The following is a 144,179-nucleotide window of genomic DNA, read 5'->3' as shown; positions in this document are numbered from 1 at the left end:
TATTACAAATTCCACTCAATTTCCATGCTGTTTGTCCATCTGCAAAAAGAGCTTTTCCTAAAAACACACTGGTAGCCCATGAAAATACACAATTTGCCTTCTGCATTACTGTCTGCAAACCACCGAGGCTGCGTTTTGCAGTCAGCTTTCTACCTCATAGATTTTGCAATCTAAATTGCAGCAAAGCAAAGTCATGAATGCGAAAGGATGGAAAGAAGAAAATAGGTCTCAAGACATAGAAAGAAATATGTGCTTATGACAAATATACATGTGCTGCACGTCCTGGAGTGAAAGGCAAGATGGAGAGGAAAATCAGCAGCTTACCAAAATGGATGAACGATAAGAGATTTACAGGGCTTTTCCAGGGGAGGAAAAAGGCTTTGCCTGACAAAGGTTCAAATGAGTCAGGAAACAGAAGAAGCAAATTCAATGCCCAGTTATAAAATAGCCTTAATTTTTAGCTTGGACACAGCATTAATCATGATCCAGACTGCGAAAGGCGGCCGAGCCCACAGCCTGAGAGCAAAACGCGACTCCCATCCAATGACTTCATTGAAGTGATGTCTTCCTGGCATCAGCTGGCTTCTCTGGAGAAGTCTCCAGCCACCATCCACAGTTAGTGTGTTTGGACATTGGGATCACACCCAGGCAACGTTCAGTTCCAGCTGGAAACCAGTCAGATCACTGAGCTCATCCTCCCCAGGAGAGGTGAGCAGACATCCAAAACCTGATGAAGCATCAGCTGCTTCTGTGCAGAGACCAAGATCTTTCTTAATAACATAATGTAGTGCTTCTGAGAATTACCTACTTCAAAGCCCAATCACTGTGTTCCATTCGACTTCATTCTATGATGAAGTCCATCGCTCTGTGTATGAACTTGTTTAAATATGACGTTGTCAAGCAGAAAACACACATTTTAATGATTATTCAGTTAGTGTCCTAACAAAAATATACCTTCCCTTTTCATACTCATTCCATACACTCAGGAAAGAAATGTAAAATCACATTCCTTCTTTCCATTTTACTTCCCTTATTTTCCCCTTTCAGGTGTGGAGTGACATTTCAAGCAAGGGAGCAGACCTCAGGACCATTTCCCCTATCATTAAGCAGAGAACAGAGGCTGCAGGTTTTTAACATAACAGGTTTTCTTTTGCCCCAGTGACAACAAGAACAACAAGGCTGTACCATAAAACCTCTCATGCCCTCCTCCAAATCCTGCTGCCATAAGAATGCCGGTAAAAGTGACAATTCTCTGCTGGGCTGTGTTCCCCTGGAAGCGATGCCCAAGGCACTGCCTCAAGTCATGGATGCTGCATGTGCTGCGTTTGAAATTTTCCCGAAGTTTGGACTCAGAAAAGAAAATAAATATGTTTGAAAGAATTCCCTCTAAATTAAGCCTCATTTTGGGAAGTGAGTGGATTTGGGGTTTTGTAGAAGAATAATTCCATTTGGAGTAGTACATCAGAGGGCCCCTCTTAGGAAAGCAGCCTGGGATAAATTGGAAAGCTGCAGGGAGCACTTACAGATACCAAATGAATGACCAGGAGACAAGGGGTAAAAGAATCTGCTTACCCAGGGCATGTGCAGAGGACCCAATGCCTTTTCATCCCCTGTTCCTAACTAGTGGTGGGAAAAACTTAAGACATTTAGCCTTTTAATTACCTAACTGTTCCTTTGGATTAGGCAGGCAATATGCGTGCTGACAGCGTTAGTACTGCAGCAGATGAGATCCCAGCCTACTTCTGATCATGGGTTCAAATCTGTGGGTGCAAAATTAAAGGCTGGATTCCAACCAGTTTTTGAAAGTTGCTTTTCAAGTGGTGAAACAAGAACTGGAGCCCATTCCCCGGCTGCCTGGGGTTTATCTGGGCTGTAAGCTTGCCCAGCATCATTGGCAGGTAAAGAGGCCCTCAAGCCTGGTACTCAGGGCTAGAGAGAGTTAAGGATACTTCTCCATGTAAAGTGCTTTTGGGAAAGGAATGCCTTGAATTTTGATGATATTGGCCTGGTTCTCAGCTACAGGGCGGTAATGCAAAGCAGTGCTACTGCATTCCACTCGCAATGCTGAGGAGCAAGTATTAGCCACAAGTGAGCAGTAAAGGCAAGTGATTAAACAGCAGGGCTGCCTTCCACGTCGCTGAGATGAAGGACGATGCAGCAAATAATAGGATGGTTGCAAGAGTCAGACAGAAGCTGAAATGCTTAAGAAAAGAAAACAAAGATCTCTCTTAGCTCCTCGTCTGGCAGGCTCAGACAAAAGCTGTTCCCTTCACATCAGTTGACCTCTGCAGGATCACCTCCACAGCAGATACTTTCAATGGTGTACTCCTACCAACAAAGCCGGACCATGGCAATACCCACACATCCTCGTCCTGATTTTGAGCTCCTCGCAGTTAGGAGCAGAAAGCGGGATGGTTTAGCACAATATTCTGGGAAAGCTGGGCACGGCTGAGAGCTGGCACGGGAGACACAGCTTCTGGGCAGAAAGCTGCACGGAGCCTCGCTCAGTGGTGAGCAGAGCTCAGTGTTTCCATTCAGAGGTCCAGGCCTGAACGCAATGCTCAAAACCTCTCTTGCCATGCACAGAGCCACATGTCTGTTTTCCTAGGGGGGAAATAACAGCAGAGGCACTGGGTTGACAATAGTCCCTCCAACTCAGCAGCTCGGATGCTGTCTCATGGGTAGGGCTGGAGCTGGAGGAAGGCAGCAGCTCTCTCTAATCGACTCCAAGACTACATTCCAGGTTTTAAAGCAGAGGTAAGACCCAGAGGGAAGTCTGACCCAGCCCCACATAATTTCCCCATGACTTTCAGCAGCTCTGGTGCCCTTCTTGGCTGGCACTTGCACCAGACGAACGCTGTCAGCTTGTTCACCATGCTGGCATGGCAGGGAGAAGCAAAACAGATAAAACTATTAACGATGCCAGAAGGAGAGAGATGTCTCTTGTCTCTCTGCCAGCATCCAGCCATGCCGTTCCAGTTCCATGATGGCTTCTCCCACCAGAAGTCTTTAGATTAAGGCCTTGCTAGATGCAGCTCTGGAGCAAATCCAGCTCTGCTTCATCCCTGTAACCCAGCCTCACTCCATGAGAGCCTTGGCTTCTGCTCTGTTCACTATCCCAAGGAGAACAGGGGCACAAGGCAGAAGTCCCTGCAACCATATCAAGGATCTACCCCATTTGTTGACATCCACTTCTTTACCAAAGACTGTCTGAGATGCTGCTGGGAATCTCTAGGTAGCATTTCACTCCCCAAACTGGAGACAGAACAACAAAAACTGAGTACCATAGACCCACAACATGCATTGTAGCCACAACATGAAGTTTGAAGAACAAAGAACTGCACCACTCACTGTCTTCCTGTGGAAACATTTGCCTGTTCAGCCCATAAATGCTTTTCAACCCTCTGACACCATTGATGAACACCTTCATTCATTCTGATAGCAGTAGGGGATGCTGGAAAAGTCAGACTTCTGAGACAGAAGTTGAGCTGAGATGCCCCAGCCCTCAGATCTGCCAGGTTTATGTGCTGTGACACGCAGTCAGCACAACTAATTCTAGAATCAAGCCCTGTAATCTGCAATGTTTTCACTTTATATGAATTTAGAGGAACTGGTAGTGATACAGAAGCTGAAGTCCAGCATTTGCTCCAAGAGCAGTATCTGTAGCAATCATTTCTGGTCTGTGTAAAGCAGCATGATGCTGTTAAAGTCCATGGAATGACATGAGGTCACTCAGCTTTTATATCTCCAAGTGATGTACACCAGGAGGATATATTTTTCCCTTTTCTCTTTGTCCTGTTAACACTACCACCTTAGTCGTTTTTAGAGCTTGACTCTGATATCTCTTCACTCCTCAGTTGCCTGAGACAGTCCCTGAAAGCCTCACCCCTAAATCCTGTGTTCCTTTATACCAATGCTCCTTCAGTTTTCCAGGTAGACGCCTATCCTGGGCTGCCAGCAGGCAGGTTGGGAATGCATCAACAGGGCTGAAGAGGAGAAGGCGATGACAGAGACTGTATGGAGAGAGCCACGTCTGGACAGGAGAGGAATCAGGAGGAGGAGCAGTCCCTTTGAGTCATTGCTTCCACCTGGCAAGACTGAGCTATCCCCAAACCAGGATCCAAAGTCATTGCTGCAGTCATAGAATCATAAAATCATGGAATGGTTTGTGTTGGAAGGGACCTTAAAGCTCATCCAGTTCCAATCCCCTGCCATGGGCAGGGACACCTCCCACTAGAGCAGGTTGCTCCAACCTGGCCTTGAACACTTCAGGATCAGAGCATTCGCAGCTTCCCTGGGTAGCCTGTACCAGTGCCTCACCGCTCTCACAGGGAAACTTCTTCCCAATATCTCATTTAAATCTCCCCTGTTTAATTTTGAACCCATCGCCCCTTGTCCTATCACTACAGCCCCTGATGAAGAGTCCCTCCATGGCATCCTTATAGGCCCCCTTCAGATACTGGAAGGCATTATGTCTCCAAATAGCCTTTTCAACACAACCAACACAGCTTCTCCTCTGTGTCCAGCACAACCTCTCCTCCTTTTGTACCCAAGCTGTTTGCCACATTCCTAGCTGGATCTTCACTATGCCCACCCGATCGCATTCACCTTGCTCATAGCCCTGAGACACCAAAGGGAAGCACATGTCCTGGTGTCCCTGCTTTGAGCAGGGATCATGAGCAGTGCAGGAATGGCTGCTGATTTCGCTGGGCATTTCCTTGACAACAATCATGGCTTTGGTGGCATTTCTGATTTCAAATGCTAATTTTAAGTACACTGAGGGGGATGTTTCTTCTTTCTCCCTGTTTTCTTCCTAATTACTCCAGATGAACCAAAGAGCCAAGCTTCAAAATCAACTCCAGTTTCCAAATAACCTTTCACACTTGCTGTTAATACCATTAGTACTTGATGTTATTCCCATAGATACATTACCAGGCAAACACACAGAGTCCTTGCCCTGAAGAAATCACGGTAACAGACTTGAGATGTGACAAGGAGCAAGTCCTAACAGCACAGGGGCTGGAACGAATGAGGTAATGAGGGTGCAGTTGCCCATGGCAGGCACGTGCACAGCTCGGTGGATTTCTGCTGAGAGATGAAACCATTATTTCATGTTTATTTAATTATTAAACTCAGAAGAATTTCTATCAACCCCCATGGGACCTGGAACGGCGGTTTCGACCCGGCTCTGTTGCTTGTGTCTAAATTAAAAATGAAAACCAGATGGTGGGTTATTAGATGGCTGCAGCAGAAGCTGACAATCTGTTCTGTCCCCGTGTAGGCAGGGGAGCTCTGGGAAGTGAAGGTTACAATATGTGGTACCCGTCCCGAGCTGTGTGCCGCAGGTGTTGAGCCGGTGTCTCTGCACATCAATGAAGCAGCCAGACTGATGTCCTCTAGCCAAGCTTTGACTCCAGCAGGCTTGGTCTGAAGGTTACTGGTGAAGGAAGAGGGAGATCAAAGGATACAGCTGATATACAGCTCTAAGCTTCACCAAAGGTAAACCCCGATGTAGCAAACAGAATCAGAACCTGCTTTGTCTGTAGAAAATGCACATTGGAATCTTAAAAGTTAATAAAACCAGTATATTAAAATATTATCAAATCCTGTTTTGCTGTGGCTGTGTTATCAACAGAACCAAAGAAAATGCCAGAGATAAAAGAGAGAATCTGAATGAAGAAGTCAGTGTTTCATGTAGTAAGAGATAGATCAGGTCAACACACAGGGAAGAGCAGTAGTGGACGATGCTTTTGAGAGGAAATGGATACAGCTTGGGTATGCTTATGCACTGAAGGACAAGGGAAGACTGAGCTACAAGGGGGGTTTTCAAGGGTATGCAGTATCTCCTTAAACAGCTTAGGTAAAAAATGCACTGCCAAAATAACTTGTGAAATCATCCAGGTACCAGAAAATCAATGTTTTATTATTCTGTTAAACACACGTTTTACACACAATTCACCCTGTCAGCGTGCATGCCTTGGAATCCCTTTCAGCCCAATGATTGTTTTGCCATCTCCTCATCCCAAGTTCTTGTGCTGAGCATTTGACGAGTGCTTCAGATGTGCCATAAATCCCTACCCAGCTCCACATGGACAGCAATCGTTTGGGAAACCTTTTTCCTCCCTAGCTTGTAGCTGACCCATCCATGCGAGGCAGGTGGAGCATTCTGCAGTCTGGGGCTATGCTGCTGCTGGATGTCACAGCCCAATGCATCAAGTTAAACGTTCACAGGTGGTTTCCCTTAGCAAATAAAGGCTGAAATAGACTTAATACTTGAGGAGATCTCATGCAATGTTTTCTAGAGATGTTTGTAAGGGAAGGTGGGAGAGTCTATTCCCTGTTGCCCTCACCAGGGTAAGCTTGCACCATGGATACTGTACAGTAGCAAAAGCACATCCTTATTTGCTGCAGTGTGGAACGAAAAGAGATTTTCAGCATTTGGGAATCATGGGCTTCAGCAGACACTCCCTGCACTCTCAGCCTGTTGAAAACCTGCCAAATAAAAGAAACCTGTCATTTCTGTAGCAGCAAGCATCTTTTGTTTGCCGTGGTTATTTTTCAAGGGGAACATTAAATCTGCCTTAGCATAAAAAATTAACATCTGGAGATTCTCAGTTTGAAAGCAGCAGGTAATGTGTTTGGCAAGGGACAAATCTATGACAAAGAATTTAATAAGAGAGGGAGACAGGATAGCTCATGGGACCAGTACTTTAAACTTCGAACAGGGGTGTGAAATGGTGCTTACCGATGGTAAATGGAGGGGTATTGCTAAATGTTAGTAACCCCTGTATCACACCACCGACTTCCTTTATACACATATACATTAAAATGACCATGACTTTCCTACTCGTGTTTCCCGTCTGGAAACATTCTGGGAAACAAGATTATTAATGAAAAATTCATAAATCTAAAGACTTACATGGAAATACTGGAGGGCAATTTTAAAATGTGAATTCCTGATTTGCAACCATTCACTTTTTCTCAGGAAATCTGCTTCCAAGAGTTGCATTTGTGACCAGTGTCGGGTGTTCACACAAATACATATGCTACTTCCATAGTGATCTGTGGTTCTTTATACCCTGCTCCCCCTTCACTCCAAGCCCCTGTGTCCAACCTGGCCTTGAACACTGCCAGGGATGGGGCAGCCACAGCTTCTCTGGGTGCCTCAGCACCTCAGCACCCTCACAGGGAAGAGCTTCTGCCTAAGAGCTCATCTGAACCTACCCTCTATCAGCTTAAAGATCAGGGGTTTTAATCCAAACTACAAGGAACTCCTTATCAACCACTATGCAATAGAAGTACTTTTACCAGCCACTCATTTTGCAGCTTCTTACCACTCTCAAATGCTAAACTAGAACAAAGCCTTTGTATTTAGGAGTCTTGAAAGCACCTGGTAGCCTGGGACATGCAGTAACGATTGCTTAAGCCCTATGGACCACATTCATCCTGGCAGCCACTGCAAGAAGTCAAGAGATTTACTTGGTCAATGCATTTGGCTCCAGGTGCCTGCAGTCATTGCCATGTGCTGGAAGGTGTCAAATCAACTCACACTCATCAGTTTCCCCATGTGTTCTTCCAACAAGACACCGATCCAGCGTGCGCTTTGCAAAGAAGCTACTCGTATTCAGAGGACATCACAGCAGACTCATGCACTTGCTGCATGAAGGGATGGTGAAATTAAAGAAATCACAGTCAAGATTCCTCCCAACTTGCCAAAGGAAAAGACAAAACCTCCCTTTTCTCTCTCCTCTTTAACTGGTTTAAGTTAAAGAAACAAACTAAATTGGGCTACAAAAGGGCTCCTAAGTCTTGAAGACCATAAGGCAAGAGGAGGAACATGTTCTGTCAACTGAAAAATCAAATTAGGTGAAATGCTAAAACCACAAGATTTGTTTACTACAGGAAGCACTGACGTTTCCAGACTTGAGAGCAGTTTCTCCACAGCCCTGATTAAAATTACTCATCAAAACATTACACAGAATTAACTTCATTTCATATGGGGAACAATTATACAGCTTGGGTGGAGTGGAAAATATCCAGCATATTATTAGTTAGAGTTTAGCAGAGGCATGTGGTAAAATTTCTCCTTGTTTCCTGTCTTAGTGCTGTTTGCCAATGTAGACTTTAACCAAGAGAAGCGAAGGTGAGTGGAGATGAACAGGAGCTGGAAAAGCTCAGGCTTTAAAACAGGAACCCAGGAATGAACAGAAGCGAAGCAAAAGAGTTTTCCAAGGAAAACCTTACTTCTTGCTCTTCCTATAAAGCAGTTGCAGGCTCAAACTAACTGGAGTAAATAGGTTGTATGTGGTATGATTGAAAGTTTGTCACAGGAAAACCAGCTTTTCTGTTTCACCAGCTATCCTGGGTGTTACAGAGCTGAGACAAGGTTAAATGAGCCCTTCTGTCCTCAGTTCCTGCCCGCACAATCACGTACTTGCATATGACATTTGAAAGGAAAAGCATGTCTTTCAGTTTTGATTAGGCTGATTAATGTGTTCTCCTCCAGCACCTTTTCTGTGCTTAGCAAAGTTGCAGCATTAGATTCCTTATGATCATAGAATGATTTGGGTTGGAAAGGACCTTAAGATCATCCGGTTCCAACCGCCCTGCCATCGGCTTTGAGCATTTCAGTGCTTAAAGAAGATTGATAACTTAGGAAAGAGAGACACAGAAAATAGATCCACTGCAAACTCAGTCATGGCTGGGACCTAAGTTCTGATGCAGCTTGTTTTAGTAACAGAGCTTGCACTAGGGCAGTATTTTTCAAGTAACACTAATGCACAGTGGATTAACATTTCACCTACAGCATAATGGCGTATTGTCATAAATCCATCACAAAATTACAGCAATTATAAATAAGAAATGCACTTCAAGAAAAAGAACTTACCGCAGGGGGAAAAGGGGGGGAATATTTACCAGGGCACACAGCTGAAAAAACCTCATGCTGACAAAGCATGTTAAAGATTTCATGTAGAACTCTTATCATAGCCAGCTTGTGTTTGCACAGCCTTTCAGTCGAATGGCTTTTACTAAAGGATATTTGAACAAGAAAAGAACCCTTGAGTCAGGCAGACACCATGGATGAAAGCCTCATAATCTTGACAAAGCTCCTACACGCAAGCTTAAAACAAAAGCATGAAACTCCTCCAGCTTTATAGCCAGCTCTACTCCTTTCATAGGGCTGGCTTTCAAACACTTAGTGAAAAAATGTTGTCATAACAATAAAGCGTGAATAGGCAAATCCATGTATTCCCAGTTGTTGTCCCAAGCAAACAAGAAAAACATTTCACACTTCACAATTAATACAATGTCCCTTTGTCCCAACACATGAAAGCGCTATTTAAAACTAATAAATGAAGAGATAGTTACAATTATTTTTTATGAAAGTCTGGAATTTTTAAAAATATTCAATGTATTTTCACATTTTCTTTTGCAATTGCATTTTTTCCACCAGTTCTGACCACACAATGCCATCAGAAAGGGCCAGCATGTGTACAGAAGGGCATTATGTTGCATGGTTCAGTTGCCTGTCATCAACTGAGAATGTATGAAGGTAATTAAAAGCCCTGTTGGTGAACTCTGGGGCCTCTGCCCTGGAGTGGTGAAGATGAGTGCCAGAGCATTGACTATATGATTTACAGTCCAGAGTTTGTCCCAAGGTATATGTCTGTGAGTAGTTATTGTTGTATGATGTTATAGACATACTGGTTCCAATAGTAACATCTTCAGCCTCTTCCTGGTGGGCATTCCTGGTGTATCTACCACCACATCACCACCCTAAGCACCACTTTAGAAAGTAATTTAGGACTGCAGGTGGGTCTTTGGAAGATCAGGACCCAAGAAGCAGATCTCTTTGAGGGAGTGCACGTTAGTGATGGTGATAGTGGTCAATAGCTTGGAAAGACATGGCTCCTTTGTCCCAGTAGCACAAAGACCTGCTACACTGCTACTGGACAAAACTGAAGATCCCAGTGCCAACAAGAAGAGACAGAGCTTGACTGGTTTCACAAGGCTTATGGTTTTCTTCTTTCTATAGACATTTATATACAAGCTTTAGTGCTCGGTTAACAAATACACATTGTTCTTTTGCAATTACTTACACTAAGGCTAAGCCAAACATTAGAAGGTAGATTAAAAGAAAGGGATTCTGCACTTTTCCCCCACCTCTCCCCTTCTTTTGTGTCTTCCCAAAGTCTATAGCTTTATGCATAGACATAATGTAGCTCAACTGAGTCACGACCGGTGCAGCCAGCTCTTCATTACTGCAGGATGCACACTCTTCTCTGAACTGTGTCTCCTTTGATGATTTTTGCCTTTTTAAGAATTCAGATTTATTTCCTAGGCTCACTCAGAGCTATACAATAAAGATGAACATCGTTCTCACTATCCGTCCTTATTTTTACTCTCTGTGCTCACGTATTATGCTGTCCAAACTAGCCAAAAGTTATTATTGCCAAGCTACGCAAGCAGGCAAAGATCAATATTGATAAAGTTTTGGCCTGCCTGTACCAGCTTTTTGTCCATTTTACTTATTCAACACATCCATTTTCTTCCTGGTATGTTACTCTAACTTTACAATTGGTAAACACCATATTAAGCCACCAAAGAACCTGGACTTCTCTCCTCCCCAGATTCCTCAATAACGAACATATAACATAACATAGAATCATAGAATAGTTTGGGTTGGAAAGGACCTTAAGATCATCCAGTTCCAGCCCCCCTGCCATGGGCAGGGACCTCACACTAAACCATGTCACCCAGGCTCTGTCCAACCTGGCCTAATGCTGCTCCATGAAGCAGTGGGGCTTATGCTACAAGCACGATACACCTCCAGAAGCCAACAGGAGTTGCAGCCTTGCTAGAGCTTTTGGGGTCATAAGACTTTATTATTATTCAACACACATTTCCCCCATCATTCCAAACACCGTTCCACTTTCCCATGGCATTCAGCTTCCCATAACTGGCTTAGGAGACTGAAATTTATATGGGGAAAAGCATAAACTGAGTCCAGCTCTGAGTCCAGAGCTTGAGGTCTGAGCCAGAGGGCTTTGCAGCAGGTCTTAAACTCTTATAAAGTGATCTGGTGCCTGGGGAAGCATAGGCACAGTGAGGTGTTGGAGTTCAGTGCTGGCATTGCTGTAGCTGGGACGGTCTGACACTTGCTGCCCTGGCTCTGTGAGGCCTGAGGGCTTTCCTATTTCTCCTACTTGAGACAGAAAAGGGGATGAATCCCCAGTTCTCTCCTCCTGCCCCTCAATGAGCTGTTTATAGGATTACAGTCGCTCCCTCCAGACCGAGCACCAGAGCCTCCTGCCCAGGCTGAAGCCAGCGGCAAGGATGGGTTAGCAGCAGACGTGCCTCTATGTGTTAATTAAGCAAAACTCCATCTATGGCAGCTCCCCATGATGTGGAGCAGTGGCCAGCAGAGCTCCAACACACAACAGCCCCAGCCCCCATCCAGCAGCAGTGAAAGCCCAATGCTCAATGAAGACACTGGGAGTTCTTAAGACATCTTTTGAAAGAGATTAAACAGACCCCACATTGGATTAGAAAGATGATGCCTGACACATTTAGTTTCCGTTACCTTTTGTGTACCCGCTCAGTGCACAGACCTGTACCAAACAGCGCATTCTAATGCAGATTTCCTTGAATCCCTCTGGGATTTCACAGAATCCATAAGACCCTCACAGCAGGAAGCTCTATTATCACGCTATCGGCACACATCACGCAGTAAGCTGTGCCTAAGGGCCATCTAGAGGATGCTGAGTTATAAGAAAGTGGAGGGGTCAGGGGTTTGTGGTGAGAAAAAGAGGAACTTTAATCTCAGGATGCCAGTGAGTGGGGGCGTGCAAAGGCGCTTCAGCATTCCTCAGTTTTCCCTATTCCTCCACCTACTGAAGCGTGTTGTGGAGTAAATGAGAGAAATTCCCAGGCTGGGTTGTCTGATTAGGAAAAATTACTTGTTGCCAGAGGAGCCACTTCAGCTAAAAATGATAAAGAATAGATAAGACTGAGCAGAACGACCCGGCCAAACAGCGCAGCAAGGTTCCATTCAGGGAGAGGATTCTAATACGCTCCTTTTCTCCACTGCGGGGAGAAGAGAAGGCTCCAGTAACATTTCCAAGAGAAATATGTGCTTAATAGCTCTTCTGCACTTCCTTGAAGGAAACTGCTCAAAACGCTGAACCCTTTCTTTATAAAAGGGGCACGGGGAAGAAATGATCCCGCAAATGATTTATCTCTCGTATGCTACGGAGAAGGAGCAGTCTCTGCCCTCAGCTCATGGCCACAGTTATTTTGAGGGAGGTCTGCTATTTGAGCAGTGCCATTTTCTTATTTTTACTGGCACCGAAGCAGCCAAAGGTTGTGTGTGGAAGGGAAAGGCTTTTCTGCCTCCACTAGGAATGCCAGCGCTCGGGCTCGGCCGGAGAGAGGAGAGACGACCTGCCACGCAGGCTCCAGCCAGGTTAGGAAGCAGGCTTGGCCCAAGGAGCTGATCAAACTCCATTGTCTTCATTAAATAAATGAACAAACCAAAACCAAAGAAGCAACCAGCTGGCTAAATCCAAGTTTACCCTCGGCCCTTTCAAACCTTCTTCCCCAAGCCCCTGTTCAGAAGAACCCCGAGCCCTGTGGCAGATGCTCAATAGCTCTGCTGCTCTGCGTGCCAATGCAAACAAGCACAGGGGAGCTTTCTAAGCCCTCCCTAGGAGTTTCACGTAATGCAAACAGAAACAGGTCCTTCTGCACACCTAAAACTGTTGAAAAAAAGAAACCCTTGCTTTTCAGAGTCTTTCCTGCCCTTGATTCAATTTCACACTCCAAGAGAAGCTGGCAGGCAGAAATGTTAGTTTAGCTGTCATACCCTGAAAAAAAAGAAGGCAGAATGGTTCATTTTCTCCACTCGAGATGCAGAGAGGCTTTGCCGTAGACAAAGCTTTAAAAACAAAAGAGTGGAGAATGCTTTATCCATTTATTCACATTTATTCAGTGTCATTAATTGGATTCAATAAAGAGAGAAGCTCATTTTTAGAATAAACCCTTCAAAGCCTAAGCAAATCTGACAGCAGAAGAAAAATCACAGATCTCAGTAGCTGTGTAAAGGACTCTCAGAGCATCTTCCTTTCAGTTTATTGATCCTATTCCTTTTGTACACTTTCATATGCCCGTTCCTTCATACAAATAGATAAACTACCTGGCTTTAGAGGCTGCTGGTCTACCGAAACTGCCAATAGAGATGAACCAAAGTTAGGTGTTAAATGTAAAAATAGATAAATATAAATAGTCAAATATCAATAGTTAAAAAGAGAAATAAAAATAGTTACACTTAAAACTCTTAGATAAGCTGGGGTTTGCATGCTATGGAGGAAAACATGCTGTTTCTCACCCCTTTTAATAGGATGTTAATGAAAAATAGAAAGCTGGGAAGTAGAGAACACAAGGTATTTCTTCAGAACCAAGGAGTGAGCAGAGGACAGGGGATGTAGTACTACATCTACAACCTCATGGCAGAGACCGCTGCTGGAAGGAGATTTAGCCAGTGCAGTTATACTGACTTACAATATCATTGTCAAGTGTATGAAGTTCCCTTGATACTAAAGCATCCTGTGTTCATTTTATAATTGTTGGTAACTTAGGTCCTGTTTAAAGTTTCTTGCTTTGATGTGTGTTGTTTTTCTGGGTGACTGATCTTCATGAATAACTCTTCAGTAACGTTGCCCTCAAAATGTGGGGTTTGCTTTTTAAACTATAGTACATTGCAAATTAACCCAGTGGAATTCACCAGGGGCTTATGGGAGGTGTCAAAAAGGGAGCTATTGTACCTCGGTTGATTTATGGCCATCTTTAGGACTCCACCTTGGCTGCACTTTGCTCAGGGAAACCTGCGACGTTCAGCTGTAGCAGTGAATCAAAGGATGGTAGCAGAAACCAAGAAGCAAGGGTTGAAATGTAACCTCATTTGGTACATTTTTCTCCCTATAAAATCAAATAATGTAATGTGCATATGTGGAGGCTCGTTTTACTTGTAATGGATCTGCAGGTGTAGCAACACCATCTGGGACTGATAATGAGTAGATAGCTTTCAAGGGTAAGAAGCCTTGCACAGAGCAGATACTGACAAGGATACAAGTATTTGTATTTCATCCCCTTGAAATACTTGGTAGGATGGACAAATTAATGATCAAACAATAACACCTGAGCCCTAACTCACTTTTTCCACCAACATCCACTAGACCTTTCACAAAAGAAATCAAATGAATGGCATAGACTGACAGGCCAGGGGGAATGGCTTTAACCTGCCAGAGGGGAGACTGAGATGAGCTCTTAGGCAGAAGCTCTTCCCTGGGAGGGTGCTGAGGCGCTGGCACAGGGTGCCCAGAGAAGCTGTGGCTGCCCCATCCCTGGCAGTGTTCAAGGGCAGGTTGGACACAGGGGCTTGGAGCAAGCTGCTCTAGTGAAAGGTGTCCCTGCCCGTGGCAGGGGTTGGAGCTGGATGAGCTTTAAGGTCCCTTCCAACACAAAACACTCCGGGGTTCTATGAAAGTAATCATCTACCTGTAACTTGCCCAAAAGGTCACTTGGCAGACCAAAAGCAGAAGTGGGTAGAACACTAAGCAAGTGGATCCTTCCTCCCTGTGAAATTCAACAACACCACATTTCCCTTCCTATGTGTGCTTGAATCATGGAAACTCTTTTCTATAAGCAGTTTCACACCGACAAGCTGGTCAGGGGGAAGTGCTGGCTCCCAGTGACGCTGGTGGTATGCTGGCAGACCACGCTCCAAGGTGTTGTGGAGCTGTGCCAGGAGAAAGCAGGAGAGGCAAAATGGACAATGTCTGCCTGGGAGAAAGTCCAAGATTTATTTCTGACCCTGGCCGAAGGGCAGGAAGGACACTCGCTGTTACCCAAGTGGGCAGTTCTGAGGATCTCTCAGCTCTGAGAAGTCCCCAGTTTCACAGAGGACCTCTGCCTTGGGAGGGTACCAAAATAAGGAAACCACAGTGCTAACACAAACACAAACACAGACTCCAGTTTACTTGCTCAGTGATGCATGCAAGTACTGGTCCATTCATAAAGTTTACAATTTTCTCTTAAAAAAATATATAACTTCTTTTTGTTCCTTTAAATCCAAGCAAAGCAGCTGGGAGTACCAAGGGTACCTTCATGAATCAAGTCCTGAAGACTCTTTGCAGCTGTAGCAGTTATTTTTCTTCACTGTAGCAGTGCTATGTTTGGTATTCTCAGACCAAAGCCAAAACACAGCATTGTAATATCTACTAGAAAGAAAAATAACTGTTACAGCTGAAACCAGGCTGGAACTGGATGATCTTAAGATCCTTTCCGACCCTAACTTATTCTATGGTTCTATGATTCCATGAGCAATGGTTTGAGGAATAATCTTATTCCTTTTCTTTAAGTATAATAGAATCATAGAATAGTTAGGGTTGGAAAGGACCTTAAGATCACCCAGTTCCAACCCCCCTACCATGGGCAGGGACACCTCACACTAAACCATGGCACCCAAGGCTCTGTCCAACCTGGTCTTGAACACCACCAGGGATGGAGCATTCACAACTTCCCTGGGCAACCCATTCCAGTGCCTCACCACCCTCACAGGAACGAACTTCCTCCTTATATCTAATCTAAACTTCCCCTGTTTAAGTTTTAACCCATTACCCCTTGTCCTATCACTACAGTCCCTAATGAAGAGTCCCTCCCCAGCATCCCTATAGGCCCCCTTCAGATACTGGAAGGCTGCTCTGAGGTCTCCACGCAGCCTTCTCTTCTCCAGGCTGAACAGCCCCAACTTTCTCAGCCTGTCTTCATACAGGAGGTGCTCCAGTCCCTGATCATCCTCGTGGCCTCCTCTGGACCTGTTCCAATAGTTCCATAATATAATATAATATAATATAATATAATATAATATAATATAATATAATATAATATAATATAATATAATATAATATAATATAATGTAATGTAATCCCATAGAATACACCTGTAAAAGCTCAAAATGGATAAAAGTGTTGCACACTACCTACGTTAGATGGGGAAGATAGATAGCTTACCACCACACTTTAAGACACCACAGGCAAAGGCAATACAAAGACAACTTTGGTCCAAGTGGACTCTCGAGGGCACCGAAGATGTCATCTGCACATTCCTGCTTTAGGGCTTTTCTTTTTTTTTCCCTTTTTTTTAAATAAATTGCCCTGTGGGGAAAGCTGGCTGCAAGTCAGCACCACAGAAACCTAATTTTAACTCCAATGAATACAACTATTTATAAGGCCCCCATTTTGCAAAGGAAAAACCCTGCCGTCTCTGGCAGTTCCAATGTGATACGGACTCCTATTTCTAAGACACTCAAATGGACCGGCTTAAGAAAAAGACTGTGTTTTAACTCATGCATCCTTAATGCTCAAACTGTTCTTGGCAACTCCCAATCAGAAGCACTGTCATCCAGAAAAAGAGAATGACAGACATTAATATGGAAACATTCAAGCTTTTTAACTGAGCCGGAACAATAATTATGCCATCCAGTTTTATTCTGAAGAGTATTGACCCCATTCTCCATTAACACACAAGATCCAAAAGACAAAGATATAAGGAGGTGTTTAGGGAAAGCCAAACAGAGGGTTTTTTTTGACCATGGCGCCTTCCACAGCATCAGAACCCTCATTTGAAACTAAAAATACCATTGCAGGGGTATCGGGGGATCCATGGTATGACACAACAGTGAATCAAGTCTTTACTACAGGAAACACTAATGCTCTGAAAACACTGTGCTAACACATCAAGGAAACAGCCATCCAAAGGGGAATTTCACGTTGCACAACCTACACCACACTTTCCCTAAATATAAATAAATTATATGAACATATGCTCTGTTTGCTGCTCCCAGATGCTGGGAGTGCAAAGACCAGTAATGAAAACCAACACTAGCAGGGAAAAGCTGTCGTTAAACACAACACTCGGGGAGGGTGGATGCGGAACAGCTTTTAATGAAACAGGTCAGGACAGTTTGAAAGAAGCTGACAACAACAGGGGATGCTGGAGCTGATGTCTCCGAGTCTTTTTAGTCTTGGTTAAAAAGAAGAGCCATACCCCCTTGCAGGCAATGAAACTGTGTTATTACACCTGCAAAAGCATGCAGGGTTTTTTCTGAGACAATAAACAGATGGTTGTCTTATGCTCAGAAGCAAATGGGAGCTGAGTATTTAGTGTGGATATTAGATACTCATGATATGTGAAAGTATGGATGATTGGCCAGATAGGACGTTATCCCAGCAAAAATACAGCCTTCTTCTGCAGGATCTTAGAATCACAGAACCCCAGACTGGTTTGTGTTGGAAGGAGCCTTAAAGCTCCTCCAGCTCCAACCCTTGCCACGGGCAGGGACACCTTCCACTAGAGCAGCTTGCTCCAAGCCCCTGTGTCCAACCTGGCCTTGAACACTGCCAGGGATGGGGCAGCCACAGCTTCTCTGGGCACCCTGTGCCAGCGCCTCAGCACCCTCCCAGGGAAGAGCTTCTGCCTAAGAGCTCATCTCAGTCTCCCCTCTGGCAGGTTAAAGCCATTCCCCTTGGCCTGTCCCTACAGGCCCTTGTAAAAAGTCTCTCTCCATCCTTCTTGTTGGTCCCTTTAGGTAGTGGAGCTCCTTTGGGTATCGGAGCCCCTTTAGGTACCGGAATGTACTGCCCATCACACTGTCTTCAGGAGGAAGAAGACGAGGGAAGAGGGTCAGTGGAGGTCTGACATGGAAAAGTAGCAAGGGAAAAATATTCAGGAAACCAGAATGATGATTTTAGTCTGAATTTTATCATCCTTTTTATGAAGATGATCTCCATCTACACTTGCCTCTTCACACACAGTCCAATGAGGTGATGCCTCTGCTTCCCACCTGCTTCTCTGCAATCCAGCTCTGAATGACAGCTAGTGGCTTTTTTTAGCTAGTGCCAACAGGAAAGAAGGGTTTTCCATTAGCCTGCAGTGGGCATTTGCAAACATCCTGCTATGTTTGTGGTCCTAGTGACTGAAAGTCACCTTACAAACCACAGGGATAAATCCACACGGTAAACCAAATGGAATTTTCCCTCTGCTTGTGCGCACCAATGCGAATGCATCAGAAATCTCTGTCAAAATCTGCGTTATATTTCCAAGTTGTAGCATACCTTAATTTGTCAGGATTTGGAAACCAGCTCAGGCACTACTCTTGTCTAGACTGGACTATCGTAACTCTCTGACAGATGGCCCTTTTCCCAGCTGCTGAAACACTCTTCAGAAACACACCATCTCCTCCTGCCTGCCTCCATCCACAGAAAACTGCTGTCCCTCTCCATTTCCTTCACTTTTAAGCTTTTAATGTCTAGTCAGACACTTGAAACTGCCGCACTAACATACGTGTGCAGTCATCAGAAGCCCTAATACCGACTATCTCTAACCTGAAGCACATAAACACGCCGTTTCCCTGAAGGACACTATTCATGTGCAGGATCAGGGCCAGAAGGTGCACCCTGTGCATGGGCTTAGACACACACACACCACATCTTAGAATCACAGAACAGTTAGGGTTGGAAAGAACCTTAAGATCATCCAGTTCCAACCCCCCTGCCATAGGCAGGGGCACCTCACACTAAACCATTGCACCCAAGGCTCTGACCAACCTGGTCTTGAACACTGCCAGGGATGGAGCATTCACAGCTTCCCTGGGCAACCCATTCCAGTGCCTCAGCACCCTCACAGTAAAGAATTTCCTCCTTATATCCAACCTAAACTTCCCCTGTTTAAGTTTTAACCCATTACCCCTTGTCCTGTCACTACAGTCTCTAATGAAGGGTCCCTCCCCAGCATCCCTATAGGCCCTCTTCAGATACTGGAAGGCTGCTCTGAGGTCTCCACGCAGCCTTCTCTTCTCCAGGCTGAACAGCCCCAGCTTTCTCAGCCTGTCTTCATACGGGAGGTGCTCCAGCCCCTGATCATCCTCGTGGCCTCCTCTGAACTTGTTCCGACAGTTCCATGTCCTTTTTATGTTGAGGACACCAGAACTGCACACAATACTCCAGGTGAGGTCTCACAAGAGCAGAGCAGAGGGGCAGGATCACCTCCTTCGACCTGCTGGTCACGCTGCTTTTGATGCAGCCCCGTTCTTTCTGAACTGTTACTCAGAAAAGCTGTAGTGGAGGCAGCAGTGTTGTAACACAGCAAGACAGGGTGGAAGGAAGAAGGGACAGGGTCAAGACTGAGTCTTACTTGGGCTAACCTAAATGGCTGGGAGCCCCAGCCATGTGGGGATGCCAATTATCACTCTTGCATCTACCCAGCTACCACTTGGCCAGTTCCCTGGCTCCAGCAAAGCATTTCTTAGGCATCCTGGAAAGGGTTTGGATGCAGGACATGACCAGAAGTCGGGTTTCATGTCTGGAAGTCTCTTTGGACAGGTTTCAAGTCACTGACAGTTTTCTTCCCAGACTGTCCTATTTAGGCTAGCTCTAGGGAGTTTGAATAATTTTCTCATTGCTTACCAATTCAAAGGCATTCTTTACCTTGATATGCAGCTCCAGTGAAGTCTTCTCTGAATTCCTAGTTTCCTTTGAAGCCGTATCTCTATAATCAGCCTAGAAAGTTTCCTGTCTCCTGTATGAGATGGCAAATGTTTTAAGTCACTGTTTCTGGCTGAGACCGACATTGCAGCAAGGCTGGAAGGGAAAACCTTTACAAGCACCCAGCAAGATTCCCATGCAGTAGAAATGCAGTCAGACTTAGATTTGTATTAGAAAAACCCTACCAGTGACAAACAAACAGAGCTTCATCTTCTAGTAAGCGTGTAAAACAGGTACAAAAGAAATCCAGGCAGAAAAGGGGGTGATGAGGAAGAAACAACATAGAGGCTTTCTCTTGAAATTTTGAGAATAGGGAGGATTATTGCCTTTTGATGAAAAAAAGCAGCTTTAATTGTCTGTAAGACCGTGCTCAACAGCCCTATAGCAACCTGACAGGCAGTTTTTCACCAAAAAAAATCCTAGTTCTTGACTCGTTTTGCATCTATCTGATTTTTTTCATCAATAATTATTTATAACTGGCAAATAGCTTAAGCTGCAGAAGGTGGAGAGAAGTATTTTTAGGGCAGGGGCATCTATTGCTTTGTAAAATCACTGCTAAATCACTGCACCATTAAAGTAGTAATACCGTGCACCTTCATTTGGGGTAGAAGGGCATAAGCCCAGCATGTTGTCAAAGGCAGTTGTGTATCTCCCTTTCTGCTGCTGAAAAGCCCCGTGCTCCAGGAGATGGAATGTTCTGCAGATGGAGGTGCACGGAAAATAAAGGAGAGCTTTAACACCTGCCTGTCTGTGCCAGTTTCTTTTCTCCCTGCTCCCCTGGCCTGTGTTTGGACACTTCCATTCTCCTCCGGGTGCCTGGATCTCTTGGCAACTTCCCTGAGGTAGGCAGTTAGCTATTTTCTAGGCAGGAGGATGGTAATTGGGGGATATCCCGCTTTTGATGTGCAGGGCAATTAAATCCTCCATGAATAGAGAGGAAAATGAACCATTCGGTGTCAGATGAAAGCAGAGATGTGTAGTGCCATTTCCACGCACCAGTGTGAAATACAGAGGGGCACAAGGGCAAAGCAGAGCTCTTTATGCTGCAGCCAGAGCCGCTTGCAGATGCAACGGCACAACAGCCCATTCAGAAGGGAGACTATACAATAGGTCATGAGAAAAACCTGTTGCTCCTGATTAAGTTTGCAAATACTGTATCTGGAGGGATTCAGAGACGTGGCTGTGCCAGATGAAAAGTCCCAACTGGAATGAGGGTGAGAGGCCATTCTGCATCGCCATCAGGTCTGATTAAACCGGTATTCACCCAGCAGATCTCTCTTACTGCCTTGTACATATTATTCAATCACCATTTTGGACAGGGTTTTGCTTACTTTTAAGGTAGATCTACACAGTTAATAATATACCCTGAAACAACGTGTTCAATTAATTAAAACACTCTAAGATGCACTTTTTGCATCCAATCTTTTAGACATTTTCAAGAAGAAAACAAACTGCCCATGGGATTCATTCCACCTTCAAAAGAGCCAACATAAAGGAGTAGGGGGGTGTTAATATTTCCTGGAATTGCCACAGAGGTTTACAAAAGAGAGTTTAAGGAATATGAAGAGGCAACTTCCTCATTAAACACCAAGGAACTTGTGGGGAAGGGGGGAACCAACATAGGATTGTTAACCAGTTCCTGCAATGTGGTCTTTTGGGCACTTCTCAAGCCATGTACTGTATGACATTGCAGGACACTAGGCCATATGTAGGAAGTCAAAAGTATGAAAATGAGCATTATGGTACCTACAAAGACAAAGTGGCCAAATTCAGGCTTAGGGTGAGCACAGTCTTAGGAAGGAAAAATACAACTAGTGGGGAGACCTGGGTTGGGCTTTTCTGATCTAAGTTCAATGAAAAAAGTGAAGAAAAAGTATTTCAAGTGTCTGACTTACTGAGGAGGCAAATGCTATTAATTTCTGGCCACTGTATGCATTCACATATCCTACTCCCAGCTATCCAGACTGCATGAATGCATCTCAGTGTAAGATCAGATTCAAATTCAGTTATACGTAGGTCCAGGCACCCAGATACAGAGAGTTAATTGCATTTGCACATGTAGTAGGATGCCACAAAACACACAATGTTGTAGCTATCCTTTCTAAAACACTCCTCCCTCTCTAACAAAGACTGTTTTCACCCAACACCTTGCACAGTGTAGCTAACTTCGGACTTACTTGGTTGTTAAAGCTGCTTCCATTTTCAGTTGTTGGAGTTAAAAACGCATCTGAATCTGTTACATCAGAAAAACAGGCTGCGACTATCACCTCATTACAGTGAAAGCACATGGTCAACTGGTAGGCAGGAGCAGAAGACAGTCGATTACATATCAAATACCTCTGGGAATCAGCTTCACAACACCGTAACGGTTAAGAAACCCATTACAGTAGGTTTGGGGTGGTGACTTTGGGACACGATAGCTATGAAGGGTAATGAAAGCAGAGCCATGAGGTGGGATATACAAGGCACACCTAAGAAATACCACAGCAGTTTCTGCTCCTGCTGAAGAGGGCTTTTCGTTGAGGGGCTGATGTGGGTCTATTGAAACCCATGAGAGATCTGTCCCTGGCTGGAATGGCAGCAAAGGGAGAGTCAAGTGTGCCAAACACAAGAGTGGCTTTAAGTCAACATGAAGCAAAACTGCTAAGATAGAAAGAGGTGATTTACTTTGAAAAAAACAAGTATTTGTTAAATTTGTTAAAATGAGGATTTCAGAGTCTGGGCTTTTAAACGTGCATCAGCACTCTTATATGAGCAAATGTTTACTTTCCTGTCTAACTCATTTTCTTCATTATAGAAGATCCCCAGAGCCTTATCTAGATCCAAGTGGGCTTGTACTTTAACTCTCAATATACCATTTTAAACCAGAGTTTTAAGAAGCCTCTCCTGCTCTCCACTGCTTAAACATGCAGGGCCATGAACAAATGCAAGCCTGTAACTGCATGAGAAAAGAGTGTTTCAGAAAGACCACTTTAATGCTATTTTCTTACATATGAATGAGAATAAAATCCCTTGTTGCATTTTGCTGGAATAAATCACAATTCTTTAAGAACTTCTTGGGAAAAGGACCATTTTCTTTGAAGTGTTGCTTTTCCAATGCAGCCAGTTGAAAGCAGTCAAGTACTACTTCTTCAAAGCAGTTGCAATGCAAACTCTTTGCTGGATTGACTCTCCTGAATGGAATGGCTGCCATTCAGGAGAAATAGAACCTGCATTAAAATCAGTGCAATCTCACTACTTTATTCATATGCTCCTGCATAGCAGAAACGTAACTGTCCAAAATGTCATGGATGTACCATGGTATTAAAGTAAAACATATTCTTCCTGAGACAATTAGAAATAGGAGACTATTAGAAAAAGCACTGAAAACCATTATCTGGTAAATTATTCTCCTCATTTCCTATTTCCATTCCCTTAAATCACTCAGGAGTGGGTCAATATTGAATAAACAGAAGATGCAGGTGACACAACCAGCTTGCAAGACTGCACAAGATTTTATCCATCAATCTGTTTAAAACCAGCAGAGAAAAAGCATCATTATGACCTCATTTTCTACATCCAAAGTGACAATCCTGTTGGCCTATGCCCTACAACCTACCTACATTTTTCCTCTCAAGTCTTGCCAGAGAGGTATTCATACTTTCCCCCAGAAAAGCACATCTCTGGTTGTTAGGTTTCATTCACTGGTTAAAGAAAGTTGGAAATCCAGCCTCAAGGAAATCAAACATGTCACAGACATCTAGCCATGGTATTCCATTACAGAAGTTGTTTGGGAAGGCTACAGTTTGATGTTATGTTTCCTTCATTTAATGTTAAATTACCTCAAGAATGTTCATCATCTCCCAGCAGTAAATCCTCTGTGCACCAAGCCACAGAGCCTAGAACATTTTGTTCCCACTGTTTGGGAATTCCAGGGCATTAGACAGTCTGTCCTTAGAAAGGCAAATGAGAGAGAACAGTTCAAATCACTACTGTGGTGCTTCATAATCCATCATAACCACAGGCCTCGAGTGGGGATCAGTAGCAAGAATTTGTCAAGGCTGTAATTTGAACGCAGGTATTATATTTACTGACCCCAAGTATCATCTGAGGGCTACAACCCAGCCTGCAGCCCACAGAGTGCTGCACAGACCTTTAGTAAAGGAGAATCCCTGCCCTTTCAGTAGGTGGATCACCTCCTGGCACAGCTATCAGCTGGTGCAAGCGAGGAGGCTGCTGTGGTCCTCAGCTGCTGCTTGTGGTCAATGCTGTCTGAAGCTGGAGACCAGTAACGAGTGGTGTCCCTCAGGGATCGGGGTTGGGACCGGTCTTGTTTAACATCTTCGTCACTGACATGGACAGTGGGATTGAGTGCGCCCTCAGCAAGTTTGCCGATGACACTGAGCTGTGTGGTTCGGTTGATACCCTGGAGGGAAGGAATGCCATCCAGAGGGACCTCGACACGCTTGTGAGGTGGGCTGATGCCAACCTCATGAGGTTTAACCATGCCAAGTGCAAGGTCCTGCACCTGGGTCAGAGCAATCCCAGGCACAGCTACAGGTTGGGCAGAGAAGAGATTCAGAGCAGCCCAAGGAGAAGGACTTGGGGGTGTTGGTTGATGAGAAAATGAACATGAGCTGGCTTCAGTGTGCGCTCACAGCCCAGAAAGCAACCCTATCCTGGGCTGCATCAAAAGGAATGTGACCAACAGGTCAAAGGAGGTGATCCTGCCCCTCTACTCTGCTCTCGTGAGACCTCACCTAGAGCATTGTGTGCAGTTCTGGTGTCCTCAACATAAAAAGGACATGGAACTGTTGGAACAAGTCCAGAGGAGGCCACGAGGATGATCAGGGACTGGAGCACCTCCCGTATGAAGACAGGCTGAGGAAGTTGGGGCTGTTCAGCCTGGAGAAGAGAAGGCTGCGTGGAGACCTCAGAGCAGCCTTCCAGTATCTGAAGGGGGCCTATAGGGGTGCTGGGGAGGGACTCTTCATTAAGGACTGTAGTGACAGGACAAGGGGTAATGGGTTAAAACTTAAACAGGGGAAGTTTAGATTGGATATAAGGAGGAAGATTACTGTTAGAGTGGTGAGGCACTGGAAGGGGTTCCCCAGGGAGGTTGCGAATGCTTCATCCCTGGCGGTGTTCAAGGCCAGGTTGGACAGAGCCTTGGGTGAGATGGTTTAGTGTGAGGTGTTCCTGCCCATGGCAGGGGGGTTGGAACTGGATGATCTTAAGGTCCTTTCCAATCCTAACTATTCTGATTCTATGATTCTAAGTAGGAAAGAACAAGAGGAAATGGCCACAAGCGGAGGTTTATATTGAATATTAGGAAGAATTTCTTCTCTGAAAGGGTTGTCAAGCACTGGAACAGGCTGCCCTGCAAAGTGGTGAAGTCACCATCCCTGGAGATGCTTAAAAGGTATGTAGATGTGCCACTGAGGAACATGGTTTAGTGGTGACTTGGCAGTGCTGGGTTAACAGTTGGACCCGATGATCTTAAAGGTCTTTTCCAGCCTAAATGATTCCATGATTCTATGACTCCATCTCACAGGACATCTCACATGACTTCAGTGCATGATCAGCTATTACCCATCAGCTGAGGCATTACAGCTCATTCCGTGCATGCTTTTAGCCCTCAGCAAAGGCAAAATAATGAGAATTAGCAAAACCCCCTCTCACAGCAGATTGCATTAAGATGAATTGCACCACTTCTGGGAGAGGTCAGGAGCACACGCAAGGCTTGGGCCCAAATTTCTGCTGACACAGGGAAATACGATTGCGTACTGGAGCCCTAGTTCTCATGTGAGCCAGCGTGGATAGTCTGTGAACACGGACTTCTCTCACACACATCTGTCACACATCAGAGGGGTGACAAATAGGCATGCAAGGATAGCAAAGGCTCTAACTAGTGAACCTCAGATAAGGTTAACAAGAAAGCAAGTCTGGACTCAGCCACACGGACTCAGGCTGCCAAGCGACTTGAGTTCTTGGAGTGAAAACACTTGTGCAAGCAATGGGAGCAAGAACTGGGTCTGACTTCAGAGCTTACCAGGAGGGAAATACAGAGGAGAAAAGGAAAGTAAAGTTTCTTTCGACCTCACAATGGAAAAGAGAGAAGAAGCGATGACGTGCCTTTGCCAGGCGCAATGAACAACTAATGGAAGAGCTCAGGGAGCCCTGTGATCTCAAACAGAAGAGGCTGGAGAGAGGTACCACTCTTTTCACATATATCCTACAGGAAGATCATGAAGAAGGGAAACAAAACGCTCTGTGCTTAGTTGGGACGACAAATACTTTGCCAAATAGGGGTGGGATCATTTGTAGGACACAGGAATAACCTCTCTTCAGCAGAAGACAGTTTTAAGAGGAACTGTTCTAAGTTTACAGAAGTGCCCTCCCATGGCAGTGGCAGCTGAATAACCCAGAAGGAGTGAAGGACAATAGCCACTAGTGGAGAACAAGTGCTTGAGATGGAGTCGTTGTGGGATGGAGGCAGGTAGAGCACAACTATCATATTCCAATAGGAAAAGCATTTTTAAACTCAGAGGAAAGGAGATCCAGCTTACAGAGGTCTGGGGAAGGACTGTGAGAGCCTTCATAGAATGAATCACAGAATGAATCCTGGAATGGTTTGTGTTGGAAGGGACCTGAAAGCTCCTCCAGCTCCAACCCCTGCCACGGGCAGGGACACCTTCCACTAGAGCAGCTTGCTCCAAGCCCCTGTGTCCAACCTGCCCTTGAACACTGCCAGGGATGGGGCAGCCACAGCTTCTCTGGGCACCCTGTGCCAGCGCCTCAGCACCCTCACAGGGAAGAGCTTCTGCCTAAGAGCTCATCTCAGTCTCCCCTCTGGCAGGTTAAAGCCATTCCCCTTGGCCTGTCCCTACAGGCCCTTGTCCCAAGCCCCTCTCCAGGTTTCCTGCAGCCCCTTCAGGCACTGGAGCTGCTCTCAGGTCTCCCCTTCAGGAGCCTTCTCTTGTCCAGGCTGACCCAGCCCAGCTCTCTCAGCCTGGCTCCAGAGCAGAGCTGCTCCAGCCCTCGCAGCATCATTTGAATGGTAAAAGCAGCACTGAAGAGGCAGATAACTCTATTGAGGAGAACATCAACGGAGGAACATGAACAGACACAAGGACCCTTTACGTTCCTGCTCTGAAGATGAGAAACAGCCAACTCACTGGCACACTTGGAACAAGAAGCAAACCCATTCTTAATGAACAACACTAAACAACAGTTACATGGCAGAGCAAACACACCGCAGACTTGTGCTGGGGGGTAAGGAAAGCAGGAGGAAGCCCCAGAGAGGAAAGGCAGGCTGGTCTCAAGCATTCAAAGCACAATGAAATAAACACATGGGATGCAGCCAAAGTAAACAGGAGATAGGTCTCCGAGGCTTCAGAAACGGAGGAGGAAGATACAGTTGTGCAGAGCCAGGGTCTGGCCACCTTTTTGCAGTAGCTGCACATCTCCAGGCAGCCCAACAGAGCTTCACAGCGAGCGAATGAAACAGTAAAAGCATTCATGTTCTGGAACTGGCCAAAATCCATCAAGTGCCACGAGAGGGAAGGTGAGAGAGCAGCTGTACATACAAGCCCAGGTTTTATTTGAAGGAATTTTACAGCAGTCTCAGTAGCTGCAAGAGCTGACATCACGATGCAGAGACACCGCTCAAATCTGAGCGGAGCCAGAGGATTTATCTGCTGGTCCGGCGTACGGGATGCAGAAAGCAGATGTTCCAAGGGTACCACAACTGACAGGAGGATGAGTCTGTGCAGCTTGAAACAATCCAGCCCAAGGCAAAACCTGGTTTGGGATCGAGCCTATTCATCCACTAGCAACTCAAGGCGATGGCATAGGGTAACAAGCCAAACAGCAGCAAAACATGAGTCACAGGGGACAGGTACTAACTCAGGAAAAACCCTGTCCAGGCAAAACAGAAGACAACATGAGTGGCAGGAGGGAAAAACTCATCCCAGATGGCACAAAAGGAAGAAGTTAGAAGGTACAGGGCCAGATGTGGCTCTATGGAGGAGAGCCACAGGCGGGATCACAGCAGCAGCCTCACACAGTGAATGTAGCTACGTGATGGGGCACAACCAGACAGGCCAAGTGGGACCGACTCAGCAGCCACTGCTCTGGGCAGGGAAAGGACAAAAACCAAGTCACAATCTGCTTCCAGAAAGTCACTTTACAGCTCAGTTCAAGCAAATGCATCCCCTGTTTAGCTTATGAGCTCCTGGAAATGAAAATAGTGTTGTTATGCGACATGGACGATGTTTAAACCTACATAAATGTGGTATTTCACATAGAACGTGTACAAGAAGAACACGAGGGGTGAGAACAGCACAGCACATACTGTTTAAACTCCACCTATAGCAGGGGGACACCGGACAGCTTTGGAAATGCATTCAATTGCACCTAATGCATTAAAAAGGCCTCAGACTTGTTGTGCATCGTGGTTGTGCCTCACTTATAGAGGAGAGGCATAAAGCCCACCAGTTTCCAGCTACAACATGGCTCAACTGGCTTGTGTTCATTCCTTCCGACCTCACAGGGAGAATAAATACATTGCACATCAAGAGCAGTGCAGGTATTACCTTGAGCAGGGCCTATATAATTACTAAAAATAGATGCTATGGAAAATCCCTGTGCTTTAAGCCATTGCAGCTTTGGGCCAAATTCCAGAGGCTGTCACAACTGACAATGTGCACGTCTGTTAAGCAGAAACGCAGAGCCACATCTAGCTGATTGGGGACTTTATAGTGTGTGTTTTAGTAATGAATTTTATGCTCGCTGTGCCAAATCAGCAAGTTTATTTGGGCACATTCACGCAAATTGTACATGGACTTGGAGCAGAAAGAGAATTCCTCAGCTTTCCAGCGCTGTGGAATAAAGGGGATGTGTTCTCCGAGTCGAGGAGCACATTTGGCACACTGAGCAAGGGTCTTGAAGGCTTTGAGGAGGGTCTACACCAGCGTGATTAGAGGCTCATGCATTTGGGAATGGGTTGGGAGGGGGGAGAAAATATTTTCCCACTGTTCAATTTCCCTTATAGTCTGGGGGAGGAAAAAAGGGGATAAATAACAGAAATTCAGTTTTGCTCACAAGAAAATGTATTTGGAATCCCAATGTTGTGTTGAACCCATTAAGCAAGCAGAAGAAGGAGAGTTTCTGGTATACTGAATCCTGGTTTGGCTCCTGGGGCAGGGCTGATGACAAAAGCCACCACCTCCTATCACTCCTGCCCATCATGGCACTCATCTTCCTGAGGGCCCACAGCTATTGTTATAAGAGAGAAGTCCTCAAACACATCTAAAAGGCAGCTATGTTAGTGAGGTGGCATCAGGATCTGTGTATTGGCATTCAAAACTGACCAGCAACTTGGCCCCTGTTGGCTGCTTCCCATCTTTTCAACCCTTTCCCAAGATGTCTCTTTCTCTCCTGGACACCTTATTGTGCAGCCTGACATTAAGCAGACTAGGGTAGCTCATTGCTCATCTTACCTGTATAAGAAACAGGAAAATCCAGTAGTACCTGGGCTAGTAGGATCAGCAGAGCAGGTATGTGCTGTTATAGCTTTGCTTTACTCCCTCTTAGGGCTCTAAGCACTTAGCCAAGAGAGAAAACACAAGTATTACTACAAGGCTGGGAGAGGAGTCAGCATTTCCAGGTGAAAACTTGTTTCATAGGAACAGCATAAGCAGGAAGAAAATCTCCTTCCATGCAATTTGTCACTCTCCTTTGATTAAGTCTTAGTTTTCCACATTTCCACCCCCTGAGCCTCTCCATCCCTCTTCCCCCCGCCTCCATCACATCCCCTCTCACAATCCCCAGCCTGCGCTTTAAACAACAATGCGGCGGCTGAAAGGCCATTATGCAGATTCATGAATACATAATTCCAAATGGAGCTACCCCAACAGTTGCTCTTAAACTGTTTTAACCCCATTGTCGGCGACAGAAATATGACACACGCAGGTTTTCCCACAGCCTTTCGCCCCTTCTCCGCTCTAATCCCATTGAGAGCATTGATACCCGGAGCACAATGCGGGGATCCCTGCCGCGGCTCGGGGGCTGCCTGCAGCTCAGCCACCCCGTGCCAAGGGGATCCCCCGCCACAGCTTGGATCTGAGGGGGGTCGGGGGGTTGGATGAACCCCTTTGCAGTGATCCAAGTCTGGATGGAGAGGATGGAGCTGCTGCTTGAATGTGGGAAGCATCCGTTCATCACTGAGGCATCCCGGGAAGCAAAATGCGCCTGCCGCAGGGATGCTCGCTGTAAAAGAGGTTGATGCACATCCCAGTGCTCACACTGCTTTGTTTCTACGTGTTTGCCTCCTCCTTTCCCAGTTGTGTCTGCCTATATGAATTAAGAACATGCTTGTTCCTATAACCTTTTCCTCACTGTCTGCTCACAGATGTAGGTACAGACAGTGTCTTACCTGCAGCTGTTAAAGCAACGCACTAGATTTTGAATTGAAAGGTTAGATTTTTTATGTTCTATATTTACTTACAGTAACTTTATAGAACTCAGCTGCTCGTTGGGGTTTGGGGAAGGGATGCTGTTGCTGGTTAAGAAAGAGTTTTGTGATCTAAGACAACATTTAGATTAATATTTCTCAATTGTTCCTTTGATTCCACAGCTAAATCAAAATGCAGTAGGGAGAAAGTTGGATGCAAGGCCAGGTTGGACACAGGGGCTTGGAGCTCTAGTGGGAGGTGTCCCTGCCCGTGGCAGGGGGCTGGACCTCAATGAGCTTTAAGCTCCCTTCCAACCCAAACCAGTCTGGAATTCTATGATACGATTCCATAATTCCTGCCTTTTTACCCTGATTTTAGAGAATACCATGAAACAAGGCTTTATCCTTCTTATCCCCCCAGTCAGGTCTTCTGATGGGAGCAGTGGTGTCCGTATACCTCCAAACCAAAAGCAGCCCTTTCAGTTTAAAGGGTAAATTAGTGCATTTTCTCTTCCAATAACATGCATGCCAGGTAGACTGACCCATAGCCCACTGCCACTTGCAGCCTGGCTCTGCCCAGTATGCCACCCTGTTAGCTTGCTGAGCAGCCCAAATGCAAAGCTTGGTATGTGCAAAATAGCCCCTTTAATTTAGCCCCTAAAAGACTATTTGTGATCCGTGCCAGGCCAATTCAGTCTTCCCAGTACTTTGCTGGGGTTTCCCAGGCAGCTCCAGAAGAGCAGACAGTGCTCATCCCAAGGGTAACCTTGGCATTTAAGTTAAACCCCAGTCACTGTGAGCCTTTCTGCCTATTTCCAGACGACTGTAGTCAAAGCAAGTACAGCAGCTCCTTGGTGCCCTGTGAGGATCCCGCACAAGAGAATGGGGTAAGCAACTCTTTAGCAAGTAGATTAATAGATTGTGAAAAGCCTGTCTGTGATATTCAGCACAAGCATTTCTAATGATCTAAGGACAAGCGAACGATGGGCTGATCTTCATTAAGTTCCACACAAAGGTGAATTAGTGCCTTTTGCTATGGCAACGGCAATGAAAGGACAGAGAATGACTCCGAAAGGTCCTGGCTGGCTGGGGGAATTGGGTGACATTCTGCAAGCCTATTCAACCAGGAAAGGGTTTCATTACGTGCACTTCCCCCGGGTTGATGGGTGCCATCATAGGTGTCCCTTCTCCCAGCCCTCTGCCAGGGGTGGGACAAGGAGAGGGCAGGGAAAAGAGACCTCATCCAGACCCCTAAAATAGTGGGGCTTGAAAGGGAACCATCGCGCTAAGAGGAAGGAGAAGGACACGGGTAATTGCTGAAACTGTTGGGGAAATAAAACAAGGAAAGGAAAACACAAGGTCAAAGCCAGCTTGGGGTTTCCCCTAGCTCAGGCAAAGATTAAGTTCTGCTCTACCAGGTGGGCCAGTGAACTGCATAACCAGAGCTACGAGGTGTCTGGTGTAGAGGCTGGTTGCAGTTCAACAACAGGAGCTACATGTTTTGCCAACTATGAAGCCACGCACAGCGCTTGGGTCTTAAGGCTTCTATGGCTGGTTTCTCTGTAGGTGGATTATATGCTGTCTTTCCCTTCCATTGATTGCATCTTCTATGGCATCTCACTACCCAGAGGCTTGGTTAATGATACAAAACATACCCAGAAGAAAAGGCATCCTCATTTACACTCCGAAGGGAGCAAACAGGGGCTAAACCACAGGAGATGGAACATTTAGGCTGGTGAATGTTACGTTGCTGTGGCGAGTTCCTACACCAGGTTTTTGTCTTCACTGGAGAATCCGGCACCTTTGTGGCAAAATAGGATTTGTCTCCACTTTAAATTCAAGAATGCCATCAACTTGCCATAAAACCAGGATTCCTCTGCCTAATATTGCTTTGCAGAAGGAAGAATGGTGCCTTCAAGGGACTAAGTGGCTCAGCATTAAGTTCCCCTTGTCAGGCTTTGCTCCATGCATTAGTGCTGTGCCCATCTGACCACAGTGCAGCGAACCAGAGCATCACAGCAGCTCTGGCTCTGAGGAGCCTCCACTGCTGAAAACAACAGCAAACCACTTCATCAAAGCCAAAACCAGCACTGAGGAGCAACTAAAGGAGGGGGAAGAAACTGTCAGGAGTGTTTGAGGTCACAAACTGAGGGCCCTGATCAATAACAATAAATGGTAATGTACCCCCTGGGAAATGTCCTGCACCTTTCATCTCATTTCTCCTGGAGTCGGCAGAAGCAGAGGGAGAAGGCATTGCCTTTTGGTTAGTTTTTATTTACTGAAGTGCACTGCACATTGGCTGCCTTAGCTCCAGCTTCACTGCTGTCATACCTCACTTGAAAGCCTTCCAGATAGTTTGATAAACGAGTTGTGAGGCGGTCCAGCATCCCTTGTTCTTTCTACAGCGCTATCAATGGGATATGCTCTTAAAGTGTAGATCCTCCAAATACCAGGGGAGAAAAACCCTTCCAGGGTAGCAGCTGCACAATGCATATGTGCTATGTTTATGGAAAGGGTAAACATGAAAACCAGACACATTTGGTTTTCATTCACTTTGACTGACCCAAGGAGTCATCCCCAGAGACAGTGCTTGGGTCAACCCATATATTTTCAGACAACTGAGGATGAATTTCACTGCGTGTCCCCGATTAAAGAAGCCAGAAAGTTGTGTGGGGAAGGATTTCTGAGCTGACATCCGATAAAGGAACCAACACAAAGCCGGTGTATTTGTGGACTGGTGTGCCCAGTGGCACCAGCACACACGGAGGCACTAATGAACAGTCCCTATAAAACCTGTGTCTGTAGACACAAGTAGCTCTGGAGGCAAGAATCAGAGGCTCAGATGTAACGCATTGAATGGTCTCTTACCTTGCAAAGAGCTTTGCTGGAGCCAACAGATGAAATCATGGGCTCAGATACCACTCAACACAGCTATCACAGTTTGATCCGGGATTACAGCTTCTGGGAAAACATTCCCACTTCATCCCTCCACCCACTTTTTGAGTAAGTTGAAGGGATTTTGTCATAGAAGAGGAAATTTTCACTATATCTTAGGTCTTCATGGCAACACAGAACTTTAAGATTCTGCAGCAGGTGCCAAAATGTGGTCCTATTAATTCTAACTAAAATCTTGCGATGCTTTATATCCTTCATAGTGAACAGCAATGCTGGAACATGCTGGGGTGTCCTGGCTCTCATGGAGTCCACTTCATCACAACATCCCTCATGGCTTAGCCTTAAGCATCGGTTTATGTGGTTTATGTTAAGCCCAAGCCATGTAATGCAATTTTCCCCTACAAGAAGTGTCCTTCATCAGTGGACCACGCTAACCTGCATTCGCTGGTGTTAGCACTGGGTAGCGTTTCGATGTGCAGTGCCTTGTATTTGGTTTAGTTCTGGTTTGTACTTCACTAACACAGAGAAGGACAACTGTGGCTGATCATTAATGCAGTGGCTGTCATTACACGGTATAAAGGATGCACACACAGGATGCCTCCTGTCATGCAGATAGAGAACTCACTTCTGATTTCCTTACCACTGCCCTGATTTCACAGCACTAACATCCCAGCATTTTGGTTTTGATACGTTTGGGTTCCCTTCCCTTATTTTGATGGCCTTTTTGTTGACAATGGTGACAATTTCAGTGCTATTTTAAAAGATGCTTGAGGATGCTGAGGCGCTGGCACAGGGTGCCCAGAGAAGCTGTGGCTGCCCCATCCCTGGCAGTGTTCAAGGCCGGGTTGGACACAGGGGCTTGGAGCAAGCTGCTCTAGTGGAAAGGGGTTGGAACTAGATGAGCTTTAAGGTCTCTTCCAACAGAAACCTTTCTATGGACCCAATAAAGCCTCTTACATTTATTTGAAGTTTGAAAGTCCTAAGTTCCCTTTCTACATAGCTGAAGCACAGGAGGGCAGCCCTCATGTACGCCAATTTATCTTCATTCCCCAAACTCAAACCAACTCTCAGTAATATCCCACCGAGGAGGTGATATTGATGAAACTCAGCCAAATACAAGAGCAAAATCCCTTTTTTCAATTAGATGTCTCTAATATCTCCAAAAGAGAGTTCCAGCCTGCGACAACATCTTGAATTAATTGAGCTACGGGCAATCCTCATTCTTTTTGTGTACTATGAAATGTAGGAAACACAGATGCTGTCTGTTTAAACTGTCAAACAAGTTTCCTGATGGTAGCTATCATGTCTGCTATAGACTTGTTGGTTTAACAAATGTTGTGAATGCAAAGTTGGAACATATGTGTGAAATATTCCAAGCTATAAACATCAGAATCATTAGAAGTTTAGTGAAGGTTTGTACCATCATTATGAGAAGAGCTATAACTGCCCTGGCTATTTTGAGGAGGGGATTTAGGAAGGCTTTTCTCTTTCCAATGTAACCACACTTACTATGAAAAGCCTTGTTGCCCAAACCAGGAGACCCTTACTTAAAACTGCAAGCAACTTAGCAACTAGTTGGCACATAAAAGAGGCTGAGAGAGCTGGGCTGGGTCAGCCTGGAGAAGAGAAGGCTCCTTAAGGAGAGACCTTAGAGCAGCTCCAGGGCCTGAAGGGGCTGCAGGAAACCTGGAGAGGGGCTTGGGACAAGGGCCTGTAGGGACAGGCCAAGGGGAATGGCTTTAACCTGCCAGAGGGGAGACTGAGATGAGCTCTTAGGCAGAAGCTCTTCCATGTGAGGGTGCTGAGGCGCTGGCACAGGGTGCCCAGAGAAGCTGTGGCTGCCCCATCCAGCCCTTCCAACACAAACAATTCTAGGATTCTATGACAAAAACTCTTCCATTTTTCTTGGTTCAAATGAGCAACAAGGAAATGCTGCAGGTAATTTATGGCTTTTCTTATCAGTACAATCCTTGAAAAACAGGATTAACTCAACAAGAACATCAAGAAATCTCAGATAGATACTGCATCTAACAGCCAGAGACCATCTTTCCACACACTTTTCTAAAGGTGAAATTGTTGAGAAGTACAATGAGAATGAGATCTTTATGGCCTGGATACACCAAAGCTACTGCTGCAGGTGTGCAGAGGGAAAGAGGACATGGCCATGTGTGAAAGCTTTCATAAAAGGGATGGTCACAAGATGTGTGGTCATTCGACTGAGCTCCTGAAGTCAGAGGTGATAATTAAGACAAACCATCAAGCTATAAATTCATGTTACACCCTAACTTCAACATTCTGAGAAGGACAAGTGTTCACAGCTTGCGCTATAGTACACAGAATCACAGAATCCTAGACTGGCTTGGGTTGGAAAGGACCTTAAAGCTCATCCAGTTCCAACCCCATGCTATGGGCAGGGACACCTTCCACTAGACATGCTTATTTCTTGATCCAGATGCTTTTTATGTCCAGGAAACCCAAGAGGCATAGACACTTACTTGTTGCATTTGTAGTACCACCAGATGGTTCAGGAGATTGCAATCCTGATTTCACTTACTATAAAATACACTAACGAACAATGGCATGGCAAAGCTTGAAAAGGCTCCCAGATGCTGGCTGGAACAGGAGCTGGGAAACCTCCTTCTTGCTGGAGCAGAATCAAGCTTTCTGTTAAATATTCAAGCATTACTACACAGCACCAGCTATTGCAGGACTTCAAGTGAGGACAGAGGGCTGGCTTTAAATCCACCGTATCAGTTCTGCTCCTTGCAGAGTAAGAAAACACGATTATACTCCATGGACCCCATGCAGAAGAGAGCTGAGGCTCACTAAGGCCAGATAACCGGTACATTTGATTTCCCTGCCCCTGCTTTGGAGCAAAGTGGAGTCACTTGTAAAGGCCTCAACAACTATGCAAGGGGTTGAATCCATTCTGCACTCAGTGCCTGCATTTTACAGCAGCTTTCCTGCCCCAGTGACAGCAAGAGTGGCTCAGAATGATGGGATCCTGTGATTATCAAAGCACCTCCAAGCACCAGCAAATTGAAAACTAAGGTGCCCATGGGGAGAGTCATGACATTGTGAAGCTGTAGCTCCAAGGCACTTTGGATCAATGTACAATGTGTTGTTTCATTGTACCTAATGAAACAATTACAGCCCCCCCGCTGATTGCCTTTGTTTTCCACCATGAATCGATAATCAACTGTAAATGTCAATGCCTTGTTCTCTCCTAGGAGGTCACTCTGCAAGGTAATAATGGAGAACACACATGGCTCAACTAAATATGCTTTAGAATGACTGGCTGTGGATAAATGTCTCAATTTCTACCGAACTGAAAGATGCTCATGTGTGCAAAAGCAAAACTGAGGACACAACAAAAGACCCCAAAGAAAATGTAAATGGGAAATCAGCTGTTAAAAAGCATCAAAAATCTTCAAGCATAGAAATTGCATTCCTCTTTGTAAATGGGAGGTCTGTTTTGACAACCTCACTCCTTTGGATTGAGGAGGGTTTTGTCAGGAGAGCTCTGCCTTGTCAGGAACATCAGTTTTTAATTCCAGCAAGTATCGTTTTCCTATTTCAGTGTTCTGCTTTTCCCATTGTATTAATAATTATTATTATTTTAAAATACAAGGCAATAAAAGAAAATATAGATTTAATATATTAAAAATCAGGGCCTGTAGGGACAGGCCAAGGGGAATGGCTTGAACCTGCCAGAGGGGAGACTGAGATGAGCTCTTAGGCAGAAGCTCTTCCCTGTGAGGGTGCTGAGGCGCTGGCACAGGGTGCCCAGAGAAGCTGTGGCTGCCCCATCCCTGGCAGTGTTCAAGGCCAGGTTGGACACAGGGGCTTGGAGCAAGCTGCTCTAGTGGAAGGTGTCCCTGCCTGTGGCAGGGGTTGGAGCTGGAGGAGCTTTAAGGCCCCTTCCACCCAAACCTGCCTGGGATTCTATGATGAGAGCCTTGTCAGACTGCTGCCATGTTCATTCTCGCTGAGCAGGCAGTGTCTCACGTACCCCTTATTACTACTTGGTAAGAATGTGCTAATTTATTCCTGGCTGAAATGTGCTGTCAGCCTCCAACTGAAAGAGGGAAGTGTCAGGAATACTGCTGCCTCCTAATGCTATGGAAGTTCCCATTTCACATAAGAATGACAATGCCTCTTCACGTAAGTATTTTTAGGAGAACAAGCTATAGGAGCTATCGTAAGGTACACAAGCTCTCAAAAATGCTAACATAGCAAGAAGAGTATAAAAATACAGTATAGAATATTATAGAATTGTGATTGTATGTTGTTCTATACAATAGCCATGAAATCCAATGTGCTGATTTGAAAGGCCATTAAAGGAGGAGTCCCCTCTCCCTGATGGTCAGTGTGAGCCTCAAGGCATCCCAGTCCCTTAAAGGCACAATAACTGAACCCCAGCTCCTCAAAGCCTTCCACCTTGCAAGCAGTTACTCACTCCCTTTACTGAAGCCAGCAAAGAAGGCAGTATTTACAAGACATCTGGGATTTTATGGAGTGCATAAACTTCAGGGATGAGGATAATCTCAACTTGAGGACACACGCAGCAGCTGTCACAGCAAAGCCTCCTCCAGGTTTCTGGGAACAGCACTAATGCACTGCTATGAAATAACAATTTAAAACTGGGAACTGTGGTTTTTCCAGCTTATATCTTTGACTGCTCTCATCTTGAGCAATAGAGATGAATACAGTCACAAAACAAATGGGTTGCAATGCCCTTGGCAATCAAGGAAAGCGTTGGAGTCTCCTGACGTCTACATTCACTATTAGAAACCTTGGTTTTGGCATCATTTATTCCCTGCATAGGTAAGAAATCCAGGTATCAAAACAACTTAGGTGAAAAAGTGAAAGTAGGAGAAAGAAGAAAAATAATGCACTTTTGATTAACTTATTTAAGCTTTCACAATCAGTGCTCTAGAAACCTCACCAAGACATCTACTGAGAACAGAGATTTAAAGGAGGGGGGGACGGGGATGGGACACGAAGGTGGTTTGAAGTGAATATTGGGCTTTTGAAGTAAAGCTTTGTATTTGACTTAAAAATCATCTGGTTTCTGAAAAGAGGCCTCAGCAAGACCAGAGACAAGCTGTTAGTAACTGAAAGTGCAACCGCAGAGTTACTAGTCAGGGAGCACAATGCACACCTCTTGAATCGGAAGACATAAGCACACTTCGTTCATGCTTGGAGATAGCATTTTTCCTGGGATGCCCTGACTTAGCTGTTGCAATCCCATAGAGAGAGCAGCTGTCAAAATGCATGCAACAGTGTATTAGACATTATTAATGCTCCTACTGCACTGAGCTTGATTGGAACCACATGGGAAGCATTCTGTGATAGGTAACTCTTCCAGGTGGACCCCTCCTTAAGTGTCCTGTGGATCTGAACTGCAGCAGTAGACAAGGTAGTATATGTAATAAATCTAGTGTTATAAAAGCCACACTATTGAAATAGCTTTTAATCCTGATTGTTAACAAATTCGTGCTTCATTCTACTGATGAAGCACAGAAGTTTCTCAACTTCAGTTGATCACATTTGTGGGTTTTTTTTCTGAGACACCACAATTAAGAGCAGAGTAAAAAGTTAAAACCCAGGAGGAGACCTTAGTAAAAGAGAACCAGAAAATTTAGCTCCTCAAACAAGGAGCAGGGTTAGCGCGACGATGAACTTTGCAAGCTGGAACATGCCCTCTGCTGGCTTCAGGTCGGGAGCATTTAAGGAGAGGAAAAACTATGTTTGCTGGTATAGTAAGGGTTGGCTTTTCACTCTGTTTCCCTGACGTGTGGTAGAGCAACAGAAAATCGGGATCTGTGTTTAAAAGTTAGGATCGTGACAATTATTATTTTGGAAAAGCAACATTTATTTGCGGATATAAAACACTGACATCATGATGACTTTTGTTACTGGAGCAGTTGGCAGCCGGGCACCACACTAAAAAAGTGGTCCAAGGGGGAGAACACTTCAGAAAACTCAATGAAATAGCTTAATAAAATTGACTGTTTTGAAAGGTGATAGGGATCACTTAGTTTAGGGAAAAAAAACCAGCAGGTTGACTTGGCAACAGTCTTCTAAAGCGTGTAGAGCTGCTGCAAGGAGGAGCCTCCATGATCACTCTTCATATTCAGGTAGGTCGAAATGAGCCAGGTTCACGTGCAACCAAAAATATGAAGCTTAGAAACCAGGCTGTAAAGATTTCAATAACAAGGATACTGTTCCCTGTAGAAAAATCACTCTAAGGAGCCTATTGAACCACCTTCACTAGAGATTAATGCAAACAGCGAGGTTCACCCATGTGAGGGATGGTGGACATATTCTTACTCCAGCCTCAAGAAGGGAAGACAGGGGAGAAGCAGCAAACAGGATTTGGAAGTCCCATCCAGCCTGCACTCTTCTGCTCCTGCACAGACATCAAGTGAGAATTTCAACAGAATCCATAGAAATCACAAAGCCACAGACTGGTTTGGGTTGAAGGGACCTTAAAGCTCATCCAGTTCCAACCCCTGCCACGGGCAGGGACCCCTTCCACTAGAGCAGCTTGCTCCAAGCCCCTGTGTCCAACCTGCCCTTGAACACTGCCAGGGATGGGGCAGCCACAGCTTCTCTGGGCACCCTGTGCCAGCGCCTCAGCACCCTCACAGGGAAGAACTTCCTAATATCCGTTCTAAATCTCCCCTCTGTCACCAGTTCATGCAATTTCATTCTCAAGCTTTTTGCCAAGGATGCAGTACACTGACCTGAAAATATTATTTCTCTTTAATACTCCACGACGCTCCATTGATCCTTCTTGGACAATGACAATCAGATGTCAGCGACCAAGGGAAATGAATGAAAACCGACACATTTATTTTAAAGCCTGCAGCAGACTAAACTGTAAATAAACCCTGCTTTTTGTGCAGCACAAAGGTTGCAGACTGACTGTCCCTGCGGAGCCCCCTTCTCGCTGCTTAACAGACTTTCCAACACTTTCTTTTGTCCTGATAGCAATCTCTCAGCAGGACTTTTGGCAGACACATGTATTATGTGTCAAAACCCAAGTGGAAATAACTGATGGGAAGCACAAAAATCTGATGGGAATACTTATAATAAGGGAATGAATAAACATCAAAATATTAACACATAACCATGAAGAGATGCAGCCAGAAAGCTTCTGAGCTGTTACTTGTCTAAGATGATCAGTAAGAGTCACTGCTTTGAGTTAGTATTGTTTCATATTAATATTGATAGCATTAACATATGCTATACTTAGGCTTGTACGCTAATTCAATCTATTTATATTCCTACTTATTTTAATACTGTTCAAAACTAAAGCTTTCAAGATGAGCTTTAAATGTGCTATAAAATGCACACAGCAGATTAATTTATAAATACTATTTTATGCATTTATATTGTTCTGTTTAGCAAGTGCTTGTATACTTGGTGACTTATTAACCATGTTTTCCAAAAACACTTCTATAAAATGAGCTTATTATAACCCTCCTATCTGTTATACTCATTTTGTTAGCAGCTACGGCTAACATACATGGTTAACACCATGTATAAATGGTGTTATTTATACAATTTGTTTTCCACAGTGCATTTTTATTTCCCCAGTGAGACTAATACCTCTCTCATAACTAAAGGCAAATCACATGGCTCCTTACCTGTTAATGCAGCCACCTTTGGTTCCTCTCCATCACGCTGGGTTATCACCAACCCTTCCTCAGTGTTCCCTCTGCAGCACCTTCCTCAGCTGACGCTCCAGCATGACCGAGGAACACAGCTCACCACCCTGGCCTCCTAAGGAAAGCCACGAAGTCAGGGCTTGGAAATGCTCCATCACTTCGACTAGCTTAGGAAAACAAATCATTTGGCAAGTGGAAACATAATCTGTCTTTCTTTATGCTCAGTAGGTGAGATCATATGCAAGAGGTTCTGAAGGTGCAGTTTTCTAAATATATTGGGTACAATATGTGGCTACGATGCTGCTGGAAACACTGATGATGTCCCTGAAATGTGGTGATGATTTCTGCCCTAAATATTATCTACACCCTTTCAAATGCAGACTTTCTGTAGCAGGACTGGGACAGAATGAGCAAAAAGAACCATTAAGCTTGCGGGGGGATGCTGGAGATGGAAAGGTTCAGGAGGAGAGCACATAATTCATGTTTGAAGGATTATATGGGACTAACAGAATGAGAGGGAATTCAGAGCAATCACCTGACAGGGACAGGAGAGAGACTTTTTAAAAGGGCCCATAGGGTCAGGCCAAGGGGAATGGCTTTAACCTGCCAGAGGGGAGACTGAGATGAGCTCTTAGGCAGAAGCTCTTCCCTGGGAGGGTGCTGAGGCGCTGGCACAGGGTGCCCAGAGAAGCTGTGGCTGCCCCATCCCTGGCAGTGTTCAAGGCCAGCTTGGATGGGATTTGGTCCCTTCCAACCCAAACCATTCCAGGATTCTATAATATTAACAGAGCTTCAAAAAGATTGATGGATGTAGACTCCAAAGGTTCAATGAGAGAGAGTCTCACCAAAATTTTGAGCTGCGGTGGCACTGGCCTTCAATAAAAATCTCATTCAGGAAGCCAGAATTAGCTGGAATCCTGCCTCATTCACTGAGAACAAATCAGTATTTTTATCTTTGTACACATAATACAGATTTCTGTGGTGTTTGTCTGGCTCCTTATTTCAGTGAAAGGGTTATTTTCAACCAACTACAAATGGTACAGCCTAACTAAAATAAACAGCTACTCCTATCTAGTCTCCATTTGCAAAAAGCTGCAAAGTAATACAGAAGCCACACTCAGAGCTAGTACTTAGAGTAATTCACAGAGACTAGAAATAACTTTATTTTCTATACTTGCAAGTCAAACAGGGCAAACTCAACATGCGGGTTCTTCTGCATTTACTGAAACGTGTTGATGCTGGAAATGAGCAAGCTACCCATTTATTTCCAGTTAAAACAAAGAATGGTATTTTTAGCCCTGGTCACAGCTCTGCATTTTCTTACCACTGTTTCATGCTCATTTATCAACAGATGATAGAACAAGGCAATCTTACTTTAGGGATTAACTCTCACAAACTAAGTACACAAAAAAAAACCCTCTTATAAAATAGTTTTGTACTAAATTAAATATCTCTAAATTCAGTAATTCTCAATGACAATATCTTATTAAATAAATTTGTAATAGTGGTGAATTTTTAGCTCCACTGAAGTCAGTGGCAAAGTTTACAGAACTTCATCCTTGGACTCTATTCCACTTCGAAAGCAGAGGTATCGGTCCTGAAAAAATACTGCACTGATTTCCTTCTGAAATAACACTAAAGAAGTGAGTCAGATCTCACCTTAATACATCAGATGAACTCAACTGAATTTTTACATGTATATATATGCATATACAGAGATATATACCTATTTGAGTTCAGGAATAGTCCCAAGCCCAGCATGATGTGATGCTGCAGTTCCAGTGGAGGTCAGAAAGCGAAAGCACCATTTCAGAATTCACAGGAAATGGTCATTTACCTTTATTGGTCACACTAACAACAACCTTATGCTGTAATCACCTTTCAATCTTATGTCACTTTTCCTTAACTGCAGTCATTAAAAGCTCCCCAAGAGAAACAGCATCAGACAGCAGTCTAACACATATCTAGAAGGCATATCAGTAGCAAACAGTGGGCACAAAAAGACGGAGCTCTTCAAGAACTCTCAGTGGTGACATTATGTCTGCTCCTGTGCTATTTAACAGAAACTTTAACTTCTCCAGGAGCACAGCGAGGCCATCATGAAATGGTAATCTCCATAACTGATAATCTTTAGGATTTTGCAAGTCTGTGCCCATTAACTGATTTTATATCATACAAAAAGGTTTTCTCACCTATTTTGGTTTTAGGCCATACGGGCATCACCGCTTTTCAACATACTGTGTAGACAGACAACATTATACTAGTTGACATTTCACTGAGTGGCAAGAGTATCTTCTCCACAGAAATGAACTCTTTATACTAATGTTCATAGTAGTATTTAATGGTTCCCCCATGGCAACAGGTTTAGATAAGACATGGACAAGTTACATGGTACAGTATACAGAAACGTCTTGGTACCAGGCAAAAGATTAACACATACCAGCTACAATGCTGACAGAATGAAACAATTTTGTTGCAGGCTGGGAGCAGATCAATACACTACATCCCAATTAATAAAACACAATGACTTTCTGAAATCACTGCTGAAGCTGTACTCTGTTATCAATGCTATTAGAATGATCAAAAAGATATGGAAAATAAGTTAAATCTGCGATGCACTTGAATCCCCTGTTTCACATACAAATCAATGATTAATAATATTGGCCAAGTGTTTAAAATTAAATCAAAGCCATGAATGATAGATGTAAGCTTCAGAGGGTAAAGTGGAATTTGGTTCCTTTCTGGTGTAAACCATCTACACATGTGTTCTTGAATAAGAATCTTTTTTCTAGAGTTAACAGGAAACTTCAAGTTGATTCAAGGCAAATACTAGCTTCTGTTACCCATGAAGAAACACAAATGCATTGGGATTGTTACAATGTTGTTATACATTACTGAATTATACTCAAATGCCTATAACTTTTATGACTTGATAGGCACGCAGGCTACTAATGACAACATTCAGGTATGAGTTAATAAAGTGCTTTCACAAAGCATCACAACTTCCTGTGTTTCCAACAGAAGTATTTAATACAATGGTATTAAGATGTTAACATACAAGATGTTAACCTGTGAGCTGCTGCACCATAAACAAAACAGTAAAAAATGCAGGAATATGATATTTAAGCCTTCCCATGCAATTCAGAAGAAAAAACAATTGCAACAAACCCCAGCAGTGGTACCTCATGTCTGGCGTTTTTAGCATAGTTCTGAAATGTGCACCAAAGAGCTGCAGGATAAACCTTCCAAGCTCTATTTCACATTAGTGGAAATTTTGATACTAAAATATCCACTCTTTTTAGACAAAGGATAAGGCTTATACCAAAAACCCACTGTGCCTCTTGGCTGCGTATCTTTGGTATATTTATAGTGCAACTATTCTGTTTCATCTCTAAAGGGGAAAGTTTTCCAAAGCACTGCATCCCCTGCCACTAAGAATCCACTGTGAACTCCTACATTCACCAGGACCTCAGGCACTAACCTACTGCTTCAAACAAATGAAGAAGGTGCAGTGAAAATAATTTCTTCCTGTTTTTAAATATACTATTGAAATAAAAACCAAACCATGCCAGATTTCACGTTAGAAAGTCACAGCACGTTCCAGTTCTCTTTGCAAGAGTCTAGGAGCATACGAATGTGAGCATGAATTTCATGGCAATTTTTAATGACAGATATCCAAGGTGCTATTTGAAACCAGTTGTAATTTTAATTATTGTTAATGTAGATTTAGTCAACTTTTGTCTCTACAAAAAAAAAAAGACACCTGTTTTTCATTTTGCTTAGACACTCAGAATTATTCAAAATGCATAGAAAGGCTAGAGCTACTTCATTAAAATATATTGCAAGCATGTTTTTCTAACCTTATATTGCTAAAGCCTTGCTGTACTGCAAATTTTATTGGAATTGGCCTTAAAACACAGTACCATGTATTCACACAAGCCTAGATATATACCTGTAGTTCATACTGCTATTTGAGGAGGCATACCAACACACAACTATAGTACATATCACCCAGTGGCAGTGCAATAAAATGAGGCGCCGTCAAAATGCCTTTTCACCATTCCTCAACTTCTAAACAACAACATTCTTTCTGAACAGGTCTGTCCAACCAGACTTGCATATTGCTGGACACTGGCTTCATCACTTGGTCCCTTCCGTCTTTTCTTATACACACTGTAAGGCATGACGGTTCTCTTGTGGAGCACTCTCACCCTGCCCAGTTCCTTGATCCGACCTTCATCAACTGTGAAGAGAAGCAGAGAACATAAAAATTAGTTATGCAGATTGTCCCTCTGATCTTAATGCATGCAACTACAATAGGCATAATGAAAGCTGTATGAAGCAATAAAACTAATCTGCAGATGAACAGCAGATGAAAGCAGGGCTGCTCTACAGAGCAGTCTTCTTGAATCATGGTTGGAAGCAGAACCTAGCTTGCAAAGTAACTGTATTTGTGTTGCGTGAAAAGATAAATCATGCATCACACATTTCTAATGGTGATATTTCGGAGCATGCCTCCACTGCCATATTTTAAAATTCACATTCACATTTATTCTATTTTTATTTATATATATAAAAATATTATATATATTTATTTTATTTATATATATTTACATTTTATTTATTTAAATTTTATTAATTTTAAAATTCACATTAACGCCCCCTGGAGCCCACTGACAGAAGTGAAACTTTATCTGTGAAAATGCTTTCAAACACAACTGACCAGAAGCAACTCACCGTTGTTGCCTATTGCACTTACTGACTAAAACCTCTTCCGATATCTACCAGCACAGAGTGCTCCCTCACCCCAGTTGTGAAAAGTGTATTAAGTCCAGCAAGGAGCCTCCATGCTGTTGTCTTTAGGTAAGCATCAGGCAATAAATTACCTTCCCATGTAAAACTCCAAGGCCTTCCTACCCCATCTTTTTTGCATCACTTATACAGGTTTCTGTCCTCCTGTAGTAGAATGAAGTTAAGCACATGCCTTTACTTCAAGTCTGACCCCCAACAGAGTTAGTGCAAGGACTAGCTGGATGAACACAACATAATTCCTCAAGCTTTCAAAAGATATACACACACTGCAGTTGAATCTCATTAACCTCATCTACAGACCCCTTGTGACTTAATTTAACCAGAATCATACACATAAGAGCATCGTTGAGCAAGTTAAAACTTCCTTGTTTTTATGAACCCAGTCGATGCTACTAACACTGAATAATAATGTTATATTGCTGCTGCGTGTCAGAAGAACTGGCTCTAAAGTGCTAGAAAACTCTTTAAGGAAAGCAAGAGAACATGCCACACACCTGAGGCCATTGCAGGGAAATTTAACACAATCATTACAGAATACTGGTAAAAAAACCTTTAGACTTTCCTGAACTTCAGGTTTAAAAAGCTGGCAATGTGAGAGTCAACTTGAATACAGTCTGAAATACAAGTTTGAGAATGGAACCATACAAATTCAAACAGTAACAGAGAAGAGATGCTTACTAGAATATCAGCATTTAGGGACAAAAACGATACAAAGACCCAATCTTATTTTGGCATTGTTGTGGTTTAACCCCAATGAGCAGCTCAGCCCTATGCAGCTCCTTACTCCTTCCCTCCTGGAGGGATGAGAGACACAACTGGAAGGGTGAAAGCAAGAAAACTCGTGGGTTGAGATACAGACAGATTAATAGGTAGAGCAAAAGCTGTGCACACAAGCAAAACAAGAAATCCATTCATCATTTCCCATTCAATCTCCTTCAGCAATAACCAGAACAGCAGGGCTCCATCTTGCCTACAAAAACCATCACTCCCAACGTCCTCCCTTTCCTCCTTCTTCTCCCAGCTTTATATCCTGAGCATGACTCCGTATTATCTGCAATATTCCTTTGGTCAGTTGGGGTCAGCTGTCCCGGCTATGTCCCCCCAACTTCTTGTGCCTCCTCACTGGTGGGGTGGGTTGAGGAGCAAAGTCCTTGACTCTGCATAAGCACTGCTCAGTGATAACAAAACATCCCTGTATGATCAACACTGCTTCCAACCCAAATCCAACCATAGCCTCCTACTGGCTACTGTGAAGTAAATTAACTCTACCCCAGCCCAAACCAGCACAGCCATAAGGACATTCTTCCGACTGAAGAGCCAGTACAGGTAAGTATAAGTGTTTAGCTTTAAGTACTGCATCAGTTTCCCCCAAATTAAAATACTGGTTATGTTCATATACTTTCTGCTTTTAGTTTAGAACATTTAAGGATCCTTGAACAGGATCTTGGTAGCCACTCTACCCTGTTCCTTGCTTACAACACAGACACTTGAAGCCGCCCGCTGGTCATCGCTTGACTCAAAATCAAACCAACTGCCATGGAAAAACAGGTAACTCAAATAGCTGCTTCATGGGCAAAGATAGGTTTTAGTTGTAAGAGAATAAATAGAGGCAGAACTTTCTGAGCACGTTTCACAAATGGCAATTATCCAAAGTGCAAAGGATGTGACATGAGCTCTGGGAAGCAGAGCGGTCACCAAGTTCTCTCTTCTTTTTGTTTTACATACCTGCTCACTAGCCTTGCCACAGGTAAGCTAAATAACTTGTCTGCAAGAAGCTGAAGAATTCTGTAAGACAAATCTCTACTCAAAAGTAGCCTGAACTATGGAAAAGCTTAATACTCCCTTTTGGGCCTTCTTTAGGCTTTAATGAAGACAAAAGAGGTCATGAAACTCATTTCTTTCCAGGACATTCTTAAGAACCTGCCCCTATTCATCCACAGAAATGGCTTATCAACATTTTCCTGCTGATTGCTTGAATTTAGTATGTGCAAGTTAACGAAGCCTGCTATGCAAAGTTTAGAATGACTTCATTACTTTTATCTGTGTTTTGATTCCTAACATGAAAGCAACATGTATTTCTTAAGACTTAACTCAGAAAACGTGGTTTGAAGGAAGAAAATCTGAACAGTACTTGCTAAGCTTGCATTCTCCCCTAATTATTGTTGGCAATTGCTTTAGATAAACACCAAGTCAAAAACACTTTATGGCTTTCCTTCCCTCTTTGAAATCCATTAGGTTTTTGATGTGTGGCCAACACCTTTCTGATATCCCAATAGGTTGGTTTTACTACCAGCCCTCCTGCCACTGCTATTAGAACCTCCTCCTCTCTGAAAGTTCACCAAGGGAAAATTTGCAGTTTAGCTTCTGGAGGTGACACAAGTGTAAAGTTATTTTAACTTCTTAAATTGGAACGGTTATATTTACTGCACCTCTAGGCTGAATGTAAGATTGTGTCCTGAAATGGATTTATGCTAAGCCCAGCCTTCATGGTCTCATGCCAAAAGCACTTTCAAAGCTGCTCACTACTCACTGTTTGATACTCATTGCTTTCTAATAGTACTGAAGCTTGATACTCTGGATGAGTTCATCCTTTGGCTTGTAACGTTCCTGGCATCAGATTCAACTTCTTAAAGTAACTAAAGCTCCTGTAACTTTGGTTTCACTATAGCCTTACTGGCTCAACTGAACTCTGCTGTTGCTCAGCATTTATACTCTTACTCTACTTTTACTCATGACATCAAGTGCAGTCAGCGAATTGCCCTCCTTGCACTCAAGGCCCATGCTAGCTCTACAGCCATATGAAACTGTTGCTTTGACCCAGGGTTCCATCAAATTTGTTTAAGCACCGTAGCCAAGTGTTTTTTGGGGAGAAGTAAGGCTTGCCAAACCGTGCTGTAGATCAGTCCTCTCCTGGCCAGGTTTGTGGCACAGGTTTATAACACAACCCTCAGGCAGGAAGGAGAAGGCTCTCCCAGAGTATAGTGAAAAAATCACTATAACACGAATACTTCAGACATGTTTTAAGCTTAACACAGTAAGTTCTGTGTATAAACTACATATATAAAAGACTTAGCAATGAGTTTGTCATCAGGAAATGTTGAAAGCCAGATATGCTTGGTCTCACAAACTTACATTTGATGGACTATGTTTAGATTTGGTTTACACATTAAGGTTGATTCCAGATTCTGCAAATAAGCTTTGAATAACAGTCCAAGTGTCTACAAAGACATTTTTCCATTGACTCCCCCCAAAATAAAAACTTTAATGATAAAAATAACCTTCTGTAAAAGTACTTAAATATACACAATTTAAACTCCATCTGAAAAAGAAACCTTTCACTGCAATGTAAAGTATCAGTAAAATAATCTCAGGTACCTCGTTAAGCTTTTAGAGCAGGCAAATAGGAACTTGTGTCACCATAACAACACACCCATGAGTTAAAATTCAGCCACCTTTCAATTGCTACTGCTCTGGAGGCAACACTGTATGAATTCAGGAATGTATTCCCTTTACTCGTGATTGAAACCTGAACAGAATAGATTTAAGAGAATTTAATGGGAAATAAAAGCAGACTGGGCTTCAGCATTGTTTAAAGATAGAAATTACCCTCCCAAAATTAAAACTTCAAATATCTGCTCCTGCTGATTGGCACGGGATAAAATTTGCTTTATATTTAAGAAGATGCCAACTGAATTCTAACAGGCCTTCTCTGCATGACTGATGCTGGGATTCAGGAGGAATCCCAATTCAAAATAAGATCATATGCCATATTAAACAGAATTACTTGTTCAAAACAAGAAAAACAGTTCTATCAAAAAGAGTTATTTCCATGCTTTTAATAAGTAAATTCCAGTTAGTGATTTCCATTTCTGGAAAGACCCAGACTCATCAGGTAGTGGAACAATTGTGAAATAAAAGGGTGGCTTTAATCATTACTGGATACAGTGTTGTTACCATCAAAAACCCAAAACCCCCTTATTTTTACCTTCTCACACTTTCTCATTTTATACCCCCGAGTCTCCCACTAGCCTGTGCTTCACCTCACAAACAGCTGGTGCACTGATACAACTCTCAAAGATACAATCCTAGAAACCCAGACTGGTTTGTGTTGAAGGGACCTTAAGAGCTCACCCAGTTCCAAACCCCTGCCACAGGCAGGGACACCTTTCACTAGAGCAGCTTGCTCCAAGCTCCTGTGTCCAACCTGGCCTTGAACACTGCCAGGGATGGGGCAGCCACAGCTTCTCTGGGCACCCTGTGCCAGTGCCTCAGCACTCTCACACAGAAAAGCTCCTTCCTTGTATCTAATCTAACATCACAGGTTTGAAGACAAAATTCCTTTTCCAAGTTCATAACTGTTGGATGAGGGGCTTTGCCTTTTGTGCAGATTATCCTCTCATGGAGCTGTTGATTAACTGTAGCCTTCCGAAGAGACACTGTCACTGTCATTTGACATATAAAACATAAAATGTTTTACCCTTTAATTCAGGTACATCTATCAATGCAGTTTGGATGGTAGATACATTTTAGGAAACTGAGCAAGCGCAGATGCCAACTGTCTGTCTTCAGAGCCATATCATCTCGGTAGTCTCAAAGCTAACAATACAGCTGAATTCTTGTTGAATAAATTAACTGTCACCTCATTCTCTTCTCCCCTATGCTCCTAAACCAGAAAATTGCTTATATAGCAGTCAGCTATTGAAATTTTAATATAAGAGAGATTTCATATGTAATTCAACCTTGCCACCCTGATCCCATAAAAAACTTGCAAAGAGGTGTTAAAATCCTTTGTTCCCTCTCCTCATATCACTATTTAATGCAATTCCACATGAAGGATTTCTTTTCTGAAACAGCAAAGCATATAGATACATTACTAAGTACGGGTAAAAAACAAAGTAAGAAATAGAAGCGATCTAAAGACCCTCTACGTGATGCTGTGCTGTCAGGCAGATACAGGTTTGCTTATTTGGACCAGCTCCACGCACGCACCTTTGCAAGAGCACACATTGCTGAGCGACACCAAGCAATAAGCTAAAAGTAACAACAGCGGTCTTCAAAGGCAGCCTCATCCAGCAATCAGCCCCAGAAATGCTTTTGTACTCCAGGGACAAGGGGGAATGTGAAGAGCAGGAAGTCTGACATGCTCCTGTACAGCTCTGGTTTTACTTCTCTGCACACCCCACTGACTTCCCCCAAACCTGCAAGCTCCCTCCCGAAACCACAACATGATTTTCAAACGCTGATATGCATTCCTTTTGAAATACCAGCATAAAGGAGGAGAAATCACGACCATTTTTGTCTGGAGTAAGAGCAAAATGGGCATCGGTGTGATTTATACAGAAATTCAAACTTGCATGACCTGAATTTTTTGATTACAGCATAGGAATTGATTAGTATCTATGAAATTATTTTGGGAAGCAGACAGCCAAATATTTTTTACTCTCCAAGCGCATTAATGTTTATGATCACTACCCAATATAAGCTGAAGTGAAAACCAGCGACATCTGTTCAGAAAGCCGGGTAAGCACGTGCAAAGCCATGCAAGTGAAACTCAGAGAGCAGAGTGAGCGCCGCAACTCTACACAGGCTTGGAGCCAATGTCACATTGAAAAAGGTGTGCGATAGCTCAAAGGTTTTTGTAGCCAACTGTTACTAAACCAAGCTTTTTGGTGGTGGTTGATTTGGGTTAAGCTGGTTTTGATCAAAGGACAACCTGCAGCGGCAGTGTTCTGTACCACTCTTCTTCAGAGCCGTGCGTGATGGGTGCCGGGTCAATGGTACCTCTTCATTCATCCCCTTTAATATACTCTTCACAAACGTGACAGATTTGTCAGGGGTATAATCTAGAGCTGCAAGCAAGCTGACATCTTTTGTAAAGTGCGTTTTTCCACTTACAGGAAAATAAGTGAAGAAATGATAAAAAAATAAGTGACAAATTTATTGACTTTCTCATTTTTTAAATAGGAAAACTGCCAATTTCCTCTAGCCCCACACTAGTCACAGGAAATGTTTCTTACATTTTCTGTGCAGAATGGGTTCAGAATTAGCAAGAAGCCTTACTGAGGTCTGGTATTTCTAATTCAAAAACGAAATGTGGTGCTCCTGCTAACCCCTGAATTAACGCTGTTTCTAAGTTTCAGTTTCCTTAAATGCTACTTCAACCTCGCGGAACAAAGAAAGCATTTGGCCATTTTCACTTTGTGCTTCTGCTCCGACGCTACACAGGGAACATCCATAGCAGGATGAAACAGGGGAAGAAAGAAAGGAAACAGGCAAAGAACCACTCCTAGTTCAAAATCTAAAGTATTTAAACCTGTGCCATTAACTGAAACCCGTGCTTCACTCTGGAAGCAGTCTTTGAAGGAGACACCCACCTAAATAACTCACATTATAAATTAGCTTCCATTTTGCTTAAAAATGGAATCTCAGAAAAGCTACTGTTATCTCTAAGCATTAAATCTACAGGAAAAAATACAGAGATTAACACTTGACATCGGCTGCATTTACAGACCGACAGCCCAAAAGGGTACGTTGGATTTTGGGTTTGTTTCGAGTTGTTCCTGGTTTTTCATTTGCAATTTTGAAGGTGTTGGACCTGCACGGATTTAAAGATGAACACAGTGTTCACATTTTCCAAATCAAAGAAGGCTAACAGGTTTAACATTCAATTTACAAGGAGTTAAAAGTTTCCTGATAACCCAAAGCTTTCAAACTAGGTGTGAAAATGATCAAAAGAGGCACCCATCCTTTGCTGGTTACACCGTGGCCATGTCAACTGATTTGAGAAACACTACAGCCTTGTGGAATGCTTTTTGAAAGAAAGCTCCAGCTGGTTTACATGACCCTGTCACAGTCAATGAGCAATGATTTTAAACCAAAACCTTTAAAGGGAAGAAACAAATGGACTTCTCCAATTTTATGACTGAACTACAGGTGATATTAATGACTGGAAATAGAAGATTTCCACCTCAGTCACAAGTCTAACGGATTTGACCTCTGAATTCAAGCTCGTTTCTCACTCAATTTGAAGCATTATTTCTTTGTGCTCAACAGCAAAGCATAGGAGGAAATCATCCTCAAAACCTAAATGACAACACCCACTGACGAGATAAGCAATATCCATTCATAGTAGTATTTATATACGACAGTGACTTGAAATGCGTTTCTTCTCGTACTGCTTCTGTATTACTAGACTCATACATTAAGAACTATTAAAGACCAGTATGCTTTGGGGTATAAATGCTAACTCAAATCAAAATAAGACTACAGTTAAAACGAAGCATAAACTACAATAACAAAATTCAATGAAAAGGATTCTTAATGAAATCCAGACAGCACAAGTCACAAAGGGAGTACAGTAAAACACTCAGGATATTCTCAATCAGCCAATTCTTTGCAAGTCCTCTAACAAGAAAAAAACAGGAACTTCTGCAATCACTGTTTAAAAAGAGAATGTTTCAGAGGGGGAAAATGCACTTCATCATAATATTATCAATGATCCTTAAAAGATGAAGACAGAAGAATTAAGAGTTTTACAAGTATAACTTACAAGGAACTTTTAAACGGGTTAAGACAGGAAGCAGCAGCAAGGCTAAATCCTAAAGATGCTTTCTGAACAAAACTTTTGGGCTTTGTGCCTGAAATCATACAACTGGTTTATGATTTGCAATTCAATCTTGAGAAGCGAGCAGACTAATCACTTGACGAAACGCATTCAAAAGCCACCAGCCCTGCTGTGCCACACGGAAACAATAACTCATTGTGTTTTGACTCTTATTATTCTAGTAGTAAACATGAATAGGGGCCAATGGAAAACATTTCCTGTGAATACAGCAATTCAGAGCAGTTCTCAGTTTCAGCTGGAATTCACAGCAACCAGCAATAGCTTCTGGCTTACCTGCAAATACAGCCCTTGGACTACATTGCCTAACCCACACTTGACTAAAAATCCACATTTGGACACATATAAAAGGGATGCACATAAAACAATAAGTATAAAATTCCCAATGTATTTATGAGGAGCTCCCATATAAGGCACTTATTCTAGCCTACCTCAATTTATTATCATGAAATATGGTGACTGAGAAACAGCTACTGAAGGGCTGGACTTAAATGACACTGATATTTCTCCAAGACTTGCTTTTCAGGGATGCACTATGAAAAAAGGCAAGTAGTACCTGGGGAAAATGTCACTTAAATGAGAATGAACAACTTCCCATCTGAAAAACAGTATCTGGTGCCTCCAAGCCAAGACACTAATACAAAACCCAAGGAATCTAATGCAGTGGATGGCAGGGTGACAAAGATAACTATTTCACTTTTAGATGCTCTTCCAGAAGACAAAATGAACTAGTCAGTTCTTTTGAAGTTGTATCTCTGTCATTATTCTTGATTACTTCAGACACGAGAAATGAGCATGTGAACTGCCAATGAAGAATATTAACTGCATACTCAGGAGGCTTTTGGGCTTGGGTGTTTTGTTTGTTTTTCTTGTTTTAAATGGGCTTTTTGCTCATCTAGTCAACTTTGAAATACGCCTTTAGTTTAAATGCACCATGCAGCTCTGCGGACCTCAACACAAGAGGAACGTGGAGCTGTCGGGGCAAGTCCAGGGAAGATCACAGAGATGGTGCAAGGGCTTCAGTAACTCTGCTGTGGAGCCAGGCTGAGAGAGCTGGGCTGGTTCAACCTGGAGAAGAGAAGGCTCCTGAAGGGGAGACCTGAGAGCAGCTCCAGTGCCTAAAGGGGCTGCAGGAAACCTGGAGAGGGGCTTGGGACAAGGGCCTGTAGGGACAGGCCAAGGGGAATGGCTTTAACCTGCCAGAGGGGAGACTGAGATGAGCTCTTAGGCAGAAGCTCTTCCCTGAGAGGGTGCTGAGGCGCTGGCACAGGGTGCCCAGAGAAGCTGTGGCTGCCCCATCCCTGGCAGTGTTCAAGGCCAGGTTGGACACAGGGGCTTGGAGCAAGCTGTTCTAGTGGAAGGTGTCCCTGCCCGTGGCAGGGTTGAAGTGGATGAGCTTTAGGGTCTCTTCCAACACAAACTGTTCTATAATTCCATGCATGTAAGGACCAGAAGCAGAACTGCAGCAGGTACAACTTAGTTTTAATGTTTGCAAGACACTAGTGCAGTGCTGTCCTGCAGCCTGTCTCCCTAAACTGGGGGTGACTGCAGCACCCAGCCCATCAGCAGACTGCACAAGGGGGTTCTGCAGATCCAGATTTGCTTGGTCAAAATTTTACAAGCTTATTCTTGCCCCAATTCATTTTTGCTGGAGTCTGCAGGCACTTCGAATGCCTAATTCGGATTCCTGCGTTCTGGGAAGGTTTATTTTCTCTGGGTCAGCACTGATGAGCCAGACCGAGCTTTATTCTGCATCAGATGCATCCCCCCTGTTTGCCGAGTTTTTCTGCTCCTCAAAGTATCCAGGTTATTCAGAATAACACAGGAATGTTCAGTATTTTGAGCTGCTCATTTCTCTTTAGAGACAGAGAAAATCACGGTCAAAATCCAACAAGCAGTTGGAAACAGCACAAAAAAAGGAACACCAATCACTATCAGGGAATTAAAACTGTACACGTGTCTTTCCAGAGAATTTACTTGTCTCAAGAACATCACCAGAAGTGACTCAGTTACTGTTGGGAGAGACACATTAAACATGCCATTAAATCCGTGAATTAAATGTTGAGAATACTAAATTAAGGATGTATTTTGAAACAGAAAAGATGAGGGAGGGAAAGCAAGTGCCACGCAAACACTTCCAGTAGGGATGAATGAAATATTTCATTCATTTCTTATGAAAAACATGAGTAAATATTTTTCTAGATAAAAGCAGAATGGTTATCTCATTCCTAACTCTAGCAGAACTTGAAAACTGGTTAAGTGCACTGACACCTCAAACAGAACAGCTTATCCCATCTATTTCCTGAGCATATTTTGCATGTGGAAAAAAGGAGAAGCACTACATAAGCTGCATTTTCATGTCAACTATTAACTACTGTGAATAATAATAGTTATAATAAAATAATAAAAATTAACTAATGTCAACTATTAACACCTTGTCATTCAGTAGGATTTACCCAAGGAGCCAAATCCTGCACTCCACTAAAATCAGTGATTTTCCATCTATCAAATGACACGAAGACTCACTCTAAGCTTTGGTGACACAAACAGTGACTAGGGAGTTGTACTGACCTCCTTCCAAAAATGTGAATTTCTGCAACTTCCAACGATTCCAAAGCTGCCATTGATGACATGTAAAAGTGCTTTAGTCTTTATTTTTCATGTCAAATTAATTCTACAGCAGCTAAAATTGCAGAAACAAAGTTATTGCCTCATTTCATATACTTTGGGAGTCATTTTGCACAGCACAAATGAAGAAAAAGCACTTTGCAACTTTAATAGTTGCCCTCACCCTCTGGATTATAACCTTGATTCCAGGGAATTAAAGACATTCTCCGTGGATGAGCTAGAAATAGTAATCAAAATCAACGGAATTTCACCAATTCTGGATGAGTTTTTTTGATTCTATTTTATATCTTCAGCACAGCACACAACCATCGCTTCAATGTGAGAAGTATGTCAGGGTATCTTCATTTTCCAAGCAAAGTCCACAAATAAAATAAGTAATTTCAAAATACATCTGTTCATTACACAATTTTTATAACAGTCATTTGGGATTAAAACACACTTTTGGGAATTCTGCAGTCCAAGCCAATTGTTTCATGAACTCCACTAGAAGCACATCCAGAGATACTGGCACAGGGTGCCCAGAGAAGCTGTGGCTGCCCCATCCCTGGCAGTGTTCAAGGCCAGGTTGGACACAGGGGCTTGGAGCAAGCTGCTCTAGTGGAAGGTATGTATCCCTGCCTGTGGCAGCGGTTGGAACTCAATGAGCTTTAAGGTCCCTTCAACCCAAACCATTCTGTGATTCTGTAATTCCAAGTCAGACAATGGTGTTTCTCGAGAGGCACTGGTTTACTTTGCCACATGTATGTCAGAAGCAGATCTCTTTAGAATATCAATAAATACAAACCTGTAAATCAGAAATATTTAGCAAAGTTTGAGATTTGCTAGAACAATGCAAAATGAAGTTCATATTATGACCATACTTCAAATCACATTTTAAAGACCTTTCTGTCCTTGCAATTGACTGCTCTGGGAGACTCCGTTGCAGAGCTCATGGTTCCGTGTCATTTCTAACCCCCACACACCAATTTATGCAGTGCCAGTTTTTAAGAGCCACCGATTGAGTTAACAGCACTACCTTTCTGTTACAGAAGCAGTGGAATAGTTGAGGGTATTTTCGTGTATGAGGCTAAAACCCCATGACAGTCCTTTCAATTTAAGCCAAACATACTAAAAAGGAAAGGGAAAATTGCATCTGGCTATACCTTCTTGGCACTATCTTCGTTGTTTAAATATCTTGTATGCTCAAGGATCACACTGGATTTAGAAATCTGCATTCTGATGATTCTAAGTGTTTATAAACCTAATTAGAAACAGATACAAACTTGTAAGATGTGTCTCTTCGAAAGGAGCTGCTAGAAAGAACTGATAAATCTCTCTTTTTCTTGGTTATAGAATTCACATTTATTACCAATACCTCTGATAAGATAGTGGAAAGTTAGCTCTTTAGAAGAATTTAGTTCATGATTTACCAAAACTTACTTAAACTGTTTCCTACCTTGCCAAAGTACACAACACTGTATCTTTAAAGAATTATAAACAGCAGTTGGTTAGAGCACACCAGCAATTTCTCCCTAATCAGATGATTGCACAGCTCTAAACAGTTTGTTTAATGTTTTCCATCTGTGAAGGTTTTGTGACCACATTTTCATCGTCTCAAGAACTTCATTGCATTTCTCCTTATAAACATTAATCCGCATCACAACTACCCTTATAAACGTTAATGGATACTGTCTTTCGCATTAATCCATCCGAGTAGATTTGAAGCTGCTCCCCTACACGTACCCATCACTTTGCCAAGGATCTACACTATGAGACGTGACCAAATGGCAACCGCAGTTCACTTTGTGGATATAAATATGTGATCATGGCTTTTCCATTCACAGAAGGAGGAGAAGCAAGACCAGGATCATGTTAATATTCTATATTCTTTTAATATATCTTAAAATTAAACAGCCACTGGACATGATGGGGAACAAAAAAAAAAATCAACCAAATATTTGCCTTCACAAACACAATAAATGTAAAACATGTTTGAAATATGCCCTTTTCATTAGCAAAGAATAGTATCTAAACTGTGCATAAAGTTACAGGTTTTGTAAAACACAGCACTAGAAATCAGCATTATTGAAACAGTTGCTTTCTGGTGAAAGCACTATCCACACAAATACATATTTAAAATCAATAGTTTTGTATGAACTGCCCAAACCTGCAGATTTCTAGGTAAGAATTCTATTTACTAGAACTGACAGCCCTCAGTTTCGTGCAAGAAGCATTAAGATACATAATCAAGTCACTAGTAAAAGGATTCGGAAGTTATTAAACACTGGGCATGTTGCTTGGTTTTGCTGCTCTAGCTTCTTATGTGCAGAATAACAATGCTGCAGAGCTGTGGAAATTGTCATTGTATGCAGCAAAGAAAATGGAATTAGTTCTGTAATAGCTCAGAAAGATCTGTTTCTAAAGGGGAAATAAAGGTTTTTTTTTCAGCTTGTATTTCCAGAAGCTTGAAATAAATGATAAAATCTTGCAATAAAAGTTATAATACCACTACAGAAGAAGAGTGTAAATCTTAATTTTCTTCAGTTCAAACAGTGATTTAGTATCAACTCTATTCGTAAGGTTGAATGGGGTTTATTTTACAGAGTGATTCTTGCAAGACTGAAAGGAGACCTCTCACTTTAAATTCTGACCTCTACACAGCTATGTGCAGTGGCCAGGACTCTGGCACTCCTGGAAAGCAGAGTTCAGGCACCAGTTTTAGCGCATGTGTTGGTTTGTTTTTGGGGGGGTTTCCAAAGGTTAAGACTTGTATGTGAACATAAAGCAATTTAGAAGACTTTGGATTTCGCCATCTGCCTTTTGTGTAGATGTAGCCCCACCAGTTCCTGGGGGGCTGCAGGCAGACCGTTGAAAAGCACAGAAAAGACAAATTATCTTCGCTTGACTTCAATGCCTATCGTCATTTTGGCTCAGACCAGCTGGAAAGAGTCTAAAGCCTCAATTCTTCTAAGGACTTCCACGCCTCTCCTGGAAGAAGGCAAGGTCTTTATTGCTATGTGGAGATGACAGATGCAATGTCTGGTCTGCATCAAGAAGAGTGAGAGGAAAGTGGTTGCTGAACTGTTAGGCACTGGCAAATTTCTGGCATATGACTGGCTTTGTGACCTCTCTGGGTTTTCACATCTAGTTTCTTTCTATGTAGTGGATCTAAAAATCTGCCTCTCATTCATCTCTACAAATATCTAGATGGACTTTCAAGTTTCAATCTTACCATTACTTATTTCAACAGCTTTCTTTTGTTCTTGTCAAGTCCTCATCATTCTCTCTGTATGAAATAGTGCAAAATTTACTTCCCCGTCTTTCCATGCATGGAAAGCACGGATCAGCTACCAAATCATGGAATCACAGAATCACAGAATAGTTAGGGTTGGAAAGGACCTCAAGATCATCCAACCCCCTGCCATGGGCAGGGACACCTCACACTAAACCATGGCACCCAAGGCTTCGTCCAACCTGGCCTTGAACACTGCCAGGGATGGAGCAATCACAGCTTCCCTGGGCAACCCATTCCAGTGCCTCACCAACCTTACAGTAAAGAATTTCCTCCTTATATCCAATCTAAACTTCCCCTGTTTAAGTTTGAACCCATTACCCCTTGTCCTATCACTACAGTCCCTAATGAAGAGTCCCTCCCCAGCATCCCTGTAGGCCCCCTTCAGATACTGGAAGGCTGCTCTGAGGTCTCCATTTATATTTAAAATCAGTAGTTTTGTATGAACTGCCAAAGGAAGTTCAAGGAAGCAAAACTGCTTCAAAGGAAGCTTCTTTGTGTCTCCTGTATTTTTCATTTCTCCTACACCTCTCATGCTGCAAAAGATTTATCCATAACCTCTAAAAGGTAATTAATGTACTTCCTTAGATCCCTCTTTGAAACTCTCCTTCACTGTGTTGTTTATAAGAAAATTCATAGAGTTTAGTCTATTACTATGTTACTATAATATAGTCTATTACTATGTTACTATAATTTAGTCTATTACTATAACTGACCAGACAAACCAGAAGTGCTTCTCTTTTTCTTTATACCATCTTTTTGCATCCATCGTGGTTTGTGTTAGACTCTTTGGAGCAAAGAGTGTCTTGTCTCCATGAACACACAAAGCCAACAGAGGAGACTACGTATGCCTTTGTTATGTGTATATTTCAACACTTAAGTACTTTCATTTCAATTAATGTATTCCATTTGATTCCATTTTGATATCACTCTATTATTAGATATACAGGAAGTTGAACAGATGTGTATCAGCTCAGCCAATATATCAACTTCAGGAAACAAATGAGTCAAGGCAAGAAAAGTCCTTTTTGATCTGCACTACTAGAAGCTTCTGCTCAAAGCAGTGGACACAGGGAGATGGGAAGCTGCTTCCACCACTGAGACTAGCATGGGCAATTCAGATCAAGCCTACCTTTTTCACGTGGGTAACAGCACCCTGTTCACCCTGGCTAGCACAACGTGCACCCCACATGTATGACACAGTCAGAAGGCCATAAAACTATGAAGGCTTTGAAGCCACCACATTAGGTTGAGATTGTAGCCGCCCTTATCTGAAGTTGCTTCTTTAACGTCTTGACAGTCCAGTGCTGACAGGAATACAGAACTGAGGTTTCTCACTGATTTAACTACCATCCCAAAAGTAGATGTTCATAATGATTTTACTCATGAACGCATTTTTCTCAGGCTGAAACAAACTGAAAATCTCAACAAATGTTAGAAAAAGACACGGCACTGGATTATTGTCAGAAAAAACAGTCAGTGGAAGGATAAAAGCATTGCCAGGATGCCAAGTACATTATTTGTAATTCTTTTCATACTTCATTTGTTCTGCGGACAAAGCTGCAGATGAAAGCACCAACAAAGTAAAACCCTGAACACTGCTTTGAGAGAAGGAAAATAACTCATATGACAAACAGACCATACCCAGGAGTATGTCAGCAGACACCATCATGTGACTGCATTTTGCTCACCAGCTTTGGTATGTTGTCAAAGTCACTGACAAGTATTTATCTGTAGAGCAATCCTTTAATTAACTTCTTCTTTTCTTAATATAACTATCTGTGCTTCCATTTAATAGCCTGTTAAACGAAGTTTAACACCACCTCAATATTCAGAATGCATTAGTATCCAAAGAATCTATTATTTTATTTATCTATTCATCTCTGTATTTATCTATAAGTGACTTATTATTAACCACTAATAGTGGTTAATAATAAAAGTTCTAATAATCCTTTCTCATCAAAAGGAGCGTGATCAGCAGGTCGAAGGAGGTGATCCTGCCCCTCTCCTCTGCTCTTGTGAGACCTCACCTGGAGTATTGTGTGCAGTTCTGGTGTCCTCAACATAAAAGGACATGGAACTGTTGGAACAAGTCCAGAGGAGGCCACGAGGATGATCAGAGGACTGGAGCACCTCCAAGACATTTCATTTTCACTATTTGGGGCATTTTCCCTCCTATGTAATATAAAAGAAAGAGTCTTTCCCTTACAGGCTAAGAAAGTTGGGGCTGTTCAGCCTGGAGAAGAGAAGGCTGCGCAGAGACCTCATAGCAGCCTTCCAGTATCTGAAGGGGGCCTATAGGGATGCTGGGGAGGGACTCTTCATTAGGGACTGTAGTGACAGGACAAGGGGCGATGGGTTCAAACTGAAACAGAGAAGTTTATGTTAGATATCAGGAAGAAGTTCTTTCCTGTGAGGGTGGTGAGGCACTGAACAGGTTGCCCAAAGAAATGGTAAATGCTCCATCGCTGGCAGTGCTCTAGGCCAGGTTGAACAGAGCCTTGGGTGGCATGGTCTAGTGTGAGGCATCCCTGCCAATGGAACTGGGTGATCTTGAGGTCCCTTCTAACCCAAACTATTCTGTTATTCTATCAACGCTGTTTGAGTGTTTCTATGCATGGTTTTTTCCTGAAGTAGCTGATATTTTTCAATACATGTTAGGAACTGCACACAAAAGGCCCACTAGCAGTTTATTTATCACATTTGGGTGTTAGCTGGCACAAGACCTCATTGCTGTCTCTGTGTGACTGCAGAGTTTTGAGGCTAAGTAAGGTTGGATCTCATTACACTGGCCAGAAGCAGTGAAGAGTTGGATCTATTTCAATCACCAGGTGCCCATGATTTGCCATCCAAAACAATACAGTTATTCTGGTTCTTGGCATTGCTTTTTTAAGTTATTAACTGTTAGACACATTTCTAGACTTACCCTGTGCTATAAAGAGTTAAGAACTGTTTAGTTTTGCCTGTCCTCTTCTTCATTCTCAAACTGTTAACAAAAGTACCAGACGTCAGAGGAGAGGGGGATGGAAAACAATACACTTTAAAAACCATTTGAAAATGCACAAGCTCGGAACAACCACATAATGCAAACCAGGCAAAACTGCTCTGCAAATATCAATTAATACTGCCTGATACTTTAAAATAAATTCAGCACTTTTTCTTTTTCTGTTCTTTCTTCCAGAAAAGAAAAAATAAATCTGATTATAGGAAAGAGCTCTGCAGTGTAATGTGCATGGATACTCAGAAATCCTTTTCCTATTGCAGAGGCATGGATGGCTCTCTCCTGAAGCAGCACTCACTGCTGCTCTATGATGCATTTTTATAACCTGCAACTGGTACATTTATTAGGTTGGGGTTTTTTTACTCTTTTAAAGGGAGGGAAAAGAAGTTCAAAGTTACCAAACACGATCACCAAGCTGGTGTGAGGTAATGTTTCAGAAATGTTCTGACATTACAGACAATACTAAAAGATGACCATTTCCAGGGACTGTTTCACTGCCCCAGACAGCAATGCAAGCTGCACTATTTCCCCCAGGTGTTGACTGGGTCTTGCCCTCACTTTCTACGTTGGAAGCCCCACTCCTGATAAATCACAATCTGCCTAACTGACATAATTATGGGCGGTATAATAGAAAGCTGATTCAAGAGGAATAAAGCACGTGATCATTCCTGTTGCTCTTTTTTAAAGTCACTGTAGCTTCATTAAACTCCTATTACTGACTATTGTGGAGAGTAAAGAAGTAAGAAGGAAACTGATTTTACAGCTGAGAAATAGCTTCCTTAGAGCTAACAGCCACTTAAACCTCAAATGACGATAAGCTCACAGCAGGCCCAATGCATTTCAACGTGTAGCTGTGTTTTAATTTCCTTAAGCCACGGGGCGTATGTCATGGTTCCAGTAATGTCTGGAGTGAGAGACTCTGTGCTGATAATGATGCAAAGTTTTAGACCCTGACATTCCCACGTGCATGGTATGCCACAGGGATTCAACAGAATTGAGATGATGATGATGCCCCTTTGCTTGTTTAGGGTTTACACCTTCAAAGGCAGTAGTTGTCATTTTTACACTCTCTGAATACCAAGAGTATCTTGAACAGCATCAGCCCCCAAAAACCATTTCCCTTCTTCCTCCTACCTTTGTAATTTGCTTCCAATATCCTCTCACCAACCTAATGACTATTCTAGTTGATCAAGACATGGTGTGTCACCCATTTCCATCTCTTACACACTGAGCTTTTCCCATGGTGATAAATGCTGTTTCCAGAGAGGACTCAAGCATGCTCCCCAGTCTGTTTCCCACCACTTCAATTGTCTACCTGCACAACCACCACTGAAGAACATTCTGTGCTCTTTGCACACTTAAGTTGATTCTGCTACTAAAAGTGTTAAATCAGTATCTGTATCTGAACCTCATTTTTGTGGTTCTTATAACGTTCCAGTGGAGCAACCAAGTCACAGCATAAACAGCAGCACACACAGGATAAGGAAAAGCAAGGAACTCAAGCAGCTTTTCCAGTTCACAAACCTGCTGAAGGGTCATCTCCCTCCAAATTCCATTAATGTACCTCCACCCTGCCCTTCCAACAACAGTGAATGAAAACTGTATTGAACCATAGCCATGAAAGTAAAAAGAAGCAGTTGTTGAAGACCACTCAGAGACAGCCAAATCTGTATTTTGATGGCTAGAAACAGCCCATGGGGTTACATACTTTTGAGCTTAATCATTGACATCTCTGAACAATACCACAACCTTTCCCAACTGTTATTCAGTGGAGAAAGAGAAAATCTCAGGAAAAGGATATTCAGCAATTTGCAGTTAATAGAAAATAGCTGATCAGTTTTTCCTTTCCACCCAAGCACCACCCCAAGCATCTCTAACACAGCTCCCTCAGGGCCTGCACTCGGCCCACAGAGTCAGCAGCTACAAGCCCATGTATTTCTTTCCATTTGATTGCATTGTTTTACAGTATCATTACTGCATTATGTTCTGGTCAGTAATATTTTCCACTATTCCATGCTGGCAAATCACGAAGTACCTACTATACAGAATGTAAAAACCTATGTCCCATCCACTTCAAGACATTTAAGGTTTCTGCTGTTCAATGCGCTCTTCAAACTCACTGACAGATTGTTAAACTAAATCTGCCAGTCTGTTTCTTAACAAAAGCACTTGATACCTTTAAGCTTCCCCAGCTCTTTCACCTTCCTGTATTAATTCTAATTCCCTTTCTTTATGCATTCATCCGACTGGAATGTAAGAGAGGAACAATTATTTGATTGGTATTATTCATGCGCAGAATAACAAATTATCCGCATAGGTGCTATTTTAAACTATACCTGGTCTGGAAAATAGGATGTACTTAACATTGTATTGCTTATTTTAGGTTAGAAGATAAAGCTCTCTTTTGGCTAAGGCTTAATGGAGTTGTGAATTTTATACTTTTTCTCCTTCACAGGGAAAATTTCCATAATGCTTCAGCATCAGATGACACCCATACATTATAAAAGCAAGACAGACAATGTATAGGCTTAGCATTGTTTATAAACTTACCTGCTTTTCCATCCTGGTTGAATCGACAGTACTTTGAGTGTTCAAGCAGCGGGAGACATTGCTCAATAGGCGTCCAGATGTACGTCTCTGGGCACAACAAGTCAGAGGGCCTGTACTGACCCTAGAAAGGAGAGAAATAAAAACAAGGAGAAAAACAGAGTCATCGCATCAGTTGCACAAGAACACTCTGGCTAAACCTTTCCAGATTTTCCTATGAACAAGGAATAGTTTTAATCTAATGTACACCAAATGAGTCAGAAACGGCTTCACTGAAACTGAAATCACAGCCTTACTTCTTCAGTAATTTCAGCACCACCTCAGGAATACAAACTCAGCCCTGGCACTTGATGAAAATGTAAAATTAACATAACACATTTTTATGGTATTCAAGAAGAACTGGAAAGGTTTTGGCTTTGCTGACTGAAACGCTGGTATTTAAGTTATCCTCTAGAGTTCTGCTCAGCTGGTGCCGACACTAAAAAACTCAGCACCTCCAAAAGCAGCTCATCTCGAGTGGTGGCAATTCCAGCAAATAATGGAGACCAAATCAAAAGTCCTAATAGAAGAAATCACTTAAAAGTGAGAAGGATGCTCTTTTTATTGCATTAGTGATGGAGCATTTTGGTCACTGTTACTTAAATAGCAGCATTTTCTTTGTAATTCATGGAGTTTTTCCTGGAAAAGCTTACAGGTAATGAATGATTAGTGAAATGCTACCATTTTCCATTGATTTATTAAAAAGACATTCTTTGCAGGCATTCCCAGAAATTAAGCAGCCATCATTATTTTCCCTTCAGCTGCAGTGAAAAATCACCACCTCAGCAATAACAACCTCCTTGAATCAGATCTTCCTTTGATTTGAAATAAGATTATTCACCAGCCTGTAACTTAAATCAAAACTCTATCTTTGAGCCGTTATTCATTCTCTCCATACCCTCCCAATGTGCAGAGCCATATGCTGGAAATACCAAATCCATTTTTAAACTGAAAATTCCTTACACTTATCAGCTCGAAAGAGACACTAATAGAATGAAAAAGTTTAAGGATCTCAATTATGCAGGTCTTGAAGGAACAGCATTAGAATGGGCATTATAAGAATTCACACTGCAGTTGATGCAATTAAGAGTTCTTCTTGTCAAATACTTTAAATAGGTAATGAAGTTGATCAGCTTGATGTCAAGTTGATTTTTATTCCAACATCTACTGTGAAAAAAGGCAAGGTGGCCTTGAACGAAGCTGACCAAGGTTTGGGAAGGGACATAGATAATCACTGTGGCTACAATCTGGTGATAAGAACTTGATTTTTTAAGTTGCATTCACAAGCTTTGCTGTTCTGGAAGACAAAATCTTATTCAACAATACCCAATTTTGGAGAATCAGAAGAACTTGTCTTTAACGTTTGCAGAGATCCCCAATTCTTTTTGTTCTCTTAATGTTTGAATCTTCACAGGCTTCTGGTGCCTAAAGGAGCTACAAGAAACCTGGAGAGGGGCTTTGGACAAGGGCCTGTAAGGACAGGCCAAGGGGAATGGCTTTAACCTGCCAGAGGGGAGACTGAGATGAGCTCTTAGGCAGAAGCTCTTCCCTGGGAGGGTGCTGAGGCGCTGGCACAGGGTGCCCAGAGAAGCTGTGGCTGCCCCATCCCTGGCAGTGTTCAAGGCCAGGTTGGACACAGGGGCTTGGAGCAAGCTGCTCTAGTGGAAGGTGTCCCTGCCTGTGGCAGGGGTTGGAACTGGATGAACTTTAAGGCCCAAACCACTCTGATTCTATGATATTTACAGTAGAATTAACATCTTTACTATGTATCTCCCACCAACTGTAAATTGTTAAGTAAGAAATACAAAAATTACCTCCATAAGAACAAAATCGTAACTATCCACATGAAAAACCCAACCAAACCCAAACCAGGCTTCATGCTGAGCATTGTCACATACCTGACGTATCATTCCAAAATGCGTCTGTACGACTTTGATTTTCTCATTTGAAAAACATTCCCTGTAACTACTGTTGTTGCTTTTTGAGGTTATTTTTGCTATTTTTAATTAAATGCATTTTTTTTTATTAAATTAAAACAATATCCCTCCCATTCCATGCACAAGCTTAAACCCCCAGGCCTTAGAAAATCCTCTAAACCCAGGGAATGGAAATGACATTATTAAATAAACTGCTTTGAAACATTACGCTATCTAAACAGAAACAGTTGAAAGGTATGTGAAGGTAATGCTCAAAGAACACTTTTAGTCACCATTACTCAAATGAAACAATTTATGGACTTGGGGAGAAAAAATAAGCCTTTTCAGTCAGTCAAAAAGAAAAAAATAGAACATCATTTCTTGTTGATTTTCTCAACTGGCAAAGAAGGCAGAAATAGCCAAGAAAGCATCATTCAGATCTGTTGCTTAAGCACAGCAAGTACAAGGTGGCAATTTAGTCTTACCTAGTTGTATGGATTCACTCACAGCTATGAGTAAAGACTGCTCAACCACGTACAGTTTTCCTACAAGACGCTGCCCCTGCATCTTGAAATGCATCACATTTGTGAGTCCAACACGTGAAGATTATTTCACATGCTGCCCTAGTCTAAATTTCCCCATTACTCCTATAACATCTTATTCTGTCATAAAATGGAACGGGCTGTGTGCAGTTGTGGTGTCCCAAATATAAGAAGGACATGCAGCTGTTGGAGCAAGTCCAGAGGAGACCACGGGGACGATCAGGGGCTGGCACCTCCTGTATGAAGACAGGCTGAGGAAACTGGGGAAGAGAAGGCTGCATGGAGACCTCTGAGCAGCTTTCCAATGTCTGAAGGGGGCCTACAAGGATGCTGGAGAGGGACTCTTCATCAGGGACTGTAGTGATAGGAAAAGGGGTTACGGGTTTAAACCAAAACAGGGGAAGTTTAGGTTAGCTATGAGGAAGAAGTTCTTTACTGTGAGGGTGGTGAGGCACTGGAACAGGTGGCCCAGAGAAGCTGTGAATGCTCCATCCTTGGCAGTGTTCAAGTCCAGGCTGGACAGAGCCTTGGGCAACATGGTCTAATGTGAGGTGTCCCTGCCCATGGCAGGGGGGTTGGAACTGGATGATATTAAGGTCCTTTCCAACCCAAACCATTCTATGATTCTATGTATAAAATTAACTGCACTGCAGGATTACTAGCTTGGTTATAACAAGAAAGAGCTTCTTTAGTACCGGGCAAAAGAGTAATGGCAAGAATTGATTATCCAATCCATCACTGTAGGTTCAGTATTAATTTTGGGCAACCAAACACCCTACTTAGGAGGGAAAGAGGAAGAAATAGTTCTGAGGTGACTTCCTTTAGATGTTTTCCTTCCTTCAAATTTAGAATCTTGTTAATAAACACCCCTTAAGATACATGAGGCTGCGGTGATGACACATAAGGTAATTAGAAGGTAAAAATTAAACAAGCCGTTGATGATCTTCAATATCCTCTCTATCTAAAAGCACTTCCAAACACACTAGAAGTCAGCTATTTCTCCCGTAAAGGCATTTTATTTACACTACTGGTTAAACCCACATCCCATGACTCATTCCAGGAAGGAAGTGGTAGCACATAGACATACTGCAGCATTTCCCACTGAAGAGCATTGGCACTGTGTCTGTATTGATAGAATTAAAAAGGGAATCCGCAGAATTTGTTAAATCAAATGCAATGATTTCCAAGGACTTTTGCCTTTTCTTTTCCCACCCCTAAGTAGTTACTCTCAATTTGCTTCTTTTCTTACAGAAACCTCAATATTAAAATAAACAACTATGAATCCACCTCACTTTATTTTTGCCTCCTCTCTCCTTATTTCTGGAGTGTGAAAACATCTGAACCTGAGATCCCAGCCAGATTCTGCCTCATGTACACGGGAGCACCTTTACTTCATGAAAAATAATCACATTTCATTATTCATTGCAAAACAATTGCATAATATTAAAAATTGCCTCTAAGAGTATTACTTACATTCGTTGTCACTCTTGCTATGGCTGATTTGCAGTATACACCTAACATAAATCCAAACCAGAAAAGGGATCTCCTGAAGGGCACTGCTCCAGAGCTATTTATCACAGTCAAACTTCATCAAATTTGCAAAACTGGTTTTGAAAAGGATTTCTCTTTGGCTCCAGATTCAATTCACCCACATCTCACAAGTAATTCCATCGATGGTAAAATTCCACAACTGAAAACATTGTGCTTTCTTTTATCTCGTACTATAACAGCTCTTGCACAGTAGCACTGTTTATGCTTGTCCAGACCATCTTGGGAATACTTAGACCACAAATCTTTCAACAAATGGTATCATCTTACAGACCATCCCTAAGCACTTATCTTATGTTTCAGTATCTTAAATCCAGTACCACCTGCTGCTGAAATGCACTCTGCCCATGTACAGCTGCACATATTTCTGCCTGTATATTTTGTCAAGAAATATCCAACAAGACATAAAATGGGCTATTTTGAAACGGTTCTGGAAACAGAGAATACATTTTCCTTAAATTTCATTTGTTCTGATGCTGTTTAAAACTTTCATGGATATCCAGAAACACCCTTCTTGAGACAGAATATGAGCACATTTTCAGCTGTTGGAACACCCACTGCAGGTCATACTGGATGTTCACAGGAGAGTCAAATATTGCATCTCTCACAGCCATCTACTCATCAAAGACTTAACAGAACAGTGTAAACACATAGTGTTATCCTGCCACTGCTCTCTTGACCTCCAACACTTTGCAATACAGATCTTTCCACAACAAAATAACTTTAGTAATGATGCATTCTGCCATTCAATAATCCTGAACAACTGCTTTGACTTCCTTCAATCTGCAAATTGTAGTTCATTGCTACCTCTAGTCCAGAAATGCAGTCAACAATCATTGCATTATCACCATGCTGCTCATGATTTTATGCATGATGGTACCTCTACCAGACTGATGGGGCCTAAACTCTGTACTGCATCCTCTTACGTAAGCTATTCTATACCTTTAACTATCCTAGTCAACCTCTCCTTTGAAACAGAGGGAAAGGGCCACAGAGAGGAAACATCCAAACTGCTTTGTTCAAGCAGCAGGAGAGCACAAGGCAAAAGAAAGATATAAAGAAAACAAAAGGGAAAAAAGTGCATCTTTATAAATATTGACTAATCTATCAAATGGCTTGATTTAAAAAACAATATTGAAAATTAGTATAGGTAATAAATTCCTGAGTATGTGACTTCTTCTATCAAGTCAACTTATTGCAGTATAAATGTGACTGTTCAATAAAAAATGCCTCCAAGACATTTCATTTTCCCTATTTTGGGCATTTTCCCTCCTATATAATATAAAAGAAAGAGCCTTTAAGGTGCTTTCCCTTACAGGCTCTAAGAAATTTGAGGCTGTTCAGCCTGGAGAAGAGAAGGCTGCGTGGAGACCTCAGAGCAGCCTTCCAGTATCTGAAGGGGGCCTATAGGGATGCTGGGGAGGGACTCTTCATTAGGGACTGTAGTGACAGGACAAGGGGTAATGGGTTCAAACTTAAACAGGGGAAGTTTAGATTGGATATAAGGAAGAAGTTCTTTCCTGTGAGGGTGGTGAGGCACTGGAATGGGTTGCCCAGGGAGGTTGTGAATGCTCCATCCCTGGTGGTGCTTAAGGCCAGGTTGGACAGAGCCTTGGGTGCCATGGTTTAGTGTGAGGTGTCCCTGCTCACAGCAGGGGGATTGGAACTGGATGATCTTGAGGGCCTTTCCAACCCTAACTGTCCTATGATTCTATTATTTTAATTGGAAGCTTTTGGAACTCTATTTTACAGTGAAGCTGCGAAACCTAAAGGAATACTTCACACCATGATATTGTTTTACAGTTTCCAAATCAGAATCGACCAGAACATCTCTGAACTTTTGTTCCATGGGAAGGGCAAAGGTTTTAATGAGACTTTAGTCTGGAGATTACTTCTGAAATATTTTGCAAAATCTGAGCGATCTGGTAAGCACATGAGATGAAAAACACCAGCAGAGTTTGTTTTTGTAGTGTGAGTAACAGTTCAAATGTAAAACTACCCAGAAAGAGAATAGCCACAAAAACAAAGAAGGTCAAGCACCAGTAGCACTGAAAAAACAAAATAGGAAGGTTAAACACACGCTTAATTCTTTTATCAGGTAGGGTTTACATCTGTGATCTATTCTTTCACAATAAACCCATTGATCTTTTATTAAAAGTGAATTAAGACTTCCTCCAGCTCCATTTCCAGCCAGCTGCCTAAAAAGGAGCTCTCTGACTAGGTAAATAAAGTAACCCCAAATATTGCACAGCAATCCATTAGAGCGGGGCAGCATGGGCTCAGAAAGAGCATGCAGGGGTACGGGTTTATTAAATTCAGTCTCTGCATTGAAAGACAACCCCGCTGGAATCCCATCAGCAGAATACTGCAGCAGACCCCTGCTCCCTGATTTCATTACATAAACAGAAATGGACTTTATCGATCCCCGGGAGAGTCCTTGCAAGTAACTGGAGCTGCTTTGTTTTCACAGGGGGAGGTTGGACCATGCTGTGCTGTGGCCGCAAGGTGAGCGGGGACATCTGAATCTGTTTGGGATTGAATCCATGCCACTCACATGAGATCTGTCTGTGGAAGGCCTGAAAAAGACTTTAGGAAAACAACCAAACACCCTCACCCAAAACCAACCTGCGCAAATTCACTCTCACCTCATAGTCACATTTTTACTTGAATCTGTTTAAACAAATAGAAGATTAGTTATGAGATTAATAATGATGCAAAGATTAATAACGATTAATTATTAATAAGATTAATAATGATGCAAACACAGAATGGTTTGGGTTGGAAGGGACCTTAAAGCTCATCCAGTTCCAACCCCTGCCATGGGCAGGGACACCTTCCACTAGAGCAGCTTGCTCCAAGCCCCGTCCAACCTGGCCTTGAACACTGCCAGGGATGGAGCATTTACCACTTCTCTGGGCACCCTGTGCCAGTGCCCCAACAATCTTTAAACTGACCAAAGCAATGGGATAATTTGCCAGCTTTCACCTCTTTTCTGTTTATCTCCCTATCAATGTGAAGTATTAACAGAAATAACTAATGATAAACTGTTTCCAAGAAGAAAAGGGTTGTGGCACTTGTTTCTTATAAGGTCTTATAACTACTAGGAAACAAAACAGCTTCCTACAAATATTGTCTATCTATTCTTACCCAGCTGTTTTTCACTCAGTATAAGAAAATCTTAGTGTTTCAGAAGGTTTTTTTCATAGTGTCCCTTGTGTAAATAAAATACCTCAGGTTAAGTGTAAACCAGATTAAGATAATAAGTAAAAGACAAAACGGAAGACAGCCAAGATCTATGCTCAATATCCTTGAACTATCATGCCATTATTTTGCCATTAACTTTCTACATGCTCTTGACCCAACACATAAATGGAATTAAATAAAAGTCATCACTAAATATCACTCAGATTTAAGGTAAATATATATATATATAAGCATATAAAGTGCTGAGATTTATGTCCTGTGTTCAGCCTATGGTCTGCACAGAAGCACTTACAAAAGGAATACTTCCCCTCATCAAAATACTTTCTGAAAGCATTGTAATTTGTTTGTTTTCCCCACACATGGTATTCCCAGGTACCTCCTGAATTGTTTGGATTCGTCTATCTTCAGAACTCAGTGACTCGGTGTACACTTGAAATAGCTGCTTTCACCTTGTTTTCTTTCATAGAAGTTATCTGAAATATTTAACAGTTTCTAGCTTGCTTTTGATACTGGAAAGTGGCCAACAGGTGTCTGAAAAGGCTTATGAACTGCTAGAGAAAAAGGAGGAAATCTGGGACAGGCTTTCCCCTCCCACCCCCTTAATCTCTAACTCTGTCCAGCTCTTCTGCCTTCTTTTAAACACCAATGTTATCTCTCCCTCCACTCACAGAGTATAACACCCTAAGGGGAAGCTGTGGATGTTTATGCCACAAGATCCAAGCTATGAACTGCTGCACATCAATATACAAACGTGCCACCTGCAAGATCCAAGAAGCCAACAAAGTGCTGCTTAGATAACGCATAGCCATGACCACACTCAAACAGATTCCCTCTGACACCACTGTATTAATCAGTGAGATAATTCTGGTTTCAAGTTTGAATGTTAACAGAATTAGGATGCTGAAGAGACTTCAGCTTCACTGTCCTAGAGGGTTTCTGCAGGAATGTGTGCACAGCAGGCATTTAGCATCTCTGGTTTATTAGCTTGAGATGCAACTGTCCAGAGCTAAAGACATCACACAGCTGTGGGTTTATAACTGTCAACCACCTTCAAGCACTGCTCTCCCCTCCAAGACTTCTTGCCAAGAGTTTGTTGGTTTTCATTTATGAAGACCAGTAAGGGAGAGTTTTCCATTGCTTGTTCTAAGTAACTAAAGCCACTCTATGTGAATTCACCATGTTAAAGCCACTGTACCTGGAATAAACCCAGTTAATTAGGTTTGCACAACAGAGGTAAAAAGATGTATGTATGTTCAGGAATTACACCATACAACACTTGTAAGATCTCCTCGGTGACTAGATAGACAAACATATTTAAAGGAATACTGATGAAAAGGTAATTTAACAAGTTTTGGAGGGGGGCATTTGTCAGTCTTTTATGTTCAGACTCTGTATTTTGAGATTTACTTAGGCAATGGGTGCAATAACTGCAGTAACTTGGACACAAGCTATTAAATACCTGTGCCTATTCCCACCCTGCATCTGTTCTCACTCATTCTTTTCCCTGAGTACGGAAGATGGACAGATACATACACACAGGTTCCACTTGTGCTGTTCTTACATTCTGGTAAGCTTTATCTAAACAGTGAATGCTACAAGGCTGAATTTGCCACCTATATGGTGTGTCACACCATACAGACAACAAACAGAACGTTACAAAATGAATCCTTCAAGACCAGTAACTTACCCTACAACACTATTTACCCTGTGACAGCTATTGTACCCTCGTTCCTGGGTTTTGATGACAGAAAGAGCAAGTTTCTGGATTCTGAACTGCCCTAAGCTGGCTGACTGCTTATTCAAAGCTGAAAAACTATCCACATGACAGACAAGTATGAAGACAACTCCTGAAACTGAGAAACAAAGAGAAGCATTACAAGTATGTAGCTACTCAAGAAGCTTACATAAAATCAGGTCACTTTTCAAGCACGTTTTCTAAGTACTTTCACATTATCAAACTACTGATGTGGCTGGTTTGCTGTTTTGGGTTTCCCAAGGCTCCTATTTTTCCCCAGTCATTTCCTTTTTCTTTATATCTGTTAATCTGTGCAGTACACATGGCATTTTATTAAAATAGACTATTCAAACTAAGATGTGCTTTCAGTGTTGCTATATAAACTGTGACATACAGAAAGAAGAGATACCGATATGAGATGGGACGTACAGAAAAACTCTACTGTACATTCCTGGCTGGAATTCCAGAGGTTGTTACCAAGAATATTAAAATATTGCTTAACTTCAAATATTGCCATTTTATCCTTCTCATTTACTAATATTTAGTATCAGCGTTAGTAACCTGGCAGAACAGTGACATTAACACAAGACCGCTGATGGCTCTAATGTTTCTAAGTCAGGGTGTATTTGTACATATTTAGAGACTGAGATTCCCTATGAATTCTCTGTTGTATTCCTTATGAATTCAGTTGAATGTTCAAAAAATTTACAAGAAAAAACATGACTTTGTGATTTTAAAGAAAAATTACATAAAACCAGTTAATATTTACTGGAAATTGCCAGTAAAAATCCAGTCGGGAACTAATCAAAGATGATACCACAGAGATACACTTTGGAAGCTGGACACTAGCATCCATCTGACTTAGAGAGAAAGCTACTCAAGAATCCTAACAAAAGCAGCACAGTTTGAGAAAGTCTGAGTAGAGAACATTAAGAAAGAAGAGTTCATCTTGTACATTTGATGAATATTCACTTCTCTGCATTTTAGCAGACTTTCTCCACAACTTAAAACAGTATTAAGCGTATTAAAAAAGAATGTAACACACGTTGCCTTTTTACCCCAACAAACAAAGGTCTTGGGGAATAAAAATCGCATGCATACTGAAATGGAACATGTTTACTTTAAATCTCAGCAGAAATTCTTAAGGAGACCCCAGCATTAAACTTGGAATGGGAGATTAAAAAACTATGACAAAAAGATAAAACCCAAGTAGGGGCCTCAAGAGGAATGCTTCGTTAGAGACACACCAACGATGTTGACTTAGGTCTATCTCAAAAGGGGTTTATTTTGGCAGCTGTGAGCAGCAAGAGGAGAAAAGGAACAGAAAGAAAAAGGAAAGAGAAGTGAGCGCTTTAAACATGTGGATCCCATATCTTTCTCTCAAAGAGCTGCCGTAAACTGAGAGCATTTTTTTTACTTCATTAAATTAAACGTATGAAATGAAGTATTAAAGTTTATTTTCTTACGTTTAACATAAAGCGAAATAATCACAGGGAAAATATGCAGAGTATCACACTCACTCTACACTGACATACACAAAGCTGTCACATTGATATCAAATAGATTTCAACATTCACTAACACTGCACTAGCTGGAATCACAGCTAAAAGAACAGCATTCATCTACGGAGCCTACAGACGTGCTCCACAGGGAAGCTAAATTAATGCCCTGTCAAAGAGGCTACTACTATCTGGTTATCAAAATAAAAACACTACAGATCACGTTTATTTAATAAGGAAAAAAAAGAAATCCAAACATAACATTAAATTGATAGAATGTAAGCGAAAATGAGCGTGTTTTAAAACATATTTCTGTACAACTGCACAGGGAGCCAGAAAATTAACATGCACCAGAACTGAATCACCAGCACAACAGAAATGGGTGTGAGGGCAGAGTGCATCAGGTTTTGCTTATTTTAGAACACACTGACTGGGATTAGGATGTGCCAAGAAGTAAACCAATGCAAATGAACTTTTTAATCCTTTGTGATGATTAAAAGCAAAGAGGCACTACACCTGCTACCCTTACTCATGACTTACTTCAACTCAAATCTGGGTTTTCCCTCATCTTTTAAAGCAGTGATTCTAAACGATGATAAAAGGGAAAAGCAGGTATATTCTGTAATGAGATACCTGAAAAATAAATACTGTATCTATGAAGTCTTCAATTTACTCTTTCTAGAGATGCCTAACACACACTTGACTCAACTGTATGTTCTTGGGTTCTAGATAAAACTGTCCACCACTATGCACCAACAGATTGTACAGGAACCTGCACTTCTTCCTGCCCTGGAATTTCTTTGTATTTGTAATGCTTTTGACAATTCTTTGCCTGTATATCTATCTTCAAATCAAACCTCCCGTTACAGCCATTTTGTTCTGTGGTTACCTTCAAGACCTTGTGCCATTTTCCCCAGCAAGGACCAGTGCTCATGAGCATCCAAGCTTTCCCATTCTTTCCCGGTGCCTCTCCGAAGACTCTCCTTAAATAGTTTTCCCTGGAGCCCCAAACCTTCTCTTCTGCCAGCTCCAAAACTCAAGCCTTTACCCCACTCATCCATGAGCCACAAGCTGCTCCAAGCACTCCTGCTACTCAGTTCCCATTCTCCTGCTCTGCCTTACATACACGATGCACTGCATTACCACCCATACCCATCACACCACCACTGCGAACGCAGCCCTGCACTGGAGTTTCCCAAAGTCCTGCTGCTTCTTCTAATGGGGTTTCCAAAAACTCAGCCAGAAACACATAGAAACCTGCCAGAAATCTATCCAAACAAGGCTCTGGGGGCAAGAAAACAAGATGTACGCAGGGAAGGCTGGGCTGATGGTAGCCTTACACTGAACAAATCATTTCATACTTCACCTTCATGCCCAGCTACTGACTCAGCTTGTGGAATAGCTGAAGACATAATAAATACTAGAGTAACTGACAGCTTTTCAAATCGTGAAACACTGATATTCCCATGTTGAGATATACTCCTAATTAAGAGCTCAGAAGGGGGATGCTGGCTTTAGATTAAGATACGCTATGTGGGATCTTCAAAAGCATTTACAGTATTTATGCAACTAAATCATGTTGGAAAAAACAATGTCACTTGAAAAACTGCCACTCCAGCCTTTTTCATTTCTGTTTCCTTGCATTCGTCTAAGAACAAGAAATAATACACTGAACTGATAATTCAGAACAGTACAAGATTATTAACTTTAAGGCTTTTTAGCAACATATGGTAGCTTGGCATGATTTTTAAGTCTAACAATACAAACACCTAGTAAAAGCAAGATAATTTACCCTTAGCCATTAAACACTGAATTACACACAACCTAGCAATGAAAACTTCAACAACACTGGTACACATACACAAGGAAGTGTTAACAACAGGTTTAGGATAATAGAAAGGATTAATGTTGTAGGGAAAACAGCACAAGAATGCTTACCAGTAAAAGCTTCATTTTTTGACTAAATAACATTCATAGAAACCCAGATTGGTTTGAGTTGTGAGATACCTTAAAGTTCATCCAGTTCCAAATCCCTGCCATGGGCAGGGACACCTTCCACTAGAGCAGCTTGCTCCAAGCCCCTGTGTCCAACCTGGCCTTGAACACTGCCAGGGATGGGGCAGCCACAGCTTCTCTGGGCACCCTGTGCCAGCGCCTCAGCACCCTCACAGGGAAGAGCTTCTGCCTAAGAGCTCAGCTCAGTCTACCCACTATTGAGAAATTCAAATTAACACACAGAGAAAGATGTTATTCAGACTGAAAATCTGAAGGCTAAAATAAGACAATGATAGAACTCCGTGTTTAAGTGCTTACGATTTATGAGAACAGAGTAAAATACCTCTGCCAAAAAATCCAAACCTACTTGTCTCCCTTACATCTGCAGATTAAAGAATGAAGAAATAAATAAAAAAGCTCACTTTACCAGTGTTCCAAGCATGTGTTAGAACTTAAATCTTAACAGCAAGTAAAACAACAGCTATCTGTACAAAGTTATCAACAAGTATCTGTCTGTAAATTCTGGGCCATCAAAAGAAGTGCATTTTAGAAAAAGTTTCTTCTATTGTCCCTAAAACTGTTTATTTTCACAGTAGATTTGCACTCATGAAATAAGCATTCTAATTTTAGGCCCGTTTTGTTTGTGCAGGGTTTGATACACAAGCTGGCTTTGTTTGCTGGGAGAGCAGGATTCATAAACAAAGCCTCTCTGTGCTCTTCGAGGAGTCCGTTCTCAGCAGGGGAGCATCTCCTTCACCTTGGGACCATCTCAGCATGTGGAGCTCCCAAACCCCAGTTCTGAACTGAAGCCATTCTTGATCGCACTGAACAGCCTCAAAATGAGACAATAATCTATGTGGTCTCCAAAAGTGGTTGTGTGTAAAGCAAAACAGTCAAGCATCATGGTTCCCCTACATCATCTGCAAACACTTGCTGCATGAGCCAAACACCCCAATGCTTACAAAAGAGGAATCTGAACTGCCACCACAACCCATACCAGCTTCTGTTACTCTTCTCCACCTAACACTCAAGGCTGTAAAACAGGCTGCAGCTGCATTACTTGCCAGAAGAAATACTGAGGACAGCCCCAGTTCCTAAGCTTCAAGGTCTTGAGACCATGCTAAATTTAACTAGGGGAAGAATCCAAATATAGGAACACTAAACAAAAGTAGGAATAAGACATAGAAAATATGGCTAGATGAAGAGATGTTCTGAATTTTTGTTAAGCTGTTTTGAATGGAATAACAACTGCCTGAGGACATAATACAGTAAAAACAATTGCACCCTTTTAGCATGCTCTTTTTGACATTGACCAGGCTGAGAGAGCTGGGCTGGGTCAGCCTGGAGAAGAGAAGGCTCCTGAAGGGGAGACCTGAGAGCAGCTCCAGTGCCTAAAGGGGCTGCAGGAAACCTGGGGAGGGGCTTTGGACAAGGGCCTGTAGGGACAGGCCAAGGGGAATGGCTTTAACCTGCCCGAGGGGAGACTGAGATGAGCTCTTAGGCAGAAGCTCTTCCCTGTGAGGGTGCTGAGGCGCTGGCACAGGGTGCCCAGAGAAGCTGTGGCTGCCCCATCCCTGGCAGTGTTCAAGGCCAGGTTGGACACAGGGGCTTGGAGCAAGCTGCTCTAGTGGAAGGTGTCCCTGCCCACAGAAGGAGGGGTAGACCCAGATGAGCTTTAAGGTCTCTCACAACCCAAACCATTCTAGGACTCTATGATTTATTTTCAAACACCTCCTTATGTTAATGAACTCTTTCTCCTTAACTGTAAACAAAATAAACTTATAATACTCCAATTATTTTCAAATAAGTCAACTTTTATTATACAAAGCTGAACAAAATGAAATCAGAGTAGCAAATTCTGCAGTGTAATTCTGCATGCAGCTTTTGTATCTATTAGCAATGTAAATGCACACGTGCATGCTTGTGGCTCTGTAAGACTGCCCAACGCTATTCTCATAGTTGACTAGAGCAGATTTGCTATTACACTTTCGTCTCTATTACCACCACTAAAAGGTACACAAATGTCTCTTTCCACCTTTAGGAAAACGTACTGTTTAACATTACGTATCCCCAAAGTCTTTGAGCTGAAACATCAGCACTTCAGTTTTCTCTTAACGCCAGATGTTTGGAAACTGTTCTCTTTCTAATCACCTTCACAGAAGAAAACAAGTTTGAAGGCAAATGGGCTGGAATTAGTATATTAAACATACATCCAAATACAGGATAAGGGGAGTATCAAAATTAGAACTCACTTATAAGAATCAAGCACTTTGTTAACGTTCTAACAGTTCCTAGTCCTCACTTTTCAGAGTTCAAACTAATTAAAAATAGCCCAGGCAATCCCTTTGCTTCATTTTAAGTCCATAAAGCTCCACACTGTATTTATGTACGTGCGTATCTTGAAACACAGAAGCAGGTTCACACATTTCCATGCTTTTTTAACACATTTCTAAAATAGAGACCAAAGTATAATTAATAACTGTATGCTCAGCATCATATGCTGATGAATATTGGCACAACAGTTTAATCTAGACCGACACATCTAAAGAGCAGTGGCCAAAACTGCTTATAAACCCCCCTGCTTCCTGTTCAGCCTTGGTGGCCTCTGAAGGTGTTTCAGTTTATGTGCAGTGGGTGCTGGGAGGCTGCTGTGCTGATGAGCATCAGCAGAAGCGTGGCACATTCCAGCTCCATCACCTCCCCTGCAGAAGGTCTCCAGCTGCCCCTTTAGGGAAGTTTTCTCTTGGTGTTGTACAGCCCAAACACAGCCAGGAGGCAACGGTTTGGCTGAAAACCCAGAAAGGGCTCATAAATCCCAGGAAAGGAACAACATCTGCAGCTTTAGGAGACCCTCAGGAGAAGGTGCTTCGTTTGTTGTTGCTCTGAAGACATGCAACCACCACAGAGACAAGAGGATTAAGGAAAGCCCATCAGAACTTAGCTTGTAGCATACTAGAGGCTTTAGAGGCTTTAGTGGCAGTTTGCAGCTTTTTAACGGGTGGTGGCTTCAGGAATATTAGCGTATTCTTGTTGGATCATCACACTAACTTCTTCCCACATCACAAACTCCATCAGAAGGTGGGGCTGTTAGTACAGGCATTTGAGGGATAACAATTCAGTCATCAGTGTGACCAAGGCATTTAACCTTGAGTTTCTTTACCATCCCTCACTAACAGAGAATCATATTGTGTTTATAAATCCATTAACTCATCAGCAACAAACAGTAAAACAGACACAGTGAAAGAAACCAGTTTATCTTCTAAAATCAAGCTTCAGTGAGGTCTCACAAAATGAGCTCTGTCAGAAGTACAAAATGCTTGAAGAGAAACACATAAAATAGTACCTTGGGATAATTCAGGCTGCACCAGTGCTGTCCTTTGAATCCTTTCTCAGGGGCATGCCTAATTTAGCAGGAATTGTGGTGGAGCAGCCCCAAAGCTTCTCCTTACGCAGAACTTGCTACCCAATCTTAGTGCTGAAAGGAGGATGGAGCCAGAAGGTGGCTGGTCTCTTCTCTCAAGTATATTTAGGGACTGTAGTGACAGGACAAGGGGTAACGGGTTCAAACTGAAACAGGGGAAGTTTAGATTGGATATAAGGAAGAAGTTCTTTACTGTGAGGGTGGTGAGGCACTGGAATAGGTTGTGCAGGGAAGTTGTGAAGTCTCCATCCCTGGCAGTGTTCAAGGCCAGGTTGGACAGAGCCTTGGGTGACATGGTTTAGTGTGAGGTGTCCCTGCCCATGGCAGGGGGGTTGGAACTGGGTGATCTTGAGGTCCTTTCCAACCCTGACTATTCTATGATCAAGTGATAGAACAAGAGGTAACCTCCTCAAGCTGCACCACAGGAGGTTTAGACTGGATATCAGGGACAATTCCTTCCCCAGAGGGTGCTCAGGCATCGGAACAGGCTGCCCAGAGCAATGGTGGAGTCATCACCCCTGGAAGTGTTCACTATCCTTCAAGGTTGGTGAAGTAGACAAGGCCTTCAGTGACATGGGTTAGTGGTGGCCTTGGCAGTGCTGGAGAATGGCTGGACTTGATTTAAAGATCTTTTCCAACCTTGTTGACTCTATGATCCTCAAACTGTCCAAGCTGAGAAGCAAAGTTGGAACCTGAGACAGGCTCTTGGGCTCTCAGCTGGCACTACTACATTGTACTTAGGGTCCCTCATTGCCACTGTATGACACACATGGAGGATGCAACGAGCAGCAATATCCTGTAACATCCCTCCACCTTTCTCCTTTCCCCCCTGAATTGAAGATCATTAAAAACAACGAATAACCACCACACAATGCCTAGTGGTAAAGAGACTAAAATGGAAAGAATGTAGGAAAAAAGTAATTCATAAAATAAATCGCAGATCAACCGTACTGGCCATATTAGCACTAAGCAGCCCTTCAGAATAGTAGCCTTAATACCTTAAATAAATAAATAACCCCAAGAGATCAGCAGAACAAAAAAGCTCATCTTGTCTTCTGTCCATTCATAGAACAGCAGCACATTTGTGCTGGGACAAACAGAGTTTGATTCCTGTGTACTTTTGCTCCCCAAACCCATTCTTCTTCATTTTGCTGACAATGGGACCATTTTAATACCCTTTTTTGGGGGGTGGGTCATTTAATCTGTGTTATTTGTGACAACATTTTGATTCCGAACAAGAAAGGGGAAGGAAGCAAACAGTATCATGTTCTATTAAAAAAGATGAGCTATTCCATTGAAACCTTTCTAGTAAGAATCCCAAAACTATTCCTCGCATCTAACACGGCAAATAATCGCTCTTAACAGTTTCAGACATTCCTTTTGGAACAGTTCAGTTACTCAGTTGAAAACAACTGAACAAAATAGTCTGCAGCAGTGGTTAACTCTCTAGCACGATAAGCAGAAACCTCAGGGCAGCGTCTGGAAACAGCAGAGAGGTTTAGGGGGGTTTGGTGGTTGTTTTCTTTTCATTTCACACTCAAAGACAACAGTTTCCCAAGCTCCCAGGCCTCTTCAGGCCTCCTCAATAAGGTAACCTTTGAAAGCCCCTGGGAAGTGATTTCATTAGATTAAGAAAAAGCTTTAAAGAAGCTGTCACAAAAATACTTCTCCATTGGCCCTCCTGCTTGGGGTCCTGCTCTGTGCAATCTCTCGGAGCTCCAGTGCCCTCATGATGGTCTTTGCACCATGCAAGAGCCTGCCAGGCTTCACCAACTTCAACTACTGCTTCTAATAACAATTAAAAAGAGCATAGATTTGGTTTTAAACGACTTGCATCTGAATAAGGCTGGTTGCTACCAACCAGTGATATGCTGGTGGTGTGAAAACACAACTGGTTGCCATCATCTGCAATCCAGTATTGTTCCACCTTTGTTCTGGGTTTTGCTTGTTCTTAATACATCACTTTCTCCGAGATGCCATTTGCAGGATTTACTATAATATTATAAATTTAACAGATGATCTTTAAGGTCCCTTCCAACCCAAACCATTCTGTGATATGAAATAATGTTTTACTATAAGAAGGAAGATAAAACTCATCCAGAAGATCTCCAAAGACACTGTAAGTAACAACCATAAACCCCTTTATGTTGTGGCCACCTCATTTGATGCAATATTCCCTCCTCTAAGAGAAATGTAACTCTTAACAGAGACTTAGCTAAACCAGAGTGAACATCAGAGATTCAAGAGCACATAGAACTGTGCTTTCATAGTCACAGACACTAAAAATACCTCAGCCCATGTCCCAGTTTAGCCCATTCTGAAACTGTAGCCACACAATTCCCATTGTTTTCTCCCTTCCACCCTTTCTCCTTGCCTCCAGAGCCTACCATCTTCTTTGGCACAATGAAGGAAATAACTCATGTTATTTAAGTAAATGGTAGAAGCTGACCTCAGCATTTGAGGCCTAGTTTTACATATAATTCCCTAGGACATAAATGCATCTGTTGATGAAAATCCATTTGACTGCATAAAGAATGACTTAAAAATGAGACGTGGAAAAAAGAAAGGGTTTTTCTAGTGGGTGCTTGGGGTGGGTTTTAGCAATGAAGGCCAGGAAGATACATGAAGGTGGACATCAGGTTTAGAAAGAAAGAGGTCTTACAAAAAGAAGAGAAATAACACGGGGGGTTATGTGCACAGTGGTAGGGCAGAGAAAATGTAGCATTCTTTCAGAAGAAAAGTTCAGGTCAGACAGTAAAGAAAAGCATTTCAATGGTAATCATAGAATCATGGAATACTTAGGGTTGGAAAGGACCTTAAGATCATCCAGTTCCAACCCCCCTGCCATGGGCAGGGACACCTCACACTAAACCATGGCACCCAAGGCTCTGTCCAACCTGGCCTTGAACACCACCATGGATAGAGCATTCACAACTTCCCTGGGCAACCCATTCCAGTGCCTCACCACCCTTACAGTAAAGAATTTCTTCCTTAGATCCAATCTAAACTTCCCCCTGTTTCAGTTTGAACCCGTTACCCCTTGTCCTATCACTACAGTCCCCAATGAAGAGTCCCTCCCCAGCATCCTTATAGGCCCCCTAAAGCACATGAATATATATGCATATGAATGTGAAGCACACAAATATGTATTTATACAGCCACTGACACATGGAGACCTGTATAAGCTTGTCAAGCGAGACCTCTGGCATACGAATGTCCAACGGGTCTTAAAAGTTAACACATAGTTGAACCTGTTTTGGTGTAAGGGGATGGACTCCATAATCCCCCATAGCCCCTGAGAAGTCTGCTTTGCTTTGATTCCATTTTTCTCTCCTGGCTCCAAATCATTCCCCTTTACAGGAATTATCAGGATTGAGAATAAATAGAACCTCATTAATGCACTTGGAGACTCAGTACAGTCAGCAGCTAAACAAACTCAGACAAAGAAAATAATCATTCAAAACCATAAATTGTCATCTAGATTAAATGTAACACCTCAGAGAAGTGCACTGAGACCTCAGTAAAATTAACGAGGTCTTAGTAAAACCAGACCTCATTAAAGTATCTACCATTAAATCTTTCCTGGAAAACTGGAGAAAAAACATCTCTTGTGGAGATTAACTGACTTGTCAGCCAGCTCCTACTGTATAGACCACAAGGTGAAACACAGCAGAGCCAGGAAAAGCAGGAGTTCCTGGCTTTCAGACCAAATAAATTCCACTTGACAATACTGCCTAATTAGAGCTAATATAATGAGCAAAACTGCAAAACTAAGGAAGACTACAGTAACAGCAATCCTCTTTGAAGTTAAATGAGAGATCCAATACTCCAAGCATTGCCAGATTCAGTAACTGTGGTAAATAGATAAAACTAACCAGTGGTTCCATGACTTGCACTTCAGGGACAGATTTAAAGAGCACAAGAACTTGAAAACTGGCGTGACTGGGAACAACTTCACTTTGAGACTATGTTAGGAAAAGTGAAGAGCATATCTTCATAAATATGTTTAACCTTTTGCATTATAAGATGTCCATCTCTGCATATTCAAATTCATTCACTTTTGGGAATCCCCACAAAGGGGCAGGTAGAGAGACAAGAATCAGAAGTAAAGAATGTTAACTAGTGTTTGAGAACCATCCAAAACTGATTAAATCAACAATAAATGAAGTGAAGCTAACAAAGCAGCACGAGATTAATTCATTTTTCTCATTAGAAACTTCAGAAATACACTTAATTCTGTGCATTCTTATACTTACTAACCAGCAAGGATTAATGGATTTATAGAACCGCAACTGGAATATTCTGAAATGTGAACTGTGGTTGGACCTGATGATCTTAAAGGTCTTTCCCAACTTGTTGATTCTGTGATTCCTCAGGTGAAGGAGAAAAATTAAAGACACATGAATTGTAAGAATATATTATTCCCCTTCTAAAACCAAAAATCAACCAAACAAAACCTACGTCTCTTTTGTCTGTATTTCAGTTTACAGTTCTCACTTTAATTGCTACTGGATGCTATGGAGCCCCCCAAATAAGCCTTTGAGTAAGACTCAGTACAAGTCAGCACTAAGCAATGGATTTATGACTATGCAGAGACATAGACATGATAAATCTCTAGCTGCTAGTATCATGCAGAAGATGGGTTTGCCACAGGCTTATTCACATGATCCTGAATAAATCTTTTTAGCCGCTCCTTTTAACAGGGACAGGCAAGTTACCTCTAATAACTCTGAGAGCATTCACCAGTATAGAACTGGCCTATAATTTAACAAACCACACCTCTTATTCTTGTGCTTTCATGAAAATAAGGTTAGATTTTAGTGTACGTCAGCCTTGCACAGATTAACAAAATCACATTTATTAAAGAAACACCACAGGAAAGTTATCCCAAGTGAACAAAGTTCCTGTAACAAGTGAAAGGTGTAGAACTTATCCCTGCTGATGTGCATTTGCAGGTAGTTAATACCATCTCTATCACATCTGAACTGTGAAACCTGAACATATACCTCCTTATGCACAACATATTCCCATCGTATGCAAATCCTTTAGTGATAGATATCAAAATCATTATAAGCAAAGTTATCATCATCAAAATCAGTAAATCATCAATATTTGAGTCTGATATTTAAATTACCTGATATTTAAATCAGTAACGGAATTACTTAAAAGCCACTTTGAACCTTCCTCTGAAATAACTTCTATGGGAACTGGCTCTTTTGGGAGTTCTTTGGATGGTTGGGTTTGGGTGGAGGGATGTGTTTGGGGTTTTAAGACTGCATGAAAATAACGTAACCTGATCCAAGCCTCATGCAGAAGATAACAAATAGTTTTAAGAGGACCTACTTCTATTTAATAGCATTTCTTTCTCCAATATAGAGAAGTAAAGCCCCCAAAAATAAAGTTTACTCAACTTGATGAAATCTGTTTTGTAATCAAAGACCCATCAAATAAAAGGTTACAGGTAGACAGCTGAAACTGCAGGAAAGCCTTGCCTCACAAATACAACTTCACCCTGACAATGACATTCAGATCAATTCCATTGAAACTTGTACAACATACACCCCAAAACGTCTGCTTTTGGACACTAGTTTCTCAAGGGGCACTACAGTAATGAGAGAGAGACTCATTTACTTCAGAGACCTGTGCAACAGACATTTTCTGCCTGATAAAAGCCTACAGATAATACAATCAGGCATAAATATACATATTATTTTCACTTGTCCTGCTACATTTCGATCACCCTAAACTTCAAGTAAAGAAATCCACATTTCAGACATTAGTAAAATAAAGCCCTGGCGACATGTTCACATTTTTCCCAAGAGAGTTATAAGTGACCAAAATCTAAGCCCTGACTGCAAATAATTTAAAAGGAAAACTAAAGTTAAGAATAAAAGCCATGGATGGGATCTCTGCTTTTTCCTAGTAGAAAAATGGGATTCCAACTGGTTTTATCCCTGCAAACGCTGTGTGAAATACAGCACAGCTTCAACACTTGCACAAAGGAAGAACTATGGCAATTTACAATTACACACACGGTACAACAGCAGCTTAGGGAACACAAAGAAGTAACCACATTCGCTATCATTACCTGCTATGAAAATGACATGGAAACTGGTATTTTGCTTTTAATAATTATATTTTCAGGAGAAATCCACTTGATAGCATTCAATAACGCTGCTGCTCTCCAGAAGGGAGCATCTCCAGATTCCTGCATTTCAATGCTCATAATAATGTAGTTTTCACAACCTGACGGTGCAATTGTGAATATATGATCTATGAGATCCAAAAAGCAGCCAAGCTTCTACTTAAAACACATTTGATAAAGTATATGTAGAGAGATAAGGACTTTTTGCACTAGTTACAACCAGACAGAATATTAAGGCAACTTCATTTTCAGAAGCATTTAACATATGTACACCAAGTCAATCTTCCAAACTGCTTTTGGAAGTCTTGGCAAGTCACTTTATGAGACCCATCAAAATGGGTTTTAACACCCAAAACTCCAATGTAATTCAAAGTAGTCTTCCTCGGGTTACTAACCAAAGCCATTTGAGCAACCTGGTCTAGTGGAAGGTGTCCCTGACAATGGCAGGGGTTTGGAACTAGAAGAGCCTTGAGGTCCCTTCCAATGCAAACCATGCTGATTCTATAATTAGAAGGAACATAGGAGGTAAGTTCAGAGCTCTGAAGAAATGAATGATCAATTTTAGCTGATGATGCTAATGTAGAGGAGTATCTCAGCTTGTGATTCCAGTGAAGAAATGGAAGGAAGGAAGAAGGGAGGCAGGTAAAAGTCATGTTAGCAAGACAGAGAAAAATGTATTTTTCCCCCTCAGTTCTACAATTTATACTTTTCAGGACTTTATTATTATCATTATAAACAAAGACAAAAACATACCATTACTTTGCTGTTTGTTTTCGACAGTCTTGCCAAAAAGAGCAAAACCACTCTGTTGCCAAAACTTTTATTGCTTTCTTAAGAGTAGATAATGGTTTTGCAACCCAAATATTTCAGTTCTTTATTACCAAATTACAAGTTATTGCAAGCAACAACTTGGCTCTCGCTAACAAGTACTGACTCTTCAGAATATTTAGTTGACTATTTATGACCTGTTTATATGCAAAAAAAATTTTCTGTATTAATTTGAATGCATATTTACTCCTATAAACTGACTAAATTAATCCTGGAAAAACCACTAGCACAAGTGCTAACAGACTTGAGCAGAACAGCTCCAGTCTTCCAAAGCTTATCTACTCTTAGCTTATTGTGTTTCAAGGTAAATAGCAGTATCAGTGAGAAAAGCAGGCTGACAGCTGGTAGCACCTTCAATACAAGCTGAACAGAAAGAGCACATGGAGGTATAGAAATGCCAGCTCTTTCTGTGGGGAACTAGTGACACAGCTTGCAAAACTCAGTGGCAGAACCGTAACGGTGTGTGCTTATACCCCCAAAATCATTGAGGATCACATGAAGTCACGTCACATCAAGTCTCTTTCCCTCACATAGTCGAGCTGACACAGCAAACCCAAGCTTATTGAAAAGGTTAATTCCACAGTCAGAAATGTGAAAGAGTCAGGAGAAGCCAGACCTTTGTGGATCCTATGGATGCGGAACCCAGGCTACCACTGGATGCGTTTCACTGCTGTAGGAGCTGTGATGCTGGAATTCCTGAAAGCAGCCAAAGAAATTGGCTCTCGAGTGCCATAAAATTCCAGGGGCACCGCTTATGACCACAGTCAGGCCGAGGTATTTAGTTCAAGAATGATTAATCACAGTTGAATCAGCCTTTTGTTTCTTTTCTGACATTTCAGAACCCTTTATAGTACTCTGTCTATCTGAAGTCTGGCCATGCCTTGATACCAAAGGAGACTGTTTGAAATAATTCCATTTACTTTGGCCTGCATACAAGTCTGGATAAAGATTTCAGTCAAAACACCTCTTCACATCACAGAATGGTCTTAAAATGGTACACAGAGATAACACAGCAAGAAGACATTAGATCTGTTATGTACTTCAAAGTACACTGGTAGTTATTTACAGGCTTAGTGGAGTGGCTTCAGGGAAAGGAGATCGTTGACCAAAACAAGTAACAATACATGCTCCAATTGCACTGTTTGCATGCAAATACTGACACTGAAAAAACTCAGAACTAAGGAAACACAGGTAGAAAATACCACCAACAAATCCTCTCCAACACAAGAACTTAGAGGAGAATTTGATTAAAGGTCCACAGAGGTCTGCATCACAAATGCACAACAGCAAATTCACTTACTATTCACACCAGAAGCACAAACCCAAGATCTATTTAGTGACACCCACCACAACTCAAAATCAATAGGAAAGAACTGCAATAGAAAGTACAGAAGGGATTCTCAAGGAGTCCGCAGTAACTGGAGAATGTGAATTTAGTAACATTAAACCACACAGTTACATCTGTTACTTGCAAAGATCTGGGATAAAATAGAATATCAGTATAGGAAAATAGTCCAAGAGCCTCTCAAGCATCTCTCTAATATGGCTGTTCACTAAAGGGGATTCTTTTATTTCTATAACTCCATGGAAACAAATGTCTTTAACTGAAAAGCATTAAGAAGTACAGATACAGTTCTTAAACGCATCAGAAGCAAGCCTGAGACCAACATCATCCTCAAGTAAAATACTTTCTTATACTTAAGATTTTATCACACACTCCAAAATGCATTAGGAAAAAGACTTTGCATCTTATGAGTCTAGGAAAATGTTCCAGGAGACTGTTTTCCAACATAAGAACTACCACATCTAACAGAGCCTGAGAAGTTTTACCACAAGGTCATGAATTTCTTCAGAGAACCATTTGATTCTTGTATTACCCTGACCTACCCGGAAAAAATGGAACAAAGCCATTGCTTAAGGTTTTTTCATAGCATTTTTCCATATTAACATAGTTAATAGGACACAGAAATCCTTTTGTCTCAATTTAATGTAGATTTTATTTCACCAGTTCATAAATTTTAACCCATAAATGGGAACAAATCTAGGAGAAGCTGGGACCTAAAAAGTAGCCTAATATTGCAATATATTCCCTTCCCCCATCACCGTTTTAAAATCACATTGAAATCAAATGCAAGCTGTTTGGGAACAAAGGGAAGGGAATAGTGAGTCAGGAAAAAAAAAGAACTTTATTTTTAAAAACAACCTTTTTAAGAAGCATCATCCACTTCCATGGGGTAGAATCACTGTCAAGTGTTCACAAACCATATAGATGAGGCCCCTAGGGACATGGTTTAGTGGTGGTCTTGGCAGGCCTGGGGTAATGGTCGGACTTGATGATCTACTGGTCTTTTCCAACCTGGTTGATTCTATGATGCTAAACTTTTTAACCATTCATCTTCCTGCCTCATAATTCAGAATCCTCAAACTCTGCCACTGAGCCACAGGAATCCTGATTTGAGGATCCTCTTCCAGGCCTCCAATCTTCCACTGAGCTATAAATGCCCAAAATTGTACTTTCTGCGGCAATAAAAACCTGCAGATGAAAACGTCACACACTGACCCCTAATAGTGTATTACTCACTGTCAGTTCATTCCCTGACCTGCTCAGTGGTGGCTAAAAGTACTCAGCAGCTGCATGGAGCTGTTGCACTATGGGCAACTGGTGGGATGGTCTGGCCATGTCAAAGGTGACTGTTCAGAGAAACGTTCTAGGACAAAGATACTGGCAATGTTTTAAGAACTGCATTAAAAACAGAACAAGCATGTCAGCAGCCCTATTTAAAAACAAATACTTCAACAAAATACTCTATCAATGCCTTGGAGCTCCTTAGAACATCCAACACAACCAAGGTGATCTGAGCTGCTCCTGCATATGACCCAGTCACTGGTATATATGATCACATCCCAAAACAAGTTAGAATCCAGAAGAGATGTCTATAATTTGCATTCCAAGAAAGTACCCATGCAGAAAAAGGCTTTAATGCTTGGATGTCTATATCTCCCATCTAGGAACCATAGGTACTTAAAAGCAAAACATCCAGCTATGTCCTCATGTGCGCAACATTAATGCATCAGTCTTGGACTGTAATGGGAGTACAACAGTTCATTGCAAAGTTCCTCAATTATTCCAACTACATTTTGCACAGAATACTGAATTTGACTCCATGCAAAGTGGAACACTGTCAAACTGCTTAAATCAACACCATAAAGTCACTGCTCCTTATTCATCCCCTACCCCTGTTTGATCAGCTTGAAGATATACAGCTGTTTGGTACAAACCAGTAGTCAAGCTCAGGAATCTTTGCTAGAAGCAGTTCAGTACTGCTTTTCCATCAGAAACCAAATGCAAATGTCAGCTTAGGCATTTCCACTGATCACCATCTGTGACTAGAAGAAGGAAAACTTTCAAAGATCTCCAAAATCCTGTGAGTTTACTGTAAATGAGGATAACGTGCATGTGTGCTTCAACAAGACACTGCTTACGGTGCTCTCCATCAGACACTGCTTATGTAAAGAAGTGACAGTATGTGATATTAAGTGATATTATGATAGCCTCAATTTCTAAATATCCTAGGCCAAATAATTTGCAAAGAAAATTACCAGCAAAGGGTAAAACCAGTGTTTAGCTCTCCAATTGCTTCCTTTTCTTTCCTGCATTTATTTTTCTTACCTGACATCAGTTTAACAACAGCCTTTCTTCCCCACTAATATCATTAAGGAAAGGGAGCCTTCAACATGTCTATTAAACTGTAATAAAGCAAAGTCTTCAGAACATAATGCACATAAGCCAACCAGGAACTACTGAAATTACTTAATTCACAACATCAGTACTTCCCCATCCTTCTTTCCCGTTGCCAATCAGTTCACAGGAGTTGTAGCATTACCCAGACACGTTTCAGAGCTTAGCTTTAAAATTTGCTTCTGTGTACTATTTCAGCGAGGGTAAAGTGACCCTACAGAACTTGTGTCAACCTGATTTTCAAGTGTATTACTTGCAAAACAAATATACACAGGAAAAGAAATCTAAAATAACATGGAAACCCTTGAAATTCATTTATTAAATTATTCCTTTCCCAGCATGGAGAATTACTTTCTATTGTGCGTGTTCTAAATACATATGTATAGGTTTTCTTCTACCCATCCCCTGCCCCGGAAATTCTCATCATTTGTAGAGAAAATAATAATAATAGAAAAAACATGTCACAATATTCCCATTACAATTTATTCAATTTCCATTATTTGAGAATAAAAACTAGAATCTCATTGTTGATGCAATTATTTTCAACAGAACAAGCTCAACAGAAGAGACACCACATTATAATATATAATCACAGAACCCCAGACTGGTTTGTATTGGAAGGTAGCTTAAAGCTCATCCAGTTCAAGCCCCTGCCACAAGCAGGGACACCTCCCACTAGAGCAGCTTGCTCCAAGCCCCTGTGTCCAACCTGCCCTTGAACACTGCCAGGGATGGGGCAGCCACAGCTTCTCTGGGCACCCTGTGCCAGCGCCTCAGCACCCTCCCAGGGAAGAGCTTCTGCCTAAGAGCTCAGCTCAGTCTCCCCTCTGGCAGGTTAAAGCCATTCCCCTTGGCCTGTCCCTACAGGCCCTTGTCCCAAGCCCCTCTCCAGGTTTCCTGCAGCCCCTTCAGGCACTGGAGCTGCTCTCAGGTCTCCCCTTCAGGAGCCTTCTCTTCTCCAGGCTGCCCCAGCCCAGCTCCCTCAGGCTGGCTCCAGAGCAGAGCTGCTCCAGCCCTCGCAGCATCTTTGTGGCCTCCTCTGGACTCACTCCAACTGCTCCACGTCCCTCTTATGCTTGGGATATAGCACAAAGACATAGTGGCTGCTGAGGTCAGCTCCCAGTTTTACAGCATTTAATCTTCATATTTTTGCTGGCTACTTTAATACACTGCCTCCTACACGTGCTATGTTTAATCCATGTCTCCGAAGTTCACATTTTCATTAAAACTTCCTACAAAAGACTCAAACCCAAGCTTCTTAGCAATGACAGCTTTCAGAACTGGGATGCTTTTTCCCATTATAGTCAGATTTGTCTCTCAGATTTGCTTGTGCCCTAGTAAACTAAATGCATACTTTTCACAAGTCTTGAACTACGTAGGCTGTAGAACAGACAAGGGATGTTAAATTGCAGTGTCTCCACAGGAACAAAGAATCCCAAACTTTTAAGTATTTCCAAAGAGTAGAACAAATAATCAGAGCTGGTTCAAGTTGGTGATATGATAGCCTTTAAGATGATTTAGATGAAAGGGGCAGTGTTTTCCAACTCACCCACTATCCTTCTCTTAAAACTTAATATCCTCTTTCTTTGGCCAGCAGATTGAGATGATAAACTCAAGCTGGCAAAGAGGGGTGTGGGGGGGAAGGACAGACAAACATCTAGTAAAAGGAGAGGTAGGGGGTTGTTATTTTCTGAAGACTCAACCATCATGGTTACCTGTACTGCAGGCCACAATAAAGCTGGAATGCTGTGTCACAATCATCACTTCAATGAACCTCACAATTTTGGGGCTATTTGAAAACTAGCTGAAAGCACTGCAGACTTTTAGCCTAATGAGGGGGGAAAAAGGAAATGAAAACACTGCACCTCTTACTCTACGTTTCATGCATCTTTCCATATTATTAACAGGAATTTTGGTTATGTGCAAGTGTTCAAATATTTATCAATGGTCAGTACTCTGAAAAATAGAATCCCAGCCTCATTTGGGTTGGAAAAGACCTTAAAGCTCACCCAGCTCCAACCCCTGCCACAGGCAGGGACACCTTCCACTAGAGCAGCTTGCTCCAAGCCCCTGTGTCCGACCTGGCCTTGAACACTGCCAGGGATGGGGCAGCCACAGCTTCTCTGGGCACTCTGTGCCAGCGCCTCAGCACCCTCACAGGGAAGAGCTTCTCCTTAAGAGCTCATCTCAATCTAACCTCTTTCAGTATAAACACACTCCTCCTTGTCCTGTCACTAAGTGCCCTTTTAAAAATTGTATCATAATAGTCACAAAGCAACGATATATTTACAAAGAAAAGATACATTCATAATGGTCACAAAAAAAACAGAGGAAAGAGACACCTTTAGGTGTTTCAGGTCTAAACAAAGCTGAAGCTCACAGGACCTACAAAGGAGGTTTGGTGATAGATCGGTTATTCTAAATGTCCTGCAGATTCTCCCGACCCTTTCCCCCCAAAATCTGCTTTCCTGGCTCAGAACTGCTGCTAGCCCAGCTTGTCACTGGCTTCATCAGCAGAGCAAGTCCCCTTTCTCCAATAAAAAAACAAACAGGGAAAGCCCAAGTACAGCCAAGACCAGGAAAACGTTATCACTCCCCATAGGCACCAAGCAGCACTGCCACAGGTATGTAAACCTAAAACTAGAGAATATACTGTAAACATGAGACAGCCAGGTAATCAAATGACAAACTATCATCTGACAGCCTTGAAAACCTCTCCATGTGAACTGCTTTTAAGCCAACATGTAATAAATACCACATGCAGCTAAATTTTGACAAAGAGAAAAAAAAATGGAAGCCAAGTTAAATAGTGACCAATGCTCAAATTTAACCATAGAAAGTTGACATTAAAATCCAAACTGACAATTAGAAAACATTATACTTACTATGAACACTGTCAAAAGCTCTGACTAACAGTACACTAAGGAAAGAAGTTAAGATCACACGTTACCTTGTATCTCATTTTGGGGCATGAATGTATGTAGAAACCCATATAATAAAAGCAGAGATCAGGAGCTTTCTCATGGAGTTGCCTTGTAAAAGCGATTTCTCTGTGAAAGGAAAAAAAAGACTAATTACTTTTGAATACAATCCTTACACTCCTTTTACCTCTTCATATTGAAATACTTCACAGCAGCCTGGCTCATGACCTATTTAAAGGACTAGATTTCTATGAAAGAAAGAGTGAAGAGGAGCAACTCAGACCCAATGCTGAAGAAGTTAATACATTGAAAATTGATGCATAAAACACAACTGAACACATCACTAAAATGCAAAAGACTATGTCAGGCTTAAAAATACTTTCAGTTTTGTGTTTTGTCCTGTCAATTTAGTCACTCTTATTTGACTTTTAAGCCAGTAAGAGCCTCCATTTAACAGGTTTCTTGTTAATGTTCATATGCACTGGAATCCTACAGGAACTGGCCCAGCAGTTGCACACAGACTGGCTAACATAGCTCAGGCAAACACCAGTGTATATTTAAAAAACAAGTTTCAAGGATCAGCTTCTTGTTTGTTCAACTACTTGCATCCTAGCAATTTACATGTAAAAACATCCATCTTTATGCAACAAAAGGTATTTTTTACCCACCCCATGTCTGATTGTGTGATTTTCCCATTTATTCTGAAACAGAAGTGTCAATTTATTCCAAAATAAGTTTGCTTCGATTTTACTGGCACAAGGAAAGCAGCATTATCACAAAGATTCAGCCAGTGCTCCCAGTATAATGATAATTTCTACAGCATCTGCAACTTTGCAGTTCACTTTTGTAACAGATTTGCTAAAACATAAATGTTGGTGCTTACTTTCAATGTCGAAGGGATAAGAAAGTATGAGCATGTGCATATACGGAGCATACACTAATACTTCAGGGGTTTATCCCTTAATATTTAGTTAGTAGGATGATTAAAGGTACTGAAAACCTAACATTTCAGTTGCATTTAGTTTGCTGAGACCATCATGAGTTCATTCTAACTCTGTATCTATATAAATTTCTTCAAGAAGTGGAGAATGTCTGGAAATAAGTTACTCCGTATCTGCAAATCCAGGTAAAAAGAACAGGTTCCAGAAACTGGATTTATGTACTACCAAAATGTGCAAACATGCACTTCATCCAGATAATCTTTAAGACATGGCATGAAGTTAAACAAGCTTACTGCCTCATGCAGATTATCCTGGACCTAATTAAATACCTTTCTGCAATTCAAAAAGCTGGAACACTAAAAGGGAAAATTATCTTTGCACTTCAAAAGCCTCCTAACACTCTTTCCCATTGGACTATAAAGTATCTGATCTAATAAAACGAAAAGACTCAAATTGAACAGAAGAGAAAGCAAACCATAATGTAACGAGGCAAAAATTGGGCTGCAGCAACAAGTCTCACCATAGGCAACAAAGCTTTAGGCCAGCGAATTAGTGCACGATACCAAAGCTTAGAACTACTGCCAATGTCTTTGCATGGGCTACAGCCCTCAGTGATATTCTCTAGGTAAGGACTCTTAACCCAAGTTCTTGCACTATCTTTCATTTATCTATTCAGCCAACCCCACTCCAGGCAAAGGTGAATAGGAGAGTGCTAAAACATTCTTCTGTTTCTGCTTTTCAGAAGCATATGCTATGATCCAATGCAAGAGCATCCTCTAACTCCATTTTACATCCATATATATAAGGATGCCAGAGAGGGACTCTTCATCAGGGACTGTAGCAATAGGACAGGGGGCAATGGACTTAAACTGAAACATGGGAAGTTCAGGTTAGATGTAAGGAAGAAGTTCTTTACTGTAAGGGTGGTTGAGGCACTGGAAGGGCTGCCCAGGGAAGTTGTGAATGCCCCATCCCTGGCAGTGTTCAAGGCCAGGTTGGACACAGGGGCTTGGAGCAACCTGCTCTAGTGGAAGGTGTCCCTGCCCATGGTAGGGGGTTGGAACCAGATGAGCTTTAAGCTCCTTCCCACTAAAACCATTCTAGGATTCTATGATTCTATTTTTCACCAGGAGCAGTGATGAGGTGTCACTGTATGGTGTAACACACGTCTACTTGTGTTCTTTCTGCCTAAATCTTTCCTATGGAAAGGAGACTACAGACTTTCAATTACTCTTTTTCTAAAGCTTTAGGTTATGGTACACATCTAAAGAATTATGATGGCTGTTAGCGCTTGGCAAGAGTTATCAGCTAGGGAGGAAGTTGTATTCATTTCATCAATACAAAATTCAGACAGTATTTCAGTGCTACATAACCCAACTGCAAAAGTAGTTCAAGTATTTGTCCTCCTGCTAACTAGAGGTGATGAGTATTACGCTTGTCTACGACTCATGATTTCAGGTAGCAAGGGGAAGGTTTAACTTCTTCATGCAAAGAAGAATAAGAATCACTCAATATTTCTTGAAGACTGTTTTTCCTTTGGTAAGTCTGCTACTTCACAAGTAGCTTCTTCGCCCCTCATTCTTTACTTACATGCCTACATAGTTCAAAATGATCCACAAATCCCATCCTTTCTACGACTCAGCAGCAAAAACTCTCAGAGTAGCATGAAGTGGAAGTGACAGCGCTGCAATGCAGTTTAACCTCCTCAGAGTAAAATTGGCAACAGCTTTGAAGGTATCAGATTCCTCTGCAACTTCCTAAATCCTCCCTAACTCTCCAGGCTTTTTTCCCCTTTTTGAAAGGGGAACAAGACTGGCTCCCCCTAAGACTGCTGGGAACTCATTTTTATTGCCTTAAATGCTGCAGAATTTATAAGCTGCTTTTTCTCTAGTTGAGCCATTCACGCATGTTGCGCCCACAAAGTTCTCAATTTATTATGTAGAAAATTCAAAATCATTTCAAGAATTCATAAGCAGGGATTATGTCAGTCTATTATTACATAAAGTAATATGATATGTACAAATACTAAAAGCTAACTCTCTTACAAGGACTTGACTTTTTATGTTATATGCTCTTCTTGCATGGAAAAATTAATAATCAGTGTAATTTCAAATATCACAGCATCCCAGACTGGTTTGTGTTGGAAGGGACCTCAAAGCTCACCCAGCTCCAACCCCTGCCACGGGCAGGGACACCTTCCACTAGAGCAGCTTGCTCCAAGCCCCTGTGTCCAACCTGCCCTTGAACACTGCCAGGGATGGGGCAGCCACAGCTTCTCTGGGCACCCTGTGCCAGCGCCTCAGCACCCTCACAGGGAAGAGCTTCTTCCTAAGAGCTCAGCTCAGTCTCCCCTCTGGCAGGTTAAAGCCATTCCCCTTGGCCTGTCCCTACAGGCCCTTGTCCAAAGCCCCTCTCCAGCTTTCTTACAGGCAGTAATAGCTAGCTTATGTAAATAAAAAATCCTAACAGATCTACTAAAACACTTCTAAAAATCTAGACCATTGACAGAAAAACCCAATTCTAACTCAGAGGAGTTCCAACATTTTATGTATATTTGTTAATTTTGATTAATCTTCTAAAATCACCAGTGCCACTGAATGCCTCAGGAAAGTGATAATTCAGACTTTTACACACAGACCACTGGAGATGCACAAATATTTCCACTCTTTAGGGTTATTTTTTTTCCTTTGTAATAACAATGAAATCGTAAAATTGCTCATGGAAGAAGAATAGGAACTTGAGGTTTAGCAGACAAGTTTTACTCACAGTGAAAAGCATTACCCACAACCCCTACTGTTTTGCATGACTAGACTGATAGTTAATTTAAGGCTTTAACATTCATAAGATTACTCTGTCCCATCAGGCTTTCTGAAGACAAAGATAATGAGATTAACATACCTGAAAGTACTACTGCTAGTACAACAGGAGACTACTAATTCAGAAGACAACAGGTTTTAGGTACTCTCTTATTTATGATCACTATGTGCATAAAACTATAAAAGTGATTCATTTCATTTGGTGACTAGGCTAAGCAAAAGGTCAAAGGAAAAATTATTTCTATTCAAACAAAACAGGGGCTTTTCCTGCTGAGACCAAGCAATACTAAATTATTTGCAAGGGCAGTAAGAACTGGGTATTTTGTTTCTGAGTGTTTTGTTAGTCTGTAAAAGTATTTAGCTAACTAGAAAGATCCATCCCTGCCCAAGGATGGCAATTACAAGCGTATTTGGAACACAACCAACCACAGAGAATTCATAAGAAATAAGTAAATATAAATAAACCACAAATACTTTACCATTACCAGTGCTTAGACTGGAAATAAAAGCTCAAGTTGAGGAACAAGTATCAATTCTTACTATTATAGATAACAAAAAAGTCCTCTTACCGTAATGCAGAGTAGACTCCCAAAGATAAGAAAGAGTAGTCTGGATCATAGTACAGGTAGACAGAGGACACGCAGTAGGGCAGGATATCAATGACACCAACAGCAATTATCTTCCCATCCAGCCAATACTGCTGGTGGAAAGAGCCATAGCCACATTCTGGTCCATTTGGTGCATTCTCTGCCTGAGCAAAAAGAATGAAGAGGGATGTGATTGTCTGACTGGCAGACTCCCAGTATAAAAACTGATTTGAGAAAGAGTGTTAACACAGAAATAAATATTGTAAGAAATTACTCCTTCTGTCTGTGTTTAAAAAAGGGAAAATAGGACTTTGAGAAGCAGGTAAAACAACAGTAGTTCACATTTGTGACCTTTGCTGTATTTATGATGGGCAAACTCTACATATCATGGAATCCCAGACTCATTTGTGTCAGAAGGAAACTTAAAGCTCATCCAGTTCCAACCTCTTGCCATGGCCAGGGACACCTTCCACTAGAGCAGGTTGTTCCAAGACCCTGTGTCCAACCTGGCCTTGAACACTGCCAGGGATGGGACAGCCACAGCTTCTCTGGGCAGCAATCCTCCCAGCCAGGAATCTGCAAATAGCCCCTGCCATCCACCACTTACAGTAGTGGCATGATAAAACAATGCAATTCATCAAGTTATTAACACGTTATTACACACAAATTCTGCAGATACTCTTTGACCTCCTTACTCTCCTACAAGAGACAAAGCCCTAAGGCAGAAAGGTGAAATACAGACATTTCACTGCGCTGGCTGTTCCCAAGGCAGGCTCTGGCTTCCTGGCTCCTCTGACACTTTGTCACAGCAAGGACCTCAGTGTTTCTCTCCCCCATGTCCTCAAGTACTGGAAAAATCAGTTTGTCAGAGAGGCCACTAAAGTTGCTTGAGAAAAGCATTTATAAAGAGAACTGATCAGCTTACTCTGAGCTGTACTCTTCCTGACCAACAAAACACCTTTTATCCAAGCACCTGGAATTGTGTTGCAAGCAAATCTGTGGAACTTCTTTGTCAGCCCACATCAGAGCATCTTCTACAAACCCCCTAAGGAACTCGCTATTGTTGTGCGCTGTGGGTTTGGATGTGCACTGAAGTATGTCTCCAGACTGGGTAAAGCACCTAGAGCCAAAACCTGATGCTTCAAATTAAGAAGAAAACGATCTTCTAATTTAAACTGTATTACACAACCAACTTTGGCATGCCATTTTCTCCCACGTCAAGTTTACTTTAATCCCAAATTCCACTGCGTTCAACTTAATTATCCATCTAGTCATGTTTTTCACTGCATTGCCAGATCTTCAGAAAGCCGCTTCTCACTCCATAAATCTGACAATATTGCCTACTATTACCAACTGTTTTGCATTACAACAACAGAAGGTGGGTTTAATCAAGTATTTTGATACAGTAGCGCAGACTGAAGAGATGATGGGCAGTGGAAGTTATTCTAATTGGTACCACATGTGTCAAAAGGAATCAATCACGTGAACAAAAATCAGTTCAACTGACTTCCCCAACAAAGAAGTCCCAAAATAAAGACCATACAATAAAGGGTTTGCATTTTTATACAGTTACAGAGCAGAAAACTAGATGTGGAACTACCGATACTGGAAAAATGAAACAATCAAATGTTTGAGAGCTCAGTCTGCAGTGTATGCAACTGGGTTTCTTCTCATTCAGGCAAAGCCTACTTATTCAACAGTTATGGTTTCATACAGTATCCATAACTTTTCAGTAGAGCCAAATGAAATCCTGTGGTCAGAAGCAAAACTTTAAAGCTGGGACACAGTCAAGTAAGAGATTGTCTCCAAGTTCTCCTCTCAGCCATTAGGGTGACAGAAAAAGTGAATCATCTCCTGCAAGCCCAGGGGAAATGTGATTGATAATATAACACACACTTGGTTAAGTAAGTTTCAGTTAAACCACGTTTTCTTTCTTTGTCAAGAACTCTTCACACAGGGTTTAATGAATGTTAAAAAAGACAGCCTAAGCCGACATGGGAAAAGGTTTTCACTCAGAGCAAAGTCTTCTGAAGTTAAATAAATGCTGTGTCTGTGTGCAACCCCAAACCTCCAAATGGCATTGGATGGGTTTGGTCACTTCTGCAAACTGAAGTGCTAGCATCAGTCAAGAACTTCTAGCAAAGCATAAACTGCAGTTATTTCCCTAATGCAATTACAGTGAAAGGTCATGAACACAAAGGGCTTATGTTCTGTGACAAACAGCATAAGCACAGCACTGATTTCAGGTTAAACATTCAGGGTTCTCCACTACATTAGGAAACAAGACTTCAAAAACAGCAACATTTTCTTCCTCCTTCAAAAGTTTTTACCCTTTGCAATGCTTGTGTTTTGCTTGCTCAATTTTTCAGTGAATACTTGGCTCTTTTAACTTGATTTCTCAGGCACCATAGAGACAATTTGACATGAAACATGTCTGGAATAAGAAACATCTTCCCGAAGCAGGTTATGGTTATACCACTTCACACTACTGATATGACCACATTCGTAAAAGGTGGTATAAGATACACCAGGGACATCAGGTGAGCAAGCCCCACCAATAATGGCTTACCTTATCTACCCAAAATTATATATTAGCCCTGGAATCAATCCAGAGGGACCGATTTACTTGAAATTAACAATTTCTACTCAAACTTCAATACAATGAATTATTATAATCTGATTACAGTGTAAGCTTTAGAATTAAATTATAGATTCCTAGACTGGCTTGCATCGGAAGGGAGCTTAAAGCTCATCCAGTTCCAACCCCTTTCCACTAAAGCAGGTTGCTCCAAGCCCCTGTGTCCAACCTGGCCTTGAACACTGCCAGGGATGGGGCAGCCACAGCTTCTCTGGACAGCCTGTGCCAGTGCATCACCAGCCTCACTATAAAGAACTTCTTCCCAAGACCACATCTTAAATCCAGTACAAAACTTGAAACAAGTCATTTTCTCTCCAATGATTAGACTATAATGCAGAGAAAACGACAATATATTCCATCCCATCTTAATCCTATCCATCTTCATATTTTGCCAGCTAAAGATTCCATGGACACATTTGATTGCTCATATTTTACAACGCATTATTAAAACCTAAATACTTAATAGCAACTGGTACTACATACTGCCTCAATTAGCCCACCCCAGGCAGTAACTGCTTATAATTAAATTTCAGTGATGATGACAGTGCTCAATTTTCTCCAAAGCACATTGGTCTTTGCTTTTAAGGGATGTTGTATTAATTCATTATTATTATTATTATTATGGAAATTACACTTGTTAGCGCACATGCCAGACCAGTGTGAACTGCAGAAGGCACTGTACCCTTACCCAGAATGGGTCTTGACCATACTAACTGCATGATTATTTTTCTCTCTAAAGTTTCATGAGACTCCCTATCTTGACCTTTTCCATTTTATCCTCTGCTGTGGATAGAGGGAGGAGGAAGCCGTGAAATCCATGCTATCCCTTACACAGAGAAAAGAAAAAAAGCCAGGAAACCCTGGACTTCTACACTCCAGTGGAAATTATTTGTTGAATAAGTAAACTGATTCATTCCAGCAGTTCCTTTCCCAAAGGTACACACACACAACCTGCCATATGGCTGATCTCTATCTCTTGGTTAGCAACATATTTCCTTTTCAGTACTATGTCCTCCTTTCATTAGGGATTAGTGGAGATGCTGTGAAAGCAGCCTACAAATACTGTGTCAGCACAGAGGTAGCACTGCATGTTTTCATTAAAATAAGCCAGCACTGCACCCTCACAGATGAAAAAGAAGCCAAAAGCACTCTGGGCTGCACTAGCTCATCAAGTGAGGTGAGCTCTCCTCTCTGCTCAGCACTGATGCGTCTTCCCCATGCAATTAAAATACAGACTTACAATGGCAAGTCCATAAGGGCAATAAAGATGATTAAGGGGCTCGAGCATCTGCTGTATACAATGAGTTTAAGAAAGCTGCAACTCCTCAGCCTCAAGGACAGGTGACATGGGGAGGTTTTATCAACATCTGGAAATACCTGATGGGAGGGAATGAAGATAAAGGAGCCAGATTCTTCTCAGTAGTTACCACTGACAGGACAAGAGGCAATGCTTGCAAATTACAACACATTCAATCTGAACAGAAGGAAACAGGGTTTATCCAAGAAGGTGGTCAAGCGATGGCACAGGCTGGCCAGAGAGCCTGTGGAGCCTCCATCCTTGATGATATTCAAAACCCATGGTCCTCAACAACCTGCTCTAGCTAAACCTGCTCGTGTTGGACTAACTGGATCTAGAGAGGTTCATTCCAACCTGAAAAATTCTGTATCAAAACAAAGTTAATCAACTCACTGCATCAAAATGTAAGACACTGTCTACAGAGCTAACTTACGCACCTTACTGGAAAAGTAGAGTATGTGAGCTATACTGTCAGCTATTTAATCAGGACAGTTATAGCAAGCTGAAAATGATAAAAAGATTAGTGAAGCTGTGAAGGTACAAGGCACTTCAGTGGCAAGAGACTTTTGAGTATCACCCAACAGACATCATGGTGGGATGAAGAAAACAGCAGTTTCCCAAGATCTCCAAATGAAATGAGTTTTGATTTTAGTCCTGAGTAGTGCCTTGAACTGACTAAAATATGACATTCTACAGAAGATGACCCTGGGAATTAAGATTTGCAACAGTAACATTTGTTATTAGATCCCCTTATAATTAACACATACCAATACAGCAAATAATGCAGAGCAGAAGCTGACGTGCTTTTCAAAGGACAAAGATCTAGTTTCACAAGCATCTCTCAGTTCCTTCGAATTCAAAAGCATCTCAACATGGATTATAGGCAATAAAGTGAGAACAAATAATCATTTACATAATGGAAATCGCGTGGAGTGACAGGACAAGGTGAAATAGCTTTAACCTGACAGAGGGGAGATTGAGATGAGCTCTTAGGCAGAAGCTCTTCCCTGTGAGGGTGCTGAGATGCTGGCACAGGGTGCTCAGAGAAGCTGTGGCTGCCCCATCCCTGGCAGTGTTCAAGGCCAGGGTGGACACAGGGGCTTGGAGCAAGCTGCTCTAGTGGAAGGTGTCCCTGCCTGTGGCAGGGGTTGGAGCTGGGTGAGCTTCACGGTCCCTTCCAACCCAAACCAGTCTGTGATGCTATGAAAGCAGCTCACTTTCCATCGCGCTGAATCCATTATTTTCCCCACACTGGTAGGTGAATCACTGAGCAATGTTGCAGCAAACTGAGCTGGTGATTTAAAAGTATTCAAGATGAAAGAACAAGAGCCGAGTGTAAACAACTATAAGAAAAATCCGTAATACTGAATGATTAAAAAGGCAGAGGAAATATCAAATGTTCATAAACCCACAGAATATAAATGCATGGGGGAAACACTGCCAGACATACATCCAAAGCAACATGTATAAATTAGCAATTCACTCCAAAAGATACTTTTGAGAGCAGTTTTATGAAATCATCTATTTCATAAATGGGTGTAGCATCAGTCAAGATGGAAAAAGACAAAACAGCAATTACAGAAGGATTTTAAAACAAAATAAAACGATCATTCAACTGTGGAATGTTACGACAAATCTGAGCACTGAGACTCATTCCAACTGCTGCATCATAATGACATGGAACAACCTGGGAAGGACAATGGCAGATATAACTACGGGCCCAAACACTCTCTTAATCAAGCAGCAAAAACTAGGAATCACCCCAGGCAGTCCGTATTTTCCCTGTGCCCTTCTGCCATAACACCCTCACGTTGGCAACAACAGGGAATGAGGCCACACTGGTTTTTGGCTAAGACTCCTTCATCTCTTAGACATTGTGGCTTTACCCCTCCAAACAAGGTAGTATTTGCCTATGTGAAGTGGTGAAATGGCAAGTGTTTAAATGTAGCCTCTAAGAAAGGATGAATAAAACCTACCCAAACAGTTCCCTCTACATTACCCTGTTTACTGCTACAAAATTGCCTCCGTTTCTGCTACTACACACCATATCTTTAAGTTACTCATTTTCTGTGCCAGAGCCCATAGCCAAAATAAACTGAAGAGAATATTAAAATGAGGAAGTAAAAAAAGCCAGGAAGAGTTTGGGTGTTTGTGTTATTTGCAGCTAATAACAACATTGACAGCGCAAACAATGACAAATTGAACGAACTGAAAGTAAAATCTAAACCTTCCCTTATTTTTCTTCAAAAGAGTAAACAGACTACACACTTACTACCTTTGCTTGTGGCAACTGCTTCAGAATCAAGAATTCCAAGAATCCCCTGGCCTCTGATATACAACCCCTTTTATTTAACTTCATCTAATTGAAGACATGTGTAGTGGTGCCACACAAAATTGAATTCAAGCTTGGAAATGTCAATAAAAAGTGTCTGTAAGTAACAATACTGGTATAAACCTGGCAGGGAAGCGAGCATCAACATCTATGTAGCCATACGGAATGAAGAATATAATGGCAGTCTGCTGCCTGAGTTGACGAGGTGATAAAAGCCCTTTTCCTATAAAGTCTAATGAGCTCTATTACTCTTCAGCTTTCAGGAATGTAAAGGCCAGTGGACTCGGCAGAGAAAAGCAACAAACTTTCCACACATGGATTCAGTCAAGCTGCGACAGATCACATTACTGGCGTAATTACTATAACCTGACAATTTCATTACAGTCACACAGTGCTTAACTCTTTAAGACTAACAAGAAAGACAGTGCTAGAAATCCATAGCAGTTTGCTTGTTTGAAATGAAGCAACAGCATCTCCCCTAAACTTTTAACTCAGACTGCAGTCAAATTCAAGTTTAGGAAGTTATTTAGTAATATATTTTTTTCTTTCATAGAAATAAACCAAGAACAGAAAAGACAGCACTTTCTGCTCCTAGCTCTTAACGGAGTGATGTGAAATTCAGTGGTAGCTTATTATCCAGCTGATTATCCAGCAGAAGAGTTCTGAGACTCCTTTGACAACACAATGCGACCTTCCTCACCAGTTAGTGATGATATAAGCATTGTGCTACCCATCTATACCACCTACATCATAATGGTTTGCTGTCCCCAGGGAGTGGAAAGGAAAGAACACATTCATTTCAAAACCTGCATCTAAAATGGATACATACCTCCAGAGGAGAATCACAGAGGAATCGTGTGAACTGCATCGAGGTAGATTCATCAGAAATAGGTGCCCAGAAAGACAGTCCAAATATGCAAAAGCAGAAAAGGAAGAAAAACATTAGCAACACACCAGGATACAGTAACAGTCAAACACACTCTTTCAAAACCATCTATTTGAAGAATGCCATCAGTTTTTAAGAGGTAAAATAAAATTTAAGTCCCATATTCTATTTTGTTAAGTACAAATAGATACAATAATCAACTATCCAAGGTACTTTTAAAACGTGAGGTGAATTATCACCTTATAATACAGGTCTGTTTCTGGTGTCTTCATTTTAAATTACCCATTACCCTTCTCTCCCTGCCTGCAATATAGAGCCTTTTCCCACCATCCCCTTGGTACCTGCCCCATCACTAAAGCAAGAGGACTAGGGCCTTCATCTCTTTTACATTTATTAAGTCTATTTACATCCAGAATCATAAGCAAGCCCATTTTAAGTCTAAAGAGGAAGAAGAAGAAAAGGAAACAAAAGAAAGAAAAATCAACTTCCTGAAAGTGCAAGTATTTTCAAACCTACATTCTTTACTGAATACAAAGTGATGTGCTGCTGATAATCAACCCAAAAAGCAAAGGTTTAATGAGCTGGATCTTGTTCAAGATCCTAACAGTAATAAAACATAATAGGTATTTATTTACCATCATTTACTTATTTGATACAAATACTTCCTTATTGGTGGATTCCACATTAAAAGTTGTAAACTTCTGGTATGTGTTTAACCCCAAAACATCCCTTTGTTAAAAAGCTAATGTGTGTTACACAGATCAACCCTCCCTCCTCTAAGGGCTAGATTTAATATACCAGCATTATGCTAACTGCAAAGTAACAGCAAATAGGAACTTTTAATTCAAAGTTTGATAAACAGAACATGACACCTATAAAAACATGACTGTTGTCAAGAACTCTATGAACTTCTTCAATTAATTCAAGAAGATTATTCCATTTAAAGAGGAATACCAAAAATGGGGAGATTACTCGCCAGTCATCCTGGTTTTTCCAGAGAAGGGGAGGAGAGGAAGGAAAGCAACAGTAAGTGCAAACAAAGCAAGCTGCTGACTTAGAACAGAGTTTCATACACAGCCTAAGTAACTAAAACTTCCCCTTTTCTTCAGAAGGTGCTATAAAACAGCTCTCAGCAATAAAACCACAGCCTCTGGTAGATTATATATATTGATCTGCAAAGATTAACTGGACCATACTCATTGTAGCTCGAAGTGAACACAACCTGAACCTCCTCTAAGACTGTGTCTCTAAGGAAGTGCATCTGTTGATGCTAAAATAATCAAGGCTTTGTAGAAGTCTTACTTACAGAATCACAGAATAGTTAAAAGTTGGAAAGGACCTTAAGATCTTCTACTTCAGATTTCTCCCCCCTCAAACATGTAGCAGTAGCTGAGCTATAGATGAACGGTAAACCTTTGAACACAGACTTTATGAAAGAAAACTTCATTTCTATAAAGGTGAAAGCAGGAGATTGTGCATTTCCTATAATGAACCACTTCAGACCTAGTCACCATGCCTCTAAGTTACTCAGTTTAGAAAACTGAATGCTGTATCTTAATTCAAGTCTAGGGGGGTTTTGATGTGGTGGAGACAGAGAGAGAACAAGAGGGGGAATAAAGACAACACTTAAAGAGAAATAAAAAGTAATTCAGAATTTGAATTGTTCCATTCCATTAAATAAAGAACAGAGTTACAAATTCCTACACTGTGGCTGCATCAGTCCTTACAGAGAGCGAGTTTAGAACGTGCAGGCTTCAGAAATAATAAACCATGTGTTACTAATTTTCATGTCAGAAGACCCCCAATAGTTCTTAATCTGTAACTTTAGCTTTATAGTGCGAGTTAAAGCCTCTGGGTGAGAAAACGGAGCCAACGGCACTGTTCAAATAGTTTATCAGTTCTCCAGGCCCTCCTGAACAATCCCTTGGCTTTGAGGGCAAAGGGGGACTCCAAGTGTAGCTAAAGCATGACTTCTGCTTGCTGGGGAGTATATACTGTTACAGCTACCTATACTGCTGGCTAGAAAACAACTTAACTGCGCTTGAATTTGTATGACAATCTGATGGGGAAAAAAACACCATTGCAAGTCTTGTTGCTTTTACCTGTTGAAACTTGCTAACGTTCTCAGGTTAGACAATCTCCTTAAGTCATAGAAAGCTTCAAAAGACTCAATCTTCTCTAGAAATCTATTCAGAAACAATTACCAAAATCCCAACAATCTTTTGTTCTGTGTTTGTTGTTGGGGTTTTTCTGTTAAGGGAGAATTTAATTGACATAAAGCTGGAGAATTTAATGAGTTTAGACCAGTTGACCTCTGCCCTTGCCTTCTCAACACTTATTCCCCCTTTTGAATCACAGATTCACTGACTGGTTTGTGCTGGAAGGGACCTTAAAGCTCCTCCAGTTCCAATCCCCTTCCATAGGCAGGGACACCTTCCACTAGACCAAACTCATAGCCCTTTCTTCCTAAGCCAGGGACCTATGGAATCTATACATGTATTTAAACTGAAGTAAACATAAGACTCAGTTTCTAAATTAACAAACTCATTTAATACTGCAAGCTTATTGTGAACACAATTCAGAAAGGATTCAATAAACCATGAGAGAAACACAGTCAAAAGGTGGTGCTGCATGTAAAATAACTCAATCTGTTACACAAGCACAATCAGAATTCCTTTCACAAAGCCATGCTTTTCCAATTTTAATTTTCAACTGAATTACATAAACTTTAGTCTTTCAAAAACTGTACAATGTATATGAAACATTTTTACTTTGGTGCAAACTAACTGCAACTGCCAGAAAGAACTAACAGAACAACAGGAAATAAGCTTAAATAGAATTAATAAAACTAAGGGATGAATGCATCACTGAGAAGTAAATCAAGGCAGGAGGGGCAGGAAAAATAAAAGGAAGATTTGGTTCAACCCAAAAGTACTTGCTCAAGTAAAAGCACATGCACAGCTTTAAAAAGCTGTAATTAAACTAGGGTGTTAACACCTCCTGCCTTTTGAAAGTGGAGGAAGACGTTCAGGTGCTTTGGATGCTAAACTGGAACAGTTTCACCTGGTAGCTCAGGAACTTTCTAAAGGCAAGAGTTACTGATGTCACACATCATAGCCTGCTCAGGAAAAAAACAGCTTTGAACTGTCATAGAACCCCAGACTGGTTTGGGTTGAAGGGACCTTAAAGCTCATCCAGTTCCAACCCCCTGCCATGGGCAGGGACCCCTTCCACTAGAGCAGCTTGCTCCAAGCCCCTGTGTCCAACCTGCCCTTGAACACTGCCAGGGATGGGGCAGCCACAGCTTCTCTGGGCACCCTGCACCAGCATCTCACCACTCTCACAGGGAAGAACTTCTGTCTAAGGTCTAGAGATAGATAAGACTTATTCTGGAACTGGCTCTATTCAGCATTTTCAACAGTGACTTACAACAATACAGGAATGCTAACAAAATACAGTTTCAGAGATATCTACAGACCTGAAGGTGAAGAAAGAGGCTTTAAAACATAGCACATAAGGAAAGAGACAACTTAAAGTTCAAATGGATGTCTCAAATGTAGTTTTCAGTACAAGAATTGGACTAAGGAAATAGAAATAACTGGTGATGGGACAGAACGTACATTTCAGAACTACGATTTCAATTCCCTCATGGAGTGACCAAAGTCCCTGGGGCTTTGTCTGCTCAGAAGAAAATTATCTACAAAATAATGGGAATTTGTTAGTTCCAGTGTAAAGACTTTTTAATTTCATATGGCTATATAGAAAACTGAGCGTCAAAACCAGGAGAAACAACACAAACTGATGCAGTAAGAATCTGAATTGAAATGATATGACTGTGAACAAGCCACTTAATTGCTTGGATGAGCAAGTTCTTTGGGTTTTTAGGCATTTCAAGCCTAAAATCCAAGAACCTGCAGCACTACAGTTCACAAGGGTCTTGCAAGTAAATGGGAGGAATCAGGTTGATAAAGGAATACTTTAAATCAGCGTTATCAGGGATCTGCAACGTGAGCTCACTGCAGCAGCGACCACAAAGAGCCAATTGTCAGCTTATTGCTGCCATCACCCAAAATGATAAAAGAACTAATTCAAGAGCATTATAAAAGTATATGGCTGCCAAGGCAAGTGACAGCAGGTTAAAAATAACCTCGAACCTAAGGAGTTCTTAAGCATTCTCTCACTAGAATGCTACAAAACAAAGAGGAAAATAGCTTAGAGAGACCTAAAAGTGTGCAACCGGCTGCTGCTTCCAGCTTTCAAATGGATCCAAATGTGCTCCTTGGCATGTCCCACACTACTCACTCAGTTCTCTATAGTAGTTCAAGTGGATTTCTGGGAGGCAAATCCAAAAAACATTGGGAATGTAAAAACAAACCCCACTACACCTATTTCAGTAATTCTTTGCACCTTCTCAAACAGTGTCTCTTTTGTGTGTTGTGAAACTCTTTCCTTCCAAGACAAATATTTAGTTAAGCACAAAGCAAAGAGTGTCCAGTCAGCTTTGCAGAGGGAAGGGAGACACATTCTATTTTCCTTCAAGTTTGTCATTATAAAACACTCATGAAATGTGAAATAAAACGTTTGCTTCACGAGGTCTAAACAGCAATAAACTGTTCAACTCTTGCTCTTTCTGGAACTACTGTAGAATTTTTATGATCTTTTATGGAAATGTTTTCTAACTTGTGTGACTGCTACATAACTTGTTTCAGTTACACTTGAGCCATGTTTCTTAAAGACAAAGACTACTGTAAAAAGCCTCAAAATCACAGTAATGGGCAAGGTGTTATCACATTGCTGCCCCCAGAGCAACCATTAAGTTCACCAGGAAAGAGGCAGGAAGAAAAAAATGCTTCATTTCAAATTTTTACAGGACAATGTTATGTGTAAAACTCCATTTGGTATGACAGGCACTAGGTTGTGGGGTTTCTTTTTTAGCTCAATAACTGAATATAGCTAAAGAACTAACCTAGCTGAGAGCTTTTAGATCACAAAAGAATAGAATGGTTTGGGGTGGAAGTTCACTTAAAGCCCATCCAGTCCCAACCCCATGCCACAGGCAGGGACACCTTCCACTAGAGCAGCTTGTTCCAAGCCCCATCCAACCTGGCCTTGAACACTGCCAGGGATGGAGCAGCCACAGTTTCTCGGGGCACCCTGTGCCAGCGCCTCAGCACCCTCATATTAAAGATTTTTTTCCTAATATTGAATGTAAATCCTCTCTCATCAGTTTAAAAGCATTATAGTAACTCAGAATATAAACTTATTTGACAGATACCAGATATCATTCTACCTCATCAAACTCTCAACTCACCAAGGAGAATGGTACTCAGCATTGCGATGACGCTTCCATAGCAAAGACAAGTTTCATCACCACAGGGGTAGCAGCAACTTTGGGACTTACTTAGAAAAAGTTTATTTCACTGTGGAATTGCTACCTTTCTTTTTATTAGAACAAACAGAAATCCCTGCCTTTATCAGGAACTGGCATTGCATCACTGAAATCCATTGCAGGACTCTCCCCAGCAAAATGTCAAACTGAACTCTTTTTAATGAGCAATCACTATCATTAGTGCTACCACAACATCCATGAGAGATGCAGAAGAAGAAGAGCAGGAAGAAGCAAGGAGGAAGAGCCAAAATTCAGGAAAAGCCACTGTCAAAGGACACTGAAACACCACTTGTCACTGATCTCAAAGTGGCACTTGAGAGCACCCAGTAGTCCAAAGTCACCTTTAGTGTCAAATATTCCATGGATTCCCTGTCCTGGAAATCATCTATTTCCTTTTCTCCCATAAAAATCTTGATGAAAGATGTATATAGATTACATGGGTGCAGAAGAGGGTTTGCTTTCACACTCAAACTTCGTGGTTCACACACCTTTTGTTAATGCTGTGAACTGGTTTATAACTTTCCACATTAGTTCTATTTTTATATAATCACCAATATTCTAAATCTATTCCTAAAATTGCCTCTTAATATAATGACAATATTAAACTAGTCTAGCAGCTAATATAGGTTGACAGCATATTGTAATGCCAACAGTCCAATATAAGAATATATTCCAAAAAGAAGTTCATATGTGCCCATAACAATTTTTGGTGAATTCTCAATTTAAATGTAGACAGGTTTCTGAACATGAAGTGTTCAGCCAGATATAGAATACTTTTCCTAAGCTAGAAACTTTTCAGACGCAAAAGCATGCAGGGCTCTCCCCAAAAAGGAGATACACAGATTGGTTTGCACCGATTAAAAGCTATATTTGATTTTCAGATGCAGAACAAATTCCTGGGTGTTTGCCACTTTAAGGCCCAACACAGACTTGTGACTCCCCTGATAAAAAGCACTGTGTATAGGACAGGATTTTATTCTATCTTTACTTAAAAATCTACTTGGCTCCATAATGTCTGTATGATACAGTAAAGTCTAAAAAAGAGAAAGAAGAAAAAGTCTGAGGTCTTTCAAACAGCATTTTCCACCCTTCACCTCAATAACTTGGATCAGTTTTACCCTCTTTGGTACCTTCTGTTCTTAAAGCGATTCAGATAATTCTCCTCCCACACAGTATGAAAAGGAAAAAAGGCTCCTAAACTACCTCAAAATACATTTTGTGTAAAGTATTTTTCAGTTTACTTCCTGCAGTGATCAAATACAAAATGCTTTGATTGAAGTGACAGAGCTTTAGTGACCAAAAGATCTTCTTAACCAGACAGTCACATGAACACACAACAGAATTTGCTAGTGCTAAAGAGGGACCTAAATCAAAACTTATCAGCATCAGACTGAGCTTGTACATTTATTAGATGCTTCAGAGAAGGTCGTGTGTCTCCCCTGGAATATTACACTAAGCCTGCACAAACTGTCTTTATCTTCTCTCTGGAAAGTAGGGAACTACCTTCGGTAAGTAACAAGGGAAAAGAGGAGGATAAAAATCCATTAAACTATTAGAAGTAAATAAAATCAGTCTCCTTCCTATTCAACAGTAATTCGCGCTATAGACTTCACACCTTAACACAGCAGAAACCTCAATTGTCCTTAATACATCTTTGTAAGTTTTCCTCCCTGTTCCGTGGGTGATTAAACCCAAGTCTACACCAAACCACACACTCTAACCCAAACAGAGCTTAGCTAAACTGGGAGCTAGCTAGTGTTCAGAACTGAACTGCAAGCAGCCATCATGATTCTGCCCTTGATTCACCACAATGTAATGACTGTATTCAAAAATAAATCCATAATTCTAAACAAAGAATGAGTATATGAAGTTCTTATCAGCCACTCTGCAGCAACCAGATACTCAGAGCAAAAGCATGGGGGCGTATATGCTGTATCTGAGCATTAGAGCTGAAAAACATCCATCATAGCAGACAAATCAAGTCCCTAAATCAGTCTGGTACAAATCTAGTAAATAGCTCAATCTTTGTTGGCATGTTTTCAATTTTTACATTATTATAATTAATCCAAATTATATCAGCAATTATAAAAAGAGCACAGACTACTTCTTACAGTTACAAGTCCTATTATTTCACAAAACAAAGGGAAATAAATGTTATGGCTTTCCACAGTAGCATTACAGAGAGCTCACAAAAAAGCTCTCCTTACACTCTTCTGAACTAAAGCCAAAACTGATTACGGGGTTTTCTTATTCTACCTGGAAAGCAGCCACAGTTTGCTGGGCATCACTTCTGCTCACAAGGTATTGCTCACAAGAACACTAAAGTCTGAGTAGATAGTTGAGCAATACTGAAGTTGGACTTCTGTGGTAAACAGAAATGACAGATCTGAGGTAGCAACTTTATTAATTCCACTGATGAAAATGTTGTGCCACCTGCCAGAGAAATAGGGAATTGCTGCTTCTTTAGAACCCTACAAGTGCTCCTATTAGTATTACTGAATTAGGATTAGCATCCTGTAAGCACCATTTCAAAAACAGGCTTTATTCATAGGCAATCTCTTCTCACTGAATCTCAGACAAGCAGCTGGTGGGAATGTTTTTGCAGTGTTTCTACTGCCAAGGTGAGTTCTAATTGGGAAGTGGGCTTTGCTTAGCAATGACATGTGAATGAAACTCAAGATTTTTAAAACCTCCACCTGTTTAATTAAGCAAGACCACCAAAAAAAATGAGAAATATGGAAAAGGTACCCAACAGCTTTAAAGCAGAAGATGCTCTATCAAAAAAAGCACTTCCATATTACCCTTTTCCAGTGAAAGTCTCAGTCCCAGACCTCTTTACAACCATATACATATACAAGCTCCATTTAACTCATTAACATCAGGTTTTGAGTTATGATAGTGCATAACCCTTCCCTTTTCAGCTCAGCTTCCCCTGGGCTGGAGCCTTGCAACAGAACCTTGCTAAAAACCACAACACTTCCCCCCCCCCCCCGCCCCGACAGAAACTCCAATACCTTAACATTTAGAATCACTCTTTAAGAGACACCATTTGCCATCATTTAACTGTGCATTCGAAACCATGTTTTCATAAAGGTGCATGCAGTGAACTGTACCTCGTTCTCACCACACTCAGAAGGTGTATCCTTGTGTACAGCCATCTGATACTTGGCAAATAAAGTGGCTGACTGGTTGAAGGATGATTTGAACTGGGGGTCCTCAAAGGAGACAGGTACTAACCTCACCTTCAGAGCAAGGAAAATACAAGCAGACTGGTTTGAGTGCATATCATCAGGTAACATGCTTCTGAAGGTAAGGCTAGTGAAAGATCTCCTCCTAGCCACTTCAAAGCCTCTGAAATCAGTTTTCTTTAAACATCATAACCTTCTACAGGGGAAAGTCTGACAACTAAAACTAAGCTTAAACTGACTGTTGATACCTTCAAGGATAAAAATGGTACAACACTCCAAAGAAGCAATTTACATAACCTATTTTTTTTTACTAAGTATCTAACAACCCAAGCACACATTATATTTTCACTGCACAGCCTCAAGGACTTTTAAGATGTGTTATTTTTAATGGCATATAACTCATTGCCCTGTTTTAACAATTACGTATTCTTCCCACATATAATATGTCTCCAAACTCCTGACTAGCTCTTTTTCTTTTGTTCTTATAGTAGAAAGGTGGTGTGCCCGACAGGTAACTATTATGCTCTGCCTGGGCATTATAAGAAAACAACGTGTGATTTAGATGGAGTGCACAGATTACATTTTGAAGGGCTTAAATTGAAAGTTAAGGGAATTTATGCAGCTTCTGTGACCTTTACACCAACAATTTATATGTGTGCTCAATTGTTAGCCCTGATTATCCTTATGGAAGCATTACAAACCAAAGCCAGTGAGACCAGTTATTAAGCTAAATGTCCAGCTGGTTTTAGTTCTTATGTGATTTGTATTTTTAAGGCCCACAACACCTACCTCCAACAGCCTCATCCTCTCTACCTCTTACCCAGCAGCATCCATGTAACTTCCTTAACTTCTCTGTCTGCAACTAAAACCAAGTATCTGCGGCACCCACAAAAAGGTATCAAAAGAATTTGCACTTTCAGGATGTCAATTTTCTTTGACACAGTATTTTACACACTCCTGAATATACAATGGATATAAAATCCACATTTGTTTCTACTAGAAACAAGGCACACGAAATAGAGGGGAAGCTGAGCTCTGCCCAAAATGCATTTGGCCTTCTGACCTGATTTATAGTTGGTTTATCAGGTGGGTCCTTGTGAACAACCATCTGGTAACGTTTATAGACCTGGTAAGACTCCTGAAATGTGGCTTTGAACTGTGAACTTGGTGGAGATGATCTCACCACCCTCACCTTCAGAAGAAGTTAAACACATTAATTATTACAATGTCATACAATAACTATATACATATACAAACATCACAACAGAGAGAAGTTTTGACCTCTTGCACAAGGACCTTCACAATTTAATTCATATTAACAAATAGCCTTTGAATTTTCAGCTCCATTTAGGCCACTGAAGGCTTTAATATTTACACTGAGTGGCATACAACATTTACGAAGCACAAATTAAAGAGAACTAAAATGCCTATAGAAGAACTACACAAATAGTTTGCAGGAAATAATACCAAGAAGTACTATGCAGATTGCCATTGTAGAGAGATTTTCTTGTAGTTTCACACTACACTGACAAATACTCAAAAGACCCATGGTAGTTGGAATACTCCCATGCTCTTAGTCTAAAGACTCTGTTTTTAGAGCAATAATCCCAAGGGGATTCCTTGGCATTTTTCAAACTGAAAGAGGAAGATGAAACAGTGTTTCCATATTTAATTATAAGTTAATTGTAATAGGAAGTGATCATCTTCCCCACCATCACCTTTATACACATAAAAAGATATTTATAGCATCTATACATTAAAAATTGTTCTTTAGTAAAAATGATTGCTCCCTAACCAAAAGAATGCTCTTACCTGAACAGTGCCTTTCTTTTCAAGCATATTTAAGGACACTGTCATTTCAAAAACCCATGTAATTTTGAGTATGGTTCTACCTTCACAAAAAGCTTTGGTTCTGATCTAGGTTACAAACAAATCGCACCTGACAGCATAGTAAGCAGCAAAGAGAATCGCACTGCTGGAACCATGCTCCTTTTAAATGCTACCTGCATCTTCTAAATGCAGATGATCAGATAAAGCCATCATATGTCTGTTACTATACAACTCATCAGCAAAGCTGAAGGAGTTAGCAAGGTGGATCAACTCCATGGCTTCTTGTCAGTTATTTTCCAATACCATCACTGATAACCAGTAACTACAGGAAAATAGCTATATTCAGATGGTTTTACAGCTTTCAGGGAAAAGAAAAAAAAAAGGGTTTATGATTAACAAAAGTTAGGAAGTCCAAGTCTTCCAGCTTACTGTCTCTATATTCCTAATAGATTTACTGGCAACCAGTATAGTTAGCAAAGTTTTCTACCATCACTTTTACAGCTTCCAAAGACATCAACACATACCAATGGCAGTTACAAAGAGCAGCTGTCTTCCTATCTGTTTAATTTTATGAACAGTTACTGCTTTCTTGTCAAGACTCATTAGCATAGATAGCTTAAGCATTCATACACTGCAGAACTAAATATTGAATCTCTCATCATTCAACACTCGGTTAACTCAAAGTCTTTCATTTTCAAGTCACACTGTATGAAAGCAATTTGCAAGTTATTTTGGTAACTGTACAGGGCTCTGTTACAACTGACTGCAAGTGCATGAGTACCCTCTTGTGGTTACACAGAGCTCAGCTGCAATATACATATAATATACATATTTATATATATAAAATGCAGTACCATATACACTTCCAAACTTAAACTAGTCTCATTCCATAAAGTCACAGATTCTAAACACCTAAGTGTTTTAAAACCTCCTTAACTAGACTTTTCCTTACTCCACCTCCAACACCAGTGAACAAGCTATTACCTCTAATTTGTGTTGTGCATCATCAGGTAAAGAGACAAAAACGAAGTCTTCAATGGTTTTAGGCTGGTTTGTTTTAGATTTAGAGTTTTGCAAGAGGAAAACTTGATCTGCTGCTTGAAGCTGAGATCCTTCCACTGTACACGTCTGGTTCTGAAGGAGTTTCTGCAGTTTTCTTTCTTTACGTATGTCCTTTGCCTTTCGGCACGGGGGCTTGCTCAGGTCAGCCCCTTTCCCTAGAGGGCACAGGCAAAGAATTAAACATCATGTTTTGCAACAAACAAGTAGTTCTTATATAGTCACTGACAAGAAACGGTTAAAATCACCAATAACTGCACACTGTGGTCTGAACACAACGTGGTATTTCACATTTACAACTGCAACCATGCTCAGTGCCAAGCTCAGCTGCAATGATTCTTTCCTAAAGCTGTTTTAATGCAGCAATTTACCATGGAAACACCTCGACCACGATTCCACCCCAGAGCCAAGGATATATTTAACAACTAAAATGAAAGACTTCCTGCTAAGTCTGTCCTTAAATCAATTTGCCACATTCCCCTCTCAGACACAAAGAAAAGCTCCTATTTAATGCATAGTACGATCGTGTACTACATCCAAATACCTATAGGACAAGCCTGAAATACTGAAGGGAAAAAACACAATCACAAAACCTCACAGCTACCTCCAAAACCCAGGTGGCTCCACAACCTGTAAAAGACACACACACACAAAAAGCATTTCTTTTTTGTTACCTGGAATCCTTATTCAGCATATAGAAATGCTGCCAACACCAGTGCAACTCTCATAGAATCATTAAATGGTTTGGGTTGGATAGAACCTTACAATTATCTAGTTCCATCCTCCTGCCAGTGCGACTAATGTCGCATAAAAGAAGATTAAAAGGCTATACAAGCTTCCATCCTTGCTTAAAAAATATATTCAGATTGCCAACTTTTACTAATCAATCCACTTTTATCAATCTACCTCTGTATTTAACAATCCATAATGTTCTATTTGTGAAATGTTACTTAGAACAGAAGTCAAAGCAAGACACTAAATGGATCACCATGGAAAACAGTACATAGCACGACAAGAACTTAGCTTTTAAAGCATAATGAATCCAAACACTTGCACAAACAGAAAGCCAAGTGGTTTATATTCCTCAGCAAAGAGGCTGAATAATTTTATACTTATAATACAAATATAAGATAAAAAGCCAAGATAGGAGAATGCCAGGACTAGAAAAATTCACACAGAATCTTCTTCAATAAATAATAAATGAAAGATGGCTGGTCCTATGCTACCCATTATAAGCACTGAAAAGAAATTACCAAACAAATAATCTACTTACAAGTACTTTCAAGGCCAGGTTGTATGGAGCTTGGAGCAAACTGCTCTAGCAGAAGGTGTTCCTGCCCGTGGCAGGGGGCTAGAACTGGATGAGCTTTAAGTTCCCTTCCAACACAAACCAGTCTGAATTTTATGATTCTGTGAAGTACCAATTTCCCCAAACAATATAATTTCAACTCAATACTGATTGTAAATCCATAAATTCAAATTTGAAAAAATTACAAAAAGCAAGACACATCTATCCTAACATTCTCATTCCTACCTAAAACTTGGACATCACTGCACAAAGGGATTTGCTATTCCATGTTGTAACCAACACCCCACCTCACTCCAGAAGCTGTGTAAGAGCTGTATGAATCTGCTGTACTGCTGCAAACAGCGGTGGAAGGACTACTCAATTTTCCAGGAATATCTGCCTCAGTTTAGGAGCTGCTGTTGCAAGTTCCGTATAGAGGGAAAGCTGCACACAAAACTGCGTCAGCAGGCAGCTAGTGTAATAAAAAGTAACTCTAATTCTGCATTTCTTGTTACTTTTTAGGACAGTAGGAGATGAATTGGAGGCCAAAAAAAGAGCCATATATTAAAAGTCTCATGTGAGTGTAAAAAACTTATGCCCATACAGGGAAATAGTGCCATACATCTTGTACAAGACCAAAACTGTAACAAATATGATGACAAAGTGCTGGAGAAGTCTTTAGCCATTAGCTTTCTCCTGAAAGCCATGTACTGGCAAAAGACACTGGCAGCTTTCAAAAGACTTACCTTGTCATTTGGACAAGTACCCTGGACAGTCAGGTGCTTTCATGTGAAGCATTAGGAGGAAACACACTTCCAACTCCCTAGTATTTATAAGAAGTAAAGAAGAATACAAACCAGGACTTAACTACAGCTTATCCTACTTGACTCTTGAACACCTGGAAATTACACAGAAACTGTTTTTTTCCCAGCACTCCTATGAAAGCATAGCTAGATCTTTCTTTCCTTCTCCTCCTTCTTACCAGTAACTTCTGAGCTAAAACTGACATCTTTCTTATCCTCAATCCACTTCAAACCTTCCCATGGACAATGAGAACACTGGTACCTCTCTGCAGACAGGGAACAGTGAGTGCACTGGTATTGTGAAAGCTCACTGATGTGGTTAGAGTTACTTCACCTGCAAAGAACTGCAGCCCTCAGAGCCACTGCCTGAATCTTTCCTTAGCAATAGACACATCACAGAAACTGGCAAAATACTTTGTATTGGGATAAATCTTTAAGCATCAGTAAGGATATAAACTATTCTTTTTAATGTGCATACCATACAGAATTTACAGAGCTTCTAAGTGTATTCCTGGGGCAAGCTAGTAGCAAGCTCGTAATGGCTCACCCAGACAAGTCCCAGTCTGGTTTCTCCATGAGAGCTGAAATGCTGAGAGCATCTCATGGACTTAGAAAACAAGTCAATACAACTTTGGCACTCTTTAGACAGCCCCATTATCTAGAGTTCTTACTTCTCAGCTAAGGTTTTGGAGTATTTGTTTCATCCATAGAGCTAAACTTATTCACCAGAAAAGGACAAATCCTATGAGGAAATTACAGATCTTATGTGCCCTGTCCACAGGCAAACAAGTCAGAGGAAGAGTTTATTTAAAATACTCATGATACAGTTGAAGAATTAGTATTTCATCTGTATCAGGATCTGTTTCATGTCTCCTATAAGCTGAAAGCTAGCAAGAAAAACTTCTTAAAACAATGAATGTGCATGCAGACATAAGCAAACCTTCTTTTCCATCTGAAACTGTGCAGAAACAGGCCATTATTCCTATAGGACAATGACCTGTTTTGCTTATAATAGAATAAAAATGCAATTAAACAATCTGATTATGGAACAAGTCTACATTTTCCAAGACGAAAACTAAACATCTTTCTACCTGGAAAATTTTAAACTACATTTGACCTATGACACCATCTACCCTAAAAAAAATACTGAAGATTAATTAAATAAGCTTTCTGATACATTTATTATTCACTTTTATATTTCATTTTAAACCCCCAGAAAGGAAGAAGCAGAGAGCCTTGAATGACATGGCCTAGTGTGAGGCATCCCTGCCCATGGCGGGGGGGGTGGAACTAGATGGTCCTAAGGTCCTTTCCAACCCAAACCATTCTATGATTCTATGGGTATTTCTCCTCTATAGAAGTAAACCCAAAGAGCACAATGACTCAAGCTTTTTTTATCTATGTTTCCAGTATTTAAAGTTTTACCTAATTTTATTTGTCACAGAACTGAAGCCCGTATCTCTCACCTTTTTCAAACAAAAGGCAGGCTTGCAGACAGACTCTTTACCCAAGGCTGCCATCTGCTGTCTATGGCCACTTCGTTTGCTTCCCAAATGAAGTGTACGTAAATCAGAGTTTTTCATTAGTTATTTAAAAAATAAGAGTGTACTGAAAATATGCATGACAAAGAATGGTTTGTGTTGGAAGGTAGCTTAAAGCTCATTCAGTTTCAACCCCCTGCCACAGGCAGGGACACCTTCCACTAGAGCAGCTTGCTCCAAGCCCCTGGGTCCAGCCTGGCCTTGGACACTGCCAGGGATGGGGCAGCCACAGCTTCTCTGGGCACCCTGTGCCAGCACCTCAGCACCCTCCCAGGGAAGAGCTTCTGCCTAAAACCTCATCTCAATCTCCCTTCTTGCAGGTTAAAGCCATTCCCCTTGGCCTGTCCCTACAGGCCCTTGTCCAAAGCCCCTCTCCAGCTTTCCTGTAGCCCCTTTAGGTACTGGAGCTGCTCCAAGATCTCCGCTTCAGGAGCCTTCTCTTCTCCAGGCTGACCCAGCCCAGCTCTCTCAGCCTGGCTCCAGAGCAGAGCTGCTCCAGCCCTTGCAGCATCTCAATGGCCTCCTCTGGACTCGCTCCAACAACTCCAGGTCCCTCTTGTGCTGCTGCCCCAGAGCTGGATCAGGATTGCAGGGGGAGTCTCCCCAGAGCACAGCAGAGGGGGAGAACCCCCTTCCTCAACCTGCTGCTCACACTCTGGAGGTGCAGCCCAGCACATGTGGGGGTTCTGGGCTCAAGCACACACTGAAGCTGGGTCATGGGAAGCTTCTCATCAGCCAGCACCCTCAAGTCCTTCTTCTCAGGGCTGCTCATATCCTCCAGCAACACTGCTTTTCTAATCTAAAGTTAGCAATACATAAAACAAGAAAAGCTCCTAAACAGATTTTTTTAATCTGTTAAATCTGCTTACCTAGAAAATGTAATTTTTTTATAGAGGACCAGAAGTATCTCTACTTCTTTGAGTGTTTTAATCAGCAGAAAGCTATACAATTTTCTTTAACCCTACAAAATAACAATACAACAATATACCCTATGTGTTTCCAGTGCCAGTTAGATCTGTGGCAAGTAGTCTGTAAGAGCATAAAAAATATAGTCTTAAAGAAGTTATTCACAAGGGTGTATTTAGGCTGTAAACAATACAAATTGTACTAGAAGAAGACAACCTACAGAAATGAAGAAATGTAAAAACACTAAGATGTTTTTCTTGTGTCTTAAACTGATTTCCCACTGCTGTACAAGAGGCAAAGTTAATGCCTTAACCTAACTGAGTAACTAGCACTCCTGCAGCCAAAGCTGTACCCAGCTCTTAGTCTTGCACAGTCATGGAATTCAACTCAGGGAGCTGGACTTGATGATCCTCATGAGTCTCTTTCAATCTGAGATGTTCTATGATTCTATGAACCATTCCTCAAGGTGCATAAAGCCTGAATCACCACATCCTACAGTGGAAAGGAAAAGCTGGATGTACATCTTATTCTGCACACAAAAGTATCCCAAATTGGAAACTGGTCCCAATGTCTGATGAGCTTCAATCACCTCACAGAAAACTATCAGCTGTAGGTATGTATTCTCAATAAATAAATATAATGAAAATTAATGCAACTTTCAGGAAAAACTAAGAAAAGTACCATGCAGCACCTGTCCATTTACACCATAAAATTCCATAAACTGGGAAGAGTATTGGAAATAGAAAGAAATTATTACTGATGTGCTAGGCAAGACTAAACAAAGGACTTCAACAATATGCAAGTCATGACAGTGTATTCCAATTACTACCTGGCTTAGGTGGTGCATGAACACCTTTAGCCGAACGTGATGGTTCTCCAGGGACTGGTGTCTCTTTATCTGCATATAGCCGAAGAGAATCTGATTCCACCTTCTGCACATTGCCCTCTTCTTTCTTTTCTCCTGTGTCCTGATCTTCATTCTCCACCCTCTCAGCGTGATCCACACCCAGGGGAGTCAGTTCGGACTGACTGACGTGTGATTCACCTTTGTAGGCAAAATCACAGGCGCCCACATCCTCTATATGAGAATCCATAGGCTCTTCTGTAAGTAATTAACAACTGCATGAGTGAATTTCAATCTGCATGACCACAGCTCACACTTTGCACCATTAATGCTAAACTTTACAACTGTATAGTCAAAACACAGAAAACTTCCTTTACAACCCTGAATTACTATAGAACAGTTTTCTCTGCCAAAATGGGTCATTCAACTAATTTCATGCCGTAACTTCAAGCAAACAACGACTAAAAGAAAAAAGAACAAAAAAAGCCCCACATACACACAAGAGGCAAACTATAATGATTCAGAAACAAACACAAGTTCCACCACAACTGAAAATAGGTGGCTTTGGTGTTGGATAAATGGGGTGTGATTGTTGAATCACCTGAAAGAAAAACCCTCCTTTCCCTGCTTGTTCTTCCTTTTCTCTGTCACAGGCAGGGACACCTTCCACTAGAGCAGCTTGCTCCAAGCCCCTGTGTCCAACCTGCCCTTGAACACTGCCAGGGATGGGGCAGCCACAGCTTCTCTGGGCACCCTGTGCCAGCGCCTCAGCACCCTCACAGGGAAGAGCTTCTGCCTAAGAGCTCATCTCAATCTCCCCTCTGGCAGGTTAAAGCCATTCCCCTTGGCCTGTCCCTACAGGCCCTTGTCCAAAGCCCCTCTCCAGGTTTCCTGCAGCCCCTTCAGGCACTGGAGCTGCTCTCAGGTCTCCCCTTCAGGAGTCTTCTCTTCTCCAGGCTGACCCAGCCCAGCTCCCTCAGCCTGGCTCCAGAGCAGAGCTGCTCCAGCCCTCGGATCAAGGCATATCAGCCATTTGATCATTCAAGCAGGTACCTGATCTTCTTTTCAACCATCAGTATTCATTTTCAAGCATGAAGAATTTCTTTACCTTCACTCACTACTTTCGGAACATCCCCTTTGGAAAGGAACTTCAGCATTTTCTTCAGAACTTTCTTGTGAGATTTGGAGGTCTGAAAATGCAAAGCCTGGCACCTTAAAAGGAAAAGATTACCACCATTTCTTTTGGGAAAGATTATTTCAAGAATAATATAGGTTAAGGAGCCACTTAAAAAAATTACACTATTGATGTATTTTCTATTTCTTAAGTTTCATTATATGAAGTGGTCAAATATTTTATCACCACTTTTGAGTTAATAACATTATGCTGCATAATATCCTATACACATATAATACCTCTACTGCATAATGTCATTCTTTATGCCATGTTATGCCAAGGTGACCTCAAGCAGTGCATAAAAGCTTTCCTAGGAGGCTAATGCAATAGATTCTTTCACTTATTCATCTTTAGATACAGCATTGATACCAACTACTTACACAGGAAAAGCATATCTAGAATTATTCATACCCTGTTTAACTGACAGCCTCTCTCATTTGGACTACTAAGACAGTGTTTGTAGGATACAGACATTATAATTCACCTGAAACCAGCAAGCAAGACAGCAATCACAGGACTCTTTTGATTGCAACCCAGAAGCAAAAGGCAAGGGTGTACACTTAGCAGGTTGCTTACAGGGAACTATCAGAGAGCCACTGATGGGCCTATGCACAAACCCAACAGCACTTATTTCACCTTCAAAGTATCATTACAAGTAGATAAACCCTTCAAGTGCTGTTACGTATGTAAAGCAGTAAACACAAACGGTTGAACATATCTGAAGCAGTCAAATCACAGTAGTAGATTTTGAGCTTCTTACCTTATCGTGTATTGAGGGCAACATGTCTGATTCATGATGGGTTTGTAGACATATTTTCCACTTCTAAAAATAAAAATGCATCCATTTGTTGTTGCTCATACTACAAAATAAATGTAAGACCAACCTTTTTTTTTTTTAAATAATATCAAGATATTACATGATGAGTAACAGAAACCAAGAAGCAAGTTCTTCAGCTTTCTGCTACTATAATAAAATACTATCTTTCTAAAATATTAGGTGCTAAGAAGAAGCTCTTCCCTGTGAGGGTGCTGAGGCGTTGGCACAGGGTGCCCAGAGAAGCTGTGGCTGCCCCATCCCTGGCAGTGTTCAAGGCCAGGTTGGACACAGGGGCTTGGAGCAACCTGCTCTAGTGGAAGGTGTCCCTGTCTGTGGCAGGGGGTTGGAACTGGGTGAGCTGTAAGGGCCCTTGCAACACAAAGCAGTCTGGGATTCTGTACGTATTTTCCTGTTCAACCATGCTACAAAACTTCAAAGAGCACTGCAGAGACAGTTCTACTGCAATTACTAAGAGAAACTAGTCAATTGTTTTCACAGACTGTCGTCGTTTAAGCCCAGTCAGCCAAAGCAGTCTCCCTCTCACTCCCCCCCTTCTTCCCTTCCCCTGCTACCAGAGGGATGGGGAGGAAAATCAAAAGAATATAACTCCAATGGGTTGAGATAAGAGCAGTCCAGTAACTAATGTATAACACAAACCTCTACTGCTACCACCAATGATAATAACGATAAAGGAAAGAACAAGGGAAGACAATACAACTCACTCACCCACCAGCCCGACCCAGCAGTACACCAACCCTTCTGGGTAACTCCCAGTTACATCCTGCGCATGACGTGCTGTGGTATGGAATACCTCTTTGGTCAGTTTGGGTCAGGCGTCCTGTCTCGGCTTCCTCTCGGCTTCCCCTCCTCCCTGGCAGAGCATGAGGCTCACAAAGTCCTTGGCCAGACTAAACATGTGAACAGTAACTAAAAACGTCGGTGTTATCAGCACTGTTCCCAGGCTGAAAGTCAAAACCACAGCGCTGCACCAGCTACTAAGACGGAGAAAAATGACTGCTACTGCTGAACCCAGGACACAGACCTAAGTTTTAAAACTGGATTCTAAACTCTATCTAACCAGTCAACCGGGCTTTGTCTTTTGTTTTAAACTTACCTTCGCCATCCTCTGTCTATGAGATCCTGGTAATCTTGAACTGTCATTGAATGCGCCCACATACCTGCGGTAAATAATACATTCAACACACTTGACTGACCATGGTTATGCTTTAAAACACAAGAAGATATACAAAAATACGACTGTAAATCTGAGTGGCTCATGGCAAGTTACAAATAAATGACTTTCAAGGATCGGGCATATTCATGTATGTCATAAATTACTGATTTCAACACACAACGTGTAAAAACACCAAAACTAAGACCTTGAGACGCAAACCAACTTGCAAATCAAACTGTGGTAAAATACTGGCACAGAGAGGCAGTGGATGTGCCATACCTGGAGACATTCAAGGCCAGCTGGGCAACCTGGTCTAGCTGAAGATGTCCCTGCTCATTGCGGGGGGGGCTGGACCAGATGAGCTTTGAAGGTCGCTTCTAGCCCAGACTATTCTGATTCTACACTGCTCTGACTGCACATAGTAAAAGTTTACCTCTCTGCCTGCTATCTTTGCCAGAGATACACCAACAAAATAACACAGAATTGCTCCTTAATCTTGTTCTGATCCGTTGGAAACACCGAGCCAGAACTCCTCCGAGCAGCGCTGAAGCTGACGCACACCATTCCCAGGGACCCCCTTGGACAGCAGCTGCCTGGTGGAGCAGAGCTCAGGGAATGTGTCACCTCTTCACCCAGGAAAGCACATCACCACTTCCCATCGAGCTGTCCTGAGCTATACCTGTCCAGCCACAGATCCAGAGCCATCGAGCCTGGCCAGGCCAACACACTGCGCCCTGGGTTAACCCCGTGGAGATGGAGCCTCTGCCGTCAGTGAAGGGTCAGAAAGGACAGCTGCGCCTCAGGAGTAAAACTGCACCGAGAGAGGGAGAGACCCTAACCACATCCTTACTTAGGGTGCACGTATTATGATCGCAGCAATTAAACAGTTCACGCTCTGCACAGCTTTCCCGTTATTTCTCGTGGTTCACCCTAGCCTGGAGAAGCACTCTGATCGATCCCGACCATGAGGCGAGGTTTCCCGGCGAGCCCATGGCCTCCGCGGCCCCACACCGGCCCGGCCTGGCTCTGCGGGCTGCCCCGGGTACCCCGGCCACCTCGGAGCCCCCACGCCCGGAGCAGGGGGCGGCGGGCGCCGTCGGGGGAAGGACAGTGCTCGCTCCCGGCAGGACGGAGGCTCACAGGCCGCCGCTCACAGGCGTCCCTCAGCCCCAGGCTGGAGCAGCTCCGTGGCCTCCAGCTACCTCCGGTAGCGTCCCGGCCCTCACAGCCCGCCCTGCCCGCGGGCCGCACCGTGGGAGAGGTTGCCGGTCTCGTTCTTGCAGTAGCCGCAGCGGTAGCCATCCTCTCCGCCGAAGTACTCGACGATGCTCGGAGAGCCGCCGGCAGCCGCCATCTCCGCGGTGAGCCCCTGGCCGTGCCCCGCCGCCCGGCTCAGAACAGCGCCCTGCCCGCCGCCATACACCGCACCCCCGGCCGCCCGGAAACAGCCGCCGCCGCCATCTTTGCTACGGGCAGCGCACGGGGAGCGCCCACAGGAAATGGCGGACCCGCCATCTTTAGTGAGGGCGGCGGCGCTGCCCCTCCACAGGAGACCGGTGTCTCAGCCCCGTCCCATCCCATCCCGCCTCCTCCTGCTTACCGGCGGAGACCTTCCCCTGCTCCGACGCGCAGTAACCGCAGCGGTAGCCCTCCTTCCAGCCCTTGTACTCCACCACGGCGACAGGCATGGCGTACGGCGGCCCTGCCCGCAGCGCCCCGCCGGGGCGAAGCGAGGTGGAGGCGGCCCTCGGAGGAGGCCTGGCCCCGTTTGCTGGAGCTGCTCTAAAAGAGCTCCGCGTTCTGGTGTAAACGAGCAGAGATGATGGAACTGTGCTTTCACACACCCTCTGGGCCTGCCCACGTTAGCACCCCCAGAAACACGCTCTGACAGCATCGGCAGGACCTCCTACCCCAGCTACTTGATCAGAACCCTGCCTGATGATAAAGGAAAAAGTCCTAAAAACTCCAGACAGTGCTCCTCCAAAGAGGATTTTCTGGAGATGGAGCTAAACTTTATTTATTTTGTATTAAAAAAATAATATAATGGCCACATACAGCTGTCCTGCCTTAGTTACAAAACCAGATACACCTGATGTCTTTTTAACTAAGTCCAAGGAAGGAAGACATTTTATGTGCCACTGAGATCAGACTTGCAAACTCAAACCTTGGTTTTCAGAGGACTAAGATCAGAAAGACATCATCAGTTTCTCCTGCAGCACCCAACCTCACCTAGATAACAGGATTATCGCAGCAGAGATGGTTAACCATGTAAATTCCACCTGCAGGACGGTACTGGGGAGAGGCGAGGGATGTATGAAGGGGGATAGCATTTCATTTTTACTTAGAAGCATCTGTAAACTTTATGTAAAGTAGCAAACTAAGCCATAATAAACAGAGAGTATATGGTAATAACCCCGTGACAGGTAGAAACAAACCAGCGCATAGGAAGTGTCAAGATGTTCTAATAGAAATAATTTTACAACATATATACATATAAAACACTTTCTGAATGAAACGTTTTAAAATATTTTCTGTAAGGCACCTAGGGGGAAAGAAAGGAAAAAAAAAAAAAAAAGAGAAAAGCCAGTTAAGACAACATGCATTAAGATTTGGAACTTAGCAAACAACTGTGACAATAAAAAAAATTCAATGCTATGGCTGAATGGATTTTAGAGGGAACCTGATGGTGTTCCCTTCTTTTTTTCCCCACAAGTCCCTCACACTAATCTATTAACAACATCACCTGTCAACAGGTTAAAAGAAAAGATACAAAAACTAAGCTATGATTCTTCACAGCACTGCATTCCGAGTATAAAGCTACAAAAAAATAACTCAAAAATAGCTACAAAAAATAATACTGACACATGTAAAAATAGAACCATAGAATAGTTAGGGTTCGAAAGGACCTTAAGATCATCCAGTTCCAAGCCCCTGCCATTGACAGAGACACCTCACCCTAAACCAAGGCTCTGTCCAACCTGGCCTTGAATGCTGCCAGGGATGGAGCATTTACAACTTCCCTGGGCAACCCATTCCAGTGCCTCACCACCCTCACAGTAAAGAACTTCCTCCTTATATCCAATCTAAACTTCCCCTGCTTAAGTTTGAACCCATCACCCCTTGTCCTGTCACTACAGTCCCTAATGAAGAGTCCCTCCCCAACATTCTTGTAGGCCCCCCTCAGATACTGGAAGGCTGCTCTGAGGTCTCCACGCAGCCTTCTCTTCTCCAGGCTGAACAGCCCCAACTTCCTCAGCCTGTCTTCATACAGGAGGTGCTCCAGTCCCCTGATCATCCTCATGGCCTCCTCTGGGCTTGTTCCAACAGCTCCATGTCCTTTTTATGTTGAGGACACCAGAACTGCACACAATGCTCCAGGTGAGGTCTCCCGAGAGCACAGTAGAGGGGCAGGATCACCTCCTTCGACCTGCTGGTCACGCTCCTTTTGATGCGGCCCAGGATACGGTTGCTTTCTGGGCTGTCAGCCCACACTGAAGCTGGCTCATGTTCATTTTCTCATTGACCAACACCCCCAAGTCCTTCCCCGCAGGGCTGCTCTGAATCTCTTCTCTAAATAAAGTGTTTTTTTCATTTAACTACTGCATAGAAGATCAGATTACTTTGTTCCATTAAGACATCAACAATGTTCAGATGTTACGAAGTTGCCCTGCTCATAGTTTTTCTACATTTATAAGTCACAGGTAGTTTCCCTGCGGTTCTGCAACATGCATAAGGAACTCATTCACTGTATCCTTTTTTATTTAGTTTGATTTACTAAAAAAAATAAGTATCCTTATTTAATTTGATTTATTAAAATAACTTACCTGAAGAATTAATCTGTCTCCATTTCATCTTCATTGCTATGATAAGGAGGGCTAATCATCGGTTCTGTTATTTCAAATGTTTCTACAATCTCCTGGTTAGAAATGACAAAAGCATGTAAGTTACAAGAACTGAATTATTTCCATTTCATTGAAGTTACCATCAAGTAAGTAATAAAGTTTCTCATACTGAAGCACTACTTCAAATTACTACGTATATTTGAGTAAGGGACAAAGGAAAGGAGTTGTACGTGCTAAAAACTACTTTTTGTTTAAGATCTAGTACAAACAGCAAGCAGTGAAGAAACTGAACAGAGAGCTCCTCTAAAAGCAACTATCATTCAGGAAGGGAAGAAACAGATGCTATTTATGCAGTCCTTATACAAAACAGTAAAAGCAAGTCACTGCACAACTTAAAAGCACTTAAACTGGGCAGGCTTCAAGGATCAAAGATGAAATTGCTATCCCAGTTCTCAGTGTTCTTGCAGTTAAAAGCATTCACTAGATTTGTGATTGTTCTGGAATCCATAAAGTTAAATGCAGTGATAATACAGGAACTCCTGTCCTCATTAGAGTACTGTCCTGGGTTCAGCAGTAGCAGTCATTTTTCCCCTTCTTGGTAGCTGGTGCAGTGCAGTGTTTTGACTTTCAGCTCGGGAACAGAGCTGATAACAAGTGGTGTTTTGGTTTGGCCAAGGACTTTGTGGGCCTCATGCTCTGCCAGGGAGGAGGGGAAGCCGGGAGGAAGCAGAGACAGGACACCTGACCCAAACTGACCAAAGAGGTATTCCATACCACAGCACGTCATGCCCAGGATGTAACGGGGAGTTAGCCGGAAGGGCTGGGAGACTGCAGGGTTGGAGGAGGTATCGGTCAGAGCTTGGTCGGGCTGGGGGGGGGCGAGTTATCGGTCGGCTGGTGGTGAGATGATGTATTCTCTTCCCTTGTTATTCCCTTTATCATTATTATAATTGGTGGTAGCAGTAGTGATTTGTGTTATACCTTAGTTACTAAACTGTTCTTATCTCAACCCGTGGGAGTTGCATTCTTTTCGATTCTCCTCTCCATCCCTCCGAGAGCAGGGGGAGGGCAAGAAAAGGGGGGGGAAGTGAGCGAACGAATTACCTGACTGGGTTTAAACCACGACAGTTCTTTTTGGCGCCCAACGTGGGGCTCGAAGGGTTGAGATAACGACAGATCTGACCGGATTAATAGTCACTCGTCACAATGCTGATTTATTGGGTCTCAGAGTTGTTCTTGTTGATCTCACAGCTTCAGAATGTTGTAACTTACGTAGAGCCGGTATTTGCTGTGATAGTGTTTATCAAGTATGGGGCCTGGGCTAAGGTTCTTGTCTCACTGTGCTTTATGGCAATGGCTTGTAATACGGACGGGCTCCAGCAGCAGGGCGGGACGGACGTGGCCGTGGACTTGTACCTGGCCGTCCGGCTGCTCTTCACCGTCCTGGCCCTCGCCCTGCTCTCCATCTTCGTGAGGCTGCGGGGAGCCGAGGGGGAGCGGCCCCGGGAGCCGGCGGCAGCCGAAGCGGCCCGGAAGAGCGGCCCCGGGGACCAAGCGGCGGCGGGAGCGGGGCCGGAGGCCGCGATGGGACGGCTGCCGGTGGAGGAGGTCGGGGCGGTCGAGGAGCAGAAGGAAGGGGCTGCAGAGCAGCGGGAGAAGGCGGCGGCCGAGCCGAGCCCCGCGGCCGAGCCGAGCCCCGCGGAGGAGCCGAGCCCCGCGGCCGAGCCCAGCCCCGCGACGGCCGAGAGCATTTCCCGGAAGCCGCCCGCCGAGCCCCAGGAGGATGCAGGAGACCACGCAGCATTTCCCAGCAAGGCAGAGGAGGAAGAGCTGGACTCAGGACAAGAGAAGCTGGCGGTGGGAGAGCCGGCAAGCACAGCGGCTACACCAGCCCCAGTGACAAGTACAGCAGCTACACCAGCCCCAGTGACAAGTACAGCAGCATCAGTTGAGAGTTCTGAAGGTTTTGAATGGCCTTTGGGTGTCCTTGGTACCTGCCTGCTGATTGTGATGGGGATCAGCATGTTGGCACACACACAGGCTGTGTTCTACCCACGACCATTTTGTCTGATCTCAAAAGTTAAGCAGAGTCAGGTTTGGGTCTTGTCTGGGGTTAGACGAGGATATGGGGGGACCAAGAGGTTTTCCCCAAGGCTGGACAGCCAGGAGTGGCAGGGTGTGTGGGACAGTATGGGCAAGTATCTAGTCCACTGGGCCCCTCCAGTGCTTTGGAAGCATTGGAGATGGAAGGCAGCTGTATGGAGTCCCCAGCAACAAGCTGCAGAAACTGCTGAAGGGGACAGTGAATTATTTTTAAGCCTGGTGAGCCCATGGCACTTCAGGCCATCAGAGCAGAGATGCAACACAGAGATGGACTCATGATCGAGGGGTGGACTTAGCAATGGACACTATTGCCCAGGTTATTCACGAGTGTGAATACTGCACACAGTCTCTCCTGCTCTGGAAGACTGTTACAAGAGATGGAGCCTGACGTCATGGACCAGATGGACTCAGCAGCTTTATAGGGACTGGTCCATGCACTAAGATAAGAGTATATTGAAAATGTGGGATCTGAGCATGACGTGAATGGTATGGAATAAGGGGTGGATAATGTCCTGGGTTCAGCAGTAGCAGTCATTTTTCCCCTTCTTGGTAGCTGGTGCAGTGCAGTGTTTTGACTTTCAGCTCGGGAACAGAGCTGATAACAAGTGGTGTTTTGGTTTGGCCAAGGACTTTGTGGGCCTCATGCTCTGCCAGGGAGGAGGGGAAGCCGGGAGGAAGCAGAGACAGGACACCTGACCCAAACTGACCAAAGAGGTATTCCATACCACAGCACGTCATGCCCAGGATGTAACTGGGAGTTAGCCGGAAGGGCTGGGAGACTGCAGGGTTGGAGGAGGTATCGGTCGGAGCTTGGTCGGGCTGGGGGGGGGCGAGTTATCGGTCGGCTGGTGGTGAGATGATGTATTCTCTTCCCTTGTTATTCCCTTTATCATTATTATAATTGGTGGTAGCAGTAGTGATTTGTGTTATACCTTAGTTACTAAACTGTTCTTATCTCAACCCGTGGGAGTTGCATTCTTTTCGATTCTCCTCTCCATCCCTCCGAGAGCAGGGGGAGGGCAAGAAAAGGGGGGGGAAGTGAGCGAACGAATTACCTGACTGGGTTTAAACCACGACAAGTACGTAACAATGCAGTACATATAGTCCTACACTTAACAACAAAAAATAATCAGAAGTATCAAGAGCTATCTATTATACCTTCCAGTCTTTATAGTTCAGAGACAAGACAACCTGGTTCCTCGCTCCAGCACTATGCCCATCCTCCCTTTCCTCGTTGTCTTCTGAAGGCTCTGTGCAAAATACAGCATTTCCAGAGTCTTTATACTCATAAAGTCAGCCTCCTCCAGGAGTGCAAAAGCTTCACAAAAAGCAAATCAATGATACATGCTGCATGAAGATAGTCTCCAGCAATAGCCTGTATCACACACTCCTGAAGAAATTTCTTTAGTCTTAACTCCTAAAAATTGAGGAACTAACATGTCAGTCACAGAAGGACCTAAGTATTTCAGCCTTTCCAAAATCCCACCAGTTGTAATCCCACTGATATCCCATGAGAATGAAAGCTAAAGACCTCCTACATAGGATGGCATTTCCCTTACAACTGTTCTGAAGATACAACACTTCCCCAACACAGGTAAAGGAGACTTCTTGCATCCAAAAATCTGTTTTCTCAGCAAAACCTAACAATGTTCGTTTATGTATTAGTGAAAATATCACTTTGAAATAAAGGGTTATTCCCCTTCCTTTTCTTAACAGACTGAGTACTTTCGGTTCCTCTCATAAATCTCTTTATGCCTTCAATTGCACTCACTGGATATCCCCAAATCTCTACTCTTGCAGCTAAAAATACACCTGAACCTTCGTGAACACACAAGATGTAGCTACTTTTCAATAAGAAAACAAAACCCCAACAATTAGTCTTTTAAAGCTGGATTTTACCTATTATTGGCAATTTATCATCATCCAGCTTTATTCTTGCAAAACCATCCTGAAAAGACAGGATTTAAAGTTTCGTAAGTTAGACATGATTAAGGTAATGCACTGAGATTTCATATTTTAATATATTACATCATAAACAAGTACATGTATTGATACACAGTCTTAACTGGCATACCAAATAAGAATAGTTTAAATACAGCATTCACTCATTCACAAAGAATGCAGCTGATATAGGACAACTGGTAACCTGGATTAGAAAAATAATCTGTTTTATTAAAAACCATTATTCATTAAATATACTGGACTGAACCCTCCATGATCACATCACTTTTCACTATAAACCCGAATTTAGACAAATATATTTGTTTTTCTGTTTTTCCAAATTCATGTTATTTGACAAACTAAGTATGAAGTGCAAATCTACAGATTCGAAAGGTATATTAAACACTGCACTAACATACTTTCCTTCAGCCTCAATAACGCTTCTATACTCCCTGACTACTCTTCTAAAATCTAACATAACGCGAGGCAGAATCCCTTTTTGAGATGTGCATAACAGCAAAAGTTTCGTTACTGTTTTGCTGGTAAATTAACTATAATAGAAAAATCTAATAAAAAATATTACACTGTCAACTCTGGTTTCTTTTTTATTCAATTCCTAAAATATCACAGACTGTTTGTAGAAAACCAATCAGGATTCCTAATATTTAAATCCTAATCTGTCAGTCTTGAAGCCATAAAAACAAAAAATCATCTTTCTAGATAACTCCAATATCCAAAATAAGGTTTCAAGAACATGTCATGCCTTACCCTTATAATGAAGGACACATGAAAGATGTTTTCCACAGTGCGTGCAAAGGAGTTGGGATCAATCACAAGATCAAAGAAGGAAATAGGTGTACTAGCTGGACACGGAAAAAAGGGGCTGTTAAAAAACCAAACAGGCGGTACACAGACCTAATACATGCAAACATAAAGTCAGGCTCCTTTTAAGAGCTGATTGACTGTTTAGGTCCATTTAGTTACAAAGCTGAATTCTCAGTTGCCTGAAGAAAGAAACAGTTCCTAGAGATGATTGTTTTCTTCCATCTTTTGCCACACACATACACATACTTGGCAACTATTTGATCCCCTCTAAAAGATGGCATGTTGTAGTAAGAGAGAGAGGATAGGGTTTAAATTTACTTTGTAGCAAACAGCAGTCAATTAGTGTTCATAAAAATAGTCTGTATCCTTCAACATGAAGATTTCATGGAATCCTGGAAGAACCGTAAAATCCCAGGCTGGTTTGGGTTGGAAAGAACCTTATACCTCATCCAGTTCCAGCCCCTGCCACAGGCAGGGACACCTTCCACTAGAGCAGCTTGCTCCAAGCCCCTGTGTCCAACCCGGCCTTGAACACTGCCAGGGATGGGGCAGCCACAGCTTTTCTGGGCACCCTGTGCCAGCGCCTCAGCAACCTCCCAGGGAAGAGCTTCTGCCTAAGAGCTCATCTCAGTCTCCCCTCTGGCAGGTTAAAGCCATTCCCCTTGGCCTGTCCCTACAGGCCCTTGTCCCAAGCCCCTCTCCAGATTTCTTGTAGGTATATACCTTTAGGTATTGGAGCTGCTTTAAGGTCTCCCCAGAGTCTTCTCTAAGCTGAACAAGCCCAGCCCTCTCAACCTGTCTGAGAGTTTTCTACTTGCAAACTCCAACTGATTTTGTTGCTATAGTCTAATCACTCTTAACTGTAGATTAAGAGCGTTCATCTTCTTATATTAATGCTTTAAAAGCTTACTGGAATCATACTTACGATCATTTTGAAAATGAGTCTGCAATAACCCCAAGATCCTCTCTACTTCTTTTTCCGTAGCTTCCTGGTGAGACTCCTCCATTTTTTTTAACTGGAAAAAAGAAACACAGTTTCACCTCAAATAACCGCTGTAGCAAGAGAAGATGATGAAAAGGGTCTTTTATGAACACCTAACTTAAAAGGTGTATTTTTCTCTCTATGCCACTTATGCAGAGTCACAGACACACGTATGAAACGTAAGACAACTTACACAGTGGTTTAGGAACCAATTCCCATCTTACAGAATCAACCTGAAAGGCTGTAGTTTGTATGTTTTCAGCCTATTTACAGGGCTACGTTTACTTTCCAATTATAACTTTCCAAGTTATGACTAATGGCACAGAGTCTGTGAGTTTATTGTAGAAGTTCATTTATAAGTGCAGAATAGTAGTTCATTAAAGAAAGAAAAGTTAAAGATCTTTTCAGAAAAGCACCTAAGTTTACATGTAAGAAAAGTGAAGTTTAACATGGTCAAAGGACACGATTGTGATTTCAGATTTGCTCATGAGCTGTATATAGCAGGGGACTCCAAAGCACCCTCCAAGGACTGTAACCTGCACAGTACCAAATACGCTTCTCAAGCAGTCCTCAGCAACCTGTTTGCTGCTCCTGTTAGTTAACAATTTCCCTTTGACCACCCTGCAAGCTACAGAAACTTCTACACATAACTATATCTAACACAGATTTACATATATGTAAATCCCCAGCTCCTCTTCTTCCCAGTACAAACTGTATCAGAATATTTGCTATCACTATTTGGATTATTATGAAGTAGGCTGCATTTAGAAAGCCATACTCAACATTTTCACTATGAGGGTGCCCAGAAAAGCTGGGGCTGCCCCATCTCTGGCAGTGTTCAAGGCTAGGCTGGACAGGGCTTGGAGCAACCTGCTGTAACAGAAAGTGTCCCTGCTTGTGGCAGGGGGTTGGAACTGGATAAGCACCGAGGTCCCTTCCAACCCAAACCAGTCTGCGATTCTATGACGTTGCCTCTACATACTGGCATTATCAGACAGAGGCTCCCTATATCAACATGGTTAATTCTTTCAAAGGAAGCCTCCCTGGAAGTATTCGCAGACTTTGGCCTTTCTGCCAGAGTACAACAGAAGGAATGGGAAAACAGCAGAGAAAATAGTGATTAAGGGAGTCAGTCAGTCTGTTGTTACGTGCATTTCTGTGCAAATGAAGTAGACTGTTAGATGCTTTTTTAACTAAAAGTTGAAAATGCACTAATATAGAGAAGTTTCATTTCCTTTCAAAGCAACAAGCATCAGAGCAAATAAAGTAATTTGAACTTGTAAAAACAGGCTGTAAATCCTACTTCCTTCCACTCAGTGAAATACTGCAGTCCACACAAAACAAACTGAGAAGCCTAATAATGAAGTCTGAATTCTTTAGTCTGAATCCTTTAGCACTACACAGTTCCTAACAACAAACCCCAAACCAACATGAACTGGAAAGATTTACAAGTCAGTTGTAATAATTGTGCCATAAGAAATCATCAATAAAGATAACAGTTCACAAACCTGAGCAGGCATTGCCCTTTTTTCCTCTGTTCCTGTAGTCTTTTTCTGCCTCTCAATCCGTTGCCTTGGTACAGGAGGATCAGACTTGAAAGATCCCAACCTAACCAAGATAAAAAGAACACATATATGGAAATATATGATATGCTAAGAAATCCACAAAGTGAGTAACTGATCTGCTGAAAAAGATGCAAATTAATGACCAATGTCTAAAAATAAAGCCTCGGCACACGCAGATTTCTGTAAACACCCATCCCCTAAGGTTGTTCCCAATATCTGTTGGCAGCCTCATAGCAGAGTTAACAACAGATGCATAAAATTTGGTGCAATTATTCCAACTTTAACAGAAAATTTTAAATCTCCTTTTCTGAAAGCTGAGTAAGAAATTAACTTCCTACGCTCTTCTATCTCCATTTGAATTTATTACTGACTTTCCTGTCTGAAAAGTCTCTCCATACAGTATTTATCTCTTTTTTATCTATTGTTTAGTTTCTGTAAGTTCAGGTTTACAATTTTTTCATATATAGTCAATCATAATAACATTCAGTACACTAAGAAGAGACCCAACATTTCTCATTAAACAATGCAATATAGGTGCTAGATTTCAGCACTTTCTTGAAGTGCTTGCCTCTCTCCATTGACTGTATAAGGAACTTAGGCTCCTTACTTTGGGTGCCTTGAATCTCCATCAAGCTAGATGCCTAAAGGAGAGAGCGTGAACTGAGATTCAATTCAAGTTAGTTCAGCAGGTACCCAAATATTTTACAGCACTTAGAATCATAGAATAGTTTGGCTTGGAAAGGACCTTAAGATCATCTAGTTCCAACCCCCTTGCCATGGGCAGGGACACCTCACACTAAACCATGGCACCCAAGGCTCTGTCCAACCTGGCCTTGAACACTGCCAGGGATGGAGCATTCACAACTTCCCTTGGCAACCCATTCCAGTGCCTCACCACCCTCACAGGAAAGAACTTCTTCCTTATATCTAACCTCAACTTCCCCTCTTCAAGTTTGAGCCCATCAAGAATAGAGTCAGAAACTAGCAGTTCTTTTCCTAAACTGAGAACTACACTTTATTATATTAATACTTTGTATTCACACATCCTCCATTAAAAGGAGATGTGTGTAAAAAGAAGTCCATCACTACTTAATTCAAAATGTAATTAATGAGAAAACAGTCTTTCTTGCAGCCAGATTTGTCTTAAAATAATAAAAAGGTTTGGAAAACACTTATCTTTTAAAGCTTGAACGGGCAAAGCCAAGTTGGAATCATCTTAATTAGCCATCCACCATTAAATATCAGATATTGTATGATCAAATTAGTAGATTCAACAGCCTTCTTACACTGAGACTTATTGGGTGGTGGAACAAGTGTGAAAGCATAGACAACTAAGTAATACTCTCTCAACTCTACTGCTGATATTTAATTCAACTAGATCCTGCTATGGCTGTCTTTATGAGAGATTTAAATTGGAGAGCTGTCTATAAGCCAGGTGACTAAGGGTCACTTGACAGCAGCTAAAAAGGCCCCTACCAATGGGTTGCTTACGCAAAACGAGAGATGATGCTGATTCTACACAGGCCACTTGCCAGTAATCAGGTGATTTCTTCTCAAGGCAGAGACAGAATGCAAGATTCTAAAAGACAACCCATTAACACAGATATACAAGAGGAACTGTTGGTCTCTTCTTGAGAATAGAATCATCAAGATACAGACCCTTAGGGACTGACCTCCAAAACTATATAGGGTGGGGGGAAAAGGCTTCCTGTATTCATGATTCTGGATGCAACTTGTACGGTGAGAGAAAGATGAGGAAGAGTCAGCTTTTGAAAGAAAGACGATTGCTTCTACTGGGTTTGGTCTGAAGCACGTAAATCAAGAATATCTTGCTTTCTCTACTAGATACAAGTGATGCTATTTTGTAGCCAAGACAAACCAAAATCAGAGAAAGAAACATTATGAAAGATTTTGGAGACAAGGAGCTCACCGCACCATAAGAACAGAGAGCACACGTGAGTTCTTGTTGATACTCTGTGACCCAAGATTAAACTCTACTCAAGCCCAGGGCATTAATGATAAGAATCAATTAAGGCCATTGACTTGTGCTGCAGTTTATACTATTTCCTTAAATAAACTTACATGTAGTGAAAAGAAGGTGCTCTTCTGAAGTACTTTTCTGTTTCTTCTCCCAGTTTATGCCAGGCATCACTAGGCAAATAGCCTGAAATGCTCTCAGAATCATTATCATTTTCTTCTGCTTCTATGCGATTTATACCCATGAAAGTTAACTAGAAGATAAAAAAAAACCTGCAATGAAAATTCACTTAGAGAAAGATCAGCAAATACTTTAATGGTGAAATACTATATCACAGTGTTTGTCTTGCTAGATTAATACTTAATACCACTGCACAAGAACCTCCACTTTCCTGCAGATACTGTAAAAACAGAAAAACACTCACATACACACTTGTATTCACAGCAAGCATTGGAAAAAAAAGAGCTATAGGTAAATAAAACTGCCTGTATTCCAACAGAACTTCAATGAAATGACCATGTAGGATAGTAAAAGGTGTTCCTGCCCATGGCAGGCCATTGGAACTAGATGAGCTTTAAGGTCCCTTCCAACCCAAACCATTCCAGGACTACTTAAATTGTACTATAAAGCTAAGGTGTCTCACAGTTTCTTAACAGCACACACTTCCAGGAAGCTTAGCTCCTCAACACCGTAAAACAGCTTATTTGACTCAACCTTACAGCCAGCAGCCAGACTTCCCCAGAAAAAAAACACTTCAAAACAATTTAACTTGATGGGCTTATTTTATATTGCAGAGTTCTACACTTGACCAAAGACTCACACTCCTCATTAATCTGCTGTAACACAAGAGGAAATTTTCAGGGAGGGGAGGAAGGAAAAACCCAAATTCTTCTTCAAAGCAATTCTAAAGTGACTCTTCCACCCAGTCACAGTACAAAGAGGCAAACATGTCAAGTCTAAAAGAACGCAAGTAATCTAAAGTCCCATGTCATGTCAGTGACGTGGGGCCTTAAGAACTCCTAAAACATGTAAAGCAGTGGAGAGAATAAAGTAACTACTCAGCGCTACTGAAGCTACAAAACAGTGAGCATAAAGGAAGTGTACAAGGCTACCTTAAGAACACAAACCAAAGTGTGATGAAGGAATACCAATGCACCAAAGGGAGGGGATGTCTGCATTTTAAGTTATATTTTCCCCTCTGCATACTGGAAATACTCAATACATAGTTTAGAACAATTACCAACACTAAACAGAAAGTTAATCAAAGAAATTCACAGGAAGAGTTAAATTCCATCAGAACTGTCCTGTACTGCCTGAAAACTTGCTCTAAAACAAACAGGGCAACCCCCTAGCAAAACTGTTGGCAAATTCAGTCTAGAACTTACCAAGTCTTCTGCAAATACTAGTGAATCAAATGTTGTCATTTCACAGTGCAACTCATTGGCCTTCTCCTTTCCTAGATTTGATGCTAAGACAAGAAACTGGGCATCAAGGGCAGCCTCTCGTGCACTGGAAACTGTTACAGGAAAGATTTTATGTTAATAAGATGAAATTGTCAAAAAAAACAATAAGAAAATTTAGCATACAGACTATCTTAGGTATAAAGCCTTATAAATCATTTTATTGCAATGACCTCTAACACCTGTACTTACATAATCCTTATAACAGTATCTGCATCAAAAAATAAAAGGAAAAGGAGAGGATGACAATGCCAAAGGCAAGCACGAAAAAATAACACAGCACCCCAAAGAATAAAATGCCTTCTTTATTGACATGGTTTCCATCTAAGTGAAATGAACCCCACTAACTGATACCTTCTTTACCTACTGCTTATGTATATTGCTCTGCAGTGTCAAGATAAAGCAGTGAGAACTTCCAAGCGCAAATAAACACTAAAGTAATATTAGTTTTCTCATATCAACATATTCGAGTAATTCCTCTTCAACTACACATTCTCTTGCCCTTTTTTGTTTCTAAGGCACCATTGCCTCACACTTGGCCAACTGTCAAGCAAAGGCCTCTAACAAGGACCACAGAATTTGTTTTACCTCCACTAAACAGTTTATTGGCTTCTTCCAAAGCTTCTGTCAGCCTGTTGCTTTTTGAACTCAGCATATCCTCACGATTTTCTGGGGGACAAACAAATGAAATCTTATGTTACTTAAATATAGAAGCATCGAGAAATACAGATTTACACCTTAATCAGAACTGGCTGGGTCACACACACAAAAACACAGAATATAGTTATAGTACATTAATTGCACGATTACGTAGGCTCCGTTTTTATTAATGTGTATGCATTAACTCAGTTTGAAGTAATTTTTCATTTCCTTCAATGGTGTGAGATCTATACTGGATCTATACAGCATAGATATCTATAGATAGATATCTATATAGATATAGATAGATATAGATAGATATCTATATAGATACATCCTATATAGATGTATCTATACATACATAGGATGGTGAGGCGCTGGCACAGGGTGCCCAGAGAAGCTGTGGCTGCCCCATCCCTGGCAGTGTTCAAGGCCAGGTTTGGACACAGGGGCTTGGAGAAAGCTGCTCTAGTGCAAGGTGTCCCTGCCAGTGGCAGGGGGCTGGAACTGGATGAGCTTTAAGGTCCCTTCCAACCCAAACCTGCCTGGGATTCTATGAATTTATGCTAGCAGATCCCTCATGGTTCCAGTAAAACACCTGTATCTGCGTCAAGGCTGCTACCAGCTACCATGTTACCCATCTTACCTTTAGGTTACTAAGGATTTTCATGAAACAAACAAACAAAACCCCCCAAATGAATGCTTAATGACTTCTGAAAATCACCATGCCAAACACAGTCAGTTGTATATCACAGTCTATGTACGCTTTAACACGGCTTCAGAGGTCCAGTTCTAAACAGCTACTCACAACGCTGCTTTTAAAGACTTACACCATCTCAGTGACCTGACATACCGCTGCTGGTTTCTGCATAAACACAGCCCGGATAATCCATGAACTGCATTGTATTCCCTTGTAAAACAACACCACGCATTTACTGAGCATGCAGAAAACACCAGCACCATACAATGCTAAATGCAGCAGGGCGTACTCCAACAACCATGATGTTTCTATGGGAAAACCATCACACTCCAACGACACAGATGGGAAGTGCTGTCACGTCTATCTAGAGAGCCGCTAAAAATCCCATAGCACTTTCGGAAAGCCCACGAACAACTTTCAAGGCCGGGCAGGTAACTTGCACCCAAATTAAAGCTCAAACACCATTAAGACAAAATTAAAGGCTCTGCGTTTAGCTCCAGGTCTAAAGCTGACAGTTTGGCCCGCTGCATCAATGCGGTTGGGGCGGGTAAATCCCTCATACCCTTGCTATCCCAGGGCATGTAAACGCTTCCAGGGAGGCAAGATGTGGATCCAACCGCAGGCCCATCGTTTCAGCAGCCCGAGGAACCCGGTGTTCCAGGGGAGCGTTACGGGCTCCTCACACCGTGAGGCCGGGCTCCGACCGCCGCTCCCGGGCTTACGCTGCACGCTGTAGATGAGCTCCCGGTACTGGTTCCGGATGATCCTCCTGCTCTGCTCATCGCCCTCGCCGCCCTCCAGCCGCTGCTGCTGCTCGTCCTCCGCACCCGTCTCTTCCATGTCTCTGTCGGCGGAGCCCGGCGAGAGCTCCTGCAGCCGCCGCTGAGGCACGGCGCCGTTCCGCGAGGTGGACGGCAGCGAGGCGCGGCCGCGCTCCGACCTCGAATTCCCCGAGGAAGAGGTGACCCCATCGCTGCTGCTCGACCCCGACATCGCTGCGCGGCGCCGCAGGGCCTCAGCCGCCGCCGGCCCAGCACGGCCGAGCGCGACAAGGCCGCGGAGACGCCGCTACCGGGCGCGACGGTGGCCCGGGAGGGTCAAACAGCAGCGGGAGGTGGGGCCAAGGCCTCCGCAGGCTGCGGTCATGGCGGGAGCCAGCCCCGCTCTGAGGTAATGAGAGGGAATGCAGCAGGCGGGGCCGCGCCGGTCCTTGTTCCTGAGCTTTGTCTTTGTCTCGGTCAAAAATAAACGGCGCCTGAGCTGTTTGGAATAAATCCCCGCGACATTCGCTCACGCGCGGCCGAGATGGGGCTTGTTACTCCTTGGATTAAGCAACTTTTCTGCTTCTAAAAGCTTGAGCAGGAAAGCCCTAGAGGGCTGTATCGAGGAGTGGAAATGTAAGGATGAACCTGATGGTAACGCGTCTTTCACCTGCTTTTAAGCTTCTCTAAGGTCTGAGGAGCAGAAGAGGTGAAAATTGCAGACAAAAGGATGATGCCCTTGGCGGAGCATCTCTAATACATGTTTTCATATAAATGTATAGGTTAATCACTAAGCTCTCTGCTCCAGCAAATAAAGTAACAAATGTTTTCTTTGAAGAGGAATAGACTCCTAAATTAATCATGACCAGTGGTGGTGTTTATACCAAAGACAATAAAGCAGAGTTAAATGTAAGCATGTGTATTAGTAATTCAACAGGAAAAAATGTGCCTTCAGTATTTTTAAGTTATCCAACCGAGCATTACAAGTCTGGAAAATCAGGCAATTAAATGCTCATTTAATCATGAGCGTTGTATATTGCAGACTAAAAGAAAAATAAAGCTTTAATGTATGTTTTCTCCTCTCATTCTATTCTTTTCCCATTGCCAGTGCCATTAGAATTGAGTTTAGTGTAATGATGAATCTGGCTTCCGATTTGGAGCAGTGGGCTTTGTAATGCCCCTCCTTGCTCTTATTTTCTCATAGTTCTTGTGTATAAATAGCAGCAATTTAGGAAGTGTGCTGAGTGATTATTTCTGACATCCTGATGATCCTACTTTAAGAATTCCTTAAAATAGACTTCTGCTTTCTATTATCACACCAATCAGATAAAGCAATCATTAGCACTCTCTTTCAGTTGTGAGTATAGAGTTTGCAGAAGATGCTCATGAGTATTAAAAGAATATGTAATAATATCAAATTGCTATAACCATAGAGTCACAGACTGGTTTGTGTTGGAAGGGACCTTAAAGCTCATCCAGTTCCAATCCCTGCCACCGGCAGGGACGCCTTCCACTAGAGCAGCTTGCTCCAAGCCCCTGCATCCAACCTAGCCTTGAACACTGCCAGGGATGGGGCAGCCACAGCTTCTCTGGGCAACTGTAAGTAATTCAAACCAGCCATATATGCTAAAGGTTTAATTCCTGTTTTCCTGGTTACATACAGCAAGTAACTCCCCTTACTCATTTCATGATGTTACAACAATGCTCTCTGCTTCAACATACCACGTGGTGGTCAAACCTAGTGGCACAATTGCATTGAAGTTTCTACTCTTTCAGTAAATTGTGAAACAGGAGGCAAGAGTCTGGAACCTTCACACTTTCACAGTGACTTCTTGAGGTCTTCAGTAGGCT

The 144,179-nt window shown here is 42.1% G+C and overlaps 2 protein-coding genes across 8 annotated transcripts; both read right to left on the bottom strand.

The window, feature by feature from the left end:
- Window positions 1–43,146: 43,146 nt before the first annotated feature.
- Window positions 43,147–127,377, bottom strand: ATE1 (arginyltransferase 1). Of its 7 annotated transcripts, none has more exons than XM_062635296.1 (13): window positions 127,133–127,377; window positions 125,473–125,536; window positions 124,302–124,364; window positions 123,476–123,579; window positions 122,353–122,625; window positions 116,911–117,143; window positions 115,160–115,288; window positions 114,022–114,150; window positions 105,463–105,495; window positions 98,349–98,530; window positions 94,052–94,151; window positions 64,494–64,614; window positions 43,147–44,853 (listed from the first exon to the last, which is right to left on the bottom strand). In XM_062635296.1, the coding sequence occupies exons 1-13, from the start codon at window positions 127,218–127,220 to the stop codon at window positions 44,675–44,677; spliced, it is 1,698 nt and encodes a 565-aa protein (XP_062491280.1). In that variant the 5' UTR covers window positions 127,221–127,377; the 3' UTR covers window positions 43,147–44,674. The 7 variants fall into 7 exon arrangements, with proteins under 7 accessions (XP_062491280.1, XP_062491275.1, XP_062491276.1 ...); XM_062635291.1 differs by lacking the exon at window positions 127,133–127,377 and adding an exon at window positions 126,784–127,037; XM_062635292.1 differs by lacking the exon at window positions 127,133–127,377 and adding an exon at window positions 126,462–126,617.
- A 601-nt stretch (window positions 127,378–127,978) lies between these two features.
- On the bottom strand, window positions 127,979–142,621 carry NSMCE4A (NSE4 homolog A, SMC5-SMC6 complex component). The gene is made up of 11 exons (XM_062635299.1): window positions 142,290–142,621; window positions 140,817–140,897; window positions 140,154–140,284; window positions 138,873–139,021; window positions 136,734–136,833; window positions 135,169–135,259; window positions 134,187–134,281; window positions 133,377–133,425; window positions 132,636–132,727; window positions 129,357–129,448; window positions 127,979–128,074 (listed from the first exon to the last, which is right to left on the bottom strand). The coding sequence occupies exons 1-10, from the start codon at window positions 142,558–142,560 to the stop codon at window positions 129,365–129,367; spliced, it is 1,143 nt and encodes a 380-aa protein (XP_062491283.1). The 5' UTR covers window positions 142,561–142,621; the 3' UTR covers window positions 127,979–128,074; window positions 129,357–129,364.
- Window positions 142,622–144,179: the final 1,558 nt, after the last annotated feature.

The sequence above is a fragment of the Pezoporus occidentalis genome, unplaced genomic scaffold (assembly GCF_034315485.1).
Source record: "Pezoporus occidentalis ecotype Australia unplaced genomic scaffold, CSIRO_AGI_Poc_V1 ctg45, whole genome shotgun sequence".
In the NCBI taxonomy this organism is placed as follows: Eukaryota; Metazoa; Chordata; class Aves; order Psittaciformes; family Psittacidae; genus Pezoporus; species Pezoporus occidentalis.
The sequence above is the reverse complement of the archived record's forward strand: the minus strand, read 5'-3'. Positions and strand labels throughout refer to the sequence as shown.

Excerpts from the sequence above, each read along its gene's own strand:
- NSMCE4A (XM_062635299.1), bottom strand. The coding sequence starts at position 142,560 with ATGTCGGGGTCGAGCAGCAGCGATGGGGTCACCTCTTCCTCGGGGAAT. Across the intron at positions 140,898-142,289 it reads GCTCATCTACAGCGTGCAGC|AAAATCGTGAGGATATGCTG; the intron begins GTAAGCCCGGGA and ends TTTGTCCCCCAG. Across the intron at positions 135,260-136,733 it reads AAAGGGCAATGCCTGCTCAG|TTAAAAAAAATGGAGGAGTC; the intron begins GTTTGTGAACTG and ends TCTTTTTTCCAG.
- ATE1 (XM_062635291.1), bottom strand. The coding sequence starts at position 126,886 with ATGGCGGCTGCCGGCGGCTCTCCGAGCATCGTCGAGTACTTCGGCGGA. Across the intron at positions 125,537-126,783 it reads GACCGGCAACCTCTCCCACG|GTATGTGGGCGCATTCAATG; the intron begins GTGCGGCCCGCG and ends TATTTACCGCAG. Across the intron at positions 105,496-114,021 it reads CTGAGTGTGGTGAGAACGAG|TTCACACGATTCCTCTGTGA; the intron begins GTACAGTTCACT and ends ACCTCGATGCAG.